Source organism: Physella acuta, unplaced genomic scaffold, assembly GCF_028476545.2.
Source record: "Physella acuta isolate Inbredline_101_S28 unplaced genomic scaffold, ASM2847654v3 ptg000161l, whole genome shotgun sequence".
In the NCBI taxonomy this organism is placed as follows: domain Eukaryota; kingdom Metazoa; phylum Mollusca; class Gastropoda; family Physidae; genus Physella; species Physella acuta.
In genome coordinates this window covers 578,827-700,722 of record NW_026731680.1, presented here as the reverse complement: position 1 = coordinate 700,722, position 121,896 = coordinate 578,827, and the positions used below count along the sequence as shown (strand labels likewise).

Sequence of the window (121,896 nt, the reverse complement as noted above, 5' to 3'; positions counted from 1 at the left end):
AAATCTTTTTTAAATGTACCAACTTGGGAACAGAACAAAACTAAACACAACACAAACGAACGCAAAAAAAAAAACAACGAAAAAACAAACACAACACTCATAACATAAACACAATTTAAATGCAATCATAAAGGCATTTTGCTCACAGTCTAGCCCGTAACGCCAAAATCGCGCCCTTTCCGGGGATTTGCACCCCCCTAAAACTTTCGATTTCCACCCCCCCCCCCCCTCGCAAATTTTTTCCAATGCACTTTGGCGCCCCCTAAGGTCGGCACCCGGGGACATATGCCCCCCCCCCCCTCGCTACGCCTCTCCTATAAAACCCGAAAGATAGAATAATAATTAGAAAACAGTATAAATAATAGGCAGTATTTAAAATATCCGTGTTTTACCTACAATATTTCACTTTATCCATTCACGCATTTTTTTCCAGTACTTTAAATTTAAAAAAATTACAATAGAGTTTCATAACTAAAACCATTGCGCACCTAATGAACGTGATGACGCGTCTATAATAGAGCTGAATAGTTGATTAAAAATTATAAGTAATAAACAGTAGGGCCTACATTCAGTGAATAAAATAAATAAAAGATTGCCTTTTATCAATCCATGCTAATTATAATTTTCTAACAATAATTTCCTCTTACACATCCGAATAATTTGCATTCACATTTTGCTAATTATATTATTGCAACACTAATTCCTTCTATGACGAACGTATATTTGCATTCACATTTTTTATTAGCGTGAGTTTAATGTATTTTTAAATTACCTCCTTTGTCAAAATTAGAAAAGAGTTAAATTAATTTGATTTTTCTACCGTACTGTTATTATCTTATTAAAATGTATCCACTTTTTCTGGGAACCTAAACGAAAATGATATTTGACATTAATCTTTTTAATACGTTTTAGCAGTTTGCGTGTATTTAATATTTTCTTGACGTTATGCGAAAGAGTAAAAACCGTGGCAATTATAAAATAGCTCTATGCCGCTATATAAACAAACCCTACTCTAATACTTATAATAAGACACTGCGGTGCACTGAAAAGCACAGCATGGTGCAAATGTTTACTTTTATGGTTCCAAAATCTATAGCGATGACGGAAGGAAGGACTGACACACTACCAGCAGCGTTATATTATAGATATGGTTTATCTCTCTAGATCACTAAATGTATAAAATTCGTATGTCTGTACAAAGTGGGCGATGAAGACACCAGAAATAGAGGTCATGAACACATTTAACAATAAAATGTTTGATGCATCTTTCGGGGAGTGGACGTCATTACATAAACTGGTCTCACAACAGATATTTCGGATGAGAATAAAGCACATCCACACCGGGGGGGGGGGGGCAGACTGGGGGACTTATCAAGATTTTGTGTGTGTGTGGACGTCATAATGGATTATGAGTTTAAAATTACTAAATTCAGGCTAGTACAGACGATAGACTAGCAAGTTTTGTTTCCGTCCACCACAGGACGTGCTTGAAGGCATTCCTTTGTTAATTAAATTGTTAGATCTAGATCTAGGTCCAGCCTAAAAATTTAAAAATTTGGAATAGGAATTGGTCAAACTTTTTAAAACTGTGGCGCCAATAATTGTAAACATGGCGGATGGAAATACTACAGTGGCAGTATTCGAAAGCCTTCAACTTGACAGATTCCCTACAGGTAGAATCTATACCTATTTAAATGTTAAATAGAAAAGATAGGCCCAGAAAACAATCTTAAATAATAATATAATAGAACAAGGCATATCAAGGTCTAAAGTAAGAAAAACAACACAAATCAGACACAGCAACCTAACGAACGAACGACCAACCAAGAAAAAACACTCTCCCCAAGCTTAGAAACACTCACTAAATCTAGTGAATCTGCAACCAAACGGAATACAGTTGGTTGTCTCATTAAAATTAAAATAACTGTTGATGTTACCAACTACATTGCACATAACATCACTTTCAATTAAACATCAAATTATTAAAATTAGGTCTCAAACTTATTTTAAACTGAAATAACTGTGTAACAAAATAAAAATAAATATTTCATGGTGAACTAAACTTTCTTATTATTCTGCAAACTTGCTTGATGTTGCCCCAATCATCTCATATCTTGCTACTTAACTCTGTTAATGAATTTTTAGAATGGGTACAAGCATGTTGGGATGAAGACTTTGCAGATGTAGGCACACTACCACTTGAAGTTAAAAACCTTCTGGATGATGCAGGATATTTTGTTGAACAACTGGAGAGCACGCTGGAAGTTGTTGCAGCATGGCTCATGACCAATAATGAGAATGAAAATGGTGAAGGTAAATCTTTCAAGCTAGAATTCTTGTTTTCACGTTTTCTCATTGTTATTATGCTCACTGTTAATTAGTTTTATAAAAAAAAAAAATTCAATCTTGTCATTTTTCAAACTACTTCAATTCCTATTTGACAGGTCTTTGGAGTGTACTTGTTGAGGCTGAAGTATCACACAAGAAATTGGTTGCCCTTTTAGCACACCTTACCCATAATGCCAGTAAAGTAAGAAATATGTTTTATAATACTTCATTGTAAGTAGATCTATCTACTAAAAAGGAAACTTTTTAATAAATTTTAAATTTAGGTCATTCTTAATAGAATTTATGTGGTAAGAAAAGCTTGTTGGTGCTAATACTGTGACAGGAATATGGATGTAGCTAGGCCAATGCCGCTGCCGAGAAAATCGGACAAATCGGCTTTTCCCTACCCCCTGCATGTTTAACTCCGTTTTTTGCATGCTTTTATTGTGTTTATGTTAACATGTTATACATCATTCTGTTCGTAATTGAACAACCTTTTTAACTGTATAAGTTTGATTTCTTTATTATTTCAGACGTTGAAGAAATCGCCGATTTAATCGCATTTTTTACCCCCCGCGGCGACGTGCCGATTAGGGGGGAGGCTTTTTCACCTTTTTAAAAGAGGGGTGTTACTTAGAGTCTATAGACTCTTTGAGTTTTCGTACTACAACAGTGAAACTTGGTAGAAGAATAGATTAAAAGTTCACGTATAACGCTCAAGGTTCTTGGGGAAAATATGTTAAATACTTTTGGAGATATCGAACGGCAAAGTTGAACTAAGTTATTTGGGCTATTAATGAACCGATTTTTAATTTGAACCTTGAGCTGTATTCCTGAAATCTCGACGTTTATTAATATGTATGATATGTCATATTAGGCCCTATAATAAGGACGTCTATAGACTTTGAAGTGGACCGAAAATCAAAACATGACGCGCCGACCGCTGTCCGACTGAACCGCTCGGCTGTGCTTCGAATCGCTGCGTTTTAAATATGACGCGCTACAAATTTTTTTTATAGACGTATCGAGTTTACGTACTACAACAATCAAATTTGGCAGACGAACAGATTAAATGTAGGCGTACAACGCTCAAGGTTCGTGGTCAAAATAAGTTAAATACTTCGGGAGATATCGGACCGCAAAGTTGAACTAAGTTTCCCGGTCTATTATTTGACCTATTTTACATTTGAACCTTGAGCTGTATTCCTGAAATCCCGCCGATTATTTTAATGTATGACATGTATTATAACACCTCATAATAAAGCCGTCCATACATTTTAAGACGGAACGAAAATAAAAATTAACGCGTCTGCTGCTGTCCGACTGAATCGTGATCTACACATCGTGTAGCACAGCCCAGTGTGTGGTCACGTGACGCTAGGCGGTCGATCCGATTGGATGAGACTATAAACAATTTCTAAAGATAGATACCTGTGTTCCCGTATTTGACTCGTCGGGTATTGCTATTTTATATTTAAGTAGACAGGCATGTTTCATAACTTTGTTTTAAACCATTGAAACGGCAAAAAAAGTCGTAATAGTATTTACTAATCGTCAAAATTAATCTTCTTTAGAAATTAATCCGGATAGCTGCGACCCGACCAAACAATGCTGACGTGATTCGCGTGCCGTAACGTTTCATTATTGTGTACATTACTTTTCCTTAAAAATGGCTTTAACTTTAAAAAATAAATTAAATTTTACCCCGGGCTCTTTTTTCGGTTGACTAAAAATTTTTAAAACCCTTAACAACGTGGAGGTTACTAGCTTGCCAAATCGACCAAAATGGGATGGGGAGTCACTGACCATCCTACACGGTTTGTAACTTATGTAACACCGTATGTAACACCCATAGCCTCACCCCGCCCCCACTACTCCGTGACGCGACAAGCCGAGGGTCGGCGCCTTTGATGTTGTAAAACACCCATACGGTACCCGAGCGGCTCGCGGTGGTTTCATACCCCACCTCCCTCCCCCTTCACTTTGTGGAGTTGATGTTACTAACCCTCGGGCATAGATCAGGAAATCTTCCCAGACTTTTGTCTCTAAAATTACATAATATTCGTCTGACACGTTCATCGGGTTGGCCGACTAGCCTATCTAGCCTCGTGTTTACGTAATACGGGAATAAAATTCGTTGGTCAGAAAACCTGGTTACCCACGTCTGATTGAACTAAATCTAGGCAAATGCTGATGGTGATAAACGCCTCCGTGTTTAGCTAGACACGGGAAACTTTTTAAAATGCCTAGCATCTACTACACACAGTCAAGCACTCAAACACGTGCTTTTTTTTCCTAATGGTAGGCCTACAAAATACACAAGCTTACAACTAGCATAAACATTGAGCATATATAAATCTATGTTATAGACCTATAACTTACACTACCTTGTACAAGCTAAAAAAAAACAATTTTCCTCCAATGTTTATGTTATTAAAATTGTAAAAATGAGCAATTTTTTTGTGTTTAAAAATATTACAAAATTGTCATAAAGCACACTGATTCTGATAAGACACATTTGTAACTAGGCTAATTCTATAGAAGAAAGTTGTATCAATGGTATGACATTTAAAGTAACAAGAAATATAAATATAATAAGATATGCCTATATTTTTGGAATAGAGTAGGCCTGTAGGATTGCACATAGATTACATAACATATTTTAAGAAGTTACATCATCACAAATATACTATTGTTATAGCATCCTCCTCTTTGTATTAAAACTGTATTAGTTATCTTTTCTTTAAGTTTCTTTAAGTAGGCTATTCACTTAAGTTAACTGACAATGAGCAAAAGAGATTTTAAAATAAATACATGGTAAATTATGAGCAAAAGGTGCGAATTACATAACCTGACCTTTATAGTTTTGTAATAATGTTCGACCATTTTAAATATCACCATTAGCTTCAGCATATTCAAATGTCATATTATGGTTTAAAACAGTGTTTAATTTAAAGAATGACTTCTTATCACACGTATTATCAGATGTTGTAAAAAAATTGAAGGGGGGTATTACATAATCCATGATAAGTCTGTTATGTAATCAAAAGACACTTTTTAAAATAGCATCATTGGATTCGGCATACAAAAATCTACAAAATATCATAAAATGACATCAATTGGTGTAGTCTGCTTACTTTTATACCACTTTTAGTGAAAAACTCTTAAAAATTTGGTCCATACCCTCCCAGTATTTTTCCTCTTTCAGGGTCTACCCCGGTTGTCTGAAAAAACTGCTGTTTTTTTAATGACAAAACAAATCATAACTTTTTCGTTTATGGTCAGATTTTGAAAATTCAAACTGATCTGTAATCAGATTGACAGCCCCTATCTAAATATGTAACTATTATATTGTTTTACTGAAATTAAATTTTTGCATTGGCCTAGCTAATGGATGCATAATATTTAAATTATTGCACAGGTTTCTATTAGTTTTAATGAAAGAGCAGCTGGTGTACTTGCAGCTTCATTATACCTCAAGTTAATTGCACTTCCTGGTATGTCATATATATATATATATATATATAGATATAGATATTAAATAGATTTATTAATTATTTTTTGTACACTCACACATTGGTGTTGTTAGAAAAGTATTATGTTGATTTTTAAAATTGTATTTATATTTATGTGAAAAGAACACTGTTATCTAAATCTGTACAATAACTAGTGTGATCAATTGTCTTTATCTTTCAGGAAGTGCTGCATTTAAAATTTATAATCCAGAACTTTTTCTACAAGCTTGTCGACTTCTTACCAAGTGGAGCAAAACAGGTTATTATTTTTTTTATATATTATGATTTTACTATGGTTATGCCTCATGAAATATCCTGTTAAAATTTTGCCTAACCGTTTTTGTTTTGATTAGACTGTAATAGTAAAAGAAAAAGAATAACAACACCAGTAAGAGCGAATAAAAAAACCAAAGTTGGAAAGAAAGGCAAAAAGACAAAAAAGAATTCTGGAACTTTTCCTGAAGATGAGGTTTTTATACAATGCTTTTACATTTTATGCCTGTTAATAAATAAACCTTGTTGTTTTTTTTAATTTAGTTTTATGATTATATTCTAAAGCCATTTGTTTTTGAGAAATAAAAATTTTTTTTTTCCAATCGGTCAGTTTAGAAATATTGCAAAATAATCACTTTAGTTGTAGTTTGGTTGTTTTTTAAGAACAGAAATTGAAACAAATTTAAGGATTTAAACATTTGGCCTTTATCTATAAACCAGGATGTGGCAGATGAAGAAGACCAGGGAAATGAATCTGTTGAGCTGACCGCCTCTGAATCACAAAGACTTGATGAGTTCATGCAGCAGCTATTAAAGGTGTGTATCGTTCATTCCCAGCAATACTTGATTATTTTTTTTTTCGTATATTTATAATTAGTTTGGGTCATTTCTTTTTTCTCAAGCAAAAACCTTCAATATTTTTTTTCCACTTTTAATCTCTCTAACTTTGTTCTAATATTCAATTATAGGATGTCCTTTTGATTTGTGAGAAGTATTCACTCAGGCAGTCAGAATCAACAGCTATCCAGCTCCTTTCAGTGCTGGTAGATCTCTCGCGAGTCTCTCCAGAGTCCACTATTGAGGAAATGGGGCAGTGGTAAGTGGCTTTATTTGTATGCTTAAATGATACATTCAACTACATTATGGTAAATTTCACAAAGTTAAAAATCCACGGTTGTTTAATATAGAAAGAAAAAATTAATGAAATGAACTCTTGATCAAAATTCTAAAAATGCATTCTATATTAATATGTTCCTAGTAGAACAGATATAAGGGGCTGAGTAAGAAAAAAAGCTATTTCTGACTTGACCAAATTAGGTGATAACAGATTATGTGATGTGTTTATTATTCCTAATTAGTTTTAAGTAAACAATATTCTCCATGTAGTTTTAATTACCAGATTAGAATTTGTTAAAAATGCCTTACATTACTTTTAGGAATAGTGCGAGAAGTAGTCCTGGAATTTTAATTTACAAAGCCATGTACTTGCTGTGCCAGCCATTCCATGGACATGTCACTGTTTTAATAAATGAGGTAAATGTCAACAAAACATTAATCTTTATATTATATATAATGTAAATATATTATATTTATAATTATTTTTATAATTATATTCTTTGGTTAAATAACATCAAATATGTTCTCTGCTACCATGTACCACTGAAAAAATTTGCAGGTTTGTAAATTGCTTTTGAACCATGTGCTAATGGTAGAGGATGGAAAAATATTTACCAACTTGGCTCGTCCAGTGCTGACAATGAGAAGATGTGCTCTTCATTTTATTTTGTAAGTTCACATTTTTAGTTATTTATGTATTGGTTCTCAGAAAATAGTTTCATGTGAAACATCACACAATTTAAATTTTTTTGTAATGTCTGTAGATATTTAGCAAAAGAGCTGGGTGAGCGGTGTGTTGCGCCTATAAAAACATTCCTTCAACACATTTGTTTTAAAGTACCAGACCGCAGTGAATATAGAACATATGCAGCTGAGGTTAGTATTTGTCTTATTATGGTTAAGGATGTGGAAGTAATAAACAGTAGGAAGTTAAGAGAGAAGTAAAATAGACTATGAATTAGTTACTAGTTTCATCTGTACAACCTTCTTTATTCTAAATGCTTAGGATTGTTTATGTTGATCGTTTATATATATAATGCTTTAGATATTAGACTTAATCATAGCAAGTTCATTTAAATTAAGAATTTATCCAGTTAAATTTTTTTTCTCCAGGCTGTTTTGGAACTACTAAGTTGCTTTTCTGATTTAGATTATGCCAAAATTTTAGAATGGTTCAAAAGATTGTCCAAATATAACAAGGTATTGTTAACTTCACAGTTTTCACATTTGTTGACTTGTTAAAATTCAAAATAATGTTAATTAAAAATTGAACTTTAATATCTAAATGAATGTTTGCCATATAATACCTTCGTAGGTTTATCCTCATTACACTGTTTAGATGTTATAAGCTTAATTACTGGTATTTCAAGAGTTCAAAAGCTCATAATGCCAATAGTTTTAGTTAATCAGGGTTCGTATGCAGTCTGGAAAAAGTCTTGAATTTAGAAAAGTGAATTTAAGACTTAAAAAAGTCTCGAACATCGCTAGTTTTTGGGCAGGTTTTTTTAGAAGTCTGGAAAAAGTCTGGAATCTTGTTTTAGAAACAAAACTTCGTAGTCCATATTTTCCAACTTAAAAAATTGCTATTTTAAAGTGAATTTACTCCAATTTTTTTTCCCCGCGCTAAAGCGCGGGTTTACACTATGTTGTGATGTTTTTCGCTGGTTCGCAGAAAAGAAAACGATGCTCAGTTTCTACATCATTAGGAGAAGAGGGGAAGGGAGGGAAGAGATATTTTGTAGCGTGACTGACCCCGTGTAAATGTGTTACAAGTACTTAAAATTGTCATTTAATAAAAGAATTATCGCTCTCAGAATTGTTAGGCTCTCGATTTTACCCGCTATTTTTTCATCGTTTGAGTTTGCATGCAGGCAGTCATAACAAAATGTTATGGGAGAGATGTGTGAATGGTAGTTTAGATATAACTTATCAGTCTGTAAGGCGTCATCCATTTATGACTTACAACAATTTTTCGGATTTAAGACGACCCCCCCCACCCTCTGTCCCCACACGTTCACTTACTTTGGATTAATATTAACATTTATAAGATTAATAAGCCGCAAGGCCTCCTTGGGTTCATACCTGTATTTCTGTTTGCTTCAGCTTAACAAAGAGGTACTATTTTTTTTTAGGAGTCGTCCATAAATGACATCACACTCCGGAAAGTCGGGAGGAGGGTTATAGAAAGTGTGACGACACGCTCTTGCAATAATGTTAGGGCATATATAAATACCGTGTTTTATTTACACGCTGGGATGGTTTTTAAATCACCAGCACAGTTGTCTTAATTTTACATTCTACTCGCAAGATACACGTTTTATGTTTGTTTTAGAATGTAATCACAAAATCTTCCGACCCCTTCCCCCCGCCATGTGTACGTCATAAATGGATGACCGCTTTAATTTTAATCCACCTTCCATTAAACTGTTTTTGAAATCTTTGCAAAATGCTAACGATTAAAGTTAGACTACCCCGCCCCTCCATGTAACATCGGTCACTTGTGTGAACTCACCGTGACCCCAAGTGCGTAGTTGGTACTGCTTGGTAAGTAGGGTGGGGGAGGGAGTATAAGTCACAGCACAGTTCATGTTATGACGTATTAAACAGGCATACTGAAGTCCAGACTACTATGACCTCACAGTGACCCCTTCAGCGTGTGGTGTGTGTCTGTGGGGGGGGGGGTGGGAGAATACTGGCAATTTTCTTTATTGCAGACCCGTTTCTCAGCTATTACTATAAGCACAAACAGTGAATGATGTTTTTTTTTTTTTTTTTTTTTTTTGCTACACATTTTTTTTACAAGTAGCCTAATAATATTAGGCTACTTAACAAGAGCAGACCTAAATTAATACATTACATTATTATTCTTTAAAGTAATTAACTCTCACTATTATGTAATACCATTTTAATGATAGTTTAATTGAAAGCATAAGCAATTAGATCAGGAACAGATTACATAAGTCTAATGTTGGAAACAAAATAGTTGCATCATTTTAATCAATTATTTTAATTTTTAAAATTTTAGGTAGGGTGGAGTAGGCAAACTTTAAAAAAATGATTTTCTGTCAATTTGGTTAGAGAAAGTTCACTATGAATATAGCTCAATTGCCTAACATAAATGTCAATTTAGTATAAGTAATTATAATGACAGTACAAATAGTGCATCATTTAAAAAACTTATTCGCTAACACATCTGTCTAAAGTCTGGAATTTTTCCAAAAATGTCTGGAAAAAGTCTGGAATTTCATTTTCAAAAAGCAGTACGAACCCTGTTAATGATTGCTACTAGGAGTAAGAAATCCATTTACATTACCATACATATTTACTTTTTTTTTTTTTTTTTTTTTTTTTGTGAAATGTGAATGGTTGTTTTTGTAAATTGGTTATTGCAACAATTATTCTTTAAGTGTTTATTTGTACGCAGGTTTGCCAACGGAGCTTTGTTGTTGAGATAATGCTGGCCCTGCTTGAGCAGCCAGAGAGAAAACTGTCTTGTAAGTCAACTATTTGCCATAGATACACTGTTATTAGATAGGTTTTTCTTACAGTTTAATAAAGTTTGCTTTACTGTTTTCAGCTGAAGTTCCCAATGATCTTGCACAGTTTGCCACCCACAAAAGCATGTTGTGTACTATGCTAAGCAGGTGTTCTGATTCAAATGCTGGGTAAGCATAGATACACCTTGTAATACAGAATAATAGGTTCAGACATTTTAGTCTTTTGGGTATGACAGTAAATAAGACCAAAGGGATTTGTTTGTAAAGGTAATACACTTGGAATTTCTTAATCTGTTATTATAAATATCTGGGTTTAGCACTCAAGTTCTTAAACAGGTGTTGGTTACACTTGATTTATTTATTTGGTAAGTTGTATAATTGTCATCTTTTATATTACTGCTCTAAGTGTCAGATCAAGGGCGCTAGTTGGATTCTCAGTGTGTATAAACTCAAAGCAAAAGGATGTTGTTAATACCATCAAAGAGGTGATAACACCAGTAGCAACACAAGGCAGGCCTACGGCTAAACATTTTATGCCAACCCCGCAGTTTGCCCTCAGGACAGTAGGTGAGGATTATATTCATCTTGTATTTTGCTATATGGAGGATTGAAACTTAAAGAGACTGGAATCCTGAGAAGTGTAGGATTAGATAAAGCCACACAAAGATACAAACAATTCTTAGCTTCCTTCATATATCTCTTGTAACTTAACACCAGTATTGTACATCGTATAGCTATACTTAATTGATTACAATTTACCACTTGTAATTTTAATTTGGCTTTTTACAACTAAAGAAGCTGCTAATATAACTTAAGAGGTCAAAATTAAATTAAGGCCTGATGCTTCTCTTTATCGATACTACAATCTTTACAATTATGTTATTTAATTCCAAATATTTTGAAAAGCGTATCATTCTATTTAGTTAAAAAATATGTTAAGGTGCTGCTACTTAATGTGCTTATTGAATAATTCTTTCTTTCAGCTTCTGAGAATGAAAATCTTGAAGAAACACCAGTGGGAACGACTGGGGATATTCAAGAGAATTCCACTTTACCAATTGAAAAAAATAAGACTGCTGATGTGAATAGTAACACCCCAAAAATGTCGTCAAAATCATTCTGTCATATTGAACTCACCCCTGGTTTCAACCCATGTACGATTGATAATTAGTTACTGACCAACGATATATTTTTAAACATTTTCTCAGTGAAAATTAAATAGAAGATATTTGCTAAATTATATAGTGGGTAATGTCAACAAATGTTTTTGTAGATCTACCTGATACAGAGGGTGTTATCTCCATGTTTCATCGCAGAGCCTTTGACACCAAAGTTGTTGTTAGAAAATGTGCGTTACAAGCTTTACAGAAGGTGATTCAGTTGGAGGCTCCACTTTATAGGGCAGAGGTATTGAATCTCCTACACAAGTTTTAATTTGTTGTGTACGATTCCTAGTCATGATTTAGATTTATGAGTTTGGATTTTACTACTTTGTATAGGACCTAGCAGTTTTACAAGAAAGGTGTGCTGATCCTGCTCTGTCTGTGAGGAAACAGGCTGTGCAATCAGTGACGGAATTACTGGAAGCATTTCCACAGGATAAGAACATACAAAAGTAAGATCCACTGTTTTGAGAGTTTAAAGTGTTTTAAAAAATTTCTTAAAACTCGTTTTTTCGTTCATATTTGTTTTCTATAAAATTTTATGTAATCATTTTAATTCTCTAATTTTGAAAATTAAAATAGAGCATGGATATTTGGCCTCTTGCCACAAGTGATGGACAGAGAGACCTCAGTCCAGGAGAAATGTTTTGACCATCTAGAAGAGTTGATTCTAAAAAACTTGAGTGCTAGCAGGTAGATTCTTAGTCTAAATAAAATAATCAGATATAGCAAAGATTGGGATGGCATTTTAAGTTACAAAAATTACTTTTTATGCCTTTTGTGAGTATCTGTGACTGAGAATTAATATTGTTAAAAGAAGTTTTTTTAATCAGTTTATCATCAGATTATACATTATTTCTAGTTTATTTTATTAAATTATGAAATAACTGGTTAAAAATTGACTTGTTTTGCTTTTCCATTTATTTAATCAAAGGGACTCCGATTCAGGCATAGAATGGGAGTTACTTAATATTATTGCTGATGAAACCTGTGAAAAATTGAGGTAAACTTTTTTTTAAATGTGAGGTTAAAAAAAAAAATTCTCATCAATATGAACTTCTTTAATAAACAGTTGGATTTTACTGCTAAAATTGTCTATCTTAGATAGTATGTGATTTTTTTTTTCTATTTTAAATTTGTTTTCATCTAGATTTCTATTTTTTCTTCTTTAATTTGTTTTTTAAAATTACAGGCGCTACTTGCAGAAAGCATGTCAGTACTGGGCCAGGAATAAAAAGTTAAACACTGCTGTGCTGAAAGCTGTTCAAAGCCACATCAATGGGGCAAATGATAGGGTAGGGAAGATTATGTTTTTTAGCCATTACAATAATTGAATTCCATATTAAACATTTTTTAAATGAAGTTTCAGAATGTTTTATTTGATGTATTCATTGTTACCCTAGGGATACCAGAAATTAATAGTATCAAAATGATAATCTGGCCTTGCTTAGGAATAAAGAAGTACCACAAATAGGTAATAAAATGTGTGTGTATGAGCATTTCATGTCTGTGTCCCCCTAGGCTGCCTGGATGTTCCTAGCCGAGATTTCAAAAACTCCTGTAAACATTAAACATGAACTGGTAGTGAATCATTGGAAAAGTATCAAGACTGTGCCAGGTATTTTTTTTAATGTTGTTTACCTTTCAAATGGGATGGCATGGTTGAATAGTAGAGCATTCAGCTGCTAGCCTGAAGGTCTCTGTCTGGCTATGATGGGTAGGCCTAACGAACTCAACGTTGGGGACAGTAAATTCTGCTGGGCACGGTGCTAACCACACTCCCTTCATATGCCGAAGTCAAGAAATGTTAAGTCTAAGATGGGAACTTTTTTTACCTACTAAGCTAAGCAGCTAAAGTATTTCATTAAATCCATTAGGGATAGGTAGTTGTAGAAATGTTAATGCTGTTATGTTCAAAATCAAACTTTCTTATTTCCATATAGGCTACATTCCTATTTAAAAATATAGTTATTATAGTTACTCTACCTGAAGCGCATTTATTTTATTTTTATTTATTTCCCTACCAGATGAAAGTGCGTGTACAACATGGGTTAATGTTCTCTCTGTGTTGGGCGCCATAGCTAAGTCCATACCCTCTGGGGTGGAGGAAATACTTGGTAGGTCCATGAACTTTGTCAGTCTTGAAAATGCTGCTGTTAGTTATCTTGATTTTTTTAGTATTTCTTTCAGATTTGTTACAAATTTAATATTTAATGCTTGCAGCCATACATTTTTTTTTAAACAAGTAAACATTTATTTTTATGTCTGATTTAGGAGATAGGTAACCCTTTGTTTAATTTTCTGATGTAATGATTTCTAAATTTTGTAGATGACCTGAAGAAAAAACTTTGCTCGTTTTCTTACCCTCCACCTTTGATTGCTGGCATGGTTAATTGTGTCTCCAGGGTAGGTTCAATAGTTAAAAATTAGACATGTATGTAATCCTTTGGTAGTTAATTAATGAGGTCAATGAGCCCATGTTTTTTAATAATTCTAAAGAAATAAGTTTTAAAAAATATGTTTTAAATATTAGATTTAAGTTGTTGTAGAAAACAATTTTTTTACTATGACTTTATAAACCTTGTAAAGCAACTTGAAGATTGATAGAATGAAGTTGGGTTACCAAATAGGACAGTTTAAAAAACGGCTATGTCCTAACTTAACACAACGGATGTGTTGTCTAGAATACATTATTATATAGTAATTGATGGGTCTTAAAACTTTACTCAATGTTACGATCTGGTTTCAGTTACACAACTGTTTAGACCCTGAAACATCACAAAGATCTATCCAGGCCTGGGGTGGGGAGCTCATGAATGACTGTGATAAATATCTGTCACATGTTATACTGCAAGCAGAGAATAACTTAGGTAAGTAAAATATGTGGGTAGGGGACGGATTGGTCTAGCGGTAGAGAACTGGACTGCTAACCTGTAAGTCTCGAGTTTTAATCCGGGTTTAAGTCAGTAGACTGTCCCTGAGTCCACCCAACTCTGATGGGTACCTAACTCACATTAGAGAAAGTAAAGGCGGCTGGGCATAGTGCTGACCACACTATCTCTTCATATGCCGAGGTCACAGAAACAAGTGAACTCTACTTTACTTGCCCTATAGACCGTCAGGTTTGAAAGGGAACTTTACTTTTAAATATGAGGGTGACAAAATGTTAATGTAAATTTCAATATGATTACATTGAATGTTAGAAATGTAAAAATCCATGCAGATGGTTATAAAATTAATGACAGACCAACTGTTTGAGTGTGGGCTTGAAGTTTTTTTTTTTTTACTATTTGAAATTCCAGAAAGTATTGATGAGGAAGAGATGATTCGATACATGTTCACGTTGGGTGAAGTGTGCCAGCGATGTCCAACACAAATGCCCAAGCGAGTAACTCTTCTTATTCAATCAGTAGTAGCTTCCCCTTGCATTGGAGAGATAGGTATGGTAATTTTCATTATTAGTTTTAGCATTAGAGTAAGAAATAAATAAATAACGTAGTAATTTTACACCATCCTTAAAAATCTTACCAGCTGAAGTGATATATATAATGGAAACATCAAGTTGATTAATTATTTATTAGATTAATTATTCAATCCCTTTAATACATAACCATTGAAATGGATGAAATACATTTCATCAGCCTCATAGATTTTACTACTTGCTAGTTATTTTGGTTGTGGTGGTATCAAGTTTATAATACATTTTAGAAATATTGTTTCATTTAAATAGCATGACATGCTTATTTAAATATAACTCAATTCACTTATGAAAATGTATTATGAAATATGAAGGCAGCAGTGGTGATTACCACTCGGAACAACAAGCTGAGAACAACAACGAGGGCAGGAAACTTGACACCCCTGACATGGACGTCCCATCCTCCCAGGAACAAAGCAGCCAGCATTCTCTGCCACAATCCTCCCAGCCCAGCTCCCAGGGCACTGTTGCATCATCCCAACCCCTGTCCCAGTTTAGAGGCTCCAAGATGTCTAGCAAGCTGAGAGCTCATGCATTTATTACTTTGGGTAGGATTTAATTATTAATGGTTTTAATATTAACTCGTCAATTTTTTTAAATAATTTTTTTTGTCTTGTTTATGCTGTGGAATCTTAATTTTTTACTACAAAAATTAGCAAGTCAAATGCTGTTTCTGTTAATAAAAAAAAATTAAATAACTATTTCTATGTAAAAACTAATGTAAAAATAAATGCTTATTCTCATGTTTCATATAAGGAGTTTTAGTTTTTATAAGGAAATGTGGTATCAAAAATGTAGCTAACACTCTAAATCTGCAGGTAAATTGTGTTTAGTGGATGAGTCTTTAGCTAAAAAGACAGTGGCTGCTCTAGCAAGAGAACTAGAAAAGTCTGACAGTCCAGCCATTAGAAATAATGTTGTCATAGTTATGGGGGATCTTACCATAAGGTATGTAAAGATTGGCATCGCTGAAAATCTGAGCTTTATTAAGATCATGGGTAGCAAAGTATGATGTATTTGTAATATTTTCTTTTTGTAATATAAAATAGGTACACCACTTTAGTAGACCGCTACATGACCAATATTGCAGCTTGTTTAAAAGACCCATCAGCTCTAGTCAGAAAAAATACTCTTACTATTCTCACGAGGCTTTTGCAGGTTGGTGTACTTTTTTAATTAGCATACCTTTAAACTGTATCCATGACTGTGTATGGGAATTGTTTATATATCCTTCTATATCTTACAACTGACAGTGAGATGGGTAATGTTATTCCAGAAACTATTTTACTTACATTTTTTTTCTGTCTGTATTACTAAACACAAAAAATAGTGTTGGGTAGTGATACCAGTCATGAAGAGCATTATAATTTCTTGATTTTAATAATGGAAGTATGCAAATTGGTGCAAGCTGTATGGTTTATAACTTATTTCAGGAGGAATATGTCAAGTGGAAAGGTGTCCTGTTCTTTAGGTACATCACAACACTACTGGATGAGGTCAAAGAGATAAAGAGCTTAGGTTAGTCGACTTTTTTATTTTTGATACTAGTTACTAGTCAATTTTAACCTTATTATCCTATTAACATAAATTATTATACAGCTAATGGTGTTACTAAACCATAATACTATGCCTTTCCTCCAAGATATAGTATCATGATTATTATATCATACAATTAAAAGTATGAAAAATGTGTTTTAAAACTGACTTTAATATCTGATGAATGTTCAGTCAGTACTTGTAATAACTGATGTTTGAACTATTTGTTACAGCTGAGTTTTGCTTGGAGCATTTATTGTTACAGAAACATCCCAACATGTTTTTTCACCCCTTTATTGAGTGCATTTTTCATTTCAACAACTACCAAACTCACCCAGGTAAAGAATTTATTTCAGGCTACCTAAATCTTAATGAGTTATTTACCCAGATAAAATAACATTCTTGATTATTAACTGGTGTATAATTTATTTTACTTGTGTCTAATGAGACTGTATTTCATTTCCTACAGTATACAATCAGTTTTCACAATCAGATGGTGAAAAGCAAAAGTTTTCCTTGGCAGGTCCACAGAATGCTAAGTAGGTTGAACTTCTAATTAAATAATATAAATAGAAAGTTATTTTTAGTTTGGGATATATATATATATATATATATATATATATATATATATATATATATATATATATATGTATATATATATATATATTAAAACTAATCTTTTTACAGCCGTAGAATGAGTCTATATTGTTTCATGCTTGAACACATGACTGATGAGCAAAGGTTTAAAATCACTGCTAAAACCAATAAAGAAGTGAGTACCAATATCATTATTTACTTTATTATTTTTAAAAAAATTAATTTTGTAATTGTTAGTAATTTAAAGAATGTTTTAACTTTTTATATTTTGAATCTCATCCTCAGATTTTGTCAGCCATTGTTGATAAAATAATTCCACTAGATGCTGATGGTGCTTCATTATTGGTTGATGCTTTGGCTATTTTAAGTAGTAAGGTCTGTTACTTTTTGATTCCCTACTAGTTTACTTTAACACATAACTGTACTGTGACTTGCTTTCTTCACATGTATTATGTATTGACTTAGTCTAAGTCAGCAACTCCTGTTTTATTGAATTAATCTGACTGAAGCTAGTGTGACTTGCTTTCTTCATAAGTATTATGTATTGACTTGGTCAGCAATCCCTGTATTATTGAATTAATCGCAGGAAATTAAACTGTCAACAATGAGAGGCAGAAACACAGATGATGTTCCTGAAGAAGGGGCTGATATGGCTCAGATAGTGACTGCCACAGCCAAAAAGGTTTTGATATCACAAGTTGTAAAACGGAATGTCATGGAAAACATTGTGCCTGTGGTTATTTCCCTAAAGCACATGGTAACTAAAGACATTTTTTTTCTGGTTTTAACCATTTTCAATAGAATAGTTTGATTATTGTTACTTGTATTCTTTTTTTAACATTAATTTTTGTTCAATGTTTTAGCTGGAGAAAAGCAGATCTTCTCTTCTAAAAGACTTAATGGGATATCTACGAGAACTGATGAAGGATTACAAATCTGAAATTAAAGGTGTGTAATATTTTCAGAATAATCAAAAATAATAACTTAAAAAAAAAAGGCCTAATAATTTGATTTTGTGAACATGCTATTTTAATCACTAAAGTTAGGGTTAGTGCATAGTAAATTAAATCTATGAAACTGAGGTCAGTGCCTATTGTTCAAGCTAAAATCTTAATATATTTGTCTTGAGACTAAGCAGCAAATAAGATCTGGTTTTAATAGCATTACTTTCGCTAGATAACCTTTTTTTTTAAAATACTATCTGTAATTGATTACACTAGAAGTGTTCCATAATTTGTTACTGAAAATTAAAATGATTAAACTGTTCTAAACATTTAAAAAAATTGTTTACAGACATTTTGGCTGATGATAAACAGCTGGCTGAAGAAATTGCATTTGACTTGAGAAACTTTGAAAATCGGCAAGCTGAAAGGGAAGCCTTAGCTCGGGCCACAACAGTTAGAACCTTTTTTTTATATACATACTTTAATAGTTTATCTTAGTCAAACAGATAAACCTTTTTAGACTAAATTACTGTTTAAAAAAAGCAATGATAAGAAAGTGAATGATGAGAACATGAAAACTATTAAAAGCATTCGGCTAAACTTAATTTGTATCAATTGAAAGTAATGGTCCAGTGGGGAAGCGCAGATGATTGCTAATTGGAGTTTGTATTGTTGTCCAGCTTAGAAAGGTAGCTTCCTTAGAAAACAAAGGCAGCTGGGCAGTGCCAATTACAATGGGTGAACTGCTCTGTTGACCTATAGGTCCTGTCTCTCCTTCACACACAGGTTTTGTATCTAGTTATAATTTCCTACCTCCAGGCAGCAGATGGAAGAAGAACACCAAGACCCAACACTCCTGTGGTTAGCAGAACAAGTAGCACCAGCACCAGTCCCGTTGTGGTCTCAAACCGAGGCACCACAGCAGCAGTAAACGTTCTTAAAGAAATCAAAATCACGCAGGCACCCGCAGATGTTCCAGATGGTGGATCAGGTAGATCAAGTCCTGCCTCCTCCAATCCATCCTCCAGGTGAGAAAGTCAGGATACCTGAAGTTTTGTTAGAGTTGTCTTAATAATTATATTTTATTTCTCTGTTGCGCCAAGCCAGGTTTTCTTAATGCACTGTTTTGGTCTTTGTTGCATTTATAGATCTAGTATTTTATATTTGAAACATAAAGACCAATTATTATATGAAATCATTGTCTGTTACTTTCCCATTTTATTTTTTTTTATTGATTCAACTTTTTTCACTTGACGATTAGAAAAAACATTTTCTTGTAGAGACATGCACAATTTTTAAAATAGATATTTAAGCATTTGTTGGTTTATATGTATATACATTTATTCCAAAAATGATTATTTTTATAATTTCTACTTAGTTGGCCATCAGAGGGTCAGCAGTTGTAATGAATTAATTTAATTGCAGGCGGTCATCATTCTCTATTGTGGATGCCGCTAAGAAAGCTATGACTCGGGTTGACCAGCTAAGACAAGCTGGTGGTCCTTTTTCACCTGTTAAACTGGTAAAATGTCTTTATTTACATATTTTTACCCTTTTTTTTTTTGTCTGAAAATATTTTTACTTGATGCTAATTGTGTTTGTTGTAATGTATTTTAGAACAAGAATTCATCCGTTTCCTGTCTCACATCTTCACATAAAAAAGGAAAACACAAATCCAATGTATCTCCGGTAAGTTTCAATTAAAGCTGTAATATTTGATCATTAAATGCCAGTGCAAATTTAAATATGATTTCTAATCAAGTTTTTCAAAAGTTTTAACTCTAAAAACTAACAACAAAAAAAATAGTGTATACATTTTTCTAACAAACTTATTTGACAGATTTTAAATGCATTACCATGTAATGTGTATCCTTTACTTTAAATTACACAATTATATTCTTCTTTAGTTAAGTTAAAAAATCATAATCCTTACTTTTAATTAAATAAGTATTTTAAGGCCTATTTTAAATTTTGGTTCCAGAACTGTGAGAGCAATGAGAATACATTGATGTCCCCAGTGAGGGTACCAAGTCAAACTAGGGCCATCAGCACACCCACAGGTTACTTTTTATTGCATAATATTTGATTACCTGTAGGAATTGATGTGAACTGTTGAAAGTTAATTGGGCTATTTCTAGAGATTATGCCGGGTCACTTGAGTACACTATCCCTGTCAATGCTTCCAACTAGAATTGTTAGCTAAATATATAAAACTACATTTCTAACACTGACTATAAAAATAATTGTTCTATTTGTATATAGACGCCATGTACAACATAACATTTGGAGCTGATGTGAACATCACAATGCTCCCTCCTTCTCCTATACCATCAGTGGCTAGTGCTCAAAATGGAGGTAAACACAATTTTTTGTTTGTTTGTTGAGAGTGAGGGGGGATTGTTTAAACTATAGGATTCCAAATAATTTAAAAAAAACTTTTTTCCAAACTTCTTTTCAACCCTATGTTCTGAGTAAAAAAAAAAGTTAAGTAATGAAGAAGTAAATGTATTGATTGCTGATAAGATTTTAACCATTTATGTTTGATTTGTTTTTTTACTTGTCTAACAGGGTTTGAGCCTATAAAATATTTTGTATACTATGGTGTAAAAAAACAACTCAGTCATAGCTGAATCTTTTAAAAATCTTTTTTTTTTTTTTTTAATTTTCTTTTTTTTTAAGAATCTATATTACAGATTTGTAATGTATATTTCTTTAGCTTTTGATAATTATTAGAATGATTACCAGAAACAATTTACTATCACAGGGAAGTTGTGCCTGTCTCCAACTGTCAAAGTTCAACGGAAAGGAAAGAAAAGCATCATTCATATGCCACATCCTGAAGCCAAGTAAGATTGTCAGATATTGCTAACACAAATATCATCAACTTGTGGTGGCTGTTGTTCATGAGTCCCACAATGTAATATAGAAATATTGTCAATATAATTAACTGAAGCAATATAAACATTTAATTATGGTGTTACTATTTTTTAGGTGAAGGTATTCATCATAAGAGTAATTTTAACCAACAAGAAAGCTTGATTTCCTTTAGGAAATAGAATATAATTGCTTATTCCCTTTGCTACTTAAGTACAGATTTAATTTTAATTCTGGTTTATCTAAATGTTAAATTCTGTTATTGTTCTAGAGACCCAGAGCCTGTCAAGTGGAATATCAAGTCACCAGTAAGTCATTCGTTTTTGTGCATCATGTGCATCTTCTACATTTAAACATTCAGTTTGTTGCAATTGAAGTGGGTTTATGAGACCTGCTCTAATATAAGTTTATTCAAGTAAACAATTACTAGTGTTTTTATTGTAGTGGAGGGTTAAGGATCAGCTGACTTAATGTTTAGTTTTGGGCAATAGTTTACTTGTTTATGAATAACACTAACAAATACCCTAATATATGTAGCACTTTCGCTGTACCATTTTGTTAGTTTCTCTGTAGTGGGTTTGATGGGTTGCTTGCCCCTTTGTCCGAGCATTATTTAGCTTAATTAACTTGTATTTAAGTAAGGTTTAAATAGTGTTGTTTCAGCTGCATCCAGAAATAGCAATTTTTCTTCTTGTCATTTTAGTCAGCTGTCAAGCTTGAACCAGACGCATCTTTCAGTGGTGATGGTACACCCACCAGGAAGTCTTACGCCTCCGCCAGGGCTGGGATCAGAAGAAGTGGGAGACTCAACTCTAAACAATAATTTATATTTTTCTGTTGTATTTATTACTACTTTTAATGTAAATTATATGCTGATGTTATGCTTTGATGTAGAGTAAACCAGATATGTAATTGTTAAAAAAATATTAGAGTAATTAGTTTTTAGGACTATTGGCCTTTTTTTTAGTGTCTATTTTAGTGTATTTTGTAATTTTAAAAAAGCAAACTAAATGCTGTAATCACTTTTGTAAATTGAAATATTTTTCTGTGTTCTGTACAAAGCATCAAATAATGTGTACATTTATATAGATAAAATATATATAGTGTATTATACATTTACAATAAAATAATTGAGAGTCAGTCCTTTTTGTGGTTCATTAGTGTAAAAATGTAAAAAGCATGTGTTTTCATTTCAACTATAATTGTTTTAATCTGCACCGCTATATTTTACAGCAGTTTTAAAGTTCACTCCACTATAAAAGTGAAAATCCTTGTTCACTTACAATACTGGACACAGGTGGGAATAATTCAGTTGCTAAATTTAACATCTGTAGATGTGATTCACTTCTTTCTGGCACAAAACTTGAAGCAGAACACATTTTTGAAACAGTGAACAGGTGAACTGACTTATGTGACAAGGGGTTATTGAAAAAGCAACTATCATTAACAATCATTTTATCAAGAATAAGATAAGAACAAAAATATTAAGTACATATTTATTGTTTTACATTTAGTATGTAAACAAAAACACTTAGATAATTGAGATGTGTGGGTTTATCTATAATTAGTAACTGAGTAAGGAAGACCACAACCAATCATATTTAATACACAAGATTTTGAATGCTTGCTTAATACAATTGAATCTACCAGTTATACCAGCTTTGAATATAATTAAAATCAGCTTTTCACTATTTTTTAAAAAATTATACAGAATAAAAATATAATTAAAATAAAAAAGCATTCACCAATTTTAGAAAAAATTGAACACTTTTGCTCAACTGTACTGAGAAGGGGATAGTATCATCACATGAAAGTATAGTATTTTCTTTAAACTATGAGGCTATGATAACATTTAACTAACAATATACAATACATAGCTTATAACACAAACAAAATATGTAATCATTTAGTGCAAACACTACCTCTATAGCCAAAATACATGACCTTGGACACAAGATTAAGTTAAATTTTACTTGTACATGAAAACAATACAAAATATTTCAATATAAACCTTTTGCATTTACAGTCAAATCTTAATCCAGTTAGCCGGTAGTTACAAAAAAACTGAAAAGCATATTTTTGTTTCCAATAAAATACAAATTATTCAACAATAAATGCTATATAAAATCCCACTTCCTACTAAAAACCTGAATGTGAAGCATTTTTCTATCATTGAATAAACAATAGGAACTCTTTAATACAAAGTTAACTGTTGCTTTTAGCTACAGCAACAATTTATTTTTACGGCTTGACAATAAAAGTTGACTAGTTTTTTGTTAACATTATCTGATTTAACCGTTATACAATTTTCATTGATGAACTGAGGTATTTCACTAATATATATAAACTATTACCAAAACTCAATGGATATTTTATATGTGTATATATATATATATAAATGAATGTGGCAAAATAAAATAAAAATACCAATTTAAATAAATTTTAATACACTTAATATGTAACCAATGGTAATATAATACACTTTTTAATGTATTGTAAATTATTTACATGATAAACATCACAATAAAAACAATCTCCAGCACAGTAGATATATGTAGTGTGCACTCCACTGTGAAGCTTAGCTACTGACATTAGGGGGGGGGTCGTCCGCAAATGACTTAATTCAATTACAATATGTAACACCAACTCATGTTATCACAAAAATTCACTCTCGCCTCTAAAACAAATAAAATAGTTTCATACAGTTTTAATTATAAAGAAATACATCTTGTGAGTTGTTACACGTCATTCTTACACCCCCATAATCCACGTAGCACATACTGTCTGGAAGGTTATGTCATTTACGGACTACTCATTACTCAATCTTTAATGTAGAACCTGGTGTTCATGACTCTACACTACAAGCACCAGGGACAACTGAGTTAAGTACCAATTATAGACAATGCTGTCAAATGCAATTTTTTTTACCATTAAAAAAATCAGCAATACAGTTTAATTAACATTAAACATAGAGTGCAATGGTAATTTCTAGGATTGTGCTGAGAAGCCCTTAAATGAGCCCAAATAATTGGTTAAATGCTGCTGTAAAATTGAGGTTAAAAATGGAACACAAATTTAAGAATTCATGGTGGTTAAAATAAAAACCATGGTTGGACCTAAATATAAAGACCATGAGATTAGTTGTATAAAGCATGTTGTTACTGTAAATAGCAACAATAGCTAAACAGTTGTAAGATCTGAGACACCAGACTTTTATCAAGTATGTAGAATCTCTTGCATCAGCAGGCAAATAAAAGTACTTTATAATAACTAATGTATGTGTGTAAGTGTAGGTATGTATATATGTATGTTTGTTTGATTATGTGTATATATATATATATATATATATATATATATATATATATATATATATATATATATATATATATATACACACATACATATATATATAGAGAGAGAGAGAGTGAGAGATGTATTTAGTTAGCAAGATATAACCTCCATTTTAAAAAGTAATGCGTAATTAAACCTTACTTCCTGAGACAAAAATGTTTTTAAAATCCTTTCAAAGAATGTTATATATATAAAGCAAAAAACTAATACTGAAAGCTTTGACCATGACGTTATGCAGCAATTAATGGAATTTACTGTTCAAACAAAAATATTACATTTTCAAAAAAACGTGACAATAAATAAGTTACAAAATGCAAAAAAAAGTAGCCCTATTTAATATCACTTGTGCAGATTATTTTTGTGATTGTATTTTGATTTCCAACAGAGGTAATTCATATTTCACAAAAATAAAATAAAAATTTACAACTGAAATTAATTTCTCAACATCATAAAAAATGTAATGGTGAGAGTCTTTCTCATTGAATTTCTCTACCCTCGAAAAATTATTAAAAATTTGAAAGGGCTATCAACAATGAATATATGGTTGAAATTTGGTGATTACAATGATGTAATAAAATATTTAAACCAGGGGAAAAAATTTCAATTAGAGGTATTAAATTTAAATGCAGTGATGAGAAATTAAAGCTGCACAATTTAATATTACTACAATTAAAATAATTTGAGGTTCATTATTGAAAAACACATAAATGTCTGCCAGACATTTTACAAAAAACGTACATCAAAATCTGGCTCAGGTGCAAAATCTATTTATAAAGGGAAGCGTTTGCTGCGGATGTAACAAAACTGGGCTATTGCAGCAACCATTGCTAAAATCTGAAGAAGAAAAATTCAGTAAATTTGTTATTTTAAAACTGTATTTCTAAAAGATAAATGCATATGCTTAATTTAACGTTTCACATTGGATATCTTAGGTGTTCAACCAGCTACACATCGACAAGGTAATAGGGCTGGTAAGTAGGTCACCAACCAGTTCTATGGCTCATGCAGGTTTTATTGAGCCATAGAACTGGTTGGTGACCTACTTACCAGCCCTATTAAAAATGTATTATCTGAATAAGGCAACATCCTAGTATATTTAAATTAAATAAACTGCTGCTAACCTGTATAGATCCAATGGTGATGCCTGTTACTCCTAGAATGTACATGTTTTTTGTAAACCAATACTCCATCTCTCCCAAACAACCCTGCGAAGATAATAAATGTACTGTAGTAGAAAGTATTATTACATACTCAACAAACGTTAAGGTAGATTCTATACTCCTGGTGAATTTAGTGAAGTGTTTACTAATTTAAAAACATTACAAACATTACAATCATGATGCTAGTCAGTTAAAAAAGAGGGAAATGTATTTTAATTAAATTCATGAGGAAAACAAAAATATTTCAGCAATCAACAGATTTTAATATCTAAGCAGCAATATTTAAACAGAACATTAGTTGCTGATATAAGCCTATGTACTCAGGAAGGTGTTTGAGAATTGGAATGAATTGTTACACATCTCAGTATTTTAGTTTTTAAAACATAGCTGTTGTTTTTCTAAAACAGCCAGTAATAATTAAATATTTCAAATCCAATATAAATAAACCCTGACCTTTTTATGCCAGAGACTAGCATCTCCATATCCACAGTTGGGTGTTGGTGTGATACAACAAGACTCTGGCACTTTTTGTTCTTCTGGCCATGCTTGAATGTTGTACCAGTCTGTGTGGTTGTCTACACCACAACATTGGAGCTGTTGGAGAAGATAAAAAAAAATTTCTTACTGCTGATACTGTCAGCATTTAGCATTATGGGAAAAGTACCAAAAAAAACAATTTATTTATACCAGTAATTATAAAACATGATGAAAGGGTTCTATTCAAGAATATGTTTTGCAAGAGGTAATTTTAACAGCAGGATGAACAATAAATTAGACTCACTGATTAAATTATTATTACCACTAGAAGTGTTTAAAATAAATGTTTACATATGCATATTAAAAGCTACAACAAAGGTTGTCAAGATTTTAATGAATCAACCTTTAAATAACCCAATTAGTGTGGTACAGTTACTATACTTAAGTACTAACATCCTTTTGCAGTGCATCTAATGAAGTGGACCATCCTTTTGAATCTTTGTCATACAATGAAGTATTTTTAGACTCTAGCTCAATCTGCACTTCTGTTCTATAGTCATACTTGATTCCACTAGATAACTCATTATGTATCACTCCTCGCACCTGTATGAAATATACATTATTATTATATATTCAGGCTACAAAACATACATAACAGTGAGGTTACAAAATATTTAAACAAAAGTAATTTATAACAGTAGATTACTACCCAGTTTAAAAGAAACTACAATCTAAAAATGGTCATTATTTATGTTTCCAGTAAACTGATCACTTGATTGCTAGTACACACTTATTCAGCTCAAGGCTGGATCCAGTAGGACCTCCCTGAGTCCACCAAGTCCTGATGAGTATGTGACTTAAGCCAGGGAAGATAAAAATCTTCTATACACCGTGTGGATAATAATCCCTTTATATTATGAAGTCTAGGAAATAGATGTTACATGCTTTATTTGTTTCATGACCGTTGAGGGCTTTAAAATTTTAATTGTTTATGTTGAAAGGTGTTGTTTAGATGTTCTAAAATATATGCTGAAACACAAAATTCTGAACTTAAATATTGGTGAGCTATATATAAATAAAGTACCTTGTCCTTCATCACAAAGCCAAGAGCACCAGCAGTAATCTCCAAAGCAAACACCAGCAGTACAAGAATAAAGTACTGTAACAAAATAAATGTGTGGCAATATGATGTAAAATTCAGCAGTACAAGAATAAAGTACTGTAACAAAGTAAATGTGTGGCAATATGATGTAAAATTCAGCAGTACAAGAATAAAGTACTGTAACAAAGTAAATGTGTGGCAATATGATGTAAAATTCAGCAGTACAAGAATAAAGTACTGTAAAAAAGTAAATGTGTGGCAATATTATGTAAAATGATGAGTATTTTTTTAAATTGTCTACAAATTGATGTGATAAAGAAACTACACTATAAAATTTCAATTTCTTAAATGTCTTAAAAACTTTGGTTATAGTCAAATGTTTTACTACAAATGGCTTATCCTTTACTTTTCTCCCCTAATTAGTATCAAATACTGATCAAACAACAGAATTAAGTCTATAGGACATCCATGAGTCCACTCAACTCTCATGGGTAACGGAAAGTAAAGGTGGCTGGGCACAGTGTTGACCATACTATCTTTTCTTACAAAGGGTAACTTACAAAGGGTAACTTACAAAGGGTAACTTACAAAGGGAAACTTACAAAGGGTAACTTACAAAAGGTGACTTATCACACTTTTTAAGATTGATAAGCTTTAGCCATATGCCATATAACAAGACTACAATATTCTATAGCATATTTTAGAAGCAGAATTTAGTTTTTCTAGTTACTTTAAAACTACATGTGAGCCCATTCAACAGAGATCCCAAATGGTAGAGCATCAAAAAATTCTTCAAATAGTTATAAATTAAAACATTTTCTTATGATTAAACAAATGTATTGCCTACAGCCTAGATATAGACACACAAAATGTGTGAACTTACCCCAATAAGGAGGCATTGATTTTCCAGGAAAGCCCCTATACATCCCATAAAACCAATGATGAGGACAATGATACTTGAGATGATACAAATGGTTGAGGCACTCAAGAATGAGTGCGATGGTACTATTGATGTACTAGGGGCTCGGGAAGACCACAGCCATATTGCAACAGCCAAAACACCACAGCCTAGCAGCTAGTTTTTTAAAAAGCAAATTTTAAAACAACAATCACAAATTTTAAAGCCTTATGTGGTGTACAATGTGTTTTTTTCCAATAATATCATCTAATAATTCAAATATTATTTTGGTTTATAAAATTGTATTTAATTTCTAATCTGTTGATTACAAATTTTATCCTTTCATTTGTATATTTTAATTACAAAATGATTACTAAAATATGAAAGATTTCCTTACCCACACAAAGATGTTAAAACCAAAGAAAATGTACTTGACAACACTGAAACTTTTTTTCTCTCTCCCCATTTCATTTGTTGGAGAATTCTGATTCCTAGAATAAAAGATTTGACACTTTACCCAAAAAATTATTAACAGAAAAAACTTGTTACCCTTTTTTGACCATACATTTGTTGGTCTGAAAATTTATATCACTGGTTGTCAGGTAGTTGAGAGGTTTACTACCTAAATAAAAAAAATTAGATACATAGACATAATAGCTAGACTAAAAGATAGAAAAATCTGCATGTTATTAATGTTAACACATTTGTAAAAAACTTCAAAAGTGTTTTTTAAAAAATTACTTGAAATACCTTTTGTTATGTCCTGCTTCACTTTTTTGTCGTGACATGTTTCTACTCATAATTAGTGAGAAATATGAGAATTCAACTTTAACTGTATTAACTTATATATTCTTTGTTTAAATTTCACTAAAATAAGTATTTTATAAATGATTAAATTAACTATTATTTAGAGGATTCAACTAAAAGTGGAAAAAAATTTGGCTTTTTTGTTTATACATAATATAGAAACATAAAAGCTTTTTCTTTGTAAAGAAAAAATGTGGTACAGATAATAATGAAATAATGAAACTTATTATAAAAATTAATTTAGCATGGAGAATATACAGAAAAGATGAAAAAGGTATCTCAATAATCGAAACTGTGAGTAGTTTTTAACTACTTTTTATTTCCAAAATAAAACATTTCTTGTAAAGTCATAACTGAACACCAAAGTTATCAAGCACAGTGTCCCGTGCTCATCAACATGCAACAACTGAGGAAGAAATGTTCGTCCTGGGAGAAAATTTCTCTCCAATGAACAGTTGATTAGCAGAGGTGACTGTCACAGCAGCCTGATGTGTTTTCAGCAGAGCCAGCAGCTGGTTGAACAAATACAGGCATAACCTGAAATAGCTGGACAACATTTGTTATAGTGTGTCAACACTCTTCTAACAAGGGACAGTTTTCATTTTTTTTTTTAAAGTGTCCATGGAAGAAAAAATTAGCTGGACAGTGTTACAATTTGTGACTTCATATTTTGATGGAATTCATGCACTGAATTTACCTTTATTATTATTATTATTATTATTTAATTTTAATAGGCAAACACTGTATATTTCTAGATATATAGCTAACTAGAGTTTAATCTATATTTTCTTTGTTGCACACTATATTCAGGATTAAAGTAAAATTGTAGTTAAGCTAACAATTAATAATTTAACAAGAGTAGTTTTATTTTGAACAAATGAAAAAGTAAATATTTTTGACTTACAACCTAACTAGCACTGAAATAAATAACTTTTAAAATAAGCTATGGTACAATACTCAACAAAAATATACTACTTCTTTTACAAGGAAAAATTAGGGCATATTTTATTTTAATTATTGTATCTCTTGATTACTGTAATTTTGTTGCTGAATTCAAATTAGACTGAAATACATTCCCTTTAAATCATCATCCTCATTTCATGCAAACATTACTTTAGTTCACCAAAAAAAAAAAACTCCATACCATAAGATTTAAAAATCTAACTCAGTATTTTAAAGTGCTCTAGTGTTGATTTAGCATTGCATTCTTTGTTAACAGCCAATATTAAACCAGGAGGCAGGGGTGTACACATGGGCCAAAAAAGGCTCTTGTGTTCCCATAGCTATTGTTAGCTGCCACAAATGGCACTGAATAAAAATGTCTTTAAAGGGAATGGCAATGATCAAAGTTTTATAGACAACAAGAAAAAAAAGATTCTTTAATGGGAATTCAGCCACTAGAAGTAATTAAATAAACATGCAAGAGTTGTGCAAGTGTTAAGATCTAGATCTTTATCTCCGTTAATAAGAACAGACTCTTAAATGTATACTTTAGCTTCATTTTAGATAACCAAAATAAGCATATTTTTTTTTTGTGGATGTTAAATTTAAGGTACTACAAGGTTGCAAAAATTTGGGCCAGAATTTTGTTCTTGTAAAATTCAATGAATGTCAGTTTAAAATTTATCTTACAATCTGTAAGTAGTACATTTAAACTTCTTTAACAACAACAAAAAAAAAACAGTCATTAATATGGTTAATAACTTACAAAAAAGTAAGAGTTAAGTTGAAATTAAATAAAATTGTTTAAAAATATTAAACTGATGAGCACTTATTTTATTTTAAACATTTTTAAGCTTTAAACACTGGTAGATGAGAATAAATATCATAAACTAATTTTTAAAGCCAATGTTTTACAGCTACGATTGAGGTTAGCATCTGGGTAAGGGCTAGGGATGTGGTCTGTGGGAGATAACTTTGGTAAAAATAATCTCACGATATAGCGTCGGAAATTATCTGGTAACGTTTGTTGAGTTTCGGTAACATTCGTTACTGTAAAACATAGTTTATTTGACCGTTAAAATAAAAATAAAGTCAAGTGCATTAAATTAATGTTTTAACTTAATTTAAAGTTTAACTGACAGAAAATTAACAACAATTAGAAAATCTAAATATTATTAATAAATTTGTGTGTAGTAATTAATGACTTTTTTAAGAAACAGAAAAAAAATTGCAGAAGATTTGCGACAACTAAATGTAGATCTAGTAAAATAAGACGATTAGATTTACTAAAGTAAAAGGAGTAAGAAGAACTAGAACAAAGTTTAGTAGCAGCAATAATTAGCACATACATTTAAAATAATTAGAAATGCAAAATAATTAGCAAAACAGTATTTAAAATGCAACTAAAATAAATCCATGCACATTTTTAAAGATTGCGCTATTCATACTTTACTACAAATAGCCATATGAAGGCTATTCGTACTCTGACCAATCAGTGCGAGGCATTTTTTTCTGTGATTCTTGAATTCTCTTATTCATGCTATGATGTAGAACTAACTTTTTTTTAGTTCTAACCTTATCACTAACCCTAAACGTAACACTACCCTAATCCCCATCCCTCACCTAATACCTAATCCTAATCCTAATAATGTCTAAACTTAACCCTAAAGCCTAACACTAACCCTAATGCCTAACCCTAACCTAATGCCTAACCCTAACGCCTAACCCTTAAGTAAAATGTTTTTAAAAAGGCAAAAAAAAAAAACTCTGAGCCAAAAGGAATAGAACCCACACCTTGAAAATAAACCGACCAATGCATAACCACTTCAACCACAGGAAGTTCCACCAAATGGATAATAAAAAAATAATTAGGCCTATGCATGCATGCTCAGGACAATAAACTTATTTTTTTTAATTTGATTGGTCGGCTAAAAATAGTGAAGTACCAATAGACACACTCTTTTTAAACATTTGATTATGTATTAAAAATATAAATATGGTGGCAAGAAATAATGAAAAAAATGATCATACATGATGGTTTACACAGTATTTCCGGAACGGCTTGACAGACTACGCCATGGTTTTACTGTTTTTTTTATTGCTGTACAATTCCGGAATAATAACCATGCTAGATTCTAGCTAAAGTATCTACAATCACTACACTACACTCTACACTTTGTCACACACACTCGCTGACTGAATGTGAGAATTTGACTTAACTTAGTCACTTGACTTAGTCAGAATCAGAGCTCAAAACAGCAGAGCCGACACTTGCTGCTCACTATCTCTAAAATCTACTTAGTCTACTTAGAAATCTAATCTCATCTAGATCTCTAGATCTAGAAATAGATTTAGAACTAGAATCTAGACTAGACTCACTACTCACTAGACTAGACTCTTGAACTCTTGTATCTTGACTTGATTCTTGAGTGACTCAGTGATGAGTGACACTAACTGATGAAGGGATCTCTCTCTGATAACTTACCAGTAGTTATTTGATTTAAAAACACCAGCCCAAATAGCTTTTATTTGTGATTAGATTGCTAGTTATTTGGTAGGTCTAGATTTGGACCTATAATTGTAATTTAATTGTTTACTTCTACAAGTCTTTTAGCCTACTTTTACGCCATGTTGAATTCAGAATGCGATGATTATCTGTTACAATAGAGGGGACATAACCAAAATTATATGAAGCCGATGTGTATCTTTGTATTACGTAACTATTATGCCCCTTTAGTAACAGGTCCGGATTTTCAGAGACCGAGAAACCATGGCCGTTGTCGCTAGTATTAGGAAGATATAATTATAAACCTACTGACTGTAAAACACTTTCTTCCAGGCCATCTCTTCGGGGGCGAACAACGTTTACCGGAGGGGTCCCGTAATTTTGTGATGAAAGTGGGGGGGGGGGGGGGGGGGGGTCAAATAGTGGGACGTCACACATTTGCATTTTAAAAGAGTAATTTTAGAAACTGAAATTTAGCTTTTTTTACCCCGCCCTTTTGAGAACTGTTTTTATAAATTGTAAATGTAATAGAAATTGATGAATAGATCTATATTTTTTATCCTAGTTCAGGGAAGGGGGGTGGTGGTGTTGTAGGTTTATGTGTGACGTCATTTTAGGGTGGTCTGTCTATTTGTGATGTGTGACCAGTGTTTCTTCCAGATTTTTTTCTCCGGGGGGGGGGGGGGGGCAATTGAAATTTTCGGGGGGGGGGGGGGGGGGGGGGAGGGGGCCAATTGAAACTTCCGGGGGGGGGGGGGCGGACACAGCTTAAAGTATAGGCCTATATCTTCTGTATCAATTCCATTTCGTTCGGGGGGGGGGGCGGTATATTTTCTTCGGAAGGGGGGGGGGTTATGGTAGGGAGATGCCTGGAAGAAACTCTGTGTGTGACGGAGGGGAAGATAACAATCGTCAAAGAAAGAGTGAAGTCATTTATGGATGGCCCTTTTAAAAAATCCAGATCCTCTGACGTCAGAAGTCCCCCTTCCTTACCCTCACACTAAAGTCTCTAACGTGAGTAAACAAAAAAACTTCTTTTTCGTCATTCTTAAAAGATTAAATTGTTTAAAACGGTTTAGGACTATGTGTGACGTATTATTTTGAGAACGTATTATTTTATTTTTGCCTACCTTTTTATGTTTTTTTAAAATAAAAATAACGGTCTATATACTATCGACGATATTTATAGGAAAATTAAATGAATCTTTATTTTGACGATTTTTTTGTTTACGCTTGCCATGCAACAAGCGGCATGACCTGCTAGTTGATATGGAATGAATTAGGCCTATAAATAATAGTAGTTACCAACTATTATACCCTCATCTTTTCCTTTTTATGTTCAACACACATGAGGCGCAACTTTTGTATATTTAATTATGTCTAGATCTGGTCAAGGCTTCTCGAATCTCGATAGATCTAGATACATAGATAGATTCTGGCTCTACTCTATATCGCTAATCTTGAAACAAATATTGTAATAACATGCGCTGAGTGATAAGGGATAATAAAACTTTCTCTCAAATGACCAAGAGTTCACTTTTCTCATTCGTTAGATATTTTTTTTGGGAAATATATAGGCCTATATGCAAAACAAATAACCCAAGATTTCTACTACTAGTAACGAGAACAACTGCTAGATCTGTTAAAAGTTAAATTCAATTGAGCCTTAACCACAAAGGGATAGATCTATCTATCTTCTATATATATAATTCTCCTCTTCGAGCCGTTAGAAAACAAGCTGCAAACGCTCTCCCTACCTCCCCACCCCTACATGGTTTTAGTGAGCTGTGTTCACTCTAAATGTTTACAAGCAGAGCCAACGATTTTAAACGTAGGGGGGGGGGGGGGGGAGGAGGAGGGGGGGAGGGAAGGAAGGGGGGGGGGGGTATGGTCCTTAACGAGCTACTTATAGTGTTTTAAAGAAATATTTTCAGTGTCAGCGTTGGTACTGTCGAATTCACAAATTATGAATTATTGAAAATTAGAAACAACTAAATAGCGGCGTATGTTATGCCGCGGGCCGGCTCGTACAATTTAAACTAGATCTATAGGCCTAACGGTTATTAAATTTAATAGAGTATATACTACAATGGATTCTGTAAAAAACTTATTTAAAATTTACATTTAAAGTAGGCCTATTTTTTAAAATTAACTCACCTCATGAGGGGTGGAGGGGGAAGTGCATCTATATCCAGCTCGTGTTGGTAATAATCCGCCATGTTTGCGATGACCCGTGAGTATCCTCAACACACAAGCTGGCGCCCATAAATTTAACACACAGGTAGGTTTAGGAGCAAACGGCCGGCCTAGTTACAGCTGGTCTGAGGGATACACCACGTGCTCACGCGGTCGTTACCATGTGGCGTGGGTTTAATATTCAAGGACGTGTGTAAGGCCAGAGGCGGCTTTCACTAATGGGGGGCGGGAGGGGGGATGTGTGATAAGTTATAGGAGGGTTAAAATGTAATTATAGCGCGTTTCACTGATCAGCGATTCCTTACCCCCTCTCAACAGACGTTAAAAAAAATATTTACACGTAGTGCCCTCTCAAACCCCACCCCCTTATTATAATGCCGCTGTAGGTTTTCCATAAATTGCTAATGTACAGTGTTAACCAATCCTTAAGCTTTAGGCCTATGTAATATTGTAAGCACGAATTAGAGAGGGTGTGGGGGAATAGAGTGACTGAAATTTGTCACAATCGTGTTTATTGATGCACAATATATTTATTTAAAATTATAAGATACGAGCTGACCCGCGGCGTATCATATGCCGCCGTTTAGTTGTTTTATTTTCTACTTTTCAGTAATTCATAATCTGTGAATTCGACAGTACCAATGCTGCCACTGAAAATATTTGCTTTAAACTATCCCCACATCCTCCCCCCCCCCCCCCCACGAAAGCAGCCTCCTCTTAGTTACCTCCCCTAAGTTAAAAAATCGTTTCAAAGTAAATTATCTGCCCCTAATAGCCGTCACTAAACCCGGCCCTACGATTGTAAACATTACGCGTGAACAACAGCTCACCAGACCATGTGGGGGTGGTAGGGATAAGCTTAGAGAGGAAGCTGCTAGGCGCGCTTACAACTTGGTGTTTTCTTGGGTATCCAAAAAGAGCATTATATATATACGAGCCGACCCGCGGCGTATCATACGCCGCTATTTAGTTGTTTTATTTTCTACTTTTCAGTAATTCATAATTTGTGAATTCGACAGTACCAATGCTGCCACTGAAATTATTTGCTTTAAAGCACTATCAGTAGCTCGTTAAGGACGATATCACCCCCCCCCCCCCGTGAAAGCAAACTCCAAACTAAATTATCTGCTCCTAATAGCCGTCATTAAACCCGGCTCTACGATTGTAAACATTTAGCGCAAACCACAGCACACCAGACCGTGTAGGGGTGGTAGGGAGCGCGCTTATAGCTTGGTGTTTTCTAAGGTCTCCAAGAAGAGAATTATATACATAGAAGATAGATTGTCCACACAAATCTGTTTTCTAGACTATATTATAAATTATGATTTATATGTGTGCCAAATTTTTAAAGTCTGACGGGCCAAAACGCAGTTCACTGCTGCCTGAGTTTCTTCCAGAAGAAACAGAATGCTGCCAATTTGCATGGGTCTAATCTTGCTTCTGCAAAGATTTTTATCTAGCCCCCATATGCAATGATTTAAAAAAAGTCATTTCCCGCATTAACGTTAGCTAGCAAGTTATTGCTAGGGAATTATATATCCAAGCAGATTTCCCAATAAGACAGTAATCATGTTCTGGGCAGAGAAGTGTAGATCCATGAGAAAAAAAATTAAATTCACTAAAAAATAACTATTAGAGAAGAGAATACAGAGTGTTATAAACTATTCCTTTTGTAAATCTGGTTCCCATCCCTAAATTTAATTATCCTGAATGCACATGAACCCTGAACAAAGTAACTCATAAGAACAGTGTTTGTACACCAAGTTTTACTACCACACCACTACTGATGCAAACCTAGAAATTTAATTCAATTAAAAAAAAAAAAAAAAATTAAGTTCCATGAACCAGCATATTTAAAAAATCTTATTGCCTACCAGAAAACTAGCTAGCATTATGCCAAGACAACCATAGGATTTACTGAAAAGGTGTAACAAATACAATATTAGGTGGCACAAGAGTTCAGCTTACTTAAAATGAATATTCTTGTTATATCCAAATATTCCAAAGTGCACTACAAAATTCATATGACTGACAGGAGTAGTAAGTTTAATACTTTCGCCCTTCATACTTTTAAATCCACACAAGCTCTAAGTGATTAAACACCACACCAAATACAAGAGAAACAAGCAGTACTATTATAACTTTAATTGTGTAAAATTAAGATGTGAGGACACATGCACCCCCAACTTCCTTAATTCTCTTTTCTGCAACTTTACTGAAGAATTTGGCCTTGACAATAACTGGTCTTTTGGGAAGATGACCTTTGCCAAGAACTTTGTAATAACCCTGAAAATAGACAGCAAAACATTTTAACTCTAGAAAAATCAATGGTAAAAATAAATAAATTGGCAAAGCACAAGTTTCAAGGTTTATATGTTTACCACATTCAGCTTTCGTGACAAATGCCAAAAACTAAGACAGTCAAAGTATTATGGCTGTATCAGCTGTCATTTCAAAAACTTTATACAGCAGTATATATGTATAAGTATATGATTTGTAGGTACTAAAATGATTAAAAGATACAGGCAATGAAATACAAGGTACATGTTTTGAAAAAAAAAAGAGTGGTGATGGTGGGAGGAAAGAGGGAGAAAGACAGAAAGGAGGAATGAACAAGTAACACAGGAAATAATGAAAATTAAACTTACAGCCTGTCCAACATCAATAACTGGAGCCTTCTCAGATGGTGCATCAAGATATTTGGCTCTGGATTGCTCACTCAAGAGGGACCACAGTTTGTCAAGATTTACTGATGGGCAGTAAAATTTATTGTTTGTCTTGTGAAAGTATCTCATACCAACTTTACCAAAGTAACCAGGGTGGCTGAAAAATATCACAGAAAACAAACCATTAGGGCTAACGCATATTAAAAGTGAAAATCCAGGCCAATAGTTGCAATTTATTTTTCAATTAAGACTATGCGCTTAACAAAAGAAAATTACAGATTTTAAAAGAAAATGTTTTCTGGTGTTGTCTCCAATTTACAAAAATTTCCGTTAACCTGGCAGTTAAAAAAACCTAAAAAATTAATTGCCCAGCGCCTAATTAAGCTAGCAGTACAACTTAGATATCATGATTCTTAATTCCACCACCAAGTAACCAACAGATTAGGGTTAGTTATAAAACTTTAGTTCTTATCTTATGATACTCCCTAAACTAAAATTGATGATTGTATACCAGGCAGTAAGTGCAAAAAAGCACAATCAAGCAGTACACATAATTATTATTAAGGGGTCAAACTGCTATAAATAAGCAATGACCACCCAGAACACCCAGAAAAAAAAAAGATAGCTGAAAGAACACAACCCTTGTCCTAATAGATTAAGACAGCATAATTGATTTTAAAATACCCAAAATGATTAGTAATCAGTACTTTACAATACTTTACATGAAGCAAAGAATTGCATACTGCTAACTTACTATTTGTCAAAGTTAATTCTGTGATGATGCTGACCACCAGCATTACCACGACCACCTGGATGCTTGCGGTGTTTGCCTGTAAAAAAAATTAAATGCCAATTAAAAATACACAAACATAGAAAATACTTTAAAGTGGATGAAAACAAGATTCTGGAAGTTAAAATGGGATAATGTGTCCGATAATTGAATCTTCTTTAAAAGAGGGGTGTTACGTTACTGGTAGTTAACTTAATACTCGCATGGCTGGCTAATGTCAGTGCTAACCCTGTCCCTAACCCTTTCATATGTCTAACCCGACCCGAATTTCTAACCATAAAATTAGTGTAGATTACAATTAGGCTTTTAGATGAGAATTACAGAATGATTTTTTTTTTATTAAAAATGTATTAATAATAGCTAGAATACTAGTAAACTAAGCTAATTTAGCATATTTTAACTTTCTGTGCAAAGTCATTATTACTGAAAAAAATTCCAAAGTCAGGTCAGCCTGTGGCACCCTCCACTGAACTTGAAAGAAGGAAAAAAAACTTGACCCGTGACCTTCATTAAAACAGAATTTACTTATGTTTCTTTTTAACTATTAGTAAACATGTGCTTAATATTACCCAATAAGTAATAAAAATTTGACAATTAATTTTAATTACTGTTGTAAAGTGAGATAAACAGCTTAATAAACACGTGTTTTCTTGAGGGGGTGTGACCCGGGTGTGGCACATCGCATGTAACTTTTTATTTCTGTGTCTTATGACTATTTGTTCACAATCAGCATGCTATGCTTTTAAAATTGATAAAGGGTAAGTATACCAAGCTACAAAACCTAAAATCTAACTAATAATTCATACTTTCAGTTTAAAAAATAATAAAAACGATCATCAATGAAGAAAGCGTAAACATTCTATTTTTAGGTGTGACATAAAAAAACAGTCATAAACCTAGCCAAATGATTGGATTCTTGCGCGGCACACATTTTCCCGCGCCTCGTGTTCACCAAAAAAGATTATAATAAAATGGCATTATTACTTGAACGGACCACATCTCATTCCGACCATAAGTTATTACCAGTTAATTGTAATGTGTGTAAAATTGATACTTTCAAGTTTCATATACACATAGTTTGGTTTATTATACACGGGGTATTTTAGAGTTATTTGATTCGAAAGATGAGAATTATATAGAGCTACTTTCACTAAGGCGCCGCTTGCGAGACAAAGAAATTATGCCAAAAGTAGATCCGACAATTCTTAATTAATAGACTTAAATAGAAACGGATAGTTCCGATTTCTAAAATTAACGATGGCTTCGTAATCATTAGTTTTATCCCTCTACCCATTAGTGAAAGCGAAACTGGTCGCCATTTTTGGTAAGCGCATGAGCCGTGAGATGGCTTCAAAACAACAAACCTGGAAGCTGTGAATCGAACGGCCTATTACAATACATACTAAAATGAACTTAGTACTTACCAACACGACCATGTCCATGGCTGACATGACCACGAAGCTTTCTTGTTTTCTTTAATTTGGTGGTCTAAGAATACAGAAAATAACATAAGGAATAAGATGACCTTAAAATATTGGTAACCTACCCAATAGGCCCTAGCCGATTTAACAACCAGTAGATCTACAGAGAATCAGAATGAGTGAGAAAAACGAAAGATGGCTGATGCGGGTTTTAATTTGATAGAAAGGTAAACAGACACGCCAAAAAAGCCACAGGTAGTAAATTAAAGTAGATCTAGAATCTAACAGTAAACAAATAGTGCTAAGACGTGAAATGAGCTTAATACAAGAATAGATCTAGATCTCAGAAATCCAAATGTTTAGTTTTTCAATAGTGCAAACGTAAACCAACATTCAGCTAGAACAAGATCTAGTCTAGACTGAATTTCAGTAAATCCTATATAAACACAGTAAACAGGGATATTTAAAAAGTACGTTAAGGTATTTTATAATAAGTAGTTAACAAACATACAATATTTACGCACAATGTATATAGATTTAGGAGGATAGAATAAGAAAAATTTTTATCGTACCATTATGACGAATGAATATTCCGGAAAAGGAAGTCTTCTGGTCGGTAAGGGGAGATCACTTAAAAAAAAACCAAGAAAGATAATCAACTTTAGACCCCCTAACCAGATTTCCGAATTCAGGAAGTTGGCCTAGTCTATATCTACTAGGCCTATTTATTTTCAATTCTAGTATTTATTACTAACTGTTTGTACTTCATTCAATATTCAGTGGTCTAATTACTTAATTCTGACACACCGCGCCATTATTATCAAGTATTATATTTATTATATTTAAGAAGAATGGAGAACTTCATATTGTGACTTATACTAATAGTAATACTTACTAGTTTTATAGTAATTTTATTTTTTTATTAATTTTAATAATATAAATAATAATATAATAATGAATTTGAATTAGGCCTAAAATTGGACTTGAATTATACATTTAAGAAACACTATTGTTTATCTTAATTTTTTTGTCAAATTTAGGCCTAGGGCCTAAATAATTAATAAATTATTACAATTAGGCGGCCTAGGGCCTACCGGTGAATTAGCCTGGCCTATGGAACATAGCAAAAGCTGTAAAATCAGCTGTTGTCATTCCCTGTCCTGTATTTAGAAATCTATATTTAATTTATAGTAGCACTGTTGTAATCTCAGACTGTAGCTAACAGTAAATAATAAATAAAAAAGACTAATTTTTATCCTGTGACAATAACAGCCTCAAAATTTTTTAAACTACTTCATTAAAGAAATCTGTTTTGTGTTTTAAATGTTATTGTAAAGATGGTTAGGGGCTAGTCTCATTATATTAAATTTTCTAAACTCTTTTCTGTTCTAACATAATCACTAATAAATAAAGTTTAAACTTTTTAAAGGTGTATAATAATGTTTATAACTATGTTTGTAATATTCCTATTGTAGACTCTTATGACGGCCTTGTAACATATGATGAAGGATGTAGTGCATATTATGTTAATTTGTAAACATACTATTTTGCATTAATTAAAAATCCCTATTATCCCTATTCATGTTTTAGTCTACATGTTATGATATAAAGTACTAAATTATTATAACATAACATTATCCATGTCTCAGATTACTTTTTCAAGGTACTAAAGCAAGAATGTAGTATGTATAATATGTCATGTTTATTTATTCATGTTTTTTAAAAATGAGTGATTTTTTTTTTACTTAAACCAGTAATCTATGGGACTATAAGGCACCACCTACAAATCAAAGAATGCTGAACACTACTGTAAAAAGATAAGGATGTTTTGGAGAAAACCAGAATTAGAGTAAGGTTATGTCAAATAGTAAACCAGAAGGGAGTCTCCGTCAACTGCCACCTGGCAAGCTGAGCAGTATTAAAAAAATCTTTGAAGATGGTAAGAAAACAGAAGGGGGTTCTTGATAACATGTTACATTAAACAATTTTTTTACACTTGTATTCACTAGCTTGCTTGGATGGTTTGTTTGTATAAAGTTATTTTGTAAGAAATTACCACAGTTGTATTTTTTGTTGCAATTGAATTATGTAATATTTTTTAATATATATAAAACTTATAAATATTTAAATGGTTATTGTTATAGGTGATAATGCATCCCAAGAAAAGGCAGAAAAACCTACAGCTGCAATCAGGACCCCTGAGTTAACCAACCGTGTCAGATCACCCATTCGACAACCAGCAATTAAGAAATACCCAGCACCAAGTGTCCCTGGGCAGCAAAAACCTCAGTCGAGTGCACAGCCTGTCGTCCAAGCTGGAGATGATACAAGAAAAACTGACCAGGCTCAACCCAAGGACAGCCATAAACCAAGCCCTGCCATTTCTGACAGGATCTCTTCCTACTTAGGCAATGTCGCCTCTAAAAATGATGTCTCAGGAGGCACAGAGAAAACAACAGCTGTTCCGCCCCCTAAACCGATGTTACGGCAGAAAATCAGCCACAGCAGCACTGAATACAACTCTGGTATCAGCAACCCTTTGTATTGTGTTAGTAATGATAAGGTACAACCTACGAAAGAAGTGAGTGATCTTTATGCCAAAGTCAATAAGCCGAGCAAAAACGTAGAAAGCTCACCAAGGAAGGTGAGTTTTCTTGAAGAAACAAACCAATGGCAAAGAAGAGAAGCAGTGAAAAAGAATTCTGAAGAGCGAAGAAAAACGGTTGCCTCAATTGAGACAGAGTTAGGAAATATGTCTCCGAGACTAAAATTTGGTGATGCTCAAAGAGCAGATAAGCCAGCACCACCATTGAAACCAGATTCAGTGAGACGACAGTACAGCATGAGAACAACAAGGGAATACGAACAACAGTTAGAGAAACAGCACGAACAAAGGAACAGAAGCGACAGTGATTCGCAGCAAGAGTCTGTGTATAGCCCACCGTGGGATACAACTAAAAGCAAAGTTCTTGAAAACCTGAAGAAATTCCAACCACCCGCTCATTTACCTTCTAAGTTAGATAATCAGATCCCGCCTAAATCTGCATCCCCACCTCCCAAGCCACCGCTACCAAACCAAACACCAAAGAAAATGGATACTCAAGCTCCGAAACCTTCTCATGAAGATGCTGCTAATGAAATATCAGCATCAAGCACTCCAGGTAAAGTCAAACCTGCAGATGAGGCTTCAGAACCTGCTGCCAAGGCTGGACCACCACCCAAACCTCCTCGAACACATGCGCATGATGATTACTTAAAAGTCAAGGTCACAGAGAGCCGAGGTCGTAAGGTGTCCATTTCTGACTCGGGCGGAGTCAAGAGTCAAGTGGTCATTGAAAGTGATGTAACAGCAAATGGCACACCGGCGGAGCTGGAGAGTGTCTCTGTAAAAGACAGGATTTCCAAGATGCAACAGCAGACAGAATCGGGACCACCACCTTTGCCATCTGTGGCTTTTTCCAATGCCAGTAAAGATCAAAATGCTGTCACCAGGCGTCACCAACCCCCTTCAAGGCCGCCGCCACCAAAGCGCCGACCCAACTCAGGAGGCAGTCCGGTTACAGTTCAAACAACTCCCCAGACCATTCCAAGGCCCTTCACTCAACAATTAAGTCACGAAGGGCCTGTCATCATACCCATCTCACCAAACAGACAGAATTTCTCTGATGAGAGCCACCCTCGCAGTCCCACCGATCAGCTCCCCCTAGAACCAGGCCAAAGTAACTCACTGACGAGGTTCCCTCTGAGAAAAAGCTACAGCTCTGAATGTCTTCATTCTAGTCAAGGCAGCCTGTTAGATGTTGAGGATACTGAGAACGGGCGGGACATGGCCAAAAGCTTTTACGACTATGAATACGAGGCTGTCCTCGACCCTGATGGCTACGCCATACCACATGAGTTTATGAAGCTGCCAGGGAAGCAGAAGTTTTCTACACAAAACACGGTGAGTAGATGTTTGTTAATTTGTAATACATATCACAACCAACATTCCCTCTTTGAAATGCACATACATATGACAGGAATGATGAGGACGTATGCTGTGTTCAGTGTGTTCTATAAAGAGTTATACAAAGTTGTATGTACATAATGGTTGTGTGGCAGGGTTATAACTACTGTATGGCTGCACTGCTTATTGGAAACAATCACATATGATTTCACAGTGAGTCACATACAACAAAACATGCATGATATTTTTATCACACCCTGATGTTAAGTCATTGTGTGATGGAAAGAATATTCAACATGCAACATAAAACCTTACATCACTCTTTATGATTTTATCATCAGTGTCTTGAATCAATTCTACTTTATCTGATCTAAACATACAACTGTTAAAAATAATATTTTTCACTATCAAAGTTGAAAACCTAATCTAAAGATTGTTTTTTAATGGATTACCCTATGTTTTAGTGCAATGATGGGTGTATTGTTACTTGCTTCATTTGTACTTTTTAGTCATCCCCTTCTAATATTAATTAACAGCCCAATCACAAGAAGAACGTGAGCTACGTTGCTTCCTGGTCTGAACTTGTTTACTCGTAGGCCCTACACCATCAAACATACACAGACTTCATACCACTTCACAATACAATATTTACTAGGCAAACTTCTACAATAGGTTTTCACATACACACAATTCACTCCACCACAGGTAAACATATTTTTACATATGAGACAGTACACTACATGAGCATACAGAAGATAGCATAAAAAATGTAAACCAATAGGAAGTAATACATTATGTTTACTTTGATTACTTGATAGCAGTGATCCTCGTTTAGTTAGAGAGATGAGGAATTAGGCTATTCCATTACGGGTGAATTGTTTGTTTGAATTATTTGTTTTATATGGGAAAATAATGGAGCTCAGGTTTTTTTATGTGATGTGGTTGATGCTAGTATTTGACTCCCTGTGTTTACAACAAGCTTAAAGTTGTTTGTAAACCAACATGGTTTTCTTGTCAGTTACCTAGTGGGCTATTATTAACCTTATCTCCTGCCGTAGAAGTGTCTGTTTTTTTTTTGTACACAAGTTGGCTGTAATCAGAGAACCACTGAGATTTTAAGTTGCAAATTTCCACTCCACATTTTACTTCCTTTTCTTAGCTTTATCTTAAGTATGCCTCTCTCTCTCTCAGTCTCTTTATATATATATATATATATATATATATATATATATATATATATATATATATGTTAATCCTCATCACTCCCTGTGGAGTATAGGGCAACAACAAATCTCCGCCATTCCACCCTGTCCTGGGCGTGCCACTTTAGTTCATGCCAGGTTTTGCCAGTAGCCTGTACTTCTTCTTCCATCTCCCTCCTCCATGTTCCCAGTGGTCTTCCTCTACTTCTCTTTCCGGGTGGGTTCCACTTCAGCGCCATGTTGGGGAGTCTTTTTTGCTCATGCGTAGGACATGGCCCAGCCATCTCCATCTCCTCATTCTAACTTCAGAGACAATGTCGTTTAATCCTGTCCTTCGCCATATTTCCTTGTTCGGGACTTTGTCGTCCCACTTTATCCTGAGGATGCGTTGGAGGGATCTTCTTTCAAAGCCTCTCTCTCTCTCTCTCTCTCTCTCTCTCTCTCTCTCTATATATATATATATATATATATATATACACGTAATCATATAAATACATACGGTTTGGATAATAACTAAATAAGTGGTTTTCTTTAGCAAACACTTGAACTTATTATATTAGCGGATGTTTGTGAAGTGTATAATAAAAAAAAGACGTTGCGGGGGGGGGGGGGGGGGGGGGGGGGAGTGATGTCTTAAATATTTGTCGTTTAAGTTTTTGTTATGATTCAGGGAAAGAGGTCTCGTACTTTAAATGGTACGCTATGTTAGGAAACTATAGATTTAAAAAAATAATATGGTTGGGGGTGGGATGTATTGTAGCTATGACATGTAAGAAAATGGGGGGATGGGAAACCACATTATGACAAAAATTAAAAATGACCCCTGGGGAATAACGAGACCTTCGTAGCACTAAGAAGTGCCCATGTTGCGGAGGATAAATCCTATTATTTTGAAAACGAAGTGCACGTTTTAATTTGTATTCTTTACCAAGCTGAGATAACATTAAAGCCTTAGCGTCGTTGCGCAGTCTGTTTTTTTTTTCTGAGATAAGTAGGGGGATGGGTATAACGACTGACATTTCTAAGGGTAGAAACATAGCATTAAAGTGTATACTTATATTGCCTGTCACGTTATTAATCTGTAACACGAACACCCAATGGGAGGACGATTTCGAAACATTATTTTTTAAATGGACACAATAGGCATGTTCGCCATGTTTGTTCAGGCTTTTTGGTCACAGCACTTTGGTAATATTATATGTGTTTCTTTCTTCTCCGGAGGGGGGGGGGGGGCGGACACTGTTAAAGTATATATTTTGTTTATAAAATCCGTTTCGATAGGGGGCGGTAGACTCCCCCCCCCCCCTGAAGAGATGTCTGGAAGAAACTGCTCTTTTTTCTTGTATTAAGCAAAGTTTCGCTCCATCTGCGCAAGACGGCGCTAACGACCCGCGAACTATTTTCCAGACAACTGGAGACTCCGATTTGTCTCAAGTCGAAAAAAAAGCTAATTTGAGAAAATATATCTTATATTTTGTCCAATAGATATTTTAAAATGTGATTAGAAAATGGATGATAATGAATTAGAGAGTCATCACGCGGTGTCTTGAACTCTTGGCTAAGACCACACAGCTTTTCCACTGCTTGCTCGGGCAGATGTGTGCAGCTGTCCTGAGTAACATGTTATGTCCCTTTTACTTCTTAGAAACACAATCTTTTCGCGCCATAGCTTTCTAAAACAAATAGGTCCTATATTCGGCTTACGCTAGGGTGACGATAAAATAAATAAGATAAAAAAAAAGCCTCGTGAACAAAAGCACTAAGGGGGTGGGAGTAGGGAAATGTAGCCCCATAACACCACATTAGTTGACGCAACTTGTCTTGTGCATGCAGTGGAAATATTAACTACTTTGTCTGCCCTATGTTGACTGTTGATGAAGTTATTTCCCTTCACTGTGTCGCGACCGTGATTATCTCCCTTCGTCTGTTACAAACAACCCATTGTTCCTACAAATTAACGATTCGCTCAGGTCAATGTCAATGCCTGTCAGTGAACGAACTTTCTCAATGGACGGTCGTCATGTGACCTCATCACAACACCAAGCTTTCATTACCCAGGCAGTAGCTTATTGCGGAGAATGAAGGTTTTGGTGATGAAACATCGTGTTGTCATGAGCAGTACTTTAGGCCGCTCGCCGCGACCTATTCAATGGGTTCTATTCAATGAATGCGTGATCGCTGGCCACAGGTGCTGCATTAATCAACTGGAACACACAAAAGCATCGTCTGGTCTGACCTCTGAAGGTTTTCCACGCCTCCAACAATCCCTCGTGATGGCTATCCCTGCTGTGGCCATTTAAAAGCCATTTTTATTCACCGGCGGCTTCAACTTTATATATATATATATATATATATATATATATATATATATATATATATATATATATATATATATATATATATATATATATATATATATATATATACAGAGAGAGAGTGGGCGAATGGTAGAGCGTTTGGATGCCAACCCGAAGGTCTCTAGTTCGGATCTCGTTTGGGAATTATGACTATAGGTCGTCCCTGAGTCCACCCAGCTCGGATGGGTACCTGACTTAAGTTGCAGAAAGTAAAGGCGACCGGGGTTAGTGCTGACCACCCAATCTCTTCATACGCAGATGTCAAGAAACATGAACTCTACTTAATCTGCCCAGTGGATCTCTAGTTCTAAATAGGAACTTTGCTATACTTATGTGCGTGTATATATATATATATATATATATATATATATATATATATGTATATATAGATCCGCCTTTGCCTTTCCCGTTTAGATCCTGTGATACATACTATGACATCGTCAAACATGTCTTGTCTCACACGGTCTCCGTGTAAACGCTGTTATGTTTCCATTACTCCACGTATCGCAAGAAGAAAAGACATCGTTCGCCGTCCCTAATTGGCTGCCACCCATCACAGACCTAGTCAACCCCGACAGCTCTGTGACTGCTCCCACGGTCATGGCAGTGTGCAGCAGTATGAAGAACCAATGACCACGAAACCTGTAGGAAGGTGATTTCTGTAGACTGAGATTTGTGAAAATTTGCCGGTGCAGAAAATTTACCGTTACGAAAATTTAAAGTCAAGACGATTTTTCATAGATTTTTTCGTTAATCCAGAAAATGTTAAAAATATTTACAGTTTAGAAGTTACAGTGATGAAAATTTACCGTGAAAAAAGTTTTCTCGAAGAAAATGTAGCCTACAGAAAAGTTACAGTGAAGAAAATTTACCGTGAAAAAAGTTTCCGCGAAAAAAATTTACACTAAAGTAAAGCAAGTTTCCGTTTAAAAAAAAAACTTTTACGTAGTACAAAAATGAACTCCAACGGTAATTTCGAATCACCAATTAATGACACTAAAATACACCATAGGAAAGCTAAACTTCCTTGACATGCGGAGAGAATGTTCAAACGTTATTTCCCCCACAATGCAAGGTGTTGGAGTCGGTTCCATTTGTCTAGAACTGTTTGGTACGGCGCTGTCTTGATCTATTTATAGACTCCACGTGACGTGAGTGTTTTCAGATTGTTTATCTACGTCAGGTTTTTTTTTTTACCTTTAGTAAAATAAAACGTCGAACAGTTTTTTTTTGGTAAAAAGTATTTTTAGAATAGGTTCAAGCTAATCGTTAGACGTACACATTGCCGTTTTTTTTTCGCTTTCACTCTAAAACTTTTTTCAACCATGACATTTTTTTTGTGTGTGGATTGTATGAACTGATTTTTTTGGATTGTATTAATTTTAAAAATATTAACTTGCCGCAAAGTAATTTTGACGAAACCTAGCTCTTGTCGCCCTTGTAATAAAACCATAGTTATCGTGTTATACGTGACCAGTGGGATATTGTTCAATTTGTTGTTGTTGTGTTGTTTAATGATGGAGCGTAATTCAATACAAAGAAATACAAACTATATAGGCCTACATGTGGCTCAGTATCAGGCCATGGCGGAATTCTACAGCGTCCCTTCTGCTACTATAGTTAAGTTTTAAAAAATGTACCTGGATACATAATAGTTTTATTATTTTTTAAATCTATTTCTTCTTCTAAACACGTAATACATTGCATTCTTTTAATAATAGTTATATATTTTATTTTTAACGTATTAATTTATTTTTTCATACATGTTATTGAATCTTTATGCGGATTAGGTTTGATATGTCTTTAATTTAAGACACAAGGCGTGTCTTCAATAGTCATTTACACTTCCGGTTCCAGAGACATGCTTGTGGTGACTCATGTCGACGAATGACGAGTGACTGCCATATCTGAAGCGACAGGTGTGATGATATTTCACTAACTTTTCTAAGCTAGGCTTTTTTTTTTCTTGGGAAGCGTTTCGTGTGCTTGAGACCAAACTTTCAATTTGGCGCCCCCCCCCTCGGGAACAACCTTTTAATTTTCAATTTGCACCCCCCCCTCTCAAACTTTCAATTTGCACTCCCCCTCAAACTTTCAATTTGCACTCCCCCTCAAACTTTCAATTTTCATCCCCCCCCCTCAAAGTTTTAATTTGCAGTCCCCTCTCAAACTTTCAATTTGCACCCCCTCATGTATTTTTTATATGTATAATGCAAAACTGCAACTAAAATGAGATTTTAATTTGTTTTTACAACCCATTTTTGCGCCCCCTAAGGTCGGAGCCCGGGGACATATGTACCCCCCCCCCCTCTTGCTACGCCTCTGCTTGCGACTTTTCTGTAACTTTTAACATTCAAAGTTGTTTTTTTCTCTTTTAAACGAGCCTCTAAACAGCGGATATCGTATACTGTAAGGATTTAAAATAGTTCTACGATTTGCTGTTCGCCCACGGCAAGGCATCTCCATAGAATATTAATTTACTCTTGAGCCTACGCTAAGCTGTTAATGGGACCGCTGGGGTTTTTATCAAGTTGTTGCATGAATGCTTTTTTTTCAAGGCTCCTAACCTCTGCTAAATTTCTTCCTGGTTGTGGTAATTGCATTGCTGGGGAGGGGCGGTCCGACCTGGGAGGGGGAGGGGCGGTCCGACCTGGGAGGGGGAGGGGCGGTTAGAACTGACACTTTAGTTTTATAAAGAGGAGCGTGTCACAGTCGAATTGGCTGTTACATGTTACATTTTGTACATTACGCTAGAATTAGTAGGCGATCCCGGGCGCCAAACCGGGATTCTAACAATGGACTGAAGTTATGAGCGGCAGTAATGGTCAAATATGGCGGCTCGTACGCAATTATTTTAACAACTCAATCACACTGCGTCCTTGTATTTAAAGTAATAAGACGCTTCATGACTTGTGTGTCGTTGTATTTAAAGTAATCTGACACTCGACGTCGTGTCCTTGTATTTAAAGTAATCAAAACACTCGATCATTTTGGTGTATGTATTTAAAACTGCTTGCTTTGGCGTGTCGGCTATGTGTGTTATTTTTTTATTTATTTTGTAGTTTAATGACATGGTTTATGTAATTGCAGTTATATCAACTCCAAACCAAATATAACTGAGGAATGGTAATCGTTATTGGCTTCACCCAGTTCACACATGTGGATATGTGTGAAGGGTAAAGACCAGTATTTTTTAGGGTGGCGTTTTACGACCCAGATCGAATTTTAAAAAAAATGTCCCATTAGAAATTATGTGTAAAAAAACAAACCAACCCGCGCATTAACTGAGGTTGTGGTCTTTTGTCCTGTTTTAGACAGTACGAGGTTGTAGCTCCCTGCCTGCTATACAATAGTGTGCCCGTTAGAATTACCTTCAGGGCGGATACTGTTTTAGACAGTACGAGGTTGTAGCTCCCTGCCTTCTATACAATAGTGTGCCCGTTAGAATTACCTTCAGGGCGGATACTGTTTTAGACAGTACGAGGTTGTAGCTCCCTGCCTGCTATACAATAGTGTGCCCGTTAGAATTACCTTCAGGGTGGATACTGTTTTAGACAGTACGAGGTTGTAGCTCCCTGCCTGCTATACAATAGTGTGCCCGTTAGAATTACCTTCAGGGCGGATACTGTTTTAGACAGTACGGGGTTGTAGCTCCCTGCCTTCTATACAAAAGTGTGCCAGTTAGAATTACCTTCAGGGTGGATACTGTTTTAGACAGTACTAGGCTGTAGCTCCCTGCCTGCTCTACAATAGTGTGCCCGTTAGAATTACCTTCAGGGTGGATACTGTTTTAGACAGAACTAGGCTGTAGCTCCCTGCCTGCTATACAATAGTGTGCCAGTTAGAATTACCTTCAGGGTGGATACTGTTTTAGACAGTACTAGGCTGTAACTCCCTGCCTTCTATACAATAGTGTGCCCGTTAGAATTACCTTCAGGGTGGATACTGTTTTAGACAGAACGAGGTTGTAACTCCCTGCCTGCTCTACAATAGTGTGCCCGTTAGAATTACCTGGTAATTAGCTGTATTCATAGCCGAATTGATTTTAATTTAATCTCGGGCTGCGTTTAGATCTTTTATTTTTAAACATCCGCACATAAAAATCTTCGTGCTTGCTTGGTTTTTTTCTACTCTAGGATTTGTGGTTTTTTTTGTAGGTATTTTTGTAAATTTTGAAAAATAAGAGTTTATCTTTTTTTTTTTTTTTTTTTTTTTTGTGTGGTTTGTTTAGTTAGACCCGTAATTGAATACTTCAGTAGCATTTTTTGTTGTTGCTAGCCATTATAGTACCGGCTTATACCATTCGTTACTGAAGCTGATATCAGTATTCAAATGATACTGGCTGTTGTGTTCTATCAATCATTAGGAAATGCCTGTTTTGTAACTTACCTTTACACGATTGGGTTTTCTTTTGGTTATTTCTTTTTCTATTGGAATTTTATTGTTTGATTTCAACACTTATTTATTCACTCTATTTCGTTTATATTTTTTTGAGTGCTATTTTGTTATTATGTATTTATTTACTTATCCTTCATTAAGGTTAAAGGTCGTCTATAACACATCCTTCCTTTAAGGTCTCACAATTGCTAGACCCCCCCCCTCTTGTATAACGTCACTGAGTCCCCTCCCCCCCTCCCCCTGAAATAACGTCTCAAACGTTTTTAGTTAGATATTATATGATAGATCTACATAATTTAATAGTGCCTTTCATCATCCCTCTACCCCCCGCGTACCACATCATCACTGCGCTCTGAACCCCATTCTTCTAGTGCGTGACGTCACTTAAGAACGCCCAACTTAGGCCAGTTAATCGTCATTTAATTGATAAAACCGATAACAACTTTGGCCATATAATCGTCATTTAATTGATAAATCCGATGATAATACTATTAATACGTAACATTCAACCTACGTTAGCCATAACCCTTAAACAAAAGGCTCGCAACTTAAAAATAAAAATTCATAATTAAGTGGTATTTAAATAATTCAACACACACCGAAGTGTTGCCCAATGCTTGTAGCAGACCCACATGTCTTGTTAGCATGAAAACCCGACGGTAGAACAAGAACAATGGCATGTATTGCATCAGTGATCTCCCCTGTTCTAGTCGCTCTTCCCTTCGTTAGAATTACCATATCAATGTATTGGCGGTCACATCTGTTGTGATCTGTGTTGATAGTCCTTCACACGAGTTAGATCCGTCAGTCTTTGGTTGACGCCAGCTAAACTACAGACTGGGGATAAAAACAGCAGCAGCTTCCACAGATTATCTTCAGAATCCAGCATCACATCCAGGTGTGGTGTACCTGTTGTCTGCTGGTACTAAGGGACTACAGGTAGTGCCGGCTGGGTAAAAATAGCATTCTGGTCTCACTGGTTGTATTTGTGTGGCTGGAACATGATAGCTACAGCCTAGCCAATGTCAATGGCTTTACCAAAACATTTATTCTAGTGCGTTTTGTGAGGACTTTTTTAAAACAAATTGAGTATCTTAAAAACTTAAATCCGTTCAATGTAGGAGAACTGAATGTTGAACATTGAAAGTTCCATTGTACTTTTGGCTTTTTATCAAATATTCTACTCAACCAGGAATTATATATATATATATATATATATATATATATATATATATATATATATATATATATATATATATATATATATATATATATATATATATATATATATATATATAAAATAGCAATAATAGCAATAATTTGTTCTGCTGTTACGTTACTTCATGTTCAGTTTTATTTTATGTTGTGTATATTTCATTTAAACCTAACATGTAAGTCCTTATTAATTGATAGTCTTGAGTTTCTAAATGTATGCTACGTAAGGCAGTTATTAAAAAACAGCATCAAGCTGCAAAACAAAATGGGGCAGTGTGTTAAATGTTTTGTAGGCCTTAATATATTTATGTTTTTTTAATGGTTGGACTGTTTATAGGCTGATGTTGAAAATATGACTTTTATAATGCAAGCTGTTACTGGCTGATATACATAGAATACTTTTTTAGTCTAGTGTAAGCTTGATTTCATATACAAGCAATATTTTCAACAATGTTCTAGTCTCTGACTACAGTACTTGTGTTTAAAATTGATTGTGAATTTATATAATTTATTTACTGGTGTGGACTGTATATTTTTTAGTGAATGAGAAACAAAACTAATGATGTGATGATGGATAAGATTATTAGTTGTTATTATTGTTCATCGAGTGTGTTATTGTTTACCCCAGGGTAAGGACACGTCTTCCAAAAAATTGCTGACTCTACTGCGGCCCAACAAAGATTCCAGCCAGAATGAGAGCCAGGTCACCACGGCTCAGGATCAAATTTTGGACAAGGTGACCAAGAAAAAAATGATGATGGTGAGTTGATTGGAAACATAAGACCATGGGTACATGTACTAATACTGGGAGGCTGCTTTTTAATCTAGGTTGTTAACAGTATTGCTACCTTAATTGTGGCCCTAACTAAAATACCGGGCCCAACCTGGATCCTAACTCTAGCCCTAACAGTGCATCTGACCAACAAAAATTATGTTTACACAATATTGTATTATTATGACAGTATTTTAATATTACTAGGACATGAAATAAAGCCTGTGAATGTGATTTAGTAATAATTCTAATTATTGAATTTAATTTACCCATTGCAAATGTTTTTCAAATATTTTTTATTAAAAAAAACCTGTTTATAATCTGGAAATTACAGAGTCAGTTGCTCATTAAAAAATATGTTCTACGCTTCATTCACAACGAAATTAAACATTCACAATAGAATAAATACAGAATACAAACCTTACATTTTAAGAAATAAAACAGTTAACTTTCTGATTAGAGGGGGCATATCTAGTAGACATTACCTGTCTCACTCACCTCAGTATATGAAGGGAAGGTGTTATAAGACTGACCATGCTGATAAGAGATTTATATATTTTTGTGTGTACTTTGAACCTAATAGATTTTTATTTTGACTGATTTCTAGGTGAAACAAAAAATTAATCAAGCATATGCTGATGTCAGCTTAAACATCAAATGTGCAGTTGAAACCCCAGGGCAAGAGGATTGGGTGCATGTGGAGAGGGATACAGGAGGAACAGGTAGACCTACACTAGTTTTTTTTTTTGTTTTTTTTAAAAAAACTTAAAATTAAGAGTAGCTTCCCCTTGTTTAATTTATAGAAACCAACTTTTTCATATGATTTGTAAAATTTGTCTCATATAGAATTATTTAAAGATACACATTTTATTTTTGTTAGATATATTATTTCTCTCTGTATATGAACAAATCAGATTTACATTTTTTTACTTCTTATTAGACACAGAAGAGGCAGTAGTTGAACCAACTGAAATAAAGAAAAGAGTTGATTACTGCTCATCAGTTCGACTCAAATCTGTAAGTTCTTATTTAGTTCAATTTCATGCTAATTGTAAGCATTTTTCTTTATATTTTTATCAAGCCGTCTGTATGTTTATATCATATTTTAGAGTATTTCTTTGTACTAAGGTAATTAAAACTTTCTATAGAATGAGATGTTCAATAGAGATTGAGTTCAATTAGCCTGTCCTTGTTGCACAACTCATGAGCTGACCTTGTGTGATATTGCAGACCAAGAGCATAAAGAAGAGCAAAGAGTACTTGGATGCCATCTACCCTCAACTGTTTGAATACTGTTTGATTGTTGGTCTGCAGCCAATGAAGGACTCAAGTGGTTTTGAGCCTTATGTTATGCATAAGTTTCCAGAGAATGTAAGTATATATTTTTTTCAAACACTGTGTGTTTTTTTAAAAAAAAGAAAATAGGCTTTGCTTGCTTTTTATTTTTAAAAAAAAATGTATTTTGAAATTTTGAAATATTTGTATTAGCTGAAAATTGTAGAAGCTCAGACTAGAGATGAAATTGAAATCCTACATGTAAAAAAATTATAATAAAATTTCACATGCTTTACTTAGGGTGCACTCAATATAGATGACATAAGAAGCATTACATTTCAAACAGACACAAAACTCTTTCTTTTAAATTTATGAATCCAAAATGATAGATATGTTTTGAAAATTCTAAAAAACCTTAACATTCATGTCTTGAAATGGTTGGGGATTTTAAAAAATATACAAATCAGAAACCTGTCTCCTTTATTGCTGTAACCTTTTTTTTTGTCTACTGTTTATAATTTAGATGTAATCAGTGAAATGCTTTTTAAATTAGAAAGCGTTGTCTGAGATTGATACTCATGAAAAGCTGTAATACGGAAAGACAAAGATATAGATGATGTTAGGGTATTGAATATAAAAGACCAGCAAATATATGTGCAATAAATAAATAACAAATACAAAATAATAATAGTTAACTGCAATAGAGACATATTTTATAGAAATAACACGTTATATTTAATTTTAATTTTAGCTTGTTTTTAAAAAAAAAAAAAATATATAGTTGATGCAAAAATGTCCACTGCATTTATTGTTGGGAAATAGAATTTTCATTTTGTAAATATTTTTATTAAAAATATGTATATTCAGGTCTTAGTGTAAATTCTACCTGTAAAATTGCCTTGATGCTTATTCTGTATTTTACATAACTAAAAATAAAGCGCATCTTATAACTTTATCAAGCTTAAAAATTTAAAAACTCAAATTATAACCATTTTGAGCAATTAATTTAATATTAACATATATAAATTTTAAATATTTGGTTCAAAATGAAATAAAAACAATTTTCATGTGTTGCCAATGTTTTAAACATGCAGCGAAATTATAAAGTTGGGTCTCATGGTAAAATTTATATCTCAACACAAGAGGTACATTTCTAAACATCGCTGTTTGGTGTTTAGTGTGTTAAATATGCTGCTGTAAAGCTCAGTAGCTATACATTGATATGTAACTGTGTGACATTTACCTAGTCAGTGGATATCTCCAGTCAATAAATGTGCTGTTGTCAGGGAAAGATCACTCTTTTTATCTTTGAATTTAAGTTCTGTTTTGTACGAATCTTTAAAATACATCATTACAAATATTGTGTTATTTAGGAAAATGTATGCAAAAAAAAAAAAATACCAACGTTCTGACCTTTTTTCATTAATAACTTTAATAACTTAAAATTTTTTAAAGAATCAGACAAAAAAGTAAACTCAAATTGCTTTTAATTGAGTTTTTTTTTTAACTGTTTATTCTTAGGGAATGAAATGTTTGTTTCTTAAGAATTATAATTCTACTTTTTCTATAGATTTTGTTTGCTTTTATCATGATCACTGAATTACTAGATTGATTATTTTTAATCACCATGAAAAGCTTTAATTAAACAATATATTACATACAGATTGCGCATTTAAAATTTCTGCCAAAAAGTTTTTTTTAAAGTGTCATAAAAAAGTTAGACTATTCTTGACTTTGTTCCTAAACCTAGAAACTCTCACTGTTAGAGACTCACAGGGCTGAGACCACATCATTTACTTCATAATTGACAATGATATTTAAACATATGTTTTTGCTTGTTACACCATCATATTTTGCTGTTAAAATGCACTTGATATCATATATTTCTTTTCTATTTTTTTTTAAATAACTTGACTGCGCTGCCAGTTGAATTTAGATTATTTTCTGTTTTTAAAAGCCTATAATTTACCCATGATTTAATGTCTTCCATTATTTGTAGTATCTTGACTATGCTGTGGTATGGCATTTACATTCATTCCTGCTTTTCATTTTTTACTTTGAATTATCTTCAATTTCTTCAAAACTGTGACATATTTATATATTTTAACTTTTATCTATTTACTTTATCTTTGTGGTTTAATATTATATAATGGTTTTGGTATGAATTTGACTTATGTTATCTTGTAAAGCATCTAGAATCCTAAAATTCTGTACCTTTGGGTAATAGTATTTATAACGGTTTAATTAAATTCATTTCTAACTTGTAAAAATTACTACAATATTTGTATACGTTGCACCTATAATACAATAAAATAAATATATAGAATTATATTGCAAGTTAATAACATCTTGTATAGTAATTAAATAAAATATTTTCATTCAAGCATAAGCCACTTATATGTTAGTAGATTACTTGAGTAAACATTTCCAATGTTTACAAAAAGATGAATGTAAAAGGGAAAAATAATTTATTTGGCTATGAAACCATTAATATTTTAAAAAAAATATGTACAGGTAAGTAGTTATGCATGTTTCATTCGTAGCAGTATCAACTAAAAACGGTGGGATCTCTATATTCATTGTTAATTTATTACTGAAAGCCTGATTAATACTGGTCTAGCTTTAGCCAGGGTGATAAACACACTGGTCCTAGCTTTAGCCAAAGTGATACGCTGGTGTAGATTTAACCAAGGTGATATACACTTCGGCCTAGCTTTAGTCAAGGTGATACACATCTGGTTATAACTTTAGCCAGGGGATCTCACTTCAAGAAACTACTGCTCATGTTTTATTGACTGTCCTTGTACATATATGCCCTCTGTGGCTGTTTGAATAAATAATGCAGCTCTTTTCTTTATGGATAAAAGCTTGTTGCTTAGAAAAAAGTGGAATAGTATATATTTGAAAACATTTTGTTTTATATTATTAAAAATCAAAACTGAAAATAGAACTTTATATGTTTGTACTGAAATAATTTAAGCATTAACAAAATGTCTCCTTAAGTATTAAAATTTCTATTGTGTAGATCATAATGCTCTTAGCCTGCATGTAGTGTTAGTCCAGGTGGATTGCAAGACAACCCCTATTGCCCAACTCCTACTGAAAATAATTATTATTATTACAATATTTCACTCAGCAAACCACTTTTAAGACACACTTAAATCATTGTGTTCATCAAGTTCATCATTCAAAATTTGGCATCATCATCATCATAGGCCCTATATGTCTTATATTCCTTTAATTAAATGCAGAATTTTAATAGAAAATATGAAACTAGTTTTGCATAGATCTGAAAACAATTCTGTTGGATTAGAGATTCATTATTAATTTTAATCTTTTTTTTTTTAAACATAAACATTTAATCCATTTTAAAAATATTATAACATTAATTTGTTATTGTCTAAATTATTTTTCCTTATAATAGTACTAACACATTGTTTAAGGGGTAACATATTTATTAATAACTTAAAATAAAATTACTATTTATTGGTTCACTTTCCTACATCTTTTACATTCTTTTTAAAAAGATAATTCATTTCATTAATCATTTTCAAATGCTGAATCAATAAAAGTATTTTTGTTATTTTAATGTAATCTAGAATCTTTCAAATCTTTATAGTTACTAATCAAAGAATTAATGTTGGTTAAATTGTTAGATTCTGTACTTGTATTTATAAATGTAAAAGACTTTCCTAACACAATTGGTTCTATATATTTTATTTATTGTTGATAGCTGGGTTTGGACAGCAAGATTATTGTTATATTTCTTAACTAGTTCTTTTTTTACTTAATTAGAACTATTACATATAATATTGTAAACACTCCTTTATTTTTAATAATCATTTTTGATATTAAACAGTAACACACTTTTATTAATTAATATTAATATAACTTATGTTACAAATAATTTCAGAAACTGTTGGTGTTTAATAAAGCATGAAACTAATCATCATATGTATTATCACACATCAAAATGTCTGCTATATTCAACTGATTTTCTTATCTCCCCTTTTAGGTTTCCAGCAACTTGTCTGTTCCAAGTTTTTGTTTTCCTGATGCTTCTATTTTTAAAGTTGGTTCTGTAACATCTCTAAGGTAAGAATTAAAGACTTACCAGCCGGCCCGCGGCATAACATACGCTGCTATTTAATTGTTGTTTTTTCTACTTTTCAGTAATTCATAATTTGTGAATTCGACAGTACCAACGCTGACACTGAAAATATTTCTTTAAAACACTATAAGTAGCTCATTAAGGAACATAACCCCCCCTTCCTCCTTCCCCCCCCCAATGTTCAAAATCGTTTCAAACTAAATTATCTGCCCCTAATAGCCATCACTAAACCCGACTCCACGAAGGTAAACATAGCGTGAACCACAGCTCACTAAGACCATGTAGGGGTGGGGATGGTAGGGAGCGCGTTTACAGCTTGTTTTCTAGCGTCTCCCAGAAGAGAATTATATATATAGATTTTGATTGGTTAATTATAACTCATCAGCTAAATTATTATTTCATTTTGTTTAATTCTAGAAATACAAAATAAAATAAAAATTCCAGCAGTGCATTTGTTGGTGCATTACTTTTTTGTACACACCAGAATTGCAGAAAATATATTCAAAATAATGTTGCCAATAAGATTACTTATAAACTTGGGGAGATAAATGGTTTGTGACATTAAGTGTCATATTGTAACTGTAAAAATGTCCTTAAATAAATCATCCAATAAATATTCAAATTAAAATCCAGTGGCAATAGTATCTCTACCAGCATAAAATCTGATAGACTTTTTAACCATCTAGTTAGGCTCCTAGCAGTAGAGAGCTAAACTGCTAACCCTTAAGTCTCAAGTTTGAATCCGGGTTCTTATCAGTGGAACATCCCTGAGTCCACCCAGCTCTAATGGGTACCTAACTTACCTAACTTAGGGAAACAAAGGCAGCTGGGCATTGTGCTGACCATACTATCCCTTCGTATGCTGATGTCAATGAATCAGATGAACTCTACTTTATTAGCCCCATGTGTATTAACAATTAATAATAAGAAAAGAAGTTAGGTTCTAAAAACTACTGTAATGAAGATGTTATGGTTAGTTTAAAGGGTCAAATTTTACAGATTTTAGCATAGTTTTCTAAAAACTTGACTAAAAAACCTGTGAATGTTAGGTAAACTTGACAATTTTTAAACATTTTTTTCTCTTCAAACAGTGAATCTTATTCTTTTGTCATGACACATGCTGATGGCTCTCGAGTGTTTGGCTACTGCAGAAGAATACAGGTAGTTATATCATTAACATTTTCAATTCTATTTTATCTCTTCTTTAACATAATGATTAAATCCTAAATTTATTTGTTTTATTAAATAGTTATTGTTTTTTTAATGTAGTTGTCTTTTCCGTAAAGAAGTTACTTTTGTTGATCATAGTTTTATAACAAATGTGTTCTTCTACAGCCATCAGATGTAAGCCTACCTGAAGTAATTTGTATCATCAGTCCTATAGATGCCTTCAACATGTACAATACAGTAAGTAAATCTACTAGTTCTATCAGGTTATAGATGATTTGGCTGCTAGTTTCATGATTTGATGTACAATTTCTGACAATTTTTATCTTTGAGTAAAGGAAGTAGGTATTGGATTGGGGAAGGGGGGGTGGGGGGAGAGTAGGAGGAGGAGTTGCCTATTTTGACAGTTGAATCTACCTGAAGCGTAGGTGTGTCTAGCTACTCCACTACATCTCTGTTTTACTTGGGTTGGTTGGGAGTTCAAACACAATGCTATCAAATTATTATGTAAGTGAGTGACCCATGAGAAATAGTTACATATAACTAACGTTTATTTACTTGAAACAGTTGTTGAGTGAAATAGAAAAAAGACGTAGGATATCCTCTGACCTAGCCCATGAGCTCATCGCTGCATCGTTTGGCCGACCTCTCCCGAAACCTGGCAAGATTTGCCACATAAGGACATTGGTAAATTTTTTTACACTCTGCTGCTTATTTGCATTATTTTATACAATTTTTATACATCAGTGTAAAATGAGCAATCTTTTTTCTAAGACCTGGCAATTATGCCACATAAGAATGATGTTAAATGTTTTTTTTTTCACTCTGTACGTTATTGATCTATATTCAAATACAATTTAAAATAAGATATATATTTAAAACAAAATAAATTGGAAAAAATTGAGCAACAAATTTTATGCATTTTTAAATAACATCAAGTATATAAAAATTAAATATTGAAGTAAAACATTAAAATAATTACAGGTATAAATAGTGATAAAATGATTATCAAAAGTGGTTTAGTTTTCTGCGACAGCATGCTGTCTTAATAGAAAGCTGTGAATAAAAATTTCTGAAAGCATGGACTGGCATGTCATTTTCATAGTTGGGCATTAGCCAGTGAATAAACATTGTACACTTGAAAGCATATTGTGCATGATATCCTCATTGACTTTATGATATTTCAGGACAGCAACAGTGACATGGAGACCATTTTCTTGAGCCGTCCGTCAGACCATAGGCTTGAAAATGTAAGAGAACTTGGCCATATCATGATAGTTAAAAACTTAAACCGGAGAAATAATGGAAAACTCTAACTTGTTTTTTTATTTCTTTATTCTTTATTTTTTGCTGTGTTTTCTTTAATTTATATTTCCTTAGTACTCATTAGAAAAAAAAACCTAGACTTTTTTTTTTGTATATTAGCTCAATAGTTAAAATTGATCTCGTATTTGATTAAATTACATGAAAACTATTAAATTATAAATGACTACTAGCCTATTATTTTAGTAATCTAGTTGTTAATTTTTTTCCCTTCACTATTGCAATAGTTTTACTCCTCTTATAGTTTGGTTACAAGATGAAAAGTACCTGAGTTCTAGAATAATTAGCCAAATTAAATACAAATGCCTCAAAATTTGTAACAATTAATTTAATATTTATTCATCAATTACATGAAAGCTATTTATAAATGTGTGATGTAAAATAAAGTAACAAACTGTAATTTGTACCAAATGGGGAAAATAGATATGTCAAATTTAAAATCTCATCATGGTTGTTGTAGGAACATTAAAAATTTCATTTTTTTTAACTAATGGATTTGTTTTTAGCTTGAAGACACAAATTTATTTTGCATCATGGACTAACATAAGATATAGAATTGTATCAATGATCCAAAAATAGAATTAGCTATTTTTAAGCATTGATTATAGTTAATGAATTACTTAACCATTAAACCTCTTGAAAGTGATTTAACAAACTTTTAAAATATTATAATTTCTACCTTAAGAAGAAGTTAAACAAGGTTCTGCTACACTTAATATTAAAATAGAAAATATCATTTAAATATGGATGAGAATCAGAATAAACCCAATCAATGTTTTATACAAGTATTTTCCTTCTGTAACCTCACCAAGATTATTGCACTGTGTGCAGTTCTGTTTTCAATTTTGTTGCGAGTTTTTTTTATGAGATAATGAACTCTAGCATTAGAAATATTTTCATAACTTGTGATTTCTCTTATTTCCATAAGTTTTCAACTTCCCCACTTTAATTTTCAAACATATTGGGGAATGGACGTTAAAGTGTTCGACTGTTGGTTTTTTGTAAAGCTTGATCTATTCTTTAATGCATTTATACTGAGGTGCAATGTTCAAAATCTTTTGCTTGAAACTGAGTATGCTAGTTTGAAAAATATATGAAACAAGTAAGTTGAGAATCCCTGATGTTAGCCAACGTGAACAGGTTTTTTAAAATTATCTTTTAACAGGTGAACTATGAGAGTCCCCTCTACTACTTAGGCACTGACAAGTTAGTGAAGGTGTTTTCATCAATCGTCATGGAGAGGAGAGTTCTCTTGTGTTCTAGTAACCTCAGGTATTTACCTTTAACATTACACATTTATTTTAGAGCAGATTCAAGTGTTTATATTAAGTTCTATAAATATAAAATAAACAGTTTTTGAGAAACTAGGTATTTTGATAGTTTTCTCAATTCCTAAAATAAGTTTTTTTTGTTGTTGAGAAGCCTCAAGTAATTTAACAAAGGTTTTTAACTTATGCACTATTTTTCTTCTAAGAGTCTCAGGAATTAAATATTATCTCTTATCACTAACATCTTAAATTTATGTTAGCAACATTGATTATTTTATTAAACATTCTGGTATCCCTAAAACAACTTAAATTTTTTAAAATTCAGACATTTACAATTTTTGTAAACAAATGGTTTGTTACCCACAATTCCTCAGTGTGCTGACACAGACTGTCCATGCCCTGGCAGCTCTTCTCTACCCCTTTCACTGGCAACATGTGTATGTGCCTCTCCTGCCTCCAGAGATGCTGGATGTTGTGTGTGCACCCATGCCTTACATCCTAGGTGTGCTGTCAGCTTTCTTACCTCAAGTACTGAAGATGGATGTTGAGGAGGTAGTGTGTACTTCTTTACATTGTTAATTTGACATAAATATCTGGCCTAAATCTCCTGGGACAGAAAGGGAAATAAACATGAAAATAAGGGGAATACATGTTTTTTACCTCCCCTGTCTTATTTTTAAAAATCAGGATAAAATTATTTCCTTAATATTATTACTCCATTAAATGAGAAGTGTTACTTTTATAAATGTTAAATTGTACCATTTATTTTTTAATAGGTGTTTATTGTAGACTTGGACAAAAAGAGCATAGTGAAATCTCAAGGTGACGAATCAACAATTCTACCTCGTAAAGTTCAGAGAGCATTAAAGACAGCCATCAACATGTGTAAAATTGACTCAGGTAATTCTTACAGCACTTAAATCCTATGATAATTAAGTAATTTTTAGTTATAATTTTCTAAGTGAATTTAAAAAAAAACCAACGAATTGTAGCTTCTTAAAATAGACTCATATGTATGTTACTTTTACTTGAAGAAAAAGGTATGTAAATTGTATATATGTTTTAAATATGTGGGGAACAACAGTTTCTATTAAACCTCTAGAAACAACCAGATGCAACCACAACACATTTAATGACAGATGATCCTTATTATGATTCTTTATCTTTATGATTTTTTTTAAATGTGAGAAAGATATGATATAAAAAGTTCATTTTGTACAATTTTTTAGGTTAAATATTTAGATGAATAGTGCAGCCAATTTGTCAGTCTTGAAACTCATTCATTGCAATATTATATTCTTAAATTTAAGTTTATTTACTTGCCATCACTAAACTTCATCATACCTACATAGGCACAGAATGCCCAGTGGTTAAAAATTCCATATGTCATATTCCATGTCATATTCTTTAGTTTATTTACTTGCCATCACTAAACTACATCATATCTACAGAGGCACAGAATGTGCATTGGTTAAAAACTCCATTATTGCCATGTCATATTCTTTAGTTTATTTACTTGCCATCACTAAACTTCATCATACCTGCAGAGGCACAGAATGCCCAGTGGCTAATGGTGGCAGAGGCTTTCATCCGCATGTTCATAGAAACCATAGGCCACTTCAACAACCATCTCAAGACTCAGCAGGACGGCAACAGAATCTTTCAGGTAGAGCTTGCTATTTTATCATAATGTTTACTAATGAATTAAGATGGCATGGTAGGGTGGCAGAGCACACAGCTGCTAGCCTGAAAGTCTGAGTTCAGATCATAAACTTGAGTCTATAGAATGTCCCTGATTCCACTCACCTTTACAAGGTGAAGTAAAGGCAGATGGACCTAGTATTGACTACATGATCCCTTCATATGTTAAGGTTGCAGAAACAGGTGAACTCAACTTAATCTGCCCCATAAATTGCATGGCCTGAAAGAGTTACTTCACTATACTTCGATATATATAAAGATTGATTGCTACAAACCTCAAATATTTGAATCTCTGACTTGTATTTATTTCAAAGGTTGTCCTGAAGCTTTTTTTTGACAGTGTCATTTTTAGAGACTAGCACTGGCCTAACCATACTCCTAACCCTAACCCTGATCGCCATATCTGCAGAAAAACACCTTGATATGATTCTGTTCGTCCAGTTTTTAAATTTTTATTGATGAGACGACTAACATGAATTGATCCTGTGAAGCCCCTATAGAGCAAACATTTGCAACTACAATTTCCCAACAGCTTTTGTTCTGGGCAGCTTTCTTCAGTTTGGCCCATTACACCCCCACAGTCCTTGCTTCACTTTCTATAGATCCCCTGCAAAAAATAAAATAAACTGGAACATTGTCTGGTTTCAGAAAGAGAACTTCATCATCGAGGTGGTGTCTAAAGAAGTGAGGCAGTTCCTGGAGTGGTTCACAGAGACCCAGATGTTTGAGATGTTTGTGGAGCAGCACATTGAAAAAACTGATGCAGGCACCAGCGGTAAGGGCAGGCTTTTTGTTGGGATATAAAATACAAAGTTTGGAACATAGAGAAAAACTAGCTGATGATGCAGGCACCAGTGGTAAGGGCAGGCTTTTTGTTGGGATATAAAATACAAAGTTTGGAACATAGAGAAAAACTATCTGATGATGCAGGCACCAGTGGTAAGGGCAGGCTTTTTGTTGGGATATAAAATACAAAGTTTGGAACATAGAGAAAAACTATCTGATGATGCAGGCACCAGCGGTAAGGGCAGGCTTTTTGTTGGGATATAAAATACAAAGTTTGGAACATAGAGAAAAACTATCCGATGATGCAGGCACCAGTGGTAAGGGCAGGCTCTTTGTTGGGATATAAAATACAAAGTTTGGAACATAGAGAAAAACTATCTGATGATGCAGGCACCAGTGGTAAGGGCAGGCTTTTTGTTGGGATATAAAATACAAAGTTTGGAACATAGAGAAAAACTATCTGATGATGCAGGCACCAGTGGTAAGGGCAGGCTTTTTGTTGGGATATAAAATACAAAGTTTGGAACATAGAGAAAAACTATCTGATGATGCAGGCACCAGTGGTAAGGGCAGGCTTTTTGTTGGGATATAAAATACAAAGTTTGGAACATAGAGAAAAACTATCTGATGATGCAGGCACCAGCGGTAAGGGCAGGCTTTTTGTTGGGATATAAAATACAAAGTTTGGAACATAGAGAAAAACTAGCTGATGATGCAGGCACCAGTGGTAAGGGCAGGCTTTTTGTTGGGATATAAAATACAAAGTTTGGAACATAGAGAAAAACTAGCTGATGATCCAGTCTCTATCCAAATAGGGTACAAATTTCAGATTGAGTAGGGTACAAATTTCAGAATGAGTAGGGTACAAATTTCAGATAGAGTAGGTTACACATTTCAGAACAAGTATGGTATAAATTTCAGAACAAGTTGGGTACATATTTCAAAACAAGTTGGCTACAAATTTCAGAACGAGTAGGGTACATATTTCAGAGCGAGTAGGGTACAAATTTCAGAACAAGTAGGGTACAAATTTCAGAACAAATTGTATTTTTAGTTAGGCTGGAAAATATATTTTTGTCACAAACTTACCTACCATTTCTATAGCTTGATTCCATGGGATGTGTCATACATAAATTTACCTTTAAATACTTATATGCAAGAAAGTTTAGGGTTTTATAGGTGTAACAATGCGGTGTAGTGGAATGTTGCTAAAATGATTTTTCTTTTGTAAAATCTTTGCAGGTTTGTTTATGCAAAGGTTGATAGAATATAAGGAGTCTAAAGAAGAGACCATCAAACACAAAGGCCTGGGGGCAAAGGTCAAACATCTGGGTAAAGCTCTCAAAACAAAACTCAGCTAATTTTGGATGTGGGCAGTGGATCATTTTGTCAAAACTCAGCTAATTTTGGATGTGGGCAGTGGATCATTTGTCAAAACTCAGCTAATTATTGATGTGGGCAGTGGATCATTTTGTCAAAACTCAGCTAATTATGGATGTGGGCAGTGGATCATTTTGTCAAAACTCAGCTAATTATTGCTGTGGGCAGTGGATCATTTTGTCAAAACTCAGCTAATTTTGGATGTGGGCAGTGGATCATTTTGTCAAAACTCAGCTAATTTTGGATGTGGGAAATGGATCATTTTGTCAAAACTCAGCTCATTATGGCTGTGTTGAGTGGATCATTTAGTCAAATGCTTGCTTGCTTTAAAAAAAAAATTTGTTTTTGCTTCTTCTCCTATAATTTTGATCTGATTTTTGCCTGTGGTTGACATTGATCAAAACCCTTCTATGTTCAAAAACATTCTATCCTGAATAAGATAAAAATTATTAACAAAAATACTATTGGCCACGATTATTTTTTTTAAATTAAAAAAAAAAGTTGGCTGTACACTGTACTTATTTGTTATGGCATATGAAAAAAAGAGTGCACAGCTTAATATTGCAGCACCATAAAGCTACACGATCGAATAAACTATATTATAAGATGCATGACGTTAAAACCTTTCTAGTGGAGAGAGCTTGCATGCTAATGTTGACTGGCCTGTGTTAGGGCAAACATTGAAATGTTTGGGTTCAGGAATTATAATTGGATCTTCCAAAGCTTTCTTTGTGCTTCAGTGCTTAAGAATAATTTATTTGTTTTAATAATTGTATTAATTGCAACTTACAAATATTTATGTAAAATACATTTTGAAAAATATTTATTATTGCTTATAATTTTCGGAAGTGTTGTAAAAATCATTGTAGATGCTTTTTTTCTAGAAGTTCTACAATATATTTTTTCAGAACTGTTTAGCAAATTATGCTTATTGATGTTGAATTTTACTGGAGTTATTTTTCTGTTTAACTAGTGACTTTTATCTAAAAACAACTTGGTCAGTAATTATATTACAATCTTTTTTGGACATTCTATTTAAAATGAAAGGTATATTTTAAAGAAGGTGGTGTACTTAATTTGTCATGTCTTCTAATTAATTTTTTCTCATAATTGGATCTGTTTATCATCCAACTGTATATTTATTTTACTTGAAAATTTTAGGATTACAAAGTAATTATTTCTGTAATGTAATTTTTTTCAACTATGTAGATAAAATACTTTTAGCTTTTGGATACATGCTTATTACATTGTTTCCTGTTTTGTTTACTTTATTAATTACAAGATTGACACAAACGAGTCCACAGGCCTAGCAAAAAATGTAATGTTAACTGTTAGATTCACTGTGTTGAATGTTGGTTGTATTTCATTTCTTCATTCCACTTCCCTTTTTACCACATTAGTGCGTATTCATGTTGTTTCAATGTTTATGTTAGTTTTAAAAATAGAAATTAATTACTATCAAGACATACTAAGCAGGGCCTAATTGGAAAAAAATATGTCCTGAATGATAGTTGTTAGTTTTACTGTATTTTATGTTAGTTTTAAAAATAGAAATTAATTACTATCAAGACAGACTAAGCAGGGCCCAAATGAAAAAATATATGTCCTGAATGACAGTTGTTAGTTTTACTGTATTTTATGTTAGTTTTAAAAATAGAAATTAATTACTATCAAGACAGACTAAGCAGGGCCTAATTGGAAAAATAACAGTTGTTAGGTTTACTGTATTTTATGTTAGCCGCATCTCATTTTATCATTCCATTTCACTTTGCCATATCTCAGTCATGAGCAGCCCATCTTACAGTAAGTTCAGTATTTTACATATGTACATACCCTTCTATTGCTCATTCTGTACAGCTGTTTCAATAATGTTTTGTTGTAATGCTTGATCTGTCATTTTATCAATCATTTTGGTGTATATATTTTTAAAAAAATGTTTTTTTTTACTTCCTTTGTTGCATAAGGGATTATGTTTCCTGCATCGTGGTTACTTAAAAGCATAATTTAATGAGTGGACTTAAGACAACTAATTAATTAATTTATTCTTGAAGTCCAAACTATTTAATTTTGTGTTCTCTTTATATCAACGATTAATATTTTAAATTAATGAAATAAAAATGCTTTTGGAAGTTTTGTATAATTGATGTTTAATTTATTGTGTGAGCTCAAATTGTTTTAATTCTTTTATGAAAAAGAATTTTTATATTTAATTAATTTAATTTTGTTTTAGAGCTTTCTAGATGCAAATTGTGAAATGTTTTAAGTTTTTAGCTCATTTTTTAAATTATCTCCTAATTTGACTGTTTAAAATATACTCAGTAGGAATTTTAGTAGTCGATCAAAAAAGTTTCTTAAGATATTTTTGTTAGGTATGTAACAGAATGTGTTTTTACAAAATGTTATTTGTTACTGGTGATTGTAATTGATCTATCCACAATATCTGCTGTTCTATTTACCCCTTAACACAGGGTTATTTATAGCTTGTTTAATGCTAATTTCAGGGTTTACTGAATAAAATATTTCAAGAAAGGTAACTACAAGTGAACAAACACCTTGTTTAGATTTGGGTTACATCAAGGAACATTTCTGGTATTTTAAGCTTCTAAAGATTGACTCATCTGTTAGAAAATATTCAACAATTTTGTAAAATTAAAATTAAATAATGTTTAACATTAATGAGTAATAGGGATATTTGTGCGCAAAGTTTTTGGTTTTCATTTTATTAGAAATTAAATTTATTATTTTTAACTCTATAATTTCAATCTTGTTTTTAGCCTAAAATCTTTGGTTAAATTGTTTTTTAATGTTACTTTTTGTTAACAAGAGGGTATACGTAGTACAAAGCCAGTAACTATTTTAGAAAGCTATTTTGGTAGTTAAAATTGTATTGTTGTAGTGTTTGTATTAATGATGTTTAACTCTATGAAGGCCAACAAATATATTTGGCTCACCTGCTTCTAATGGATTAGCACAAATTTTATTTTCCCTAGAATGATATTATGATACTTCAACACTCAGTTATTAAAGGAGTCAATTTTTAAATATTTTTTTTTTAGTTATAATTAAACAATCAATGAGATTGACTTTGTAATTGGTTATAATTACTGAAAGGGAAATCTTTATTCAGTTGTTGATGAACTAAGTTGGCAGACTGACAAGGTAGACTGGGATGGGGGGGGATTAATTAGATTTATTACTTTTTGAGTAAGATTATCGGTATTAAAACAAAAAATACATAGGAAAAACAATTTTATTTTGCTTCGAGTAAGGTATAAAAATAAATACAAAATTTAATTTATTTTGAGTAAAGTATAAAAAAAATTTAAATTAATTTTAAGGCAAAAAAAAAAGCAATTTATTTTGTTTGTATGAAGGTATAAAAAAAAACATGAAATTATTTGTTTGTATTGAGGTGTAAAGAACAAGAAATCTATAACACTTGAATACATGACATGAGTTAGTCAGATTTGGTCACCCAACAAACAACTGTTTTTGTTAATATCTGAGGCTTTAAAACTTATTTGAAACTGTGATAGATTTTATATCTGACAGTCAAATACATATCACATATGTTCATAAGATTGTAAAATCATTTTTATTATAACAGCATATATTTTCATCAATGTAAGATTTGTTTTAATTTAGAAACTACTTTTCGCTTTTGAAATCCATAATATGAGGCTCTTCAACTAGATTAATGTAGTTTTTGCTAACTTACAAAATAAGTACATTTTGTTTTTCTAATTTTTTTTGTACTGTGTAATTTACTGCAATAAGTGTTCATTTATATTTTATATAAATTATACTTTCAATTTGCATTTTCAAAAAATAAAATTGCTACAATTGGAGTTTTTCAGAGTTTTTTTAATTTTGATGTATTTCTGTTATTTTATAAGTTGTTTCAAAGGTCTTAAAATTATTACTGGGGTTTATCAACTAGAAGGATCATTGGCATAATTCACATACAATAATTAGGTGCACAATTTTAAAATGTATAAAGTTAAGATACAAAATTAGATATAGATATACATACTCATCTTTAAATCAACATTTCTTCTATATGATTACCGATTATTTTTGCAAAAAATATTTTAAAGGCAGAACTAGAATTTTTTTTTTCCGATCCAAGAAACTAAATAAGAAAAAAAAAGTTTTGTATATATTATAATACCACACTTTTATGTGAAATAAAGGAGCTGTAATTAATTATGTAACGAGCTGCATGAGGCTTAAGCATGGCAGGCTTTAGACCACTGTGTTAGAATTCCCAGATGGGAACTATTTTCAACAGCCCTGAGGTTTGAACCCCTGGTAGGAGTTCAAATAGTTTTAAATAGCAGGGCTTGTACCATGACCAGCAAAATAGTTATTTACCTTGTGAATAGAAAAATTACTTATTGCATATCAAAATAATGTTAGCCATTAATTTATACACTTTAAAAAAATGAAATACTCGTTTCCAATTAACAATAAACAACAAGTTAAAATAGATTATCTAATCTAATCCTCACAATTATTACTGTTTTATGTATTGAATGCCATTACTAAAATTTTAAAAATGATCCATGCGTTAATATAGTTATTAAAATAGTAATTTATGATTATAAATATTTTTTATTTTTTTTTTCTAATTTTTAGTGCATTGTTTTGTAATAACTTGTTATTATATAGTTTTTTGAATATACTTTGTTAAAAATTTGTGTAGATACTATTTGTTATATTTCAGTGGCGTAGGCAGGGGGGGGGGGGTTAGGGGGGTCATAACCCCCCCCCATAGACCCCTCGGTATATATACAAAAAGTATGAGGGGGGTGCAAATCGAAAGTTTGACGGTGGGGGGGGGGGGGGGGGTTGCAAATCGAAAATTTTCCCCCGGGTAAAAATTGGAACCCTCCCCCCCTTGAGACGATCCTGGCTACGCCACTGTAATATTTAGATTCTACTACTTTTTTTGTAAAAAATCTAGACCTCTATGCTGTCCCGTTTATTTTTTTATTTTTTAAAAATTCATAAGGGGAATTAACCTATGGAATAATTTTGCTAAAAAATAAAATAGTGAGTTATCTTTCTTTGCATGGCAAAATTTTATTTCTTCCCAAATCTGCATTAATATTTTATTCATTGATCAATTTTCACGATAATTTCATAAAATTATGTATCCTCAATGTGTACAAATACTGCTAAATTTTAGTTTTAAAAATAACTTTTCAGGGGAGGGGTATGAACGTAAATCGTATGAACAGTGGTGGCACTAGAGAAAAAAAAGGCTCTCTGAAAAAATTTCGAGACCCTACATGGTATATCTCAAAGTAAATGGTTTCACTTTTAATTGTCGGGTGGGTAAGAACACTGACAGTTTATTAAAGGTATTCAGGGCACGGTGGCCTGGGTAAATGCTATGTTGTCAGTGTTATTTGCTAATTGTATGCACGAGTAAGAGTAAACGTTTGGGCGGACACATGACGTAGTTGGTGGGCGGACACATGACGTCATTTGTGGGCCTTTCTGAAGCTCTGAGATGCAGTTACAAACAGTGGTGTGGTTTAGAGTTACAGCAGGTTTACGAAAGATGTGAATAAGGAATTGAGTCCAATATGCGGTTCAAATACAAAATAACGCATCAGCCAAGTTGTCAATTTCAGTAGTAAGACTGGCGCTAAAAAAAACTCTTTGTGAAAAAAATATACTTTAACACGTCCTCCATCCCTCCCCCCTCCGGTAGAATAAAATGCTTTTAATAATCCTGTGTTTGTGGTGAGTGCGGGGCGGGGGGGGGGGGGGGGACGACGACGACACGGGTTTACTCCTAGAACTAGAAATTTTATACAATATTACGGTGGTGGTTTAAGAAAATGTCACATATAACGTAATTTGGGGTAGATTGTGGATCATAAATGTCACGAGACTACTTTTCTATTACAGGCCTATAATATGTACGCTATCCTTTAGATTAAAAATCCATCTGCTGAAGTGTCCGTACGTCAAAGACATTTGCTCACAACACTTGCACACACTGTCTTCATTGCACGCTTAGGCACATTGTTTTGAAGCAAAATTCATTCCCTTATTCCATTTAAATTTTACGAATATTTATTCCGTACTTTTCCATTTTTTCCTTTGTTTTTAATGTTATTTTGTATTGCTCTTACTTCCTTGGAAACCCTTATTATTATCGTTAACAACGCAATGTTGAACACCATTTCTAACATTTCTACTTAATAAAACCGGTTAAATAATAGATCTAATGATTTTTGTAAAGTAATAAAGGTGGTCTAGATTAAACTAAAGCTTTGAACACACTGATATTCTGGTGTTTAATACAATACTATTAGGAAACCATTTATTTCAGTACTAACAAATTTAGATTAGATACAAAATAACGTAATATATAGAGTAAATAGATAGAGTAAAATTTAAAATAAGCTAAAGAAATAATGCAGTGTTGCATCAGTGTTTTCTTTTTCTGTTTCATAATTACAGGTAAGTTAATTAAAGTAGCCCTAAGACGTAAGTTTAGTGTTTAATTCAGAGTTTCTTTCAGGCATCTGATCGAGATGGGGGGGGGGGGGGGCGAAGCTAGTCTACCTGACTCTAAGTGCTGACAATAAATTCGCTGGACATTATGCTGACCACATTATCCCAACATTTAACCAACTCATACATTGTGCTGACCACATTATCCCAACATTTAACCAACTCATAGTGCTGACCACATTATCCCAACATTTACCCAACTTTTAGTGCTGACCACATTATCCCAACATTTAACCAACTCATACATTGTGCTGACCACATTATCCCAACATTTAACCAACTCATACATTGTGCTGACCACATTATCCCAACATTTACCCAACTCATAGTGCTGACCACATTATCCCAACATTTAACCAACTCATAGTGCTGACCACATTATCCCAACATTTAAATAACTCAGACATTGTGCTGACCACATTATCCCAACATTTACCCAACTCACACATTGTGCTGACCACATTATCCCAACATTTAACCAACTCATAGTGCTGACCACATTATCCCAACATTTAACCAACTCAGACATTGTGCTGACCACATTATCCCAACATTTAACCAACTCATAGTGCTGACCACATAATCCCAACATTTACCCAACTCATACATTGTGCTGACCACATTATCCCAACATTTACCCAACTTTTAGTGCTGACCACATTATCCCAACATTTAACCAACTCATAGTGCTGACCACATTATCCCAACATTTAACCAACTCATAGTGCTGACCACATTATCCCAACATTTACCCAACTCAGACATTGTGCTGACCACATTATCCCAACATTTAACCAACTCAGACATTGTGCTGACCACATTATCGTAACATTTATCAAACTCATTGTGCTGACCACATTATCCCAACATTTACCCAACTTTTAGTGCTGACCACATTATCCCAACATTTACCCAACTCAGACATTGTGCTGACCACATTATCCCAACATTTAACCAACTCATACATTGTGCTGACCACATTATCCCAACATTTACCCAACTTTTAGTGCTGACCACATTATCCCAACATTTACCCAACTCAGACATTGTGCTGACCACATTATCCCAACATTTAACCAACTCATACATTGTGCTGACCACATTATCCCAACATTTAACCAACTTTTAGTGCTGACCACATTATCCCAACATTTAACCAACTCACACATTGTGCTGACCACATTATCCCAACATTTAACCAACTCATACATTGTGCTGACCACATTATCCCAACATTTACCCAACGTTTAGTGCTGACCACATTATCCCAACATTTACCCAACTTTTAGTGCTGACCACATTATCCCAACATTTAACCAACTCACACATTGTGCTGACCACATTATCCCAACATTTAACCAACTTTTAGTGCTGACCACATTATCCCAACATTTAACCAACTCACACATTGTGCTGACCACATAATCCCAACATTTACCCAACTCAGACATTGTGCTGACCACATTATCCCAACATTTAACCAACTCATACATTGTGCTGACCACATTATCCCAACATTTAACCAACTCACACATTGTGCTGACCACATTATCCCAACATTTACCCAACTCAGACATTGTGCTGACCACATTATCCCAACATTTAACCAACTCATACATTGTGCTGACCACATTATCCCAACATTTACCCAACGTTTAGTGCTGACCACATTATCCCAACATTTACCCAACTTTTAGTGCTGACCACATTATCCCAACATTTACCCAACTCAGACATTGTGCTGACCACATTATCCCAACATTTAACCAACTCAGACATTGTGCTGACCACATTATCGTAACATTTATCAAACTCATTGTGCTGACCACATTATCCCAACATTTACCCAACTCATAGTGCTGACCACATTATCCCAACATTTACCCAACTTTTAGTGCTGACCACATAATCCCAACATTTACCCAACTCATACATTGTGCTGACCACATTATCCCAACATTTACCCAACTTTTAGTGCTGACCACATTATCCCAACATTTAACCAACTCATACATTGTGCTGACCACATTATCCCAACATTTACCCAACTCATAGTGCTGACCACATAATCCCAACATTTACCCAACTCATACATTGTGCTGACCACATTATCCCAACATTTACCCAATTCATTGTGCTGACCACATTATCCCAACATTTACCCAACTCATAGTGCTGACCACATAATCCCAACATTTACCCAACTCATACATTGTGCTGACCACATTATCCCAACATTTACCCAACTTTTAGTGCTGACCACATTATCCCAACATTTAACCAACTCATACATTGTGCTGACCACATTATCCCAACATTTACCCAACTCATAGTGCTGACCACATAATCCCAACATTTACCCAACTCATACATTGTGCTGACCACATTATCCCAACATTTACCCAACTTTTAGTGCTGACCACATTATCCCAACATTTAACCAACTCATACATTGTGCTGACCACATTATCCCAACATTTAACCAACTCATACATTTTGCTGACCATATCCTAACATTTATCAAACTCAGGGACGCAGTAGAGTTTCATTTACACCAAGAGCCGTCTAGTCATCAAGACGATCTGAATAAAACGCCGACAAAGACAAAATACCGATATGGGAAAAAGCCGACGGATAAAAAGGACATGTACAAAAGGCCACCATTGACAACAGCCAAACATTAACAAATGACCTTCTTCGTTCTTAATTTTTTAGTCTAACGAACCTCATCTGCCCGATGATTCGAACTCGAGACTTTTCGGTTTAGCAACCATCAGCTTTACCGACTCGACCACGCCGACCCCTTACAAATGACCAAGATGTCGGCCTTATTTCCGCGTCGGCCTTTTATATTTCGGGCATTATTTCCGAGTCAGCCTTTTATGTTTCAGGCCTGATGTCATTGTCGGACTTAAAGATGTCGCATTATGTCCTACACCTTACATTTTTTAAATTACATACCTAGGATCTTTCAGTGAAGAGAAAGTGTTTGCGCAGATTGACGGCTACCTACCAGCGTGTAGGGGGTGCTTGCGGTATGGGAAGGGCGCCCTGGTGATCTACGGCACCATGCACCTACCAAGTGTTCAACAATTGGAGGGCAACGAAAAGTCGTTCGTATTTGAGTTGTGTAACCCGGAGTTGAACAGCCACAAACACTGCAGGAATCCTCTAGATTGGTATCAGGTCAAGTATTTTACATGAGGTGTTTTGAGCTATAGTTACAATCACCCTGTGGTAGGCGGAGAATTATACAGTTAATTTGTACAGTTTTTTTTCTCACTGTCTCATTAATGTTACAGTTGTTTTTTTCTCATTGTCTCATTAATGTTACAGTTTTTTTCTCACTGTCTCATTAATTTTACAGTTTTTTTCTTACTGTCTCATTAATTTTACAGTTTTTTCTCACCTTCTCATTAAATTTTACAGTTTTTTTTCTCACTGTCTCATTAATTTTATAGTTTTTTTCTTACTGTCTCATTAATTTTACAGTTTTTTCTCACCTTCTCATTAAATTTTACAGTATTTTTTCTCACTGTCTCATTAATTTTACAGTCTTTTCTCACCTTCTCATTTATTTTTACAGTTTTTCTCTCACTGTCTCATTAATTTTACAGTTTTTTTCTCACTGTCTCATTAATTTTACAGTTTTTTTTTCTCACTGTCTCATTAATCTTACAGTTTTTTTTCTCACCGTCTCATTAATTTTAGTCTTTTTTCTCACTGTCTCATTATTTTTTTTTCTCTGTCTCATTAATTTTAGTTTTTTTTCCTCTCTCCTCATTAGTTATGAAGTTTTGTCCCTCCTCATTATACAATTTTCTTCCCCTCTCCTCAATAATTATACGCCTACCGCTTTCTCTCTCCTCATTTGTTATACTGTTTTTTTCTCTCTTCTCATTCGTTGTACTGTTTTTATCTCCTCATAATTAAACATTTTTTACTTTCCTTTTTTACTTTCTCGTATATACGAAGTATAGAGAAAGTATTGTAATCGTGCAAAAAAATCTCTTGAAATTTTAACAATTTTTCACCGTATTACACCTCAGTCCTTCATCACATCCGAAGTATAGAGGACTTATTTTAATCAGGCAAAAATTATCAATCCAGATTTATCAAAATTAAGAGGTTTTATGCGTAATCCATTCTGAAAAACTGAGCTTTGCAATCCTGTCCGTATGTCTGTGTGTCTGTCTGTGTGTGTGTAAACACGATTACTTGGGTACCGTTACAGCTAGGTTGATGATATTTCATATATAAGTATTTTATCAAAATCGTAGATCCGTATCAACTTTTGAGCGATTTCCGATAACCGGAAGTGGTACTTTTTCTACTTTGAATTTTTCAAAAGCCTATAACTTGAGTACTATTTCAGATAGATAAATGAAATTTCACATGTGAGTAAAAGTTCTAATTTTCTACCTTCTGTTAAATTTTGAGTAATTTCCGTTGACCGGAAGTAGTAATTTACGCTACTTCCGATTTCTCAAAAAACTAATGTAAATTTTTAAAGTACTAATAATATTGCGCACTATTATGCATTTTTTATTTGGCGTTCACTTGGTGTGCAATTATTTTGTCTACGAGATTTTATTCTATTTTTAAAACCTTAAGTATTTAAAATGGATTAAAAATCATGTCTATAGCCCGAGTTCCCATCCCCTGTTGTTTTATATAAGAATATTTGAGAAAGTTTAGGGGAGATCACTCCCGGTTTATTTGAACAGTTTTTTTCTGTCCTCATTAGTAATATAGTTTATTCTCTCCACATTAATTATACAGTTTTTCCTCTCTCCTCATTAGTTATGCAGTTTCCGGTCCGTAATCTATACCGGATGTAGCGGCGAGACTAACGTTACGGTCCGCTGCGCCTGCAGTAAAACTTCACCAATGCGATTCTACGCCAGAATTTCGCGCGTGCTTTTCCAAAGTGACATCGGCCAACATTATATGGCGCGAATTCGTTTCGGGGATGCTCGCTCAAACGATTCAGTCCCCGACAGAGCGGTGTTGAAAATTAAAGATGTGATTGGTAAGTTTATTGACATGTTAACTCCTTCTCGTTCGAACTTTATTATTTTAAATGGATTAACATTCATGGATTAACAGAGTTTCTTCAAGGCAACTCTTCGGGGGCTGGGGGGGGGGGGGGGGGGGGGGGGGCGGAGCTGCCCCAAAGAAAGTCTACCGCCCCGAAAATAATATCAAGTGCATGGAGAAAAAAGTCTGGAAGAAACACTGTGGATTAAGCATGATGTTTAGAGTAATGTAAAAATGTTGAAATATTTTTTTCTTAGAGGACGTTGTTTAAATTAATGTACTAAGTTGTTTGGAAAGCTAGAAATAGCTATCTTAATTTGCGATTAACTTTAAAAAAATTAAGGATAAGTGGAAATAGTGGCAGGGGTGGGGGGTGCGGTCCGCACCGGGGAACACCCGACCTAGTGCCGCCACTAGGCAGAAGGACATACGTGCTTTAGAACAAAACGCCGTAGTTATATAGAACTGTTAGTCTTACTTTGGATTTGATTCCTATTACAATTTATTAAAACAATTTTATTAAACGCAAAATAACGTCTAAAATTCGTTTTCTAACATTGCTTTTTGATAATGCAAAAGTGTGACGTCCACCTCATCACACACCCACCGTCACAAAATTACGGTATATATATATATATATATATATATATATATATATATATATATATATATATATATATGTATATATATATGTATATATATATATATATATATATATATATATATATATATATATATATATATATATATATATATATATATATATATATATATATATACCGTAATTTCATTTGATAGATCAAGGTCACATGATCGTTGTAAAAGATTTTCATCCACCCCCTCAAGTTGACGGTAAGTATAATTGACGTGTCACTCGCCATATTTCTTTCAGACTTATTCTCGGGGGAAGGGGAGGGGGGGCGGCACTTGAACCCCCCCCCCCCACCTGAAGAAATGCGTCAAAGAAACAGTCAGTCGCGTACACAAACTTCAAATATCCGCTTTTTCTCGCACTTTCTACTGAAAAAACGTTACTGAATAATCAGTAAAAAAATAAATTAAATCGGACTTTGGTTCATAATATTTTTTAATCTTTACCTATCAAACGTTTTAAGTAATGGGTATATTTTTTTTTTTACAGACCCGGCAATCGCTGATGACGATGGAGTCATTCACTCCATCGACGGTTACCACCCGATGTGCATCGCCTGCATGACATTGGGAGAGAGCGGGCTCTCGTTCTACGGCACGATGGCGCTGCCTAGTATGGATCTGCTGCAGTTCCGCTTCAGGATGTTCGCCATTGAAGGATGCACGTACGCCCAAGAACGCGCTAACAAGTGCGAGTGGAAGCTGGTAATTTACCCTCGGGGGTAACATGTCCGCATGGTTATATTTGAGGGGGGGGGGTGTGGACTAAATTTTCCGGGGGGTGGTGTGGGGTTGGGGCGAACACTGGTAAAATTATGTTTTCTAGATAAATTCAATTTCGTTGCGGGGGTGGGGGTAGACTTTCTTCGCCCCCCCCCCCGATGAGAAGCCTGGAAGAAACTCTGCCCCAAGTCCGGTCCGCCATTATCTTTGTTGGGTGGAGCAGATAGGTGAGACTCCCCAAACTGTGGCTTTGAACTGTTCTACTGTGTTGTGACTGAGGTAGAAAGCGTTTGCTGGTTTGCCCTATTCATTTCATTATTTTATTATTAGTAGTGCTGTAATTCCTCGTAGAAATTTCGATATTCCACATCCTCTACCATAGTGGTTCTTAATCTGGGTTCGATCAAAACCCGGGGGGTTCTTCGAGTCATTGCAAGGGTTCGGCCTAGGCAGTGGCGTCGCTAGGTTGGGTGTCACTCTATGCGGCACCTCATGGTGTCACCCCCCCCCCCATTTTTTTCTCTCTGTAAATTATGTAGTTGGTGTCACTTCCACCCCCTTAAAAGCTTTAAAGTGTTTACATTTAATACTAATGATGTTTATCTATGGTCGGTTGTTACTACAGCTGAGTGTAGTATTGTTTTCTCTATAGTTTGCATGTTTACCTCATGGTTCCGCCCCCCCCCCCCCTTGCCGCGATCATCATTATGTAATTAAAAATATTTTTTAACCATCCATTGAACTGGCAAAAAAAAAACCTTCTATATATCTTACAATTTTTATGTCTAGGACACCCGCTGGAGATTTTCTTCTGAGTTTGAAGACTTTGTTTTGTGTATGTGTGTGCCGGATCTTAATCACAATTTAATTTAATTTATTTTTTAAAAATTACTTTCAATTCGATATTATTATTAGAATGTGTATTAAGTATAAATTAATTCAATTTTGCTTTCCCAAACTAGATTCATTTTTTCCGTAAAGAATTCTATACACATACCTGTACCAGAACTGGATATATCATATACACCTCATGTTACTGCCAAGGCGATGAGCTTAAATCATTCGTCTGCACAATTCCCAAAGATCTTTTACAAGCCAACGACACCAGGTTGTCTTTGATACGAATACGTTTTGGGTTGATAGAGGACGAAACTATACATAGTCATGACCTAAACGTCTCGGAGATTATTCGTAAGTTTATAAATAGGATTGTTCCGGCAGTAGTTAAGTTAGGGATGGTTCATAAGTTTATTATAAGTCAAATGGTTCGTAGGTTGATAAGTCAGGGATGATTCGTTAAGTCACGGGTTTTTTTTTCTGCAAGTTGCTGTTTTCATGATGTATTTTAAATAAAATTTAATATTTGCCTTTAACTTAAGACATTGCATTTGATAAATGCTTTATAAGATACTTTAACCTGAAAAAGAAGATATTTTCTTTTGTTTTGTCTTTGTTTTGTTGTATTTCTTTGGTTCTGTTCTGTTTTGCTCTACCCTCCCGACAAAAACAATTAATACTATAGCACCACAGAGAGGCACGGGAATTCTAGTGTGCTCACGTGCAAAAAGACAATCAATTCTTCCATTCATTTACGTTCTACTCACCTCATATGTTCAGTATTGTGTCGTACTGTTGTTTTTTTTTCTGTTCCGGAACTATTACTTAGTTGTTTATACACATACACATATATATGTATATACTCATGTATATATAATATATATATATATATATATATATATATATATATATATATATATATATATATATATATATATATATATATATATATATATATATATATATATATATATATATATATATATAATATTATATATATATATATACATACACACACACACACACACACACACACACACATATATATATATATATATATATATATATATATATATATATATATATATATATATATATATATATATATATATATATATATATATATAACAGGCCGTGGTCACATAACTGTGCCATCTGGTTTCAACCACCAACCCTATTCAAATGGTGAGTATGCTCCTATTATAAAGTAAATCATTGTATTAGCACTATCTATATTACTGCATACTTAAGTGCTGGCTCTATTTTAATGTCCACTTTGTATTATTATCTTACAACAAGCCCTAGACCACCAAGCATTCAGTATGGCTCAGACTCTTGCATTGTTCCACAACTAAGTTCCTTCATCTTATAACGAGACCGCTTTTGTTAGCATGGCTCAGAACTATTCAACGAATACTCAGCTCCGTTGATAGATGACACCCAACAGTATTTAATAAAGCTATTTCGAATGGGGAGTGGGTAGACGGATAGAATTCACATGCACAAAACACCAGATCAACATCAGAGATCAACAGGGAGACATCAACCGAGCTTCTAATAGACAAGTAAAATGAAGCAGCAAAAAATTGTCGGGCAATGTGAAACGATACAGGGATGATTGAATGACATGGTCTGCACGGAAGAAGATATCAACAATTTAGCTTGGCTTGCGAAGTTTTGCCCTTTGTGCTCCCGAGATAGAGGATATGAGATGAAAGGTGCTAGTGGATGGGGAAAGTGGATGGTGATGGATGGGGAAAGTGGATAGTGATGGATGGGGGAAGTGGATGGGGATGGATGGGGAAAATGGATGGGGAAAGTAAATGGGGATGGATGGGGAAAGTGGATGGGGAAAGGGGATGGGGAAAGTGGATGGGGAAAGTGGATGGGGATGGTTGGGGAAAGTGGATGAGGAAAGTGGATGGGGATGGTTGGGGAAAGTGGATGGTGATGGATGGGAAAAATGGATGGGAAAAGTGGATGGGGATGGATGGGGAAATTGGACGGGGAAAATGGATGGGGAAAGTGGATGGGGAAAATGGATGGGGAAAGTGGATGGGGATGGTTGGGGAAAGTGGATGGTGATGAAAGGGGCAAGTGGATTTTGTTGATTTGGAATAAAGCCAGTAGAAATCCCATCATGGCTGTAAGTTGGACACCACGAGGGAAGACGTGTAGACTAAGGGAGACATGAGCTGAGATTCCACTGACAAGAAACGGACAACCTCGGGGAACTACCAAGTAATTGTCAAAGACCAGCAGAAATGGGAACAACATTCTGAGGATGGCCTAGTGTGTCCAGGCACCGACGGAGAAAGATGAAGAATGTTGAGTAAAAATATAGGCCTGTAATAAATTCTCCATACTTGTGAATAGAAGGGCGGTCAAATATCCAAATCCAGGCGTCTGTCATCTACTCCAGCTTTGAAATAATGCCTGGTTTCAGAATAACCTTATTTCTAATGTGGAATCCAGTAGCGTACGCAGGGGGGGGGGGGGGGAGCAGGGGGAGCTGCCGCTCCCCTTCTGGCCATTTTCAGTAAAGTGACGCCTTTTTGGAAACTTTTCAAACTCAAAGTTTTAAACAATGATATTTGTAAAAAAAAATATTTTTGGTCGGCACATCAAGATTTGTGTAAATCACAAGATTTCTTTTCATGCAGCAATTAAGCATTATTGTACTAGTCTAGTAGTGTCTACGTTTACAACAAGTATTAACAGCTGCATCAGTTTGCCATTCTAAAAATAACCATTCCGATGCATTGGTATTTTTTTTAATAACCTCTACCGTTAGTACCACTTGGCAAGAGGGGTGTTAAGTTTAAGGCAACTGTATAATGTATTTGCTTAAGAATAATTGCATTAGAAAATGTTATACATAAAACTTCACACATAATTACTTTGTATATACAGTTTAAATCGTGTGATTAATTTTTTGAAAATTACAATACAGAAACAAATACATCTGATGTGACACCTCTATTTAAATTTACTTATGGGCAAGCTGCGTAGTGGTGGGGAAATTTTGACAAGTTCAACAACGTCATCACGATGAAGTAGTAGTATTATTACAGTTATGGCGATAGTGATACGATTACAAATTATATGAAACAGTTACAACCCTCCTCCCCCATGGACCCCTCTGTAGAAAAAAAATATTGTCATAATACCACTGCTCCTTATTTAAATCTATTTCTGAATCAGTATACATGTGTAATATATATATATATGTATGTTTAGAACAGTCATCTAAAAACTGACGCTATGTTCACTCTGAGTTGGTTATCTCCCCCCCCCTCCCCCACACCTCACCACCACAATTGTGCAGAGCGACATTAATGTCACACCTAGGTATACACTGGGTTGGGTAATTGACCTAAAGTGACCGGACAGTAAAAAGGTGTGTGAGCAATACAGTGATCTAACCCATACCTATCACTATGTTAAAAAAATTTCGTTAAAGAACACAAAGAAGTAGTACTTAATTGAAAAATATATAATCTAAACTAAATGACCGATCTTTAGTAAAATGTAGGTTGTTATTCCGAATGTTTTTCTTTTATGTTGTTGTTTTGGGGTTTAAAGTCCGCTTTCAAACTTACGTTTATATCGCAGATTTTCTTTTATATTGAAAAGCGTTCTTTTATACCAACTCTGATTTCAAAAAGTTTCATTATGCTGTAATACTTTAGCATTTATGATGACGATATATTTAATTCTGATTATAGACAAAAACATTTTGTAAACACGAATAGTGTTAAACAATTTCATTATATTCTAAAGTAATTATTTATTTGTTTTGACATTTATAATTAAATGTGTAGATATATACATATTTATATTAAGACAGTGATTATTTCCCCTATTTCACTTGTCTTAAATAATTTCCCAGGAATTATTATGTAAGAATTTTTTTACAAGAATTACAAAACAGATTGTGTTACATTCATTGTTTTTGGTTGTAGTATGTGTATATTTTGTTTGTTTTTTTGTTTAGATTGATACAATTTTTGTTTTGTCGGCCTACATTGTGTGTTTTCTTATTTCTTCAGAGTGCTACTTTCAATTTATTTTACATCATAGCGAAGTAATGACATACAGCTAGTAATGATATGCGTATATAGAACGTGTTAAAAATTCGGCGCCTTTTTTTGCTCTTTTCGCTCCCCCTACAACGAAAACCTGGATACGCCTCTGGTGGAATCTAACAGCAATACCAAAACAAAATTTTCGAAAACACCGCTTTTATTTTTAATTCTTTCAATCAAGTATTTGTAAATAAAAATATAATATCAGTAGTGACTTAAACTCTTAATGATTCAAAATTAAATTAAGATATCACTATTGACCCAACTCTCGAACAGGAGTCGCCAAGGTCAAACCCACTGTGTCAGATGGAATGGTATCCCACATAGACGGCTACTACCCCCGATGCCCATACTGCATGATCTATGGACTGGACACGCCGCTGATTTATGGTACTATCCACATGACGGACCAGGACTTCCTACGGGACCACGACAAAGGGTTTCATGTGGAAACTTGCATGCCGGGAGATTCACAGGGATGTGATCAATGGTCTAAAGGCTGGACAAAGGTCATTCTTATTCGGTTGTTTTTTTTAAGGAAGTTTGGTTTTAATATTTAATGGGAAACTGCTTTTTTTTTTGGAGAGGACGGTCAAATAGGCGCAGGTAAAGTAGATTATACCGACCTTTACGATTGATTTTAGGCTAGAGATGGTTGACCATGTACGATATGCAATATGCCAGCTTTATATGTAATATTTTAATGCATATATTGGCAACAACCACATTTGGAGAACTCATGTCAGAAAGAATTCTATTTTTTTAAAATGATAATGACAAAGTTGGTCCACCACACAGATGTTCTGTGTTCAGCAGAACTTACTAATTTCGGGTACCCATCTGTGCTGGATGAATTCGGGTACGTCTGGAATCTTGGTACCGGCACCCGTTTCGTCCATCCCCTTTTACAAACTAAAACCACTTTTAAAAAAAAAAATTGAGATAAAGAATGAAACGCAATCAATGCCTCGCTTATATACCACATTACAATAAGTAATTATTTTAATTTTATTTTTATTCTATTCGAAATTTTTGGACGTAAAAAATGTTCGGTGAATCTTTTTGGAAAATGCCCTCAAAAAGTGAGCGACAACTCCCCCTGTTACTATACTTGCTAAGTCTCTAATGTCGACCTCCATTACTTGTTTAGCTGTGCAGTTTCCGCAATGAATTCTCCACCGGCTGTATGATGCCCATGAAAACTACCAAGCCCCATTGTTATTGTATAAACACTATGCCGAAACGCTTCTACGCCAAACTTCCGTTACACCTCTTCCAACAAGAAAATGGAAAAACTCTTCAAGTGCGCGTGCGTTTCGGAAAGACCACTGATGTGCTTAGTTCCACTATTACAGCAAGGAGTTTGCTCAAAATGGAGGACCTGATAAGTAATGATAGAATATTATACATACATATATTTTAAACTTAGCTTTAAAAATGTTTCTAAACTTGACACTCCATAATCTATGCTTTCACTGAATTACCTACCTTGTTTGAATTATGAGAAGTTTTTTTTTTGTTTATCTAGTAATTAAACACATGAGACAACTATTCATTTTGTAAGCCCATTGAAGGATAAATAGTATTTTTAAGGGGGGTAGGCTCCAGAGAAAAAAAACTTCTTAATTAAAATGTTTTATTGATTTATTTGTGGATATTTAAGTTAGGGTACTTAAAGGAAAATATTTGCAAGCATCAGGGACTCTTTTGAATATGGCTCCCATGGCAACGGCGGCCACCTTGAAAAAAACATTTCGTGGAGTTATAAAATTTGATAAATTAACATATACATCGGCTATATAACCATCAGAGTTTCTTCCAGGCATCTCTTCCAGACCCCCCCCCCCCGCCCCCGAAAATATTAAGAGCCCCACCCCCCACCCCCCCCCCCCGGAGAAAAAAAGTCGGGAAGAAACACTGATAACCATTGATTCTTCTTCTAAAAATGAAATGTACTATTATTTCAATTTATTTCATAAAATATCTTCATCATATACAATTCATTTAACTCCTTAGAGAGAGGGCATTTGGTGGACGTCGCAACATTAGTTCCCAAGTCGGGCGTACTAAGTAAGTCAAACTAGAGATAACTAGGCGACTCAAGTACCTTAAGTTCTCCACTCAATTTTAATAACTACAAAGTTATGAAAATCAAGGGTTTTAGTTTTGAGTAAGTTTCTCTTGATGTAGAATGTAGGCGAAACTTCGTGGGTGAGAGAAGGGGGGGGGGGGGGGTAGGGTCAATAGGTGTCAAGCTTCTTTTTTGGTTTCGTTCAGGGGGGGGGGGTGGGGAAGTGACATTTTTAAAGCCTTTTTTTAGCCGACGTCTAAATATTTGAGGGGGAGGGGGTTGAGGGGGAGTATCTGTCGTATAAATAAGCGTGACATCATATACGGATGCAGTTCATTTTTCTTATTCCTCCCCCCCCCCCCCCCCGTTTCCCCGACTTCCCGAGATCCACACTTTACTCCAGCACTTTTTTTTTAAAAACTTCCATCCACGACATTCCAGCGCCCCCAACTCTTTCTCAAAAGATCCCCATGCCGTTTTTATGTGCTAAAGATTATAATATTCGTTGCTCTTTGACGCAGCAGCTGAATCACACGCTGATTTTAAAAACCATGTGTAGAAACTACTTCGTCCATTGATTTTTTTCATCTTCGCGTTGAAAGTATTTTTAACTAACTTCACTTGACCATTTCATATTTTACTAAGAGGTCACCCGGTAACGGCGTCACATAAGGATGGGGGGGGGGCAGTGGCGTAGCGAGGTCGGGTGTCACCCGGTGCGGCACTTAATGGTGTCACCCCCCCAGAGGCGTAGCGACCCTTCGATTTGCACACACACCCCCCTCAAACTTTCAATTTGCACCCCCCCTCTGAAACTTTCGATTTACACATCTTAAAAGACTATTTGACACTCGAATTAATCAATTAAGTGGAATTATTATTTTTCTCAATATATTTTGCTATTTTTTGCCTTGGTGTCATCCCCCTAAATGGTGTCACCCGGAGCGGTCCGCACCCCACGCCTCCCCCTAGCTACGCCTAGGGGGGGGGACCTCTGGCGATGTGTGATAAGGAAGAGAGGAGTTTTACAAAAATGTGACTACGAGATATGGCGTTTTTTTTTAATCCATAAAAAACGTTTTTATTACAAGCTTTTGTGTAATAATGCACTAAAAAGGAGAAAACAAATGATTTTTCTTTAAATAGATAATAAATAGATAATAATGGACTAGTATTTAAGGAACTAAAAAATAAAACCGTGGGCCGCTTCTTAAATTCCAGTTAAGTTATTCAATACATAATATTATTACAACCTACGCTTTTCTTTTTAGTTATTTAAATAGTAGCTCATTATTATATATTTAAAGAAAATCATTCATTTTTCCATTTTAATACATTATTACATAAAAGCTTGTTATTAAAACGTTGTTTATGCATTTGTTTTCAGTACTATATTTTTTTTTTAAATACAATAGATTTGCATGACAAAAAAAACAAGTGCGCACTAAATGAGCACGATTAATAGCACGTAAATTTTAATTAATTCTTTAAAAATTAATTTTGCATCCTATTAAGTGATGCTAGATAGCATTGACATCGGGTCTGGACCCACGTGCCAATTTTCGGAGAAATTGGTCGTTTAGTAGTGGTCGAAATTCTGCTCGCCAGTTTCGATTCATAACGACAAAAGATTAAAGCAAGCACGAGGAAGCAGGTTAAATAAAAGCTTATGAAAAATGTTACATATCCGAATTTTTTTTTTCGTTTTCAAAAGACTTTTTATTTTTATGAATTTTTATGAATTAAAATTGATCAATATTGATCAATGTTGAATGAAAACAGTATATTTTTTTGAAAAAAAAAGTTGCTGTTTAAAAATAGATTTAAAAAAATAGCTATTTGAGGAAGGGCGGGGGAAAGATGGTAGTCTGAGGTGCAATGCCATATACAGGGGGTATGATTTGTGTGTGTGTGTGTGTGTTCGTGTGTGCGTGAAGAGGAGACAGGCGTTATATTTTCCACTGTTTTATTTTCCATCTTTTTCATCTGTTACTATCATTAATTAATTAAATATCGAACGATTCCAAAATTTCGATTCCCACCCCCCCTCTCAAACTTTTCATTTGCACCCCCCCCCCTTAAACTTTCAATTTGGCGCCCCCCTCCCCCTAAGGTCAGCGCCCGGGGACATATGTCCCCCCGCACCCCCCCCCCCCCCCTCGATACGCATCTGATTCCAATTACTTTTCACAATTTCAGAACTTCCCAAGGATAATAGCATACAAGGTGTTATCGCCACAGTTGATGGCTACTTGCCAGCGTGTCCTGGTTGTGTCGAATTCGTCGTGTACGGATCTTTGTACATGCGCAATACAGAAATGTTGGACGACAATGATAAACACTTTTACCTTCAGATGTGCCGCGCAGAGAACTGTGAAACCGACACCATTACATGGATTACTGTAAATATTTTGTTCCGTTGGTTCAGTTGATGTTTTTTAGCGCAATTTCCATTCTGGAGAATTGCGTTTATTAACTCGTCATTTCTGGGAATGGATGGATGGATGGATGAATGTGTGTCCGGGCTTTAAGTCGTATCTCCTCCTCAACGAAGCAATATCGATGACTAGTTCCAAAAGCAATTATGTTAAGCAAGTTACGAGAATGAGCATAGGCCATAACAATTCCGGGTTTCTTTCATGTATTTCCCGGAAAAGCCAAAAAACCTCGAAAAAATTCAGTTTTTGGCCCATATCTCGGCAACCAGACCACTTAGCGACTTGAAACATGTACCAATCGATTCCTGTCATAATTTAGAACAATATTGCCGAAGAAAGTTTTCAAAAATATTCTCTCGTTCGGTCACAAATTTTAAAATTACATAAACACCTACAAACCGATTGTTCTTCTAGCTTGAACGCACCCAAACATTATACGTCAGAGCTATTTTTAGATAACATAAGGAAATTGCGCACAAATGTCACTAGACTTTTTTAATTAACTTGTTTTTTATTTTACACACAGTAAATTAGGAATTAAAAAATATAATATTATTTAAAAAAAATTACGATTTAATTATTTCGAAAAATATATTTTTATCTTTTACTGAAGAATATAGTTATTGTTATTTATTTCTAAATGTACAATATAAAGAGTTATTTTTCTCAAAAATTCTAAAATATAATATATTTATACCCACATTTATTTTTATGTAGAATATGTACATCATATAGTAATTTTTAAAATACAGAATACGTGTAAAATTATCTTTTACTGTAGATTTTTTTGTTTAAATTTTTGCCACAATTTTTTAAATGTAGAAAATACTTACATTCATTTAAATGTAAGACATAATTACTTTTTAGCGCAATTTCCATTCTGGAGAATTGCGTTTATTAACTCGTCATTTCTGGGAATGGATGGATGAATGTATGGATGTGTGTCCGGGCTTTAAGTCGTATCTCCTCCTCAACGAAGCAATATCAATGACTAGTTACAAAAGCAATTATGTTAAGCAAGCTACGAGGATGAACATAGGCCATAAAAATTCCGGGTTTCTTTCATGGATTTCCCGAAAAAGCCAAAAAACCTCGAGAAAATGCAGTTTTTTGACCATATCTCGGCAACCAGACCACTTAGCGACTTAAAACATGTACCAATCGATTCCTGCCATAATTTAGAACAATATTGCCGAAGAAAGTTTTCAAAAATATCCTTTCGTTCGGTCACAAAATTTTTTTTTGAATTAATTCAAATTTGGACCGAATTAGTAGGCATGTTTTTTCCAACCACACCACACGCGTCATCACGTTCAATAGCTGCGCCATCACGTTCAATGGCTGCGCCATCACGTTTGGTAGCTAGGCGCGCAATGGTTTTTAGTCATGTTACTCTATTGTAAATAAAACATGTAAAATACTGAAATTTTTTTTAATAAAAAACGTTTTAATAACTAACCAATGGTTTTACTAACCCTGCTCTTGATTTACGCTACGACAGAGCTATTTTTAGAGAACATAAGGAAATTGCGCTAAAATTGTCACTAGACTTTTTAATTACCTTGTTTTACAATGTATACTAGAATCAAAGCTATTTTAATGTATAATATACTTAAATACAAAAGCGGTTGGGAATAGTGCTGACCATACTATCCCCTCATATACCAAGGTCTCTAAAACAGATGAACTCTACTTCATCTGCCCCATGTGTCTTGGGGACGAGCGGGAAAAGAAGATACTTAAATTTATGTAAATTTAGGATATATATTCAAATTTGTAAAGAGTAAATTATAATTAATTTATGTTAATTTACAATACGAGCCGACCCGCGGCGTAGCGTACGGCGCTATTTAGTTGTTTTATTTTCAACTTTTCAATAAGTCATAATTTGTGAATTCGACACTACCAATGCTGCGACTAAAAATATTTGCTTCAAAACACTATCAGTTGCTCGTGAAGGATGATAACCCCCACTCTCCCCCCCTCCCCCCCCCCCCCCCCCGTGAAAACAGCCTCCTCTTAGTTACCTCACCTAAGTTTCAAATCGTTTAAAAACTAAATTATCTGCCCCAAATAGCCGTCACTATCGGTTCTACGATTGTAAACATTTAGCGTGAACCACATCTCACCAGACCATGTGGAGGTGGAGGTGGTAGCGATATGCTTAGAGAGGAAGGGAGGGGGAGACTAGGCGCATAAGTGGTGGTGGTGGTGGTGTCCCGCATGGTCCCTACGTAGAGAATTATTTATATATATATATATATATATATATATATATATATATATATATATATATAGGCTACCGAAATGTATTTAAATTTAGAAATTAATTACATTTTAAAAATGTAGAATATCGTTTATTTTCACATAGAAAGTAATTACATTTATTTTTAACAAAATATTTTATTTTCCAGTTGTGCAAGTTTAGAGAGGAATTCATATCAGGTTGCGCTTCCATGAAACATATAAGTGAAGAATGCTGGTGCGAAGATTTTAAACCAAAACGATTTTATTTTAAACCCAAAGCGAGTTTCTTTCACGGATCCAGTTGGAAAGAGAATGGCCAAAAAGCTATTTTTCGTATTCATTTTGGGACTGAAAAAGAAATTCTTCCCATCAGGGATACGTCTTTACTCGAAACAGCTGATTTCCTCGGTACGTTTGATAAATGATTATCGTTTTTTTTTTGTTTTATATTGTAAATTAATGTGTAGGCCCTATTATGTAAGACAAATGATACACACACACACACACACACACACACACACACACACACACACACACATATATATATATATATATATATATATATATATATATATATATATATCAGATCGGGACCACCTGGTGTATTTTAAAGACAATGGCATGAAAGAAACGTCAAGCAATAAGAATATGGTACATGTCTCAGGTACATTCAACTTTTGGACTTTGTACACGTTGAGAATTTGATTCTTTCCTTGATTGGTAAATACTGGTTAGTCCTGTTGTCACCAATGAGCTATTTATTTAAACTTACTGTGTAGGCTAATTTGAGGAAAAAAGTTTAGCTTTAATAGCAACATGATTTACTCTGCTATAAGTCATTTTTAAAATGATAATATGTTAATTTTTTTAATGCAACCTATGCTTTTAATAGTTGATAGGGTGGGACAATGATACCCATTTTACCCCTTAACAATTTTTAAAAATCTCTTTTACGTATACAATAATCCCTCATTTTTTTTCCAATCACTAACATATGCTATTTATGCAAGTTTTGACATAGTTGTTAATATTCTGGGTATAAAATATAGACATTATAGGCTAACCGAAAATATGTACAGTGGTCTAGTAGGATTAAACGATGACATGTTTGAAAATTGTAACGCATGTTTAATTAAAAACATTACAAATTGTAGTGCCTGACGTTTGCCTGAAGGCTGTTTTCACTTGTGGACGTTTGATTGAATTGATCAATGACCTAATTCTAGAATGAAACAATGACTAACGAACGATTGCTTGAATGGACGATTGCCCGAATATAGTGCTCTTGCACAAAAATACAACCAAAGAAATGAAGTCGACACTTAAAATATTGGTGTAAAAAATAGATGCTAAAAATGAATTAACCTTAGCACCTGCAATTATTACGTTTTCTGAAATAAATGCCAAACTATTATGAACGCATAACTTCTTTTTATCTATCCTGCAGATAAGTTACTGATTCTAACGTTGTTGATTGTTGCTGTCGCTGTGAGTAAAATCATATTGTGATAGGGTGGATCGTTCAATGTGGAAAACAACACACCAAAACATGAAGTATAGTGTCATGAACTTGATAAGGACTTTGTGTGTCTATAAACATTTTACTTGGTTGAATTATCAACTGTTAAAAATTAATGAAAACATCATAAAAATAAATATACATAATATTCCGAATAAAACACATTCATTTTTGCTGTGTTAATTGGTGTGTGTTCATTTTGAATCTTTTGATTTTTTCTGTATTGTCGCTAGTCTCAAAAGATTTATAGACGGTAGACATTTCACTGAAATCGCGATTTAGAATGAAACTGTTTGGTAACTAAGATGTAACGACGGGCAGTTCAAAATTTAAATGCCTTTAGAGAGGCCTAAATAATACATTTCTACCTGTTATAAAAAAATAAAAAAAAATAATTTGTATTAATTATAAACAATATATGAAGCAAATATTTCTATACATGCATATTTAAATTTAACACAAATAAATAATAAAAGATAGTCTACATAGTATAAGCTACATATGCCTACGTTTTATGAATAACAAAAAGGAGCTGGTCAAATCGAACAGGTACTATTTATTTTTTAGAATTAAAAAAAAATTAATTTAAAAACAGCTATGATATTTCGAACTGACAGATTCGTTTCAAACTTGCCACGTGGGCCAAGGCCCAATGACGACACAATCTGACATCAAATTGGATGACTGATTAACTTTTTATGAATTAATTAAAATTTCTGAAATTAGTAGGGTATCTACTACTATTGAGCACTATTATAAGCGCATTATCATGTTCATTTGTTGCGCAATAGTTTTTAGTTATGAAGCTTTATTGTATTAAAAATTTTAAAGTACTGAAAAAATGCATTGTAAACATTTTAATAACAAGCTTTTATGTAATAATGCACTAAACAGGAGAAAATAAATGATTTTCTTTAAATATAATGAAACACAATTATTTAAATAACTGTAAAAAAGGATTGAATATAGTGATAAATGATTATAAACCTATAAAGTGTGATGGGTTTAATGTAACAGCTAATCTGAATACAACAATTTTACTTTAGTAAAAAAAATACCAATCATTGAAAAGTGAGACGTTTATTAATTAGTGTGTTTATTATCTCATACGAATGTCCGGACGAAAAAAAAATTAGGCCTATATAGAAAATATTTAGTCTGCTTTCCAGTGGCCTAGCGAGGTCGGGTGTCAACCGGTGCGGCACTTAATGGTGTCACCCAACCCCGTAATATATATATATATATATATATATATATATATATATATATATATATATATATATATATATACAATCTTTTACAAAGATCATGTGACCTTGATCTATCAAATGAAATTAAGTATATATATATATATACGCTACGCCCCTGCTGCTTTCACTTTAACCAGTGTCAGACCACAGGAAGCCTTCAAATGCTTTCTCTTCACACGGCGTCAAAAACCACACAGAGGTATAGAAATAAATATTTTGCGCCCCCCCCCCCCCACTTCTATTTATATATAATTATTCACTTTGGTTTAAAACAATAATTATTTTGGTGTGACACAATGGATGTAAAAAAACACTGAAATAGTTAACGCTGTCTGTAGTGTAAAGTCAATAGCATTTTTTTCCTATCCCGTTTGTGCCATGTTTCAATGTGCCATGTTTCAATGTGCCATGTTTCAATGTGCCATGTTTCAATGTGCCATGTTTCAATGTGCCATGTTTCAATGTGCCATGTTTCAATGTGCCATGTTTCAATGTGCCATGTTTCAATGTGCCATGTTTCAATGTGCCATGTTTCAATGTGCCATGTTTCAATGTGCCATGTTTCAATGTGCCATGTTTCAATGTGCCATGTTTCTATATAGATATAGATATAGATATAGATATAGATATAGATATAGATATAGATATAGATATAGATATAGATATAGATATAGATATAGATATAGATATAGATATAGATATAGATATAGATATAGATATAGATATAGATATAGATATAGATATAGATATAGATATAGATATAGATATAGATATAGATATAGATATAGATATAGATATAGATATAGATATAGATATAGATATAGATATAGATATAGATATAGATATAGATATAGATATAGATATAGATATAGATATAGATATAGATATAGATATAGATATAGATATAGATATAGATATAGATATAGATATAGATATAGATATAGATATAGATATAGATATAGATATAGATATAGATATAGATATAGATATAGATATAGATATAGATATAGATATAGATATAGATATAGATATAGATATAGATATAGATATAGATATAGATATAGATATAGATATAGATATAGATATAGATATAGATATAGATATAGATATAGATATAGATATAGATATAGATATAGATATAGATATAGATATAGATATAGATATAGATATAGATATAGATATAGATATAGATATAGATATAGATATAGATATAGATATAGATATAGATATAGATATAGATATAGATATAGATATAGATATAGATATAGATATAGATATAGATATAGATATAGATATAGATATAGATATAGATATAGATATAGATATAGATATAGATATAGATATAGATATAGATATAGATATAGATATAGATATAGATATAGATATAGATATAGATATAGATATAGATATAGATATAGATATAGATATAGATATAGATATAGATATAGATATAGATATAGATATAGATATAGATATAGATATAGATATAGATATAGATGATATAGATATAGATATAGATATAGATATAGATATAGATATAGATATAGATATAGATATAGATATAGATATAGATATAGATATAGATATAGATATAGATATAGATATAGATATAGATATAGATATAGATATAGATATAGATATAGATATAGATATAGATATAGATATAGATATAGATATAGATATAGATATAGATATAGATATAGATATAGATATAGATATAGATATAGATATAGATATAGATATAGATATAGATATAGATATAGATATAGATATAGATATAGATATAGATATAGATATAGATATAGATATAGATATAGATATAGATATAGATATAGATATAGATATAGATATAGATATAGATATAGATATAGATATAGATATAGATATAGATATAGATATAGATATAGATATAGATATAGATATAGATATAGATATAGATATAGATATAGATATAGATATAGATATAGATATAGATATAGATATAGATATAGATATAGATATAGATATAGATATAGATATAGATATAGATATAGATATAGATATAGATATAGATATAGATATAGATATAGATATAGATATAGATATAGATATAGATATAGATATAGATATAGATATAGATATAGATATAGATATAGATATAGATATAGATATAGATATAGATATAGATATAGATATAGATATAGATATAGATATAGATATAGATATAGATATAGATATAGATATAGATATAGATATAGATATAGATATAGATATAGATATAGATATAGATATAGATATAGATATAGATATAGATATAGATATAGATATAGATATAGATATAGATATAGATATAGATATAGATATAGATATAGATATAGATACACACATATATATAGATATAGAGATATATACACACATATATATAGATATATAATATATGACTAATCTATGAATGAATATTCATTTGGGTTGTTTATTTTTCAGTCAAAATTTTTTTTGACACTATATAACAAACAATTTTTTACATTTGTATAATTTGTGTCACATTAAAATAATAATACACACATGAATAAGTACGAGAGTATCACAAAAAATAATTTAAGGCATGAGTTTTTTAACTTCACTACATTCGTTGGCTGCATAAAAATTTGGATTCAAGCATAAACGTTCAGTATTAAGATTAAACTGGTCATTAGCATTTACATTATATAAAATGAGTGTATTGTTCTCCAATTCAAAGCAATTGTGACGGATCGTTGACCTCAATCGCGAACGTCAAACGCGAGCCATACAAATGTTTTGACTGACTAATCCCCTGGAAGGATATAATGGCATGATTTAAAGTCATATCTATGTTTACGGTTTACTGAATGCTCAAGAGGAAGGGGAAGAACTCTGGTAGAACAGGTTTAGCTACTGTAATTATGTAATGTGTTTCAAAGGTTATAATTGTGTCCATGCCTCTTTGTCTTCTTAAAATATCATTTGACACCAGTTTAACGTTTAATGACACGGTCATAATCGGTTCGTTAATTTCTTGCGTCTAAGAGGTAACTATTTACATTTCTGAATAATAATTACATTTAAAGGCGTGGGGGGTGCAGACTGTGCCGGGTGACACCATTTAGGGGTGACGTATTGGCGAAAAATTGCAAAACATATAAGAAACATTATTTTTACCACTTCAATTAATGATAAACAAGAGTTAATCCACGTATTAATAACTGACAATTGAAATCCATCTTTACTATTAACTGGGGGGGGGGGGGGGGACAAGGATGTAACTTACCGCAAAATTTAGAGAGAAATAAAAGCTTGTTGAGTGTTTTACATATACAGATGCGTCAATCAACGACAGTAGAGAGGGTGACACCAAAAACAAATAGTATACGATTAAAACGATGATTTTTTTCACATTAATTAAATAGGTGGATTCCGCACACAAATCAATGCCATATGGTAAAATAGGAAATATATATATATATATATATATATATATATATATATATATATATATATATATATATATATATATATATATATATATATATAATTATTTATAATTATATATGTAATTTCGATGGGGGTGACACCTGACCTCGCGACGCCACTGATTACATTGGTGATTCGAGATACGAATGAAATTTATTGACCTACCATTATTTTGTTACCCCTCACCCTACCTTTCTCTTCCTCCCCCCCCCAACCCCGCCTTGATGACAAACCATTTAGTTGTATTATGTGTTATTAAATATTAATACTATATTTATAATTGTCAGGTTTAAAAGGGAACTTTGCTTACGTTTCAAACAAGCTACACAAGCGCAACTTTTTCAAGAAAACAAATCCATGTGTAATAAGATGAACTTAGTATGTTTAAAAGTCAGCGGCGGAACTAGAGAAAAAACTCTCTAGCAATAAAAAATTGGGTACCCTATCACACCTTCTCTCTCTCCATACACACTCGATTAAATATAGAGGCGTCGGTAACTTACGTATGATTCAATACCATTTGAAAAGACATCAGTATGATACAAGTGCAAGAATAATAATATACGTAAATAACGTCTATACGATATAACTTTGTATGCGTACATAACTTACGTAAGGTACACGTTTAAATGCATATATTCGAACGATACAGTTACAAAAAAATACGTACCAAAATTTTGTAGGATATAACTTTGTATGCGTACTTAATTGTCTTAAAATACAACTCGAAGATAACAATCGTAATTTCAAACTATGAACGCGTCAATATCATTTGTAAGATACAACTTGTATGCATGGATCAGAATGTTAGGTTATTACAAGGTGAATAGAATGTAAAGACGCGCTGTCTATTGAACTGCTACAGTGGAGTTCATTCACCACTACAGGAGCTGTACAGAGTGTCCTTTGTGAAATGAATGCGTGGTGGAGCTGGAGCTTTGAAACGTTTTTATTTGAGATCATTCGCTAGATCAAGAGTAGTCGCCACTCTATCCAGTGTTACATTGTGTCTTGATAGTGATTGTTACCTCCCTTATATTATGTATATCATGGTTACGTCCCTTGAGTGTTTGTTTGGCAATCCGTTTAAGTTTATATGAAGTTTAACGGAGTGCTTCATTATTATGTGTGTTTGTGTGTATGTATATAACTATAACATAATTAAGTTCCCTTTTGAATCTGACGCTCATGGGACAAGTGAATTAGAGTCCACCTGTTTCTTTAACAACTGTATAATAGTAAAGGGTAGTGCAATTAGCATTATGATCAGTTGCCTTTACGTCCCCTGACGGAAAGATTGGGTTACCTCAGGAATGATCTACGGATTTGAACCCGGATGTACTCAAGCTTTTTGGGTTAGCAGTCTGATGCTCTACTATTCGAAAACGCTGTCCCCTTATTTATAACATGTACCAAACAGAGGCGTAGCGAGGGAGGGGGGGGGGGGGGGGCGGGGGTGCGGACCGCACCGGGTGACACCATTTAGGGGGGTGACACCAAGGCTAAAAATAGCAAAATATATAGAAAAAAAACTTGAGGGGGGGGGGGGGGGTGCAAATTTGAAAGTTTGTCCCCGGGAAGGGTCACTACGCCTCTGGGGGGTGACACCATTAAGTGCCGCACCGGGTGACACCCGACCTCGCTACGCTACGCCACTGGTACCAAAACAGTTATAATTTGGTGTCATCCTCCTTTAAATAGTGTCCCTCTGTGTTGAAAGAAGTATTTAATAATTAAAAGGAAATAAAAGCTATATAATGGTTTAATAAGTTAACTAGAGGAATATTTTCTAATTGTTATTTTTTTCTTTTTGTGTTCACCACCCTTGGGTAGTGGCACTCGATGCTGCCCACACCCTCACACCCTCACACCTATGCCACACCACCCACACCCGCACACCTATGCCACACCACCCACACCCTATTCTTGAGTTTACCCCGCTACCATGCAAGAGTAATAAAAAATTACCTATTTGTTTCATTTGTTATCTTTTGCTATTTAGGTTAAATAACGGCTCATAGAGTTTTTTTTAGTATTTGTGCTAAGCCCTACAATTTAATAAAAGCGCAATAATACGAATGTAAAAATCGTTGACGAAGCATAAAAAGAATTGATCACTAGCAGTGATACAGTATCATATGCTACTGAACCAGTTCTCGGGACGTTTTGCTCTATAAACCACCTCTTGTGTGTTTTGCTCCATTCAGCCTTAACAGTTCCGCGCCCTGTCACAGTTTTCATGCCGTGAAGTCAATTGAAACTAATTAGAACAGGTAACGCCATTCTTTAGAAGTTCCGGCAAGGCTAAGTAGCGGCGCGCGGCGGCAAAGCTCATTGTATAACAAAAGAATCTAATCAAGTGATAATGTCATATTACGGTCAATGAGCTATTACGTCTGATTAACAAAAAAAAAAGAACCAAAGACCTTTTGAATAATGTCACAAAATGGTGTTAATCAGAACTGATTTGAGTACAAGGAGTGTCTTGCAATAGGTGATTTATAATGTGCGACCTACAAGGATTGTTATACTAGTTTTTACCTACGGAATGTGTTTTACAAATTGTGTCCTACATGGAGTGTCCTATAAGGTGTGTCCTGCAATGCGTGTCCTATATGAAGTGTCTAACATGTAGTTTCGTAAAAGTGTGTCCTAAAGTGTCCTACAATATGTATCCTACATTGAGTTTTATACACAGAGTTTCATACACGGAGTGTCCTACATGGAGTGTCCAATACGGAGTGTCTTACACAGAGTGTCTTACACGGAGTTTCCTACAAGGTGTGTCCAACATGATGTGTCCCACTAGGTGTGTTTTAAAATGTGTCTTCTACACGGTGTGTCATACAAGGTGTGTGCTGCATGGCGTGTCCTATATGGAGTGTCCTACATAGAGTATCCTACAAGGTGTGTCCTTAAAGGCGTGTCTTACAAAATCTATCCTACAAATAGTGTCCTACATTAAGTGTCCTACAATGTTTATCTTAGGTTTAAAGTATTTCGTGGATATTTTACAAAATGTGTCTTTCAATATGTATCCTACACAGAGTGACCTTCATGTAGTGTTTATCTTAGGTTTAAAGTACTTCGTGGAGTATTTTACAAAATGTGTCCTACAAGATGTCTACTACAAGCGGTGCCCTACGATGTTTATCCAAATCGTTTTCCTTATAAAATGCAAACAACATCTAGATCCCTACATCATATATTGGCTGTTTTGGTGTCTAACTATGTTTAATAGAAAGATAAATCTATTCAGCTTCAAGGGGACCGCTTTATGCCAAATGATATAAAGAAAGGTTTCTGATTGTTAACTTTTGTCCACGTTGGATGGACTGTTGGATATTTACTAACAAATAAGGTGTATTCATTCGTTAAAGTTTATAGTTCAGTGAGTTGGAAGATAAGCTGGGTAGGACCGAAGGACAGACGCCACCGATACACTACAATCTAACCGATATCTAAGCCAGTTATACGGATTTTGGTTAAGGCCTGCCTGGCAAATGGAAGAGCATGCATGCCAAGGTGATGTCCTAAAAGAAAGATAGTAATAGAAGGCACAATAAAGATCGCCTGTTGATATCTTGTGCAATAATGTGCATTTAGAGAGGAATATGATAAAGATTATCAAGATGGTTATAATGAAAGGGACGGAAAGAAAAAATGATAAAGATGATAACGATGACGACAAAGATTATGATGATGAGAAGGGTGGAGGATGGTTTTGATTGAAAGGTTAACTGTTTAAATAGTCTAAACAACTTCACATCAATTTATGGAATAATGCGACGATGATGGTTAGTGCGATGATGATAATGATAATGATAAAAAGGTGAAAGTTTTTTTTAAAAAAACCTCGATGTTTGGATACAAAAAAAACTACAAATTAAGTAGGTGGCATCTAACTTGATTATTTTTTCTTGTATTACAAACTCCCGTGGTATTTAAAGAAGAATTTTAATGATTACATTTTAGCATATCTTAATCAATTGAATAATAAATAATTTAAAAGCTACTTAAAACAACCAAATATTTAACAAACCGGACAAACGCCAATAAAAGAATTGGATAAGCAACCTGTCAGTGCCTTTTAAATTGTTATATTTTATTTTTAGAAACAATATCAGGTGAACAGCAACGAAAAATTGTATTAGTAAAAATGCACTGCATTGGAATATCTTATAAATATATTGCATATAAATATCTTATTTACAGTTCTAAATAAAACATCCTAAACTATTATTGTTTGCATACTTTATTATGTTTTGTGTCCTTTTAAAAAAACTTGTCAAAATTTAAAAAATATTCTCACGTTATCAATTTTTAATTTAAAAATAATTAGTGTATGCCAACATGCGAAAGTTGTTATAGTAAAAAGCTTAAAAACATACAATTATTGTATTTTATAAATGGAACAAATAATTATTTTAAAATTAGCTTTCCATTTCTAATAAATAAACAGATGTAAGAAACTTAACTTCTAAAAAAAGATTTCATAGTGTGGGATAAATAATTAATGAAAACTGTGAAAAACAATTTTAAATATTCCTAATTACTAACATTGCGCTATTCAAAATTAACCGTATTCATTTCATTAGGGTAAATTAGCGTATATATATATATATATATATATATAAACACTAAATCCCGATCAATGAAACAAATCAAATTTGATAAGCAGTTCAGCACATTTGAAGATCAGATTCGTTGTGATTCTGTAGTCAGGTACAATGTAAAACATTTTAAAACTAACAGTGATACTACACGTTCGGTAAATCACATGATAAAAATACCAAATTTGATTGAATACTAAGCAATACTGTTTCGGTATACTAAATCAGTATTTATTTTTCTATAACTTTTATATCAATTATATTTTTTATGTTTGACTGTTATATAAAAATATCATAATCATGTTCAAATAAGTTCAAAAACATTTTTTTTATATTTATTAAAATTTGAGAAAAACTATTTTTAATATAAGGGCTATATAATCTGCTTAATTTCCATTATTAGATATTTAGAGATAGAACTACAATTAGTAATTTAAAGAAAATTAAATTCTAACCATGATTAGTTGTTTTTAACTGTTTGTGAGCTTAAGTACCAGTTTAAGAGTTATCATAAGGAATCTGAGTGTGGAACATTGTTAAATGTTAGGTTAGAGTTAAGATAAATATGGTTTTTAAAAGACGTATAACAAAACTTGAACGATAACTCTCTAGAAGACAAGAGAACGCAGTGAAGCCATGACAACCATCAGTACACAGCTGATTATAGCTGCTGCTCCGGCTGAAATTATATAGTACAACTTATATATCTATAGCAACTTATACATATATGTGTATATATTATATAAATAAATAAATAAATAAATAAATATATATATATATAAATATAAATAAATATATATATATATATATATATATATATATATATATATATATATATATATATATATATATATATATATATATGTATGTATATATATGTATGTATGTATATATATATATATTTATATATATATAAAATATATATATATCTATATATATAATTCTCTTCTGGGATCAGTTAGAAAACAAGCTGCAAGCGCGCCTTTGCAGTCCCCTCTCTTCCTCTCTATCACTATCACTACCACCCCCTCCCCACCCCCACATGATCTGGTGAGCGGTGTTCACTCTGTTTACATTTTACAATCATAGAGACGGGTTTGGTGACGGCTATTAGGGGCAGATAATTTAGTTTGAAACGATTTTAAACTTAGAGGAGGTAACTAAGAGGAGGCTGCTTTCACGTGGGGGGGGGGGGGGTTAGTGTTTTTAAGCAAATATTTTCAGAGGCAGCATTGGTACTGTCGAATTCACAAATTATAAATTACTGAAAAGTAGAAAAAAAACACTAAATAGCGGCGTATGATACGCAGCGGGTCGGCTCGTATAATATATTATACATCAATAATATAATAATATACATTATTTTCAAAATTAAATCTAAAAAAATACAGTCTAACATTACCAATCCTTACTTTACTAGGTTGCAGGTAGAAATAATCTGAACCCAATCTACAGCTTTCAGATATATATATATCCGATTGGTTACTTATGCGTTTTTTTTTGTTTCAATTTAACAATTATAAATTAAATGAATCATTTCAATTCAAGAAAAAAAAAACAACCAAAAAAAAAAAAACCTACATGCACAGTCGTCTCCCTTCAGCCTGTAATGTGCGGCACACACGCAGACTGCTGGGGTTGTTGTAGAACATTTGCCTGTGTATTTGAGGCCGGTACAGTCACTGTCTGCTGTACATCGTTTGCCTGGCTCTGAAAGTATTTTCGATTTCTGTTTATATATATATATATATATATATATATATATATATATATATATATATATATATATATATATATATATATATATAAATATATATGTATGTATATATATATATATATATATATATATATATATATATATATATATATATATATATATATATATATATATATATATATATATAAATATATATGTATGTATATATATATATATATATATATATATATATATATATATATATATATATATATATATATATATATAATATCAGTGTACGTACAAATATGTGTATGGCTTGGTCAGACGATAAAGCTCACAACTAATTTCTTAAAAGTTTCGCTTTTGGATGCATGATTTGGATCTGTAAAGTCCACCCAGCTCTACTGCTCTATAGGCTGACCACACTATCCCTCTGAGTACTAAAGTCATTAAATCAGACTTACTCTACTTACCATGTTACTTGGGCACGAACGGAAAAGATGAGGTAATATAAATGTATTATGTATATACATTAATTCAATCGTTTAGCTGACAACTCACCAACAATGGTCACAGTGAAGTCATCACTAGGGACGCTCGCTCCTTTGTATAAGGAGTTGCAGGTGTAGGTACCATTGTCCTCTGTGGCGTCCGCGTCAGTAAAAGAGTAAACATCCGTTGTGACTCCTAGGTCAATGGTCCCTCTGTGCAAAAAAAATAATCATGTGTGTGGTTTGGGAATATGAAACTTTATTCTATCCTTGAAAACAGTTAACATTTTAAAACGTAGTTAAACTCAGAAATGAACGCTCAGAAATGAAAATACGTAAAATTAATATTAATATTAAAATGAAAAGAAAAAGTTGAATTTAATTTCCATATTTTAGCTATATTTATATACGTTTTTTTTTTAGATAAAAATCATAAAGAGAAAGTTAAACTATTTCCTTATTGCAAATACATTTTTTAAAAATTTATAAACTCTTTATGTTTCGTTTAATAATGCAAAGAGATAGTATAAATGTATTTTCTACATAGTATCTACATTTTTTAAATACATTTTTGTTTATTTTGAAATGAAAACAGAGAGTAAGGATTTAATGTCCGCTTACTTTTTCCACGAGTAGGTCCAACCTGTTGTCGTACTTACACCAGAGTTACACCTAAGAACGTAGTCACCGTATTGCCCAAAGAAAGTTCCCTCGGGTTCACGAGTAATTGTTGGTTTCGGTACTGTTGGGAATAAATTTATTTATTTTATTTTGGTAGTTAAAATTGGAATGCCATATAGATGTAGATTTAGTTTTTTTTTTTTAATGAAAATTATATTTCAGTTCAACGAAATTAATTCTTTTTTTTTAAAATCCTGCAACGTATATATCAAGTTTTCCTAATTTTACAATGCTTTGAACAAGTGAGTATTTAAGCTATGGCTTATTGTATACTATCATCACAGGTACGAATATAGACAAAAATATGTTTTTTTTAAATTTTTATTTTTATATAGACACTATATAAAAAACTGAGGTGAGATTTTTAAAGCAGTCATCTCATTTTATTCTGATTTGTAAATGACATTTGACAAATCTCCTTTCCAACGTATTAAAAATGTCATGAAATTGACAGGTTAGTAAAAAAATAATCTGCTAATTGAGAATACAATTAGTATAGGTTTCAACAGCTGTTTAGATTTTAAAATAAGACGGGGGAAAAACGCGACAACTTTATCTCAACATGTTTTCCCGTTCGTGGCCAAGCAGATAAAGTAGAGTTTAAAGGGGAAAGTGTGGTCATCATTTTACCCGACCGCAATTTCTTCCCTAAAGTGAGTCATCATCGGTTAATGGACTCATGGACGCCCTCAGTGGCGTAGCGACCTTTCCCGGCGCCCGGGGACAAAATTTCGATTTGCACCCCTTCTCGAACTTTTAATTTGCACCCCACCCCCTCAAACTTTCGATTTGCACCCCTCCCCAAACTTTCGATTTGCACCCTCCTCCTCAAACTTTCAATTTGTTTTTCCAACCAATTTTGCCCCCCCCCCCTAAGGTCGGCGCCCGGGGACATGTGTCCCCCTCCCGTACCCCCTCTCAACGCCCCTGGACGCCCTAAAGACTCAAGCCAATGATCCGAACTCGCGGCTTTCGTGTTAGCAGTCCTTTAGCTCTACTATTCGATCACGCCTTGTCGAAAAGAAAAAAAAAACTCACAAGCACTAAAAGTCCCATCTCCTGTGGTGTAGCGATCAATTCTGTACCGGCATTTGTACAAACCCATGTCGTCACTGGTAAAGTTGTACAGTTGGATGACCTTATCTCCTTGGCCTTCAATGGGTAGGTCGTTAAACGTCCACGAGTAATAGTTGCTGGTAATTGAATTATCACCACAGGCCAGTACGAGTGTTGATCCTAAGGTTACATCATCGGTGCTTACTTTTGTAATGATTGGGTCAGGGTTGGCACCGCTAGCTGAAAATATTTTTTTTTAATAAGATGTCTTACGTGTAAATTATGTATCGATTTTTCATATCGCGCGTGTGTGTGTGGTGTGGTGTGTGTGTCTGTGTGTGAGAATAAGAGAGAGAGAGAGAGAGAGAGAGATTGTGTCACAGATTAAGTGACTGCCACTTGTCTTGTAGTAAACTATAAAATGGGTAAATAAAAGTGAGAAGTCGTCCCAAGTTTTGATGGTTAGTAATTGCCAATTGATTAATTTTAATTTGAAAACTTTTCAGACAGAAACTATTTTTATTATCTTGAAAATTGTTTATTTTTTTCTTGCACGTGGATATACCCTCTAAATGTTTCAACATACTCTGTTTTTTTTATTTTATTTTATTTTAAAATTATTTTTGTAAATAGATCTACTTTGAGTGATGTTCACCGTACTCTGTTTTTTTTTTGTAATTTGATGTACTAATTTTAAACACTCCCGTGTCAAACTGAATTAGGCCTACATTAGGATTAACTTTAGAGGTAAATCAGGAATAAAAAAAACGTCATGTATGTCAACACCCATTACACATCAAACGAACGAACGCACAATATACCGAGATAATCATTAAGCCGTATCTGAATAAGTTTATTAAATTTATAAAGTTCAACGAAAAAAGAATTTATTTACCTATAATAAATTTTGACTTTGGAGCGACTTACCAAAATGTCGCAAATATTTAAGTAGTTATAATGATCAAATTAATGTTACATTATGTTTTAAGAAATTGAAAACCGGAGTATTTTAAAGAAACATAGTATGTTTTTTTTTGCTTATTTTATGCTGTACAGGTAAATACGTCGATCCCTAAGTCCGAATTCCCGTATTGATAAAATCAAAGCAACAAGGAAATCAAAATTATATGGTAATCAAATACAACGCTTTCTCTTCAAGAAAAGCTGTAAAATGTACAATTTTCTTATGCTTTTATTAATTTTTTTTTCATTGACAGCTGTAGACTTAGAAAAAAAACTACAATTTAAGATATATTTCAAGTTTTTTCCTTAAGAAATTGTGAATTGTAAAGTATACTTTTAATTCATCTTTTTATTAATTTCTTCTTTTAAGCATCTAATTTTTATTGAGTTTTTTTTTTTAAAGTTATAAGAAATATAATTACTTCTACAAAGCGTAGCTTAATTTTTTTAAGTAAGCAAAAATAGCTGCAATATAGCATATGTATTATGTTTCACAATTGGGTCTATAAGTAGGCCTAGTTTTGTTTCCTTTTTATGTTTTCTTTCTTTTTCTTCGATGCTTGTATCTAATGCTGAAAGGCATTACCATTAACACAATTAACTATACGTGTCAACTTCTTATGCGTCAGCTAGGCCGTTGACTCCGTTATCACCCAGGTTTAATGGCTTCCATACACATTGTCCAACCAAGAACAAACTACAAGGCAGCAGTAGTCCCCAACTATCAAGCCGGGGGCAGTGGCGTAGCTAGGATTTTTGGGCCCCTATGCAAAAAGTGTTAGTGGGCCCCTCAGAGGCGTAGCGACCCTTCCCGGCGACCGGGGACAAACTTTCGATTAGCACCACCCTTCAGACTTTCAATTTGCCCCCCCCCCCACTCAGACTTTTGATTTGCACCCCCCCCCTCCGCTCAAACTTTCGAAAAAGGGCCCCTCTTTGCCTTGGGCCCCTATGCCTTGCTTACGCTAGCTTTACGGTAGCTACGCCACTGGCCGGGGGTTCTAACTTGAGACTAATCGGTTTAGCAACCATGAGCTTTACCGGCTCCAACTTGCCGATTCAACACAATACTCAAGTAGTATGGGAAATGAATGAAGTGAGATTTAAAAGTTGTGTCGGGTTGCCGTGTGTGGTCTACTCTAGACTGTAAAAAAACTTACCAACAGTTATTTTGAAACTCAGCGTTGAATCTTGTGAACTACCCTTATAGGTCACTCTACATTTGTATTTCGCTGCGCTCGGCTGTGTTGTATTAAGTATAAATATGTCTGAAGTACCGCTCTGGACTATGTTCGGGGGTGAAGCATCATCCTAAAAAGAAAAAAAAAACGAAAAAAAACAAACAAAAAAAAAAACGTTTTAGACATTTCATTTCAAGCAAATATCTGTAAACGAAAAATAAAATACTTAAAAAAAACTTTTTAAAAAACCACGTTTTTCTTGTGGACTAAAAAGTAGAAAATAACTATTTACATACATTTGATGACAAAAAACGTGGGTACGTTCACCATCAAATTTCCCGACCCATCTGCCCGACCCACGTTTTTTGTCATCAAATGTATGTAAATAGTTATTTTCTACTTTTTAGTCCACAAGAAAAACGTGGTTTTTTAAAAAGTTTTTTTTAAGTATTTTATTTTCTCCTTTTTAGTCCGTTGCTACACATGAAAAACGTGGTTTTTAAAAAAAAAATTTATATAGTTTATTTTCTACTTTATCCAATGACTTGATTAAGTATGACTTGACTAAGTGTTTATAAATACACGGACTAAAAATCTTGAGCGACCAGGATTCGAACCTGGGTTGTCGCGGCCACAACGCGAAGTACTAACCAGTATACGATCACGGCCAGCGCGCTCACATCGATTGGGGCCGAAGTAACTGTTAATAGGCCTTCAGTCTTGTCGGTATCTTTAGAAATCATGTCCTCAATTTTATGGTCCTTAGGGCGTAATTAAATTAAGCTAATTACGGTCTCTAATTGCTAGTTTTTATGATTGCATCTGAAATTGTTAGGCGAAAGTAGCCTGCATGCCAAATTTCAGATCTATAGAGCAATCAGAAGTGGGCTAATTTTCGATGTCAATTTTAACAACAAACACATCCACAAACGCGAAGCTGAGTTAATAAAAACGTGTTAACAAGAAATAGTTCTGTTATTTCATTGTGTAAAAATGTCTGGATAATATAAAAATAAAATACAATGTAACTATTAATTGCATGAAATTATCTGGAAATTGAAGGAAATAATGTTTTGAGTAGTTTATCGTTTCATCTACTTTTATATTTAAGAGTCCGTAATACACATGTGAGGTTTTATATATATTATATATATATATATATATATATATATATATATATATATATATATATATATATATATATATATGTGTGTGTGTGTGTGTGTGTGTGTTAGATTTCTGCATAGATAAATAAAGGCTCTACACTTATAAGAAAGATTTCTGTAAAAAAGATACAAACATATTTTCCAAGACAGATTAAAGAAGCAATAGATCTTTAATGAAATATTAAAAAACCTAGTCGAAGTTATAAATGACACTCTTATATCGATTATCTACATGCAAAATAAAAAACAACACATTCAGTGACATAAATTCATAATTAAATTCACACAAAAACTTTGAGGTTTTAATTCAACTAGAAAATTTCTTTTTAATTGATTTAGTAGATTTTTTGCGCTCTAAACATTAGCATCCTGCTTCATTTTATTCCTCAAATATTTGACCCATACAAACTATCAAACTCCGCACTCAAAACTTTCCCCTACTTACACCCCCACACCCACCCCTTAGTGCACACACACACACACAGACACACACACACACTTTAGACAATAGTATACAGATAATTGAAACAAAAAAATCTTTAAAATAGTAAAATATGAAAGTCTTCAAGTTGCTTAAAAATAAAAATTCACAAACCAAAAATTCAATTATGGGTGGGTTTGTGCTGTCCAGTAGATCAAGGGTTTCGGTAACAGTGCAGAAAAATGTCGGTCCATCGTTTCCAATGTTGTAAGTTACGTCCCCGCCTATTGATCCAAAGGAATCACTAGCCCCTATCTCAGCTTTAGTTACAGACATTGCTATAACATACAATAATTTTAGTGATTTTATTATTTAATAAGTATTAGCAGATATACTGATAACTATTGCTATAATATGCAATAACTGTAGCTTGTATTAAAATGAAATTGAACTCTTGATTTTATTACTTTATAAGTATTAGCAGATATACTGATAACTATTGCTATAACATGCAATGACTGTAACTGGCATTAAAATAAAATTAAACTATTTATTTTATTATTTAATAAGTATTAGTACATAAAGATAACTCTTGCTATAATATACAATAAATTTAACTGGCATTAAAATAAAATTAAACTATTAATTTTATTATTTAATAAGTATTAGTAGATACAGAACAAAACTATACTTTTATTTAATTTCATACATTTAAACAACCAAGTGAGTTCAGTCGTTCTGTAGTGATTAATATTTTATATCATCAGGGTTAATTAATTAACATATAATAACTTGAAACGTCTCGTTTGAACGTGTATATTATGCAACACAAATACGATAACTTCTTCATTCTTGGACAATTTAATAATGTTAATATATATAAGTAAGTAGACTCAAACTGTTTTTCTTTCTGGATTTAATTACGTAGGCCTAACCTTCGCCCATCCATAAGTAAACTACAAAACAGCGGTTTATTTGGATTATAAAGTTTTCTTTTCCTAGATTGGTTACTGTCTCTTAAATATCTGACCGTAAAAGGCCACAGATAATACGTTTTCTTCTCTCATCTCATAACAAATGTATTACCTATTACCCACTACGATAGGACGATCAGTAAGTTGGTAATTTTAAAAACAAATTAATAAAAAGTCTAGTGACATTTTAAGTGCAATTTCCTTATGTTATCCATAACAATTTTTAATTTTTTTGTGACCGAACGAAAGGATATTTTTTTTGCGCTAAAAACCTACACGATGCTCAGTTTAAATTAAAAATATCATCCTAGGCCTACACGATGCGCAGTTTAAAAATTCTTAATTCATTTTTTGTGACCGAACGAAAGGATATTTTTGAAAACTTTCTTCGGCAATATTGTTCTAAATTATGGCAGAAATCGATTGGTAAATGTTTCAAGTCGCTAAGTGGTCTGGTTGCCGAGATATGGGCTAAAAACTGCATTTTTTTCGAGTTTTTTTTGGCTTTTCCGGGAAATCCAGGAAAGAATTCCGGGAATTTTTTTGGCCCACAATCATCCTCGGAACTTGCTTAACATATTTGCTTTTGGAACTAGTCCTCGATATTGCTTCGTTGAGGAGGAGATACGACTTAAAGCTGCAGACACACATCCATCCATCCATCCATTCATTCATTCATTCATCCATCCAGAAATGACGAGTTAATAATCGCAATAGTCCGTATGGAAATTGCGCTAAAAAATTCACAACCCTAGATTAAGTGGTAACTGTGTGGTAGAACATACCTGTCTCCCATCACTGTAATTAGACTTATTAAAAAAAAGCGAATTGATATTTTGTCACAGGATAATTCTCTAAACATCTACTTACTGTCATCAATAGTGGGGAGTGTATAGGTGCCCGGTACTTTAAAGCTAACAGACTCATAAGGTTGCAGGTCACATGTTATGGTTGCACCTGAAAGCGCGGCTGTCATGTGAATTGTAGCGCTTAGTGACACAGGTTCAGCTATTATATTGTTACCGTTCTGTGAGTACACAATGCATGAAGACAAATTAGAAGGTTAAGTATTCAAATGTTGACGTGATATTGTCAATGTTAAATAAATGTACATACACATATACATGCACATACTAATGCGTAAGTTTTACTTAAGATTTACTTCAATTTTACATAAGTACGTCGAGTTAACAGCTATGTTAACAATTAGGTTTACGTTTAAGGGTACGTTGGCGTTACGTTTATGTTAAAGTTTTATTTGCGTTTGCATTTACGTTTACCTTTACGTTTAACTTTGCGTTTATCTTTGCCTTTACGTGAGTGTGATTGATATTGCACTTTCGCTTTTTATTTGTATGTGCAACCATGTTTGTAAAAGTATATTCATTTCTATGTGAATGTGTATGTGCAGCTCATTTTGTCTCTGTTACCTTAATGGTTAATATCCCTTTATAACCCAAAGGAACATTCATGCAAGTTATTCCTACACTTCCACCAGTAGATATCGTTGTACTTGCGGCCTGTGGATCTCTTATTGTTAATGTCTGTGTTGCGTCTGTAAATAGATTATTTTTTTTTAATAACTAGAAATAAATTGTGTTTAGAATTTGAATTTGTAACATAATTTTTTAAAATCAGTTGATGAAAAATATAATTTATTGTTTATTTCACCCCAAGTCAAAAGACACGTTTCTCTCTTCAACACTTTTTTACTTACAATATTCCCTCTTATACTTATCTCTGTTGTTTTATATATGCTTATGTTTTTTTATTATACTCTAGTCAGTCTATCTCTAAATTTATTTATCGTTGTCCGGAAGTTATTAATGATCAATCTATCTCTAAATTTATCGTTGTCCGGAAGTTATTAATAATCATTCTATCTCTAAATTTATCGTTGTCCGGAAGTTATTAATAATCATTCTATCTCTAAATGTATCATTGTCCGAAAGTTATTTACTGATCATACTATCAATAAAAGCAACTATCTGCAGTATCGATTATGTTAAATATTTATTTCCCCAACATATGTATTAAAATATTTTGCGCACTTTATTATCTTGCGATTTACTTAATTAATAAACTTAAAACCCAAATGCAAAAAAATGATAAAGTAATATAATAATAAACCATTTTTTTCCCAGTAAAACAAATGAAAATATAAAAGTTAAAAAAACCATTATGTCTTAGGTTCAATAGCTGTTTTAAAAAAATGTTATGACCAGTACAAATTTTATTCAATTGTTTTTCTCTACTTGTATGACTTGAAAGAAATAAGTATTTAAAAAGCAATAAAAATCTATTTACCCAGACACTTTTTATCATCACAATTAATTATTGTAAAAACGAAATTAATTCTTTTTTTATTATTATAACAATGAATTATTAAAAAAAAACATGGAATGAAGATAATTATTTTAGAATTCAAATACTCACATTCACTTCCTGTAACTGCGGTGATGGTAAGTGAAGAACTGTTACCTGAATTTAAGGCAGGGTCTCTGGAGATAGACTGACACCTAAACAAAAATTGAAAAAAAATTTTTTTTTAGGTTTTTCATTCATCAAAGTAAAGAATTTCCGATACACTAGAAATTAAAATAATATGAATACAATGTGAAAAATATCATTTTTATTGCCATGACGATAGAGAATTTAACTAAGTACTTAAAGCTATGTTGAATTTTTTTATAGTTTCATATAAGCTAGTTTTCTTTTAATTTTTTTTTAAATTTTAATATTTGTTAAATGAGTTGCAGTTAGTGTTATCAATGAATCTAAATTTATTCGATTTTGGTAAATGTTCAATATAAAATAGAAGAATGCATAGTTTCATGTAAAGCAAAGAATATTTAGTCTATATTATTATCATTCTTTGTTTAAAAAGTTAAAATATATAATTTAAAAAAAATATTTTAAAGCATAAACTGATTGAATAATACTGAAAATAAACTTCTAGCTAGATATTCGGACTGTAACGCTTAATTCTTTAACGTAAACAAAATAAAACGAAAAAAAATATACTCGTAAACTCCAGCTTGTGTGATATTTATTGTTGGTGTAGAATCTGGAAGCTTTACGCCATCTTTATACCAAGCATAAGATGCAGGGTTACCACTATTAGATCTACAGGTCAAGGGGGCAGTTGATCCTACAAATAAATCCTCCGATCTACCGTACTCTTTGGTTATGGCGGGGCTTCCCAATCTAGCTATGAAAACAAAAGTAAACGAATGTTATAAGCAGGTCTTCGTATTACACAAAACGCAAACTACATTAAATTAAAATATATATTAACAGTAAAAAAAGAAATAATCAGTTAAAAAATAAACTGTAAAATTCTGAAGACAAAATTAAAATACAGTTGAGATATCTTGATGTATATTAACTAAATAAAACAAATTTTATTTATGATGGGCTGCCCATATACTAATCCTCATAAATGTATTAACTGAAGTTATAAAGCATTTATGAAGCCGCATTATAAAAGTGTTAACGTTTTCAGCCACTTATTTAAGCTGAGCATTAGTCTGGCAACGTATTCTATAATTTAATTGTCTTCATTATTCAATTCATTTGAAACATCGGTTTCAATGTACAATCTCGTATACGGTAGGTGATATACTCGAAAACTTTCTGCTTGTTCGTTGTTTATTTTAGCAAGCATAGTAAATGAAATTTGATTTAGGATTTAATGCATAAAATAAATCGAAAACGTTGTATTAAAAGATATGAACATAAACCGGGAATATGAAGCGCGTCTTGGAGCTTTAGCTCAGAGCTGTGTAGCTCGTAATTTTAGCTCCATTAGATTATATAACAATCTCCAATTTAAAGAAAGAAAATTTACACTTTTTTACTTTCTAGAATACGAAGTAGCCTCTAAAGGAAGTATTCTAATCGATAAAAAGTTCGAGAACGAGAATTTTAAAAATCTCAACGTTTTATACTCACACAAATCGGAAAAACTTAGTTTTGCAACTTTGTCTGTATGTCTGTGTGCCTGTGTGTGTGTCTGTAAACGCAATAACTTCTGTACCGTTTCAGTTATGTTGACAGAATTTCAGATCAGTTGTTATGTATATTGTGTAGTTATGTATCAACTTTTACACGATTTCCGGTAACCGGAAGTGGTACTTAACTAGGTATATGATTTTCAGTATAATATGCCTTAGTCGTAACGAAACTTCAATTTGTTAATCAAAAATCCTGTAGACTGATTATTTGAGACTAAACATCAATTCTAAACTGTCAAGCTTGTTTAATAACAACTATTTTACAAGTTATATAAACAGCCATAATTCTTTGTTGTTTTTTTTTTCATTTTAATCAAGGCAAAATCCACTGCATTTCCAATTCTTAAAAAGACATCAATTTAAAGTCAATGTTGAAAAACAAATAAAATTAAAACGGATTTCGAATCTCAACCGAAAAGTCTATACTTACTGCCGCATCCAGTGCGAATAGGAGTGTACTCTGAACCTGTGCAACCACATCTTCCAGATAGACATGAAGCCATGACACTTGTACTTTGTGTGCAATCAGTATCAGCAGAGCACTGGGCACAGTGCACAAGTGGCTTGAAGACTGCGGGCAGATTTGGAAAAAAAAAATCAATAGAAAATTATTGGCTTATTTTCTAATACCAAGACGGTACAGCCGTTCCACTGCGCTCTGGCTATGTTAGCTTCAGGATTATACAATATGGGTGCTTAGTTTAACTCCGTGTAATTTTTTTATAAACTGCTATCTTTTAACTCAGTGTACTCTTTTTTTTAAACTGGTATCTTCTAACTTCGTGTAAAATATCAAAATGTTTACCTAATAAATTTTTAATCTACACTCCTAATATCGATCCCCCTATGAAGCACCTATAGTGTTTGCTAAACCTTGTTGTGTTAAGACATCAATTTTAAACTATTTATATTAAAATAATTTTTTAATCAGCACATTAATTTTTAGAAACAATTTCGCTATACATATACCCCTCAAATGATATGCTGTATTATAGCTTAGAAGCAGAGGCGTATCCAGGTTTTCGTTGTAGGGGGAGCGAAAAGAGCAAAAAAAGGCGCCGAATTTTTAACACGTTCTATATACGCGTATTATATATATATATATATATATATATATATATATATATATATATATATATATATATATATATATATATATATATAATTACTAGCTGTATGTCATTACTTTGCTATGATGTAAAACAGTGGCGTAGGCAGGGGGGGGGGGGTTAGGGGGGGTCATAAACCCCCATAGACCCCTCGGTATATATATATATATATATATAAAGTATGAGGGGGGGGGGTGCAAATCGAAAGTTTGACGGGGGGGGGTGCAAATCGAAAGTTTGAGTGGGGGGGGGGGACAAATCGAAAGTTTGAGGGGGAGGGGGTGCAAATCGAAAGTTTGAGGGGGGGGGGGGTGCAAATCGAAAGTTTGTCCCCGGGTAAAAATTGGAACCCCCTTCCCCCCTTGAGACGATCCTGGCTACGCCACTGATGTTAAATAACTTGAAAGTAGCACTCTGAAGAAATAAGAAAAATGTAGGCCGACAAAACAAAAATTGTATCAATCTAAACAAATATATATATATATATATATATATATATATATATATATATATATATATATATATATATATATATATATATATATATATATAAACACTACAACCAAAAACAATGAACGTAACACAATCTGTTTTGTAATTCTTGTAAACAAAATTGTTTCATAATAATTTCTTGGAAATAATTAAAGACAAGTGAAATAGGGGAAATAGTCACTCTCTTAATATAAATATGTATATATCTACACATTTAATTATAAATTTCAAAACAAATAAATAATTAGTTTAGAATATAATGAAATTGTTTAACACTATTCGTGTTTACAAAATGTTTTTGTCTATAATCAGAATTTAATATATCGTCATCATAAAGGCTAAAGTATTACAGCATAATGAAAGTTTTTAAAATCAGAGTTGGTATAAAATCACGCTTTTAAATTCAGTAGAAAAACATTCGGAATGATAGCCTACGTTTAACTAACAATCGGTCTTTTAGTTCAGATCATATATTTTTAATTAACTGCTGCTTCTTTGTGTTCTTTAAAGATCATTTTTTAACAAAGTGATAGGTATGGGTTAGATCACTGTATTGATCACACACCTTATTACTGGTAATTGCAAAAACAATATTCACAGAGTTTTACGTTTAAAAAGCTAATTTTCTGGCGGCATGGTACTTTGGTACATCATTACGCGTTTTTCTACATGTACTTAACAGATCAGTTCGGGGTGGGTTGGGGGGGGGGGGTTCAACTTCATTCACCACTGTCCGGTCACTTTAGGTCAATTATCCAACCCAGTTTATACCTACGTGTGACATTAATGTCGCTCTACACAATTGTGGTGGTGAGGTGTGTGTGTGGGGGGGGGGGAGATAACCAACTCAGAGTGAACATAGCGTCAGTTTTTAGATGACTGTTCTAAACATACATGTATATTACACAAATATATATTACACAAATATATATTACAGAAATAGATTTAAATAAGTAGCAGTGGTATTATGACAAATATTTTTTTTTACAGAGGGGTCCATGGGGAGGGGGGCTGTAAATGTTTCATATAATTTGTAATCGTAATCACTATCGCCCAAACTGTAAGAATACTACTACTTCATCGTGATGACGTTGTTGACCTTGTCAGAATTTCGCCAGCACTACGCAGTTTGCTCATAAGGAAATTTAAATAGAGGTGCACATCAGTTGTATTTGTTTCTGTATTGTAATTTTTTAAAAATTAATCACGCGATTCAAACTGTATATATATAAAGTAATTATGTGTGAAGTTTTATGTATAACATTTTCTAATTCAATTATTCGTAAGGAAATACATTATACAGTTGCCTTAAACTTAAATCCCCTCTTGCCAAGTGGTACTACCCGTAGAGGTTTTTTAAACATTGCAATGCATCATAATGGTTATTTTTAGAATGGCAAACTGATGCAGCTGTTAATACGTGTTGTAAACGTAGACACTACTAGACTAGTACAATAATGCTTAATTGTTGCATGAAAAGAAATCTTGTGATTTACATAGATGTGCCGAACAAAAATATTTTTTAAACAAATATGATTGTTTAAAACTTTGAGTTTAAAAAGTTTCCAAAAAGGCGCCACTTTGCTGAAAATGGCCAGAGGGGGAGCGGCCGCTCCCCCTGCTACCCCCCCCCCCCCCTGCGTACGCTACTGCTTAGATGCGTTACCACCACTGTAAACATGTGTATGTGTAATAGGTTTTTTTGTGTGAATGTTTTTGTTTCTCTCCCTAAGCCTGGGTGATACTGCAGGGTTATACATACTCTGTTATTTGATAAACAAAAGTAATTGTTTTTTTGTTATTGTTGTTTCTTTTCAAATCGGGAATAAATCGGCAAGATGTAAGAAAAAAATATTAGTCGATTTGTTCACGAATTATAAATTTCTATAAACACATACGAATTATGAACAATGGCGTCTTAAAAGCTGAGGACTGTGGCTTTATTTTTTAGGTTGGAAACTGTAATTGTTCTTTATCTTAGGCTTGTTGGGCCTTACTGAGTTGAAATCTACAACACCCTATCAGCCTTGTGATTCTGTGTATGATAAGTTTGATGGATTTTCGGACTGCGCTTCGCTAAATAACGTCAAATCACTTGTATAAGACAGCGGTCTTAAAGCATTTTACTGTTTGAGGATTTGATACTGTAGGTTGAAAAGTGTCTTGTGAATGGAACGATCATGTCTAGGCGATGATAGAACGTTGTGGAAAGACTGGATGACACATACATCTCTGTTCCCAATATTATGTTACACAACGTTAGTTTTGTTATTAACATTATGTTCCATGCAGCAGGTAAAGAATTGTTCATCTCTTTCAGTGACCCTGGCATATGAAAAGACTATGTGGTCGGCGCTAAGCACAGCCACCTTTACTTTCCCTAATGTGAATCAGGTACCCACGAGAGCTGGGTCAACACTGTGACGTTTTACGGACTCAAACCTGGGTACCAAGCTTGAGACTTTCAGGTAAGAGGTCAAACATTCTACAATCGACCAAGACCACACTTCCTTAGATATTGACATGGGTTGCCCTTTTATTATGATTACATCGGGTAAATATTAAAGGGTCTGAGACAATAGGCGTGTTTGTTACGGCTATTTTTCCAATGCGGGCAACGTCTATTCCGGCTGTTGTCCAATGAGGGCAACGTTTATTCCGGCATTTGTCACATGCGGGAAAAAAGCCTTTTGGGTTTTTGTCCTTTTCGTGCAAACGGCCTTCGGGCAAACGGTCTTTGGACAAACAGCCTTCGGGCAAACGATCTTTCGACAAACGGTCTTTGGACAAACGGTCTTTGGACAAACGGTCTTTGGACAAATGGCCTTCGGACAAATGGCCTTCGGGCAAACGGTCTTTGGACAAACGGCCGTCGGACAAACGGCCTGCGGGCCAACGGCTTTCTAGATAACGGTCTTAAGACAAACAGCCTACGGACGAACGGCCTTTGGACAAAGGGCCTTCGGGCCAAAAACATTCGTGCTAATAACCTTCGGGCAAGTATCTTCCGACGTCCAACTCTCCTTTGTTCGATTATTACCTTTACCAAACATGAAGAAAAATAAAAGTTTGCTTCCTTACCTACGAAACTCATCAGCAGGCTCATCCACAGCAGGGCCTGACGCTCCATCGTTAGAACTCTCAAGGCAGTCAGCTCTATTTTTCTTTCTCCTTCTTCTGGGGGTCCCGTGGTTCTACACAAATCAGTGGCGTTGCGCGTGAAATATATATCTTGAACACTCCCCACATGCGCATGCGCAAGAGTGGGTGCGGTTATCACATGGCAATGATTTCATTGGTTGTTAGGTTTTGCCTAGAAACGGAAGATTGTGCTGACTGTAATAAATCTGGACTAGCGGGTGCAGCCAAGATCAATAGTCGATCATCAAAACAACTTTAACATGACATTCAATCTGATTTGTTTAACTATTAGGGCATGGCTGTTTCGAAAAAAAAAAAATTCAATCGCGGCCAACATCTATTCATTTAAATTTAGCACATACTTGTTAACGCTTAGGCCCTGGCACAGAAATTATATAAAACAAAAGTATTTATTTGGCAATGTGTCTTAATGCATAATAATTATGTCGTTATATAACATTCTCATACTACAACTAGCTCGTTTGATATAATATTTTACGTGCCTCGAACATTCGTTGCCAAAGAATAAAATTCGGACTCTAAATATATTATTATGCAGTTAACTAAAAAAAAAACAATTTAAAATACCTTTTCTTGTTATAGTTCATTAGCATTTGGTTGAGTTTCGCAAAGGCTAAAAATGCATTCAGAACCCTATTGAACATAGAACAAAATTATTAACATGTACCAATATGAATAACTATACAACTAGTTTGTGGGGCCTTTTAGCTTTTAAGCTAATATGAATGTGTATAAATGGGGGGGGGGGGGGGGGGGGGGCGCAAAGTTGATAGTTCGCCCCGGGCGTCGGACTGCCACTACGTATTTTATGGTGTTCATAAAAGCATTTTTCTGCTCCAAACAGGCGTTGGTCACTCGCGGTCAGTTTTCAATCCTAGCCGAGGTTCTGGAGACCTGCCAATATTATTCCATGGTGTATTTGTCGTATCTGGGACGATGCCAAATATTATTCACAAATAGAAGTGGCTTACATGTAGTCCCACGGTAAACTTTGCCGTGCGAATAGACACATCAGGAATATGATCTGCCCCTTTTTGATGTAAGCCACTTCTGTAAACATTTTTAACAAGTTATCTCCCCTGTTTTGTTGGAAACGATACAATACATTTTAATAATTATCAAAACATCTAATCAGCATTATTTAATATTGTTTCATATTCTTATTACTCCTCTGGAAAGGTAGACATCAATCGCATCAGAAAGTAGCCTAATAAAATATATGTAATAGTTTCATTTCCCTCCCCACTCACTCCGAGGAACCTCTACCGCCCCTTCCGCAACCACCCCTCCCCCCGAAAAATAAGGATTTATTTAGAAAATATATAGTTTTACCAGTGTCCCCTTCCCCCCACACCTTCACATTTCATTTGTACTAAAATTGTACTAAAAGTTATAAACTTTATACTCTATAAGCAGTGGCGTCGGGTGTCACCCGGTGCGGCACTTAATAGTGTCACCCCCCCCCCCCAGAGGCGTTGCGACCCTTTCCGGGGACAAACTTTCAAGTTTTCGATTTGCACCCCCCCTCAAACTTTCGATTTACACCCCCCCTCAAGTTTTCGATTTGCACCCCCCCCCCCTCAAACTTTCGATTTGCACCCCCCCCTCAAGTTTTTCTCTATATATTTTGCTATTTTTTGCCTTGGTGTCACCCCCCTAAATGGTGTCACCCGGTGCGGTCCGCACCCCCCGCCCCCCCCCCTCGCTACGCCCCTGTCTATAAGTTAAATACTTTTTTGGATTATTTTTTGTTTAACAATGAAAGTTAACGGACATTTCAAAAGAGAAGCATGTTAACGAGTGTGTATACTTAAATGTCAAATTAAAATAATTTAATTTTCGTTAATTTCTTTAATTGTAATGTTGGAAGTGATTTCATTCGACACAATTTAGTAGTACGTGTCAACCTGTTATACGTCACATAGACCATTGATTATGATTTTTCTTCTTACTTTTATTTTTGGATTTGATTCCATAGCCTTTGTCCATCCAAGAACAAGCAATAAGGAAGTTATTAAATTTTGGAGCTTTCTTGTCTAGAAGGGTGTCTGACCCCAGCTGTAGAGTCTCATCGTCCCGGGAGTTCGAACTCGGGATATTTCTGTTGAGTAATGAGTTATCGTGACCTTTACCGACACAACCATGCCGACTTCTTCAATTAATATAATACAAAATAATAAATGAAAATATCATAAAAAACAGTTTAAGGAATAGGTTGTTTTTTTTTAAATAAATTGCGTGCACACAAACTTAGATTTCAACGTACTGTATTATGATTAACTTGTCATTAGCGTTTATCATTGTGATTCGATAATCCACAAAATAGAATCTATCGTCCTACAAATCAATAGCAGGTGCGACGGATCGTTGGTCTCAATCGCGAGGTAAAAGATTCCAACTGATTACTTGTCTGTAAGAGAGCTGAACTGCGCAATGGATAAATGTCTTATTTGTATAATGTATTCATACGTTTACGTTCAGATGAAGGGTCAAGTGGAAGGGGAAGAACTCTGGTAGAACAGGTTTACCTACGACTTTGGTCACGTTTTCGTCAAGGATTCTTACGTAGGCCGCAACGATGTACTTCTTCTTAAAATAAAAACGTAATACTATTTTTATACAAAAAAATTATGACCATATTAGGTGTGGTTTTTATCTCTCTAAAAACAATTCTATAGTACATAGACTACTTGGGGCCTTGTAAAACCAGTTTCTTTCAGGTATCTTGAGTGCCCCTTCCCCCC

General features: G+C 33.5%; 6 protein-coding genes across 11 annotated transcripts; 3 read left to right on the top strand and 3 right to left on the bottom strand.

Moving 5' to 3' along the window:
• The first annotated feature begins 1,609 nt into the window (after positions 1–1,609).
• Positions 1,610–22,111, top strand: LOC131935851 (condensin-2 complex subunit D3). The gene is made up of 45 exons (XM_059292551.1): positions 1,610–1,673; positions 2,146–2,313; positions 2,445–2,530; positions 5,750–5,825; positions 6,025–6,102; positions 6,197–6,312; positions 6,558–6,653; positions 6,806–6,933; positions 7,274–7,370; positions 7,513–7,622; positions 7,718–7,829; positions 8,067–8,153; positions 10,378–10,447; positions 10,531–10,618; positions 10,857–11,017; positions 11,434–11,604; positions 11,724–11,857; positions 11,950–12,065; positions 12,196–12,306; positions 12,548–12,616; positions 12,806–12,908; positions 13,135–13,231; positions 13,641–13,730; positions 13,943–14,019; positions 14,363–14,483; positions 14,916–15,053; positions 15,406–15,639; positions 15,910–16,039; positions 16,141–16,249; positions 16,525–16,609; positions 16,861–16,965; positions 17,097–17,166; positions 17,315–17,399; positions 17,510–17,599; positions 17,811–17,981; positions 18,088–18,172; positions 18,518–18,621; positions 18,988–19,196; positions 19,594–19,690; positions 19,786–19,857; positions 20,150–20,228; positions 20,431–20,523; positions 20,933–21,014; positions 21,314–21,350; positions 21,746–22,111. Exons 1-45 carry the CDS (start codon positions 1,610–1,612, stop codon positions 21,863–21,865), a joined length of 4,821 nt encoding a protein of 1,606 aa, XP_059148534.1. The 3' UTR covers positions 21,866–22,111.
• Positions 22,112–22,386: 275 nt separating this feature from the next.
• Positions 22,387–34,540, bottom strand: LOC131935850 (tetraspanin-4). 2 transcript variants are annotated; one of them, XM_059292549.1, is made up of 8 exons: positions 34,443–34,540; positions 28,428–28,521; positions 28,016–28,207; positions 27,115–27,189; positions 26,484–26,633; positions 26,007–26,147; positions 25,515–25,598; positions 22,387–25,227 (listed from the first exon to the last, which is right to left on the bottom strand). In XM_059292549.1, exons 1-8 carry the CDS (start codon positions 34,502–34,504, stop codon positions 25,162–25,164), a joined length of 864 nt encoding a protein of 287 aa, XP_059148532.1. In that variant the 5' UTR covers positions 34,505–34,540; the 3' UTR covers positions 22,387–25,161. The 2 variants fall into 2 exon arrangements, with proteins under 2 accessions (XP_059148532.1, XP_059148533.1); XM_059292550.1 differs by lacking the exon at positions 34,443–34,540 and adding an exon at positions 32,265–32,427 and having other exon boundaries at positions 22,388–25,227.
• A 2,071-nt stretch (positions 34,541–36,611) lies between these two features.
• On the bottom strand, positions 36,612–40,026 carry LOC131935845 (large ribosomal subunit protein uL15). Its single transcript, XM_059292545.1, has 5 exons — positions 39,931–40,026; positions 39,362–39,425; positions 37,902–37,977; positions 37,130–37,304; positions 36,612–36,767 (listed from the first exon to the last, which is right to left on the bottom strand). The coding sequence occupies exons 1-5, from the start codon at positions 39,931–39,933 to the stop codon at positions 36,639–36,641; spliced, it is 447 nt and encodes a 148-aa protein (XP_059148528.1). The 5' UTR covers positions 39,934–40,026; the 3' UTR covers positions 36,612–36,638.
• Positions 40,027–40,065: 39 nt separating this feature from the next.
• LOC131935844 (DENN domain-containing protein 2A) lies at positions 40,066–70,099 on the top strand. 3 transcript variants are annotated; one of them, XM_059292542.1, is made up of 19 exons: positions 40,066–40,182; positions 41,113–41,297; positions 41,503–43,301; positions 53,105–53,236; positions 53,856–53,970; positions 54,189–54,265; positions 54,479–54,619; positions 56,523–56,540; positions 58,539–58,618; positions 59,726–59,795; positions 59,970–60,041; positions 60,369–60,488; positions 60,989–61,051; positions 62,290–62,396; positions 62,767–62,944; positions 63,169–63,292; positions 63,940–64,058; positions 64,742–64,868; positions 66,122–70,099. In XM_059292542.1, the coding sequence occupies exons 2-19, from the start codon at positions 41,216–41,218 to the stop codon at positions 66,238–66,240; spliced, it is 3,543 nt and encodes a 1,180-aa protein (XP_059148525.1). In that variant the 5' UTR covers positions 40,066–40,182; positions 41,113–41,215; the 3' UTR covers positions 66,241–70,099. The 3 variants fall into 3 exon arrangements, with proteins under 3 accessions (XP_059148525.1, XP_059148527.1, XP_059148526.1); XM_059292543.1 differs by lacking the exon at positions 40,066–40,182 and adding an exon at positions 40,246–40,263; XM_059292544.1 differs by lacking the exon at positions 56,523–56,540.
• A 2,334-nt stretch (positions 70,100–72,433) lies between these two features.
• LOC131935866 (uncharacterized) lies at positions 72,434–92,576 on the top strand. 3 transcript variants are annotated; one of them, XM_059292585.1, is made up of 14 exons: positions 72,434–72,739; positions 75,759–75,979; positions 77,597–77,825; positions 78,632–78,685; positions 78,975–79,189; positions 80,170–80,398; positions 81,176–81,229; positions 84,409–84,641; positions 85,283–85,520; positions 86,149–86,202; positions 88,403–88,605; positions 91,056–91,296; positions 91,475–91,552; positions 92,336–92,576. In XM_059292585.1, exons 1-14 carry the CDS (start codon positions 72,694–72,696, stop codon positions 92,395–92,397), a joined length of 2,157 nt encoding a protein of 718 aa, XP_059148568.1. In that variant the 5' UTR covers positions 72,434–72,693; the 3' UTR covers positions 92,398–92,576. The 3 variants fall into 3 exon arrangements, with proteins under 3 accessions (XP_059148568.1, XP_059148569.1, XP_059148570.1); XM_059292586.1 differs by having other exon boundaries at positions 91,475–91,608; XM_059292587.1 differs by lacking the exon at positions 78,632–78,685.
• Positions 92,577–101,618: 9,042 nt separating this feature from the next.
• Positions 101,619–119,360, bottom strand: LOC131935838 (uncharacterized). The gene is made up of 13 exons (XM_059292531.1): positions 119,072–119,360; positions 114,820–114,960; positions 113,398–113,584; positions 112,810–112,892; positions 111,804–111,928; positions 111,244–111,400; positions 109,478–109,737; positions 107,792–107,942; positions 105,651–105,908; positions 104,553–104,673; positions 104,002–104,144; positions 103,323–103,451; positions 101,619–102,420 (listed from the first exon to the last, which is right to left on the bottom strand). The coding sequence occupies exons 1-13, from the start codon at positions 119,118–119,120 to the stop codon at positions 102,350–102,352; spliced, it is 1,875 nt and encodes a 624-aa protein (XP_059148514.1). The 5' UTR covers positions 119,121–119,360; the 3' UTR covers positions 101,619–102,349.
• Positions 119,361–121,896: the final 2,536 nt, after the last annotated feature.

Excerpts from the sequence above, each read along its gene's own strand:
- LOC131935866 (XM_059292585.1), top strand. The coding sequence starts at position 72,694 with ATGCAGTGTTGCATCAGTGTTTTCTTTTTCTGTTTCATAATTACAG. Across the intron at positions 79,190-80,169 it reads ACAAGTGCGAGTGGAAGCTG|ATTCATTTTTTCCGTAAAGA; the intron begins GTAATTTACCCT and ends TTCCCAAACTAG. Across the intron at positions 81,230-84,408 it reads CCACCAACCCTATTCAAATG|GAGTCGCCAAGGTCAAACCC; the intron begins GTGAGTATGCTC and ends ACTCTCGAACAG.
- LOC131935850 (XM_059292549.1), bottom strand. The coding sequence starts at position 34,504 with ATGGCGGATTATTACCAACACGAGCTGGATATAGATGCACTTCCCCCT. Across the intron at positions 28,208-28,427 it reads GTTTTAACATCTTTGTGTGG|CTGCTAGGCTGTGGTGTTTT; the intron begins GTAAGGAAATCT and ends TTAAAAAACTAG. Across the intron at positions 26,634-27,114 it reads GCTTTGTGATGAAGGACAAG|GTGCGAGGAGTGATACATAA; the intron begins GTACTTTATTTA and ends TATTTCATACAG.
- LOC131935845 (XM_059292545.1), bottom strand. Across the intron at positions 37,978-39,361 it reads CCATGGACATGGTCGTGTTG|GCAAACACCGCAAGCATCCA; the intron begins GTAAGTACTAAG and ends TTTTTTTTACAG. Across the intron at positions 37,305-37,901 it reads AGAATTAACTTTGACAAATA|CCACCCTGGTTACTTTGGTA; the intron begins GTAAGTTAGCAG and ends GATATTTTTCAG.
- LOC131935844 (XM_059292542.1), top strand. The coding sequence starts at position 41,216 with ATGTCAAATAGTAAACCAGAAGGGAGTCTCCGTCAACTGCCACCTGGC. Across the intron at positions 59,796-59,969 it reads GCTACTGCAGAAGAATACAG|CCATCAGATGTAAGCCTACC; the intron begins GTAGTTATATCA and ends GTTCTTCTACAG. Across the intron at positions 61,052-62,289 it reads CAGACCATAGGCTTGAAAAT|GTGAACTATGAGAGTCCCCT; the intron begins GTAAGAGAACTT and ends ATCTTTTAACAG.
- LOC131935851 (XM_059292551.1), top strand. The coding sequence starts at position 1,610 with ATGGCGGATGGAAATACTACAGTGGCAGTATTCGAAAGCCTTCAACTT. Across the intron at positions 6,313-6,557 it reads GAACTTTTCCTGAAGATGAG|GATGTGGCAGATGAAGAAGA; the intron begins GTTTTTATACAA and ends TCTATAAACCAG. Across the intron at positions 12,307-12,547 it reads AAAAACTTGAGTGCTAGCAG|GGACTCCGATTCAGGCATAG; the intron begins GTAGATTCTTAG and ends ATTTAATCAAAG.
- LOC131935838 (XM_059292531.1), bottom strand. The coding sequence starts at position 119,120 with ATGGAGCGTCAGGCCCTGCTGTGGATGAGCCTGCTGATGAGTTTCGTA. Across the intron at positions 114,961-119,071 it reads CCTGCTGATGAGTTTCGTAG|TCTTCAAGCCACTTGTGCAC; the intron begins GTAAGGAAGCAA and ends ATCTGCCCGCAG. Across the intron at positions 102,421-103,322 it reads GAAGGGAGACGACTGTGCAT|CCGGAGCAGCAGCTATAATC; the intron begins GTAGGTTTTTTT and ends ATATAATTTCAG.